Source organism: Nicotiana tomentosiformis, chromosome 12 (genome assembly GCF_000390325.3).
Source record: "Nicotiana tomentosiformis chromosome 12, ASM39032v3, whole genome shotgun sequence".
Classification (NCBI taxonomy): domain Eukaryota; kingdom Viridiplantae; phylum Streptophyta; class Magnoliopsida; order Solanales; family Solanaceae; genus Nicotiana; species Nicotiana tomentosiformis.
Window position 1 is genome coordinate 110344974 of NC_090823.1, and position 144179 is coordinate 110489152.

At 38.2% G+C, this 144179-nt stretch overlaps 6 protein-coding genes, 3 long non-coding RNA genes and 1 pseudogene across 12 annotated transcripts; 4 read left to right on the forward strand and 6 right to left on the reverse strand.

The window, feature by feature from the left end:
• Nucleotides 1-8825: 8825 nt before the first annotated feature.
• On the reverse strand, nt 8826-17346 carry LOC138903211 (uncharacterized). The gene is made up of 9 exons (XM_070191142.1): nt 17117-17346; nt 15862-16654; nt 15526-15729; nt 14342-15438; nt 13906-14156; nt 13387-13462; nt 12255-13223; nt 11484-12107; nt 8826-8865 (listed from the first exon to the last, which is right to left on the reverse strand). Exons 1-9 carry the CDS (start codon nt 17344-17346, stop codon nt 8826-8828), a joined length of 4284 nt encoding a protein of 1427 aa, XP_070047243.1.
• Nucleotides 17347-18531: 1185 nt separating this feature from the next.
• LOC138903212 (uncharacterized) lies at nt 18532-19791 on the reverse strand. The gene has a single exon (XM_070191143.1). The coding sequence runs from the start codon at nt 19789-19791 to the stop codon at nt 18532-18534; it is 1260 nt and encodes a 419-aa protein (XP_070047244.1).
• Nucleotides 19792-27729: 7938 nt separating this feature from the next.
• Nucleotides 27730-31916, forward strand: LOC104105627 (tryptophan aminotransferase-related protein 4-like; annotated as a pseudogene).
• A 9358-nt stretch (nt 31917-41274) lies between these two features.
• On the reverse strand, nt 41275-42398 carry LOC104086308 (small ribosomal subunit protein mS78 (rPPR3a)-like). Its single transcript, XM_070191144.1, has 3 exons — nt 42054-42398; nt 41741-41972; nt 41275-41351 (listed from the first exon to the last, which is right to left on the reverse strand). Exons 1-3 carry the CDS (start codon nt 42396-42398, stop codon nt 41275-41277), a joined length of 654 nt encoding a protein of 217 aa, XP_070047245.1.
• A 24596-nt stretch (nt 42399-66994) lies between these two features.
• LOC104094598 (laccase-15-like) lies at nt 66995-70039 on the forward strand. Its single transcript, XM_009600560.4, has 6 exons — nt 66995-67140; nt 67219-67370; nt 67487-67731; nt 67849-67977; nt 68475-69434; nt 69682-70039. The coding sequence occupies exons 1-6, from the start codon at nt 67039-67041 to the stop codon at nt 69810-69812; spliced, it is 1719 nt and encodes a 572-aa protein (XP_009598855.1). The 5' UTR covers nt 66995-67038; the 3' UTR covers nt 69813-70039.
• A 186-nt stretch (nt 70040-70225) lies between these two features.
• On the reverse strand, nt 70226-75254 carry LOC104094599 (uncharacterized). Of its 3 annotated transcripts, none has more exons than XR_685952.4 (4): nt 74928-75254; nt 74685-74830; nt 73723-73780; nt 70226-72108 (listed from the first exon to the last, which is right to left on the reverse strand). It is a non-coding gene; the product is annotated as an uncharacterized lncRNA (long non-coding RNA). The 3 variants fall into 3 exon arrangements; XR_685951.4 differs by having other exon boundaries at nt 74685-74735; nt 74928-75242; XR_685950.4 differs by lacking the exon at nt 74685-74830 and having other exon boundaries at nt 74928-75211.
• Nucleotides 75255-82113: 6859 nt separating this feature from the next.
• Nucleotides 82114-90404, reverse strand: LOC104094597 (uncharacterized). The gene is made up of 3 exons (XR_685949.4): nt 90203-90404; nt 89809-89872; nt 82114-82377 (listed from the first exon to the last, which is right to left on the reverse strand). It is a non-coding gene; the product is annotated as an uncharacterized lncRNA (long non-coding RNA).
• Nucleotides 90405-126046: 35642 nt separating this feature from the next.
• Nucleotides 126047-130070, forward strand: LOC104085987 (laccase-14-like). Its single transcript, XM_009590120.3, has 6 exons — nt 126047-126223; nt 126758-126909; nt 127010-127254; nt 127341-127469; nt 128044-128991; nt 129747-130070. Exons 1-6 carry the CDS (start codon nt 126104-126106, stop codon nt 129875-129877), a joined length of 1725 nt encoding a protein of 574 aa, XP_009588415.1. The 5' UTR covers nt 126047-126103; the 3' UTR covers nt 129878-130070.
• A 1294-nt stretch (nt 130071-131364) lies between these two features.
• Nucleotides 131365-135535, forward strand: LOC138903519 (uncharacterized). 2 transcript variants are annotated; one of them, XR_011412703.1, is made up of 3 exons: nt 131365-131669; nt 131757-132158; nt 135117-135535. It is a non-coding gene; the product is annotated as an uncharacterized lncRNA (long non-coding RNA). The 2 variants fall into 2 exon arrangements; XR_011412704.1 differs by having other exon boundaries at nt 135121-135535.
• On the reverse strand, nt 134332-135589 carry LOC138903517 (uncharacterized). Its single transcript, XM_070191773.1, has 2 exons — nt 134749-135589; nt 134332-134430 (listed from the first exon to the last, which is right to left on the reverse strand). Exons 1-2 carry the CDS (start codon nt 135587-135589, stop codon nt 134396-134398), a joined length of 876 nt encoding a protein of 291 aa, XP_070047874.1. The 3' UTR covers nt 134332-134395.
• Between the last annotated feature and the right edge of the window lie 8590 nt (nt 135590-144179).

Below are 144179 nucleotides of genomic sequence, written 5' to 3' on the forward strand. Positions count from 1 at the left end.
TTTGCGCTATTTATTTACTCATATAAATTGTCGTGTTGCTATTAAAACTGATATTGGTAGAAGTGGTAACGAATGTGATTTATCTTACTGTTACCAGTCATTGGATTGATGAGGATTGGATAATGCAAAAGCGCATTATTTCTTATAGAATAATTAATTCACGTCACACAAGACAGTTTATTACTAGCATAGTTACAGATATTTGTAGATATTTTTGTATTAGTGATAAAATAATGTTAGTTTCAATAGATAATGCTACTAGTAACACAAATGATATAGCCTTGCTTATCACAACGTTAAATCCTGCATTTAGTGACATTTTTCATGTTAGATGTATTTGTCATATTTACCATTTAATTGTGGGTGATGGTATGAGAATTTTAAATATTGAAATTGAAAAGGTTAAAATGGCTCTTAATTGGCTTTTTTATTCAAACCGTAGAAGTAGACTTAGAGAATATTTTAAAAAATGCGATGAATTTGGCCTAAGAGAAAGAAAGGTTCCTAAACCTTGTCCAACTAGATAGAATTACATTTATGAAAGTTTGGTTGTTGCATATGAATATAGAAACCCCAAAAACTCAACATTTAATGCACATGTAAGTGATGATGATGAGCACCTTACAAATGGGGATTGGGTTAATGTTAAAATACTTGTAGATTTTTTTTAAAAAAATTATATTGCTACAAATAAATTTTTTGGGCAATATTATCCTACTATTTCTAACTGTTTAGTTTATATTGCAGAACTTGCAAATTTGTTTGCTCATTTTTCAGAGGGTGGGAAAATTTATAAACTTGCTATTGATTCTATGAGAAAAAAGTTTTAAAAATATTTTTTCCCTATTCCCCCAATTTATGGTATTTCTGCTTTGTTAAATCCTTGTATGAAATTAGGAGGTCCTCATTTTTGGTATGAAACTCTTTATAATGGTTTAGCACTTCAAGATGAGGAATTGTCTCAACTTCCGGAAGCAATAGCCACAATTAAAATAAATGCTCAAACTATTTTTAATACTTATCAAGTTGCATTAAATCATGCTAGACCAAATGTTCCAACTCCTTCTTCTTCTGATTCTCAATCATCTAAAAGAACTGCGGGAGTAAGAGCACTTAGTGCTTGGGCGGGGTTTAGGGGTTCTCAAGGTTCTAGTAGTAGTGATTTTTCACAACTAAATGAGTTGAAGTATATTTGTCGCAGGGAATTGAGGAAGTGAATCCCGACGACTTCTTTAATCTTTTGGAATGGTGGAAGGACAAAGAAAAATACTTTCCAGTTCTTTCAAGGATGGCCCGAGATATTTTAACTATTCAAGCTTCAACGGTGGCATCAGAGAGCGCTTTCAGTCAAGCAAGACTTCAACTCGGTAATTATAGAGCGTCTATGAGGGAGAGCTTGAAAAAATCAGTACTTTTCAGAGATTGGATCCGGTCGGAAAGAAGAAATTTTGGACTTGCTGAATCACAACCAGATGGAAACGAAGCTTACGAAGAAATGCTAGCTGAACTTGCGGAGGATGTTGCTTCGCTCGAAAGTGGCGATGACCAAGCTACTTTTCCACCACCACCAACGAAAATTCCTCCGGACCTTGATAGATTTATGAAGTTTGTAAGAGATACCATGTAACTTGTATGAACAAAAAATATAACTTATATTTTGGCACATCTTGATTAGTTTCTTTTTCTTCTTAATGGTGGTATTAGCACCTTGTTGTGCTCATTCCATAGGGGGATGAAGACTAAGAAAGATATTGCCATATTTTTTTAATGCTATAATAAAATTACAAGGCATATCTCTTTACAATATTTTTGTCTTTAGACTTAGATATTATTTTTAACATTCTTTTGTCTCTAATTTCTATTTAATTTTTAAAAAAAATTCATTGGGCCCACTTAGCCCGCGGGCCAGGATCGTTTAGCCCGGGAACAAACGATCTCGATCGCTACAAAAAGACCGTTTAGTCCGGGACCGTTTAGCCCGTTTAATTTATAACCGGCCCAGGACCGGGACCGTTTGGACCGGACCACTTAGCCCGTTTAGGCCCGGGACCGGCCCACTTGCCACCCTTACCCATACCCGAAAAATAATATTTTTTTTGTAAAAACTGGAAAAAACAATTTTTTTTTTACTAAAATTGAAAAAATGAAAATATATTTTTTCCAGTTTTTTAAAAAAACTGAAAATTATTTTCTAAAACAATATTTTTGTAAAAACTGAAAAACAAAAAACTTTAAATCAATTTTCTAAAGAAATTAAAAACTAGAAAAATTGAAATATTTTTAACTAAAAACTGAAAAAAAGAAAATATTTATTTTTTTAGTTTTTAAAAAAACATTGCTTTAGAAAATTATTTTTTAGTTTTTTGTTTCATTTTTTACAAAAATATTATTTTAGAAAATATTTTTCAGTTTTTTTAAAGCAGGTTTTTCTTGTAAAAACTGGAGAAGAACTATTTTCGTTTTCTTTTCAGTTTTTAGTAAAAAATAAATCAGTTTTTCCAGTTTTTACAAATAAAATTGCTTTAGAAAATTGATTTTTAGTTTTTTTAAAGCAATTATTTTTGTAAAAATTGGAAAAAAAATATTTTCATTTTTTCAGTTTTTAGTAAAAAAACATTTAGTTTTTTTTCAGTTTTTTACAAAAAAAATATATTATTTTTTGGGTATGGGTAATTAGTCTTTTTAATTAATTAGGAAATATTTAGAATTGACCAACAGGACGATGACACGTGCCCCTCCGTTTAAATGAGGGGTATATTTATACCCAAAGTATGACTGTAGGGGTATAGGTAAATCAATAATATAACGAGGGGTATTCTTAGACTATTTTTGAAAGTAAAGGGGTATATTTGGCCCTTTGCTGTATATTCAAATTCTAGCTACACTAAACTATTGAATGTTTTCTATTATCTCCTAACTATTAGTTTTTCCTATTATTACCCCTTGCACGACAACTCTGAAAATTAAACTGAAGAAAGATAATTTCATATCCTAAACAAATTTCTAGGATCAGATTAGTTGAGGTATGGATTTTTTTAGAAAGTTAGGTTTTCCAAATTCTATAATAATTTGCAATTGGGATTACTATTATCGGTTATTTTAAGGATATGGGGTTTCAACTGTATTTACTGTTACCAACAAAAAGTTATTGGGTTTAAAGAAGGAAAATAAAAAGAAATGATCATGAAAACTAGATAACAAAACAACATATAGGAATTTTTTGTTCTACAATTTAATCTTCAATTTATGTTATTTTTATGTTAATTATTTTGGTGTTATTGTTATTTTAGGGTTAATGCTTTTTAATTGAGTTTACAATTATCAAGAAGTTTTTTCGTGATTTGCAACTGGATTTATTTTTTGAATAATTTTTCTTTGCTATTATTGTTATTTTAGGTTTATGGATTTGAACTAGATATACTCCTCTCATCAAAAGATATATTGGAGAAGAAAAAAGAATTCAAGAAAATTGATAATAAGAAAACAAAAGAGAGAAAATAAAAATGAATAATAATAAATATAACTAATAAATAAGAATAATTAATTAATAAGAGAAAATAAAAAATACCCTGGCTATTATTTTTTGGCTAATATATTACCCTCACAATCACAAAGGGAGTGAAGCCACTTTCCATTTCACTCGCCACTCCAGAAGGATGTTGTAACGACTCGGCTGATCGTTTTGAGAGTATTAGTTTCGAACCCCTAATTATTAGTCCCTCTATTTTATGTTGTGGTTACGTAACTTGCCGGGAGGATTCGTCTTTGGTTTCGGAGTAAAATGGGACACATAGTCCCTAAAATGAAAGTTTAAGTTCTAGGAATCGACCGTAGTTTGAATTGTGTAAAGACGACTCTGGAATGGAGTTTCGACGGTTCCAATAGTTTCGTATGGTGATTTTGGTCTTAGGAGTATGTTCAGATATTGAATTGGAGGTCCATAGGTCATTTTAGCGTCAATAAACGAAAGTTGGAAAATTGGATGATTTTTGAAAAGTTTGACCGGGAGTGGACTTTTTGATATCGGGGTCGGATTCCAATTTTGAAAGTTGGAGTATGTCTGTAATATCAATTATGACTTGTGTGCAAAATTTGAGGTAAAACGAACTTGATTTGATAGGTTTTGGCGTCGGATGTAGAAGTTTGAAGTTTTAAAGTTCATTGGGCTTGAATCGATGTGCAATTCGTATATCTAGCATTGTTTGATGTGATCTAAAGGCTCGACTAAGTCCGTATGATATTTTAGGACTGGTTGGTAGGTGTGGTTGAGGTCCCGGGGGGCTCGGGTGAATTCCGGATGGTTTACAGATCGAATTTTGTCTTGTGAGAATAGCTGAAGGCACCGGTTCTTGTGTAATAGCACATGCGCAAGATTGACCTCTGGTGCGAGCCCGCAGAAGCGAGTATTTGGGCGCAGAAGCGAAACTGTAGGAAATGGTGTCACACCTCCTTTTTCCCGAACGGGGTGGGATAAGGGAGTTTTTCCAATTAAAGTGACATTAATCGAAATAGGAGTATTTATTAATTCAGAGTCGCCACCTGGAATAATTTATGGTGTCCCAAGTCACCGGCTTTTTTTTAATCCCAAATCGAGAAAATTGACTCTATTTTTATGGTCCGCGAACACAGAAGACCAGGTAAGGAATTCTGTTAACCCGGGAGAAGGTTTGAGGCACTCTCGAGTTCCGTGGTTTTAGCACGGTCGCTCAACTATTAATAATTGGCCCAATTATCTGATTTATTACATATCTGAAACCTATTGTGCATCTTTAACTTTTTAACCGCTTTTAATTATTTATGAAAGTATTTCTGAAACAAGTCACGATGTCGTACACTTGTCGTTTTGGCACACGTCGCAAACCGCGCCACATGAAATGCACCCGCGATTTATTACATGTTTATTTTTATTATTGTTATTCGAAGTTATGGTCGAGTCACGTGAAACGCACACTCGAATTGGGGAATTGTGTATCATGACTATGTCACGGGAACCGTACCCATAGTCACGATGATTTATTAATCGCGCCTAAAGCAACTAGCGCGTGTTCGTGAGTTATTCAACTTTTCCTAAAATTTGCAATTTTCATGTGAAAGTGTATAACTATAGGGTTATTTGGAGATAAAGTACACCAACCAGGGTAAATTTGGAAGCTGACATACGTGGGCTGTCAGAATACTAAAGACTTAAGAATCTTTCTTAGATTGAATTAACCTAATGAGTGGGTTGCTTTCTTATCTATTTCAATGAGAATTCTTCTCAAGATAACATTACCGTGGGTTAATAAGATCAATCGGCCTCCAACTTTTTCAAACACAAACAAAATCGGGCTTAGAAATGCAGCCTAAGACGTGATAGCCTTTTAGAAATGGCCAAAATCCATCCGGGGCCTAGGAATGGCTCTCTCATGTCCATTTCCTTTCAAACCAAAGGTTAATTAAGCCACACATGGAGAAGGAAAATCTCGAAATGCATGAAAGTCAGTACAAACAAAAGCTAAACCCAATGCATAATATTTCAATTCTGTCAAAACACATAGCCAAAGAGATTACATCTATTGTATTATGGCCTTAGATAACATGAATTACAGCAGTATCTAATCTAAGACATTTGCCAAATTAGTTTGCTGTCCAAAGTGTTAGAATCGCAGTTTTCTCACTACTTGAGGCTAACTTCGCATTACAAGCATATACAAGGAAAAATGACAGAATCACCAACTGAATTCAACATAAACTCATGTAATTCTAACAAAACAAGTCAAGTAAACTCAGAAATCAATAGGCCAAATGACATATCCAGGATCCAAATCAGAAAATCTGGGTATATGAATGGAGGGGGGGTCTGTTCTCTATAGAGAAATTTAGCCACTTAAGAGAGATAATCATACGACTCACCATACGACAGCCGAAAAATAATGAGCTAAACATGAAACATATTCGACGTGGTATTACTCAAGATCCGAGATAACTCAGAGACTGGACTCAATCATATCCAAGCAAATAGAATCAAAACAAAAATGATGCAAACTTTGGTGAGGAAATATAACAGGAAGAGGGATGAACATTCATATAAAGAATCAAGTCATTTTACAGTAATAACCCATTATAATATGCTAATTCAGAACGAACAACAGAAACATGTCGATAAGAGAAATCCAAATCTACGGCATGACTGTTGAAAATAAACCCATTCATTTAAAGTTCAAAAACATTCAAGACATCATTATATACGCCAAGATATAGAAATAAGAGAAAATAAGCAAATAACGCCAACATTCATGACACAGAATCTGCAGAAAAGAAGGATAGAATTCGAAATGTGACCTCTTAAATGATAAGCAGAACTACAATGAAGAAAATGACGTCCGAACAAGGACTTCAGCAAAAACCTTCTTGAGCAGCAGCGAATTCAACAACTTTTCAATCGAACTCCAGTCTTCAACTCAAAATCCAGATTGGAAAAGAAGGGACGGAATTTTTTTTCCGAATTTTTAGACAGTAATTGAAATAAAATGGAAAAGAAGAAGACTGAACATGTTTTTTTTTTGTATTTTTTTTTTTCCTGAAACTAAACAAAATAATCAAAAAGAAGATCCACCACTAAGAAGGAAAAGAACGTTTTTAAAACCCTAGCTTTTCTTTCCGATTTTTTCTCTCTGAAAAATTTTTGTTCCCCAAAAAAAGAGACCCCCAAGAAAACCCTTAACCTCCCTATATATACCCAAACCAGAAATTTTCATACCTATTTTCTTCAAGTTGTGCCCTAAAATCCCTCTTTCCGTCCGAAAAATCCGCGAGAATCCGATTCTCTTTCTTGTGAACCAAATCGGACAAATGGAGGTCTAGGATCTTGAATCTCTCAGATCCTACGACCACCATTCATCCGAGATTGTTCTCAATACAAAAAGCGCGTGAAGCCTAAGGGAGAGAAGAATCTTTTCTGTCAGAGGTCGTTACGGGACGGGTGATGTGGAGGAGGGAGGGTGAAGGAACCACGTGCGTGAGTTAGAGGGAGGGTGAACTCGCTTGAGTTCAAGCGAGTTCGGTCGACGGAGGAAGAGAAAAAGAGGTGGGCGCCGCTTAGCTCTGCATTTAGGTTTAGGGTTCTGGGGGGGGGGGGGGGAGGCGTTATAATGGCCCTTTTATATGGGGGTGAGAGTGGACTTCACCCGTTGGATGGAGAGGGATTGAATGATCGAGATCGATCCGTCCAAAACGACGTCGTTTGCACTTAGTTGTGAGACTGGACCGGGTGAGGGGTTGGGCCTGGCGGAATTCAGGTAGTTGTTTGGGCCAAATTGTTTTGGCCCAGATTTAAACCCAAACCGAATTTCCTTCTCTTTTCTTTTTCTTGATTTTGAATTCTAATTGATTAATTAAACCTAAATTAAGTCTTAAATTAATCTAATTTGTAGAAATAAACCTAGTTAACTATTTTACCATAATTAATTAATTTATACTAATGAAGGAAAAATTACTTAATTTGCAATCAAAAGCTAAAAATTCAAAAATGACCCATATTTTGTGATTTTCTGTTTAATGATGCAATTAACTTATGTAATTAAATCCTAAGTGAAATTAAGACCTAAAATGTTATGCATGAAATACTTTAGACATTTTGGTATTTTCTCATGATTTAAAAATATTAAATATGCAAATAAATGCAAGCAACAATTAACCAAAAATCCCTACAAATTCTGTAAAACCTAAAACAATTAAGAAACTCTCTATTCGTGAATTTTTGTAGGAATATTTTAGTCGGGCAAAAATCATGTGCTCACAGCTGCCCCTCTTTGCTTGAAAACACGAAGAGTTTTTGGGCAAAGACATTGAGCAAACACGAGCGATTTTTGACCGCTTGCATACTCCATGGAAGCATTTTGAAAGCGTTTGACCGAACCTTACTTCCGAGGTTGCCTACATATCCTCGGCTATGGAGGAATCAGGTCAGTGTAGTTCTGAAAATTTTGGTAGCTGGAATTACCGAGAAGCTGTGTTTCACTGTTGCTGTTGCTGCTGCTCTTTCTTGCTGAGCTCCTTATTACACCAAAGTCAAAATGAAAAAGAAACTAACTAAGCCTATCAGCTACGAGTTACAAGATTCCTATCTATGAGTCTTCTGAAGCTTGATCTTGAGTCTTGAATGGTTCTTCATGCGGACTTTTGACTTGAACCTTGATGTTTGCTAGCTGCAGGTGACTTCCCTCGTTCTCCAGGTGGGCGCCTGATGACTTTAAACTGAAATAAATTCCCTCGTTCTCCAGGTGGGCGCCTGATGACCTAAAAACTTGAAATATATTCCCTCATTCTCCAGGTGGGCGCCTGATGACATAAACAACTTTGAAATAAATTCCCTCATTCTCCAGGTGGGCGCCTGATGACTTAAAAACTTGAAATAAATTCCCTCATTCTCCAGGTGGGCGCCTGATGACTTAAAAACTTAAAATAAATTCCCTCATTCTCCAGGTGGGCGCCTGATGACTTAAAAACTTGAAATAAATTCCCTCATTCTCCAGGTGGGCGCCTGATGACTTAAAAACTTAAAATAAATTCCCTCATTCTCCAGGTGGGCGCCTGATGACTTAAAAACTTGAAATAAATTCCCTCATTCTCCAGGTGGGCGCCTGATGACTTAAAAACTCGAAATAATTTCCCTCATTCTCCAGGTGGGCGCCTGATGACTTAAAACCGAAATAAATTCCCTCGTTTTCCAGGTGGGCGCCTGATTACTTAAAACTGAAATAAATTCCCTCATTCTCCAGGTGGGCGCCTGATGTCTTAAAACTGAAATAAATTCCCTCATTCTCCAGGTGGGCGCCTGTGCTGACTTAAAACCGAAATGAATTCCCTTGTTTTTCAGGTGGGTGCCTGCAATCATGACAACACAGACAAAACAGAGAAAAGTTTTTGCCCCAGTTTGTACCAGGAACATTCATTGATTGTTAGTTGCATCCCATTATCCAGGAGGGTCCTGAAAACTTAAAACTAGATCCCATTATCCAGGAGAGTCCTGAAAATTTGAAATTAAATCCCATTATCCAGGAGGGTCCTGAAAAGTTGAAATTAACTCCCATTATCCAGGAGGGTCCCGGAAACTTAAAACTGAACTTATCTGGAACATGCTTTCTCATGGAGTATTCTTGGCAAAGCAAACAAGATTTTTTTCCCCTGCTTGAAACAAAGAAAATTTTGTCAGTTTGAAACTGTGGCGGTTAGTTTGTGGCATCCTTGCTGAAGGTGTCTGCTTCTGTCACTATCCCGCTTCATTCTGATTAGCTGCTTCGGGCTACAAAGAATTGTTTGACCTTTCAATCAGACCTTGAACACAAAACCTCTGAATGACTTGAATCCCTTACACTCAACTCGTCGTATGGCACTTTCATTCTAACAACTGTTGAACCTTTGCATTTCCTATAAATTCGCGAATCACTTGACCGTATGAACTTCAGTTATCACCGCCTTGCTCATTCTAAATCATGTCCCTTGTGATGTGCCTGGCCGAATTTCGCTTGGTGCAAATAAAAAGCTGGTAATGAGCTTTGAAATCCTTTCTTGCTTGCTTAACAAAAGACTAATTTGACAGAGACTTAGAAAAATAGACCCAAAAGAAACGAAGCGAAGTGACTTCGAGAATTAGGAATAAAAAAGAAAAACTGAGATGACTATTTGAGGAAAAATGGAAAAGAGACTTATCTGAATGAATCAGCTGGCTCTAATGATCATGACATGCATCTCAGATTGATCAGCCTAATCCATCCAACTAATCACATTTCTGTTTATGTCATGTCTTCATACTTCAAAAAAACGGGCTTTCAACGATCCAACTTTTCTGTAAAGTCACCAACCTCTTTCGACTTGTAGTGCCCCGAAGGGTTTTCACCGACAAGCCTCTCTCATTTGTTCATCTCTCAAATCACCGCCGCCTTACGGTGTCCGTGAGGGTTTTCACCAATAAGACTCTCTCATTTTAAATTTTTCCTCAGCTCACCATCGCCTTATGGTGCCCGTGAGGGTTTTCACCAATAAGACTCTCTTATTTTATTTATTTTCCTTGTACCCAATGAACAAAGTGTTACCCATGATGGAAATCATACCTTTATCTCACTTGACTTGGCATCCTCAAAGATTGATCGGAAGGTCTTTCTTTGGACCGTAGTATAGGCTTTTGGAAAGGGTTAGAAGGAAAAGGTGGTATAAGGCTCAACATGACTTAAGATAAAAGGGTTCAAAATTACAACTTTTGGAATCAGACCTATTGCAAAACTAAAACTTCTGCCCCAGTTCTTTTTTGAATCTGGGAAATTTTGAATTTTATTTGATGGGACTGAACCTCAGAGTAAGGCTGCCTACGTATCCTTAAAAGGAATCAAGTCTAACGTAGTTCCAAAATAAGAGTTTTGTTTTTGTTACTTTGCTTTTCTTTTTCTCCTTTCTTTTCTTTTTCTTTCTTTGCTTTTCTCTTTTCCTTTTTTTTTTCTTCTTCTTTTTTTGTTCTTTTCTCTTTTTTTATTCTTTTATATTTCTAACACTGCTTCTGATTCCAAAAGAGGGGTATGAAAGAAAATAAATAAGGCTAAAAAAGGGGTAACAAATGCTAAAAGTGTTTGGGATAGCAGAATAAAATGCCTTCGTCATTCCAACTTTGAACGTGTCTAGTACAAAATGCGATTGAAGATAAGCAAAGAAATCATACATAATATCTCTTGACTGCATCAGAATTGATAGCCACATCCACACATTTACCTTCTATGTCTGTTAAATATAAAGCACCATTGGGCAACACCTTTGTCACAATGAACGGCCCCTTCCAGTTTGGGGCGAACTTGCCTTTAGCTTCAGCCTGATATGGGAGGATGCGTTTCAATACCAGCTGACCCACCTCAAATTTTCGGGGACGCACCTTCTTGTTGTATGCTCTTGCCATTCTTCTCTGATACAGTTGACCATGGCATACTGCTGCCAATCTTTTTTCATCAATCAAACTCAATTGCTCTAGCCGGGTTTTGACCCACTCATCATTATCAATTTCAGTTTCAATAATGACCCGCAGGGATGGAATCTCAACTTCCGCAGGTATCACTGCCTCGGTTCCATATACCAGCAAATAGGGGGTTGCACCTATTGAAGTGCGGACAGTAGTGCGATAACCTAGCAAAGCAAACGGTAACTTTTCATGCCATTGCCTCGAACCTTACACCATTTTACGAAGTATCTTCTTTATGTTCTTGTTAGCAGCCTCAACAACTCCGTTTGCCTTAGGACGATATGGAGTGGAGTTTCGATGCATAATCTTGAACTGTTGGCATACCTCTTTCATCAAATGACTGTTGAGGTTAGCAGCATTATCTGTGATGATTATCTTGGGGATTCCGAACCGGCAAATGATGTTTGAATGAACAAAATCTACCACTGCCTTTTTGGTCACGGACTTGAAAGTTACAGCTTCGACCCACTTGGTAAAGTAATCAATGGCCACCAGAATAAACCTATGCCCGTTTGACGCTGCCGGCTCAATCGGTCCAATGACATCCATGCCCCAAGCAACAAAGGGCCAAGGCGCCGACATTGTATGTAGCTCAGATGGCGGGGAATGAATCAAATCACCGTGCACCTGGCATTGATGACATTTGCGAACAAAGCTGATGCAATCACGTTCCATGGTGAGCCAATAATAACCTGCTCGAAGAATCTTCTTCGTCAAGACATACCCACTCATATGTGGCCCGCAAACCCCGGAATGCACTTCAGCCATGATAGTCGAGGCTTGTTTAGCATTTATACACCTTAGTAAACCTAGATCTGGAGTTCTCTTATACAATATTCCCCCACTTAAGAAAAATCCGCTAGCCAGACGTCGAATGGTTCTCTTTTGATCGCCTGTGGCATGTGCCGGATATACCCCTGATTTGATGTATTCCGCAACGTCGTGGAACCAAAGCTCGCCATCGAGTTCCTCCTCGACCACATTGCAATAGGCATGCTGATCACGGATTTGGATATGCAGAGGGTCGACATAAATTTCATCCGGATGGTGTAACATTGATGCTAGAGTGGCCAAGGCGTCGGCAATCTCATTATGAATCCTGGGAATATGCCTGAATTCTACCGACCTGAATCGTTGACAAAGATCATGCAGACATTGTCGATACGGTATGAGCTTCAAATCACGGGTCTCCCATTCTCCCTGAATCTGGTGAACCAACAAATCTGAGTTTCCCAAAACCAATATTTCTTGAACTCCCATGTCTATAGCTAACCTCAAACCCAGGATGCATGCCTCGTATTCAGCCATGTTGTTAGTGCAATAAAATCGAAGTCGAGCTGTTACGGGATAGTGATGCCTTGTTTCAGAAATGAGTACAGCCCCTATTCCGACACCTTTCATATTGGCGACTCCATCAAAGAAAAGTTTCCAACCTGGCTTTTCATCATGATCAGCCTCGTCAACATACATCGCTTCCTCATCAGGAAAATAAGTCTTCAATGGCTCATATGCTTCATCCACCGGATTTTCGGCCAAGTGATCAGCTAGGGCTTGGGCTTTCATCGCGGTTCGAGTCACATAGATGATGTCAAATTCTGTGAGTAAAATCTGCCACTTTGCCAACCTCCCTGTGGGCATAGGCTTCTGAAAGATATAACTTAGAGGATCCATGAGAGAAATGAGGTAAGTAGTGTAGGATGACAGATAATGCTTCAACTTTTGCACCACCCAAGTCAGGGCGCAACATGTCCTTTCAAGAAGAGTATACTTAACCTCATAAGGAGTGAACTCCTTGCTGAGGTAATAAATGGCTTGCTCTTTCTTGCCCGTGATGCCGTGTTGACCCAACACACAACCAAAAGAATTATCCGTGACTGTCAAATAGAGGATTAAAGGTCTCCCAGGTTCTGGCGGGACCAACACAGGGGGGTTCAGCAGGTAATTCTTGATCTTATCAAATGCTTCCTGACACTCATCGGTCCACTTAACCACAGCATTCTTCTTTAGTAACTTAAAGATGGGCTCACAAGTTGTCGTGAGTTGAGCAATAAACCTGCTGATGTAGTTTAACCTCCCGAGCAGGCTCATCACCTCAGTTTTATTCTTTGGTGGTGGTAGTTCTTGGATGGCCTTAATCTTTGACGGATCCAACTCGATGACGCGTCGACTGATTATGAATCCCAACAATTTCCCCGACGGGACACCAAATGCACATTTCGCCGGATTGAGCTTGAGGTTGTACCTGCGGAGCCTTTGGAAAAACTTTCTCAAATCCCCAACATGGTCGGACTGCTTCTTTGACTTTATGATCACATCATCTACATAAACCTCAATTTCCTTGTGTATCATGTCATGAAATATAGTAGTCATTGCCCTCATGTAAGTTGCCCCAGCATTCTTTAAACCGAATGGCATTACTCGGTAGCAACCCCATGGCGTGATGAATGCTGTCTTTTCTGCGTCTTCCTCGTCCATCAGGATCTGATGATATTCCGCATAACAATCCACGAAAGACCCGATCTCGTGCTTGGAACAATTATCAATCAGAATGTGGATATTCGGCAATGGAAAGTTATCCTTTGGACTTGCCTTGTTGAGATCACGATAATCAACACACACCCTCGTCTTACCATCCTTCTTTGGTACTGGTACCACATTAGCTAACCAAGTGGGATACTGAGTGACCCGAATGACCTTTGCCTCCAGTTGCTTTGTGATTTCTTCTTTAATCTTCACACTCATATCAGTCTTGAACTTTCTTAACTTTTGCTTGACAGGAGGGAATGTAGGGTCGGTTGGCAATTTATGAGCTACCAAATCAGTACTCAAGCCCGGCATGTCGTCATACGACCATGCAAAGACATCTTTGTATGCAAATAGTGTTTTGATTATTTCTTCCTTGATTTGCGGTTCCAGATGCACACTTATCTTGGTTTCTCTGACATTATTTTGATCCCCTAAATTGATTGCTTCGGTTTCATTCAAATTAGGCTTGGGTTTTTCTTCGAAGTGTTTTAGTTCTCTACTGACTTCCTCAAATGCCGCCTCTTCATCGTATTCTGTTTCATCATCACCCTCTACTTCTTGGATCGTTATTTCAGAATTAGATTGGCTTTTAAGATTTGGCTGAAAATTCCTCATGCATGTCATGTCATTGAAACCAGCATAAAAGGAACTGTACAGAAAGAAAAGCAAAAACAAAAATGAAACGCTATCAGGATTAATGGAAAACGGGAAATTGTATTTCATTGAAAATAAAAGGATAGGAGGGTTTGTACATCAAAACAAGCAAAAAATAAAAAATCTGGATTACAACCCTGGAATAACCCAGATAGCAGAAAGGAAAACAAAGCAAACTACCAAAACTCCTTCCGGGCGGGGAGAGGAGTAGCTTTCCAATTGCTAAGCTTCACATTTGGCCCAACGAGCTGCACATCTGCATTACTAGAACCTTCCCCGATTTCTACCATATTAACCTCATCAAACAAACTCTGGAACCTCTTGATCAACTCTTCATCAAAGTCGACCACAGGTTTTGGGACCGCTGATATTGGGCGTTTTGCGATCCCTGGCTTGACAAAAGACTTGGAGATATGTGGAACAGGCTTAGGAAGTGACCATGCCTTTCCTTTCAAACTTTTAGCCTTTTTCACGTCCTTTCCTGTGAGTGTGAATCCCAAACCAAATATACCAAAACTTTCACGTGGACACACCGGATGCACAATACCCTGCAGAGATGAACCCAGACCTTTGCCCGGCAGAAAACCATTCTTCAACATTTCATTTGCTACCATGACAGACGCGGATGGTATCTTCGGACTTAGGATGCATTCTCCTTCGGGAATTTTCCCGACAGACACTGTTTCAAACATTTGGTAAACCCAAGGCCCTTTATCATCTTCAACTTCAATAAATGGAACGATTGTGTCATTGTAAGCAGATAAGTTCTCATCACCGTACACAACTATTTCCTGTCTGTCCCATTCGAACTTTACCATTTGATGCAGAGAAGACGGGATTGCCTTGGCAGCATGGATCCAGGGCCTGCCCAACAACAAGTTATAAGAGGCAGCCACATCTAGCACTTGGAACTCCATAGTGAACTCAACCGGCCCTATTGACAAATTTAGCATTATATCACCGACAGAATCTTTCCCTCCTCCATCGAAGCCTCGAACGCATATATTATTAATGTGGATCCTTTCGGTGCCAATCTTCAACTTTTGCAAAGTGGACAGAGGGCAAATATTCACACTAGAACCGTTATCCACCAGTACCCTTGAGACAGCAAAATCCTCGCACTTCACTGTGAGATAAAGAGCTCGATTGTGTTCTGTACCCTCTATAGGGAGTTCATCATCTGAGAAAGAGATCCTGTTCGCTTCGAAAATCTTGTTAGCAATCTTTTCCAAGTGGTTCACCGTGATCTTATCAGGAACATGGGCCTCGTTCAAAATCTTCATCAGGGCTTTGCGGTGTTCATCTGAATGTATCAGCAAAGACAGAAGAGAGATCTGAGCTGGTGTTTTCCTCAACTGTTCTACAATGGAATAGTCTTGCATTTTCATCTTTTTCAGGAATTCCTCAGCCTCTTCTTCGGTGACCGGCTTTTTTACTGGGATGTGGCCGTCCTTGGATGGCTTGGTTTTCCTCAGTTCTTCTGGGGTAAAACATATCCCGAAACGAGTCAGCCCTCCGGTTCCATTGACTTCTTCCTCTACTTCTTTCCCTTTGTACGTTACTATCACCTGTTTGTAATTCCACGGGACGGCCTTTGTGTCAACCATTGGCAACTGGGTCACTGGCTTAATAATAACGGGGGTAACACGAGCCCCTTCCACGATTATGACAGGCTTGCCCGGGGCCCCTAGCACGACCACCTTTTGCCTCTCCTGGTTCGCTTCAACATCAACCGGAGGCCCTTTCACAACCAATACAGAAGGCTTCACGTTGAGCGCGCTTGGCTTTTCCGACACCCCTTTAATCGCCAAGGACATTGCTTTTGCAGAATCTAGAGCTTTGATTGGATTACTTTCGCTAGCCCGGATCATCATGACAGACTTGGAAAAGTTTTTGGGCTCCCCATCTTTATGAACTATCTCGATCATATGTGTCTCTACATGGGTCGGCAACGGATTTTGGTTGATGTTTGGCGCCTCCGGGCTCTGGACCACAATTTGATTTGTATCAATGAGCTCTTGGATCGCCCTCTTCAAATGCCAGCACTTCTCTGTGTCATGCCCCGGGGCATCAGAACAATATGCGCATCTGAGGGAATAGTCAAGGTTCCTTGGAGGCGGATTTGGTATCTTGGGCTCAATCGGCCTCAAAACGTCCAACTGCCCCAACCTCTGAAACAAACTGGTATAGGACTCTCCAAGAAGGGTGAAGGTTTCTTTTCGTTGTTGCCTCTCTTTTCTGTAATCTGGCTTCGGTCGAAAACTTGGACCAGTAGGGTTTTGGTATGGTTGTGGGGGTGTATAAAGATTTTGTGGAGTTGGAGCACGCCATTGCAGGTAAGGAGGGGGTTGAGCATATGACTGTGCGTGGTGAACATGGTATTGGGGTAGCTCGACAGAATATCGAGGGTCTTGTGGCGGGAGATAGTGCTGAGATGGATTATATGGAGCTTGGGTGTAGGCTTGAGGTTGGGTGTACTGGTGAGGCGGACCCCTTGGGCCACGCCATGATCCAGAGACAAACATAGCGACATATTCTTTCTTCTTTTTGCCTAACAGGCTTCCGGTGCCACTTTGAATTGCCTGTGTGGTCGCTTTTATGGCAGAGTAGCTCATGATCTTGCTTGACTTGAGTCCCTCTTCCACCATTCCTCCCATCTTTACCACATCGTTGAAGGACTTACCTATGGCTGAGATCAAATGGCCAAAGTAAGTGGGCTCTAGGGCTTGAAGAAAGTACTCGACCATCTCATCTTCCTCCATTGGAGGGTAGACTCGTGCAGCTTGTTCTCTCCATCTGAAACCATATTCCCTAAAGCTTTCATTGGGCCTCTTCTCTACCTTGGTCAAAGATAGGCGATCCGGGACAATGTCTATATTGTACTGAAAGTGCCGAGCAAAGGCCTGAGCCAAGTCATCCCATGTGTACCACCTGCTAGTGTCTTGGCGGGTGTACCATTCTAAAGCTGCCCCACTCAGACTCTGACTGAAATATGCCATTAATAATTCATCTTTCCCACCGGCGCCTCTCATATTGCTGCAGAAGCCTCTCAAATGGGCCACGGGATCTCCATGTCCATCGTACGGGTCAAACTTGGGCATCTTGAACCCAGCGGGCAGTTGAACATCCGGAAATAGGCATAAATCCTTGTAAGCCACACTTACTTGGCTTCCTATCCCTTGCATGTTCTTCAAAGATTACTCTAGGCTCTTCACTTTCCTGAACATCTCGTCCTGCTCCATATTCCGGTATGGTTTCTCAGTTTCGACAAGAGGTTCAAAGCGAGGGGCATGGGAATAAGGATCCGCGACTTTGAAAGTTGGTTCTGGAACATAATATTGGGTATCTGGAGCTTGGAACGCGGGTTCACTAGAAGATCTGTGAAGGGTAGCTCGCGGAGGGGCTACGAAAACAGGAGCGGATGTCGGAGCAGGGTATGCAGTTGTTTTGGCTGGTGGAGCGTGAAAGGTTTGGGACGAGGTGCCAGGGTAGTGGCGATAAGGGGTAAAGCCTGGTGCGTGCTGAGGGGAAAGATCAATGGTAATGGGATCTTGGGCTTGTGACAGTGGTGGGATGAAAGCGGGATTTTCTGGGTAGTTAGCGAGGAATGAAGGTGGAGGATGCCCCCTGACCCAGGCTTGATACATTCTGCCATTTGATGCTTCAACCTGTAGACCTCCTCTTTCAATTCAGACTCCGATTCTACAATCTCCCTCGGCGGGTCGACAACACCCGTGTCCAATTCTTTGCTAGTCATGACTGCCTTGCACTTTGATCTGGTGTTATAAGGGTGACTTGCCAGGATGCCAACAAACTAACCACCTAAAACAAAACCTGTCTATGCGCACACAAAAACTTGGTCAGTTTTAAAAGCAATTTACAGATAGTTAATCGCACATTTGGGTATGCAATGCACCTGAGCAGTTAACGTTCCTAGATGCTTTGCGACGGCTCGTATGTTTCATCCCGACTTTTCCAAATTTTCCAAATCCTGACTTTTCCCTCTCACCTCCTGCTGTGTTTCGCTCTTTTAATTCTTATTCTTTCCCCATTTTTTTTAGTTTGGCCCCTCTTTTCTTTCTTCCTCTCTCTTCTTTTTCCCTCTCTTCTTTTAAGAATATGATCGAATCCTATGGGGATTGCCTACGTATCATGACGCCGCATGAATCAGATCATTACGTAGTTCAGATAAATAGATACGAAATAAATTATTTCATTAATAAAAGACATCTTTTTGGATTTTCTATTACAAGGACTAAAGTAGCGATGACTGCAAAAGGAAAATCTACAGACTCAAAATAAAGTAATAGACAACCTTGACAAAGACGAACAAGACTCAGAGAAAGTAAAATACAGACTACTAAAGGAAATCAAAAATACATAAGAGCCTCCACTGGTACTCCGGAGGCTTGCGGGACATCAGCCGGTCTCCGCAAAGGCTTGCGAGCAATATCTTCTTGAAGGCGGTCTAGGTCAAACATCACTTGTCGGACGAATGTCATTACAGAAGCAAAAAACATAGACTTGGTCATGTCTTCACATTCATGGCATTTCATTACAACATAATCAGCTATCTCTTTAATCCTCATTCTGATGACACCCTTTTCTTGAAGCAAACGTCCAATCTGCTGGGCCCGAGCCTCCAACACTTGTGCATCTGCGTTGTTTTGGTCTTGTAACTGCTGCATGCTTTCTTGTAATTGATAAATCAATGCGTAGCAATGCTCTCTTTCTGACTTGAAATCCTTTGTTTGCTTGACCATTTCATTCTCAAGGGTAACCATCCTTTTCTGTAAAACTGCTGCTTCTTTGTCATATTTCTGCTTCAACTGGTGGACTAATCTAGCTTGTTCCTCCGCACCTTTGGCCAACTTTGCTTGAGTATTTAACAAGTCTCTTTCGGCCTTTGTCAAGTCAAAACCGTAATCATGCACTTTCCGCCTCAGGTTGGTTATAATTTTCTCATCTCTCTCACTTCTTGCTGGTGTCTCGGCGGCTATTTTCATTCTCTGGATTTGGGCTCGAAGGGATTCATTTTCCTTGGCCAACCTCTTCTTTTCCCCTTCATCTTCAGCTGCCTGCAAACTACTATCAAATTTGATTTTTTTGATTTGTTCTTCTAGCTTGCTTATGGTGGTCCGGTACTCCCTTTCTTTGGCTAACCAAGCCCACTGCTCCTGCGATGCTTCAACAAATTCTTGGATATGAGGTCTTTTAGTTGGTCGTTCGGGTTCACCACTCGTCGCGACTCTCTTTCCATACCAGGCAATATAACTAGGTAAGACCTCACCTTTAGACAAATCACGTACTCGGGTGTTTGCCCCCAAATACTGGCATTCGCTCCAAATTTGGCGAACCGCTTCTTCGGGAAATTGGGCATCAGGACGGATTTCGACCACATAAGTGCTAAGATCTTCATCTCTAGGAACTGTCTGGCATCTTCCAAGCTGTCTCAAAACCCGGTACGGAGCATAGGGTTGGATGCTTCGGAGACCCATTAGCAAGAAGTAGGGACCAGTGGCGGGCATATAAACAATCTCATCAACGGGAAGCCAACCCAATGTCCATTCTACCTGATCTGCGGTCGTAGATTGAAGGCGGGTAATCCAATCTTTGACCCCTTTCGGCATCTCGAATCCTGTTACTCATGCACTAAACTCTTCAATGCAGTTTTTTCCCGTAGACCCATAGTTCATGTATCGAGGACGATGACAGAGGTGTTCGATCATCCACATTTGCAACAACAGGTTGCATCCCTCGAAAAAACTGGCTCCGGCCTTATAGAACGTGAGGGCTCGGAATATATCTGATACGATCATGGGTGCGAGAGTACTCTTGGCCTGAGTAGTCAGAACGTGGACAACCCCGGCTATCCGTAAATCAATGTGCCCGTCCTCCCTTGGAAACACCAAAAGTCCTAAAAATGCCACCATGAAGGCAAAACATCTATGGGTCTCCCATTTTGATCGGTTTCCTTTACTGCAGAGTCCATTTTCAGGGTCTTCGAATCCCTCTAGATGCCCGTATCGCTGATATAGAAAATGAAAAGTGGAAATTCCCCGTGCTAGACTTCCCGTCTTGATTTGTCTACTTATCTTTAGTAAGTCCAGAAACTTGTGGGGAGTAACAGTCCTTGGAGATACCAGGTACTTGTGTCTCAGTCCTTCCGTGCTCCCAGTATAACCCGCCATTTCTTCCAAAGTGGGCGTAAGCTCAAAATCTGAGAAGTGTAAAACATTATGAGCGGGGTCCCAGAATGCCACTAATGCCTCTATCAGGTCCCTTCTAGGTTGAATTTTCTGTGAGCGCCCCTAGGTATTGGTTGACCATGTCTCGTCCTTGTTTACCCAAATCCTCCCACCACATGTGGAGTGCCAGTGGAATCTGATCCATAACCTTCACAGGTAAGTTCTGAACGGTGCTCATTCTGCATATTTTAAATTAGGGTGACTAGATTAAAATTTTGTACAAAACTGACTATGAAAGATTACTATCATTATAATTTTTTTGAAAAATATAACCGAAAACAAATCATGGCCACTTTTGCAAATACGGCCTTTCAACACTTCGGAGGAGAAGATTTTAGGGTTGTGTTTGCGAAGTGGTCAATTTTTTTTTAAAAAAATAAAGACTTGTAAAAAGAAAGAAAATATTTTTGGAATTTGATTATTCTTTTTTTTTTTAATTTTTGAAAAAGCAAGATTTCTAAAGAAAAAAGAAAATATTTTTTTTTTTGAATTTTGATTTTATATTTTTTTTTTTCCGGAATTTCGAAAGAAAAACTTCTAAAAAAAGGAAAAGGGAAATATTTTTGGATTTATGGACTTTTATTTTGAATTTATGAAAGAAACACTTCTAGAGAATCTTGAATTTTCTTTTCAATTTTCGAAAGAAGAATGAAAATATTTTTGGATTTTAATTTTATTTGTTTTCTTTTTCTAATGAAAGACTCCTACAAATAAAATATATATTTATTTTGGTTTAAAATTATTTTTTAATCTTTTATTTGTTTGGGATTTTCTAAAAAAAACAAAACTCCTAAAAGAAGGAATTAAAGGAAATACTTTTGGATTTTTTTTTTAAAATGGGGTCTCAAAGAAAGACTTTCTAAACAAGAAAATAAAGGAAAATATTTTAGATTTTTTGAAAATTGGGGGCCGGAACCGATGAGGTTTGCCTACGTATCTCACATCCGGTGAGAATCAGACCCGCGTAGTTCAGTCATTTTGATGCACAGGAAAATATGATTTGTTTTGGAATGATTCTCTCTTTGTTTTTGAAATTTCGACAGAGTAACGGGATTTTTGAATACCAGAATTATCAAAACCAGGTATTTTTCTATCTTACCTCACTCTTGGTTTTTCTCTTCTTTTTTTTCTCTTTTTCCTCTCTCTTTTTTATTTTCTTTCCATATTCTAGCAACCAGTCAACATGCAAGCCGAAACAAATGAATACACAAGTAGCACGTAAAACGCATCAGGATGGTCTTTTAATTTGGGTACACCTGTCCTAGACAGACCCAACCCCTGTGTTGAGTCTCCAAAGTCAAATGCACGTGATGCAAACAAACGTACCTACTAGGGATCCGGCATGATTCTATGTTATTCTAGGCTTAAAACCCTGGGTGTATGGTTCTAGACCTGTTACCCGAGCGGACAACTCGAGCTCGAGCCGGGGGGGGGCAACGTACCGGTAACCAAAAGGCCATCCGGCTTTGTAACTGATCCGATCCTCGTTCTAAATTAGGATATGACACTAACAGAAAAGAAGTCACGCCAGCGTGCACTTCCCAGAAGATTTAGAAGACTCAGAGAGGAGAATGGTTTCGTGACAGTTTATATACAGTCCAAACAATATCAAAGCAGTAAAAATAGGCATTTAGCACATTAGGCTCAAACACGTAAAAAATCAGATAATAAGTAAAAGCCAAGTATAACAGTCATCTAAGCTCGAATTCTGAACCCTGTACCAGAGATTCTGGGTTCGGTCCCCAGCAGAGTCGCCAGAGCTGTCACACCTCCTTTTTCCTGAACGGGGTGGGATAAGGGAGTTTTTTCAATTAAAGTGACATTAATCGAAATAGGAGTATTTATTAATTCAGAGTCACCACTTGGAATAATTTATGGTGTCCCAAGTCACCGGCTTTGTTTTTATCCCAAATCGAGAAAATTGACTCTATTTTTACGGTCCGCGAACACAGAAGACCGGGTAAGGAATTCTGTTAACCCGGGAGAAGGTTTGAGGCACTCTCGAGTTCCGTGGTTTTAGCACGGTCGCTCAACTATTAATAATTGGTCCAATTATCTGATTTATTACATATCTGAAACCTATTGTGCATCTTTAACTTTTTAACCGCTTTTAATTATTTATGAAAGTATTTCTGAAACAAGTCACGATGTCGTACACTTGTCGTTTTGGCACACGTCGCAAACCGCGCTACATGAAATGCACCCGCGATTTATGACATGTTTATTTTTATTATTGTTATTCGAAGTTATGGTCGAGTCACGTGAAATGCACACTCGAATTGGGAAATTGTGTATCATGACTATGTCACGGGAACCGTACCCATAGTCACGATGATTTATTAATCACGCCTAAAGCAACTAGCGCGTGTTCGTGAGTTATTCAACTTTTCCTAAAATTTGCGATTTTCATGTGAAAGTGTATAACTATAGGGTTATTTGGAGATAAAGTACACCAACCAGGGTAAATTTGGAAGCTGACATACGTGGGCTGTCAGAATACTGAAGACTTAAGAATCTTTCTTCGATTGAATTAACCTAATGAGTGGGTTGCTTTCTTATCTATTTCAATGAGAATTCTTCTCAAGATAACATTATCGTGGGTTAATAAGATCAATCGGCCTCCAACTTTTTCAAACACAAACAAAATCGGGCTTAGAAATGCAGCCTAAGACGTGATAGCCTTTTAGAAATGGCCAAAATCCATCCGGGGCCTAGGAATGGCTCTCTCATGTCCATTTCCTTTCAAACCAAAGGTTAATTAAGCCACACATGGAGAAGGAAAATCTCGAAATGCATGAAAGTCAGTACAAACAAAAGCTAAACCCAATGCATAATATTTCAATTCTGTCAAAACACATAGCCAAAGAGATTACATCTATTGTATTATGGCCTTAGATAACATGAATTACAGCAGTATCTAATCTAAGACATTTGCCAAATTAGTTTGCTGTCCAAAGTGTTAGAATCGCAGTTTTCTCACTACTTGAGGCTAACTTCGCATTACAAGCATATACAAGGAAAAATGACAGAATCACCAACTGAATTCAACATAAACTCATGTAATTCTAACAAAACAAGTCAAGTAAACTCAGAAATCAATAGGCCAAATGACATATCCAGGATCCAAATCAGAAAAATCTGGGTATATGAATGGAGGGGGGGTCTGTTCTCTATAGAGAAATTTAGCCACTTAAGAGAGATAATCATACGACTCACCATACGACAGCCAAAAAATAATGAGCTAAACATGAAACATATTCGACGTGGTATTACTCAAGATCCGAGATAACTCAGAGACTGGACTCAATCATATCCAAGCAAATAGAATCAAAATAAAAATGACGCAAACTTTGGTGAGGAAATATAACAGGAAGAGGGATGAACATTCATATAAAGAATCAAGTCATTTTACAGTAATAAACCATTATAATATGCTAGTTCAGAACGAACAACAGAAACATGTCGATAAGAGAAATCCAAATCTACGGCATGACTGTTGAAAATAAACCCATTCATTTAAAGTTCAAAAACATTCAAGACATCATTATATACGTCAAGATATAGAAATAAGAGAAAATAAGCAAATAACGCCAACATTCATGACACAGAATCTGCAGAAAAGAAGGATAGAATTCGAAATGTGACCTCTTAAATGATAAGCAGAACTACAATGAAGAAAATGATGTCCGAACAAGGACTTCAGCAAAAACCTTCTTGAGCAGCAGCGAATTCAACAACTTCCCAATCGAACTCCAGTCTTCAACTCAAAATCTAAATTGGAAAAGAAGGGACGGAATTTTTTTTTCGAATTTTTAGACAGTAATTGAAATAAAATGGAAAAGAAGAAGACTGAACATTTTTTTTTTGTATTTTTTTTTTTGTTCTGAAACTAAACAAAATAATCAAAAAGAAGATCCACCACTAAGAAGGAAAAGAACGTTTTTAAAACCCTAGCTTTTTTTTCCGATTTTTTCTCTCTGAAAAATTTTTGTTCCCCAAAAAAAGAGACCCCCAAGAAATCCCTTAACCTCCCTATATATACCCAAACCAGAAATTTTTATACCTATTTTCTTCAAGTTGTGCCCTAAAATCCCTCTTTCCGTCCGAAAAATCCGCGAGAATCCAATTCTCTTTCTTGTGAACCAAATCGGACAAATGGAGGTCTAGGATCTTGAATCTCTCAGATCCTACGACTACCATTCATCCGAGATTGTTCTCAATACAAAAAGCGCGTGAAGCCTAAGGGAGAGAAGAATCTTTTCTGTCAGAGGTCGTTACGGGACGGGTGACGTGGAGGAGGGAGGGTGAAGGAACCACGTGCGTGAGTTGGAGGGAGGGTGAACTCGCTTGAGTTCAAGCGAGTTTGGTCGACGGAGGAAGAGAAAAAGAGGTGGGCGCCGCTTAGCTCTGCATTTAGGTTTAGGGTTCTGGGGGGGGGGGGGGCGTTATAATGGCCCTTTTATATGGGGGTGAGAGTGGACTTCACCCGTTGGATGGAGAGGGATTGAATGGTCGAGATCGATCCGTCCAAAACGACGTCAGTCGCACTTAGTTGTGAGACTGGACCGGGTGAGGGGTTGGGCCTGGCGGAATTCAGGTAGTTGTTTGGGCCAAATTGTTTTGGCCCAGATTTAAACCCAAACCGAATTTCCTTCTCTTTTCTTTTTCTTGATTTTGAATTCTAATTGATTAATTAAACCTAAATTAAGTCTTAAATTAATCTAATTTGTAGAAATAAACCTAGTTAGCTATTTTACCATAATTAATTAATTTAGACTAATGAAGGAAAAATTACTTAATTTGCAATCAAAAGCTAAAAATTCAAAAATGACCCATATTTTGTGATTTTCTGTTTAATGATGCAATTAACTTATGTAATTAAATCCTAAGTGCAATTAAGACCTAAAATGTTATGCATGAAATACTTTAGACATTTTGGTATTTTTTCATGATTTAAAAATGTTAAATATGCAAATAAATGCAAGCAACAATTAACCAAAAATCCCTACAAATTCTGTAAAACCTAAAACAATTAAGAAACTCTCTATTCGTGAATTTTTGTAGGAATATTTTAGTCGGGCAAAAATCATGTGCTCACAAATGGCATGTGGTCGCAGGTGTGGCGTGAAGGCCGCACAAGCGGAGTCAATTATGTGGAAGAGTGATCGAAGAAGCAGTAAGAGCAATATGGGCAGAAGTCACAGATCCGAGGAAAATTCCGCATCTGCGAGACTACAGATGCAGACAATGAGGTCACATGTATGCTGAAGCCGCAGAAGCGTGTCCGCAGAAGCAGATAGGAGATCGCAGAAGCGGATAGGAGATCGCAGAAGCGAAGGTAAGGCAACCTGGGCAAAATCGCAGAAGCGGAACTTTTTCCGCAAAAGCGGGATCGCAAATGCGGTCAAGTGATCCGCATAAGCAAAAACACTGGGCAGACTCTATTAATTCAAGTGTTCGGGATTTTTATCATTATTGGACATTTTGAGCACGGGTTTGGCGATTTTTGAGAGCATTTTTGAGAGATTTCTTGAGGTAAGTCTCTTGTACTTATTTTTGATCAATAACCTTGTTTCCCCATTGATTCTCACCTTGATTGTGTGTGTGTTTAAGGTGAAATTTGGGAGTTTGAGGCTAGGGATTTGGAGAGTTTAATTTGGAGGTTTGAGTGGCAACTTGGTGTCTGATTTTGGTACTTTTGGTATGGGTGAACTCGATATTGAATGAGTATTCGTACCTTGTGACTTTTATCTGATTCCGAGCCGTAGGCCAGGGTCGACTTTTTGGGACGATTTTTGATTCTTTGCTAAAGTAGTAAATTTTTTATTTAAATTAGTTTCTTGTTGTTTTATTCATGAGATGTAATTGCTTTTGTCTAGATTTGGGCCATTTAGAGTTGAAAAGTCGAGGGAAAGGCATTCTTACTGATTGATTGAGCGAGATTTGAGGCAAGTGACTTGTCTAATTTTGTGTGGGAGAAATCCCCTTAGGATTTGATACTGTTGTAATAATTTGTGATATGTGAGCGCCGTGTACGCGAGCTGACGATTGCGTACACGGGCTAATTGTGGAAATTTCGGTTCTTGCTGAATTGTCTTCTTTTAAATTTCTTAACTGAGTTGCCTTAGCATATGTAGTCTTCTTTTAAATTTTGGGGGCGCTCATGTTGTTTACCTCTAATTGCTGAGCTGTTATTATCTGAAGTTTCTCGTTGTTTATATTTTCAGTCATTTCAAATATTATTATATCTTCTGCCTTACTTTTCTTTTAAACCAGTAGGGTCATGACTTGACCTCGTCACAACTCTACCGAGGTTAGGCTTGGCACTTACTGGGTACCGTTGTGGTGTATTCATACTACACTTCTGCACATATTTTTGTGCAGATCGAGGTTCTCCCTACCAGACCATATACGAGTGAGATGGACCGTACGTGGAGACTTCAAGGTATATCTGCCAACGTCCACAGACCTTGGAGTCCCCTTGTATCCTTATTATGTTGTTTTCCCTTATTCTCTTCAAACTTTAATGTATAGAGACACTTAGTATTTTGTCTTAGAAACTTGTGACTTATTTATACCGGATTTTGGGAAATGCAATTATGGATTTGTAGTTTTATATTTATATATCATGTGTTGAGATTGGAGTTCAGTTTATTATTCATTTATTCCACAAATTTTTAGGCTTACCTAGTCTTAGAGACTAGATGTCATCACGACATCCTAAATAGGGAAATTGGGTCGTGACAGATGTTAAATGAGAAAAAGTATAGTTGAGGAGGTAATGTGAACACCTTAGAATTTAAGTATGAAATTAGCAAAATGGGTACAATTTAGGGTGTTTTATGAATTTATTCAATATTAAGGCACGGAAACTAAATTACTATTCCATATGTAAAGTATTCAATATTTAGGTCGAATTACAGAATGAGAACACTATCAATTAAATTTTCTTATTCCACAATTGTTAACTACAATTAGAAGTTTTTTATTAGTCTTAATCCGCATCCACCCTTAGAAAAACTTCAACAATTATTTCTTGTTTTGTTCACTTGTATAGATTTTAAATGCTCCACGCCTTTACATAATCTCATTATGCTTACCATGTCGAAAACACAAGGCCTGGTTTGGTAGCATTTGAATATATATTTTATATTCAATTTGGTTTTAAAATTGAAATGACGCTAAACTTCGATTTTAATTGGTCAATTATTGATTTATTTTTTTCAAGTCAACCAAGTTGAATTTAAAAAACAGAACTAGAGATCACGACAGCATACCTAATAAACTGTAATTAGCTGCAATATGTCATGAACTTAATTCTCAAAGAAAGAAAGAAGAGAGAATAAAGATAATGGCAAAGGATATTCAGAGGTTTAGCTATGTTATGTGTCTCTTGGTCTCAATATTTGTGAATATATTCTTTTTCAAAAACATGTATTATGAGAAGGAGAAGTTGAGTTGGAGCCAAAGAGCAGCAGAAGAAGCAGAAGCAGTGGCTTCAATTTCATGCTCAGGAAATGGAAGAGTATATATTGATAGCATTGTTGTAGATGGAAAGCCTATTTGTGAATGCTATTCTTGTTATGGAGGCCCTGATTGCTCTCTATTCTTCCCAAATTGTCCTGTTAATGTTGAAAGGTAGCATTCTCCCCCTCCACAACCCTGAGATAAATCTAGAGCGAGTTTGTATATAGTTCAACTGAACTCATTGCTTGCGATCAATTAAAATCATAGGCTCCTTTCATTCTAGTTTAAGTGGCAGCATTTCCGTTTTAGTCTGTTTAAAAAAAATGGCATGTTTCTTAATTCTAAAAATAATTAAACTCAATCTTATTATTTTATTCTTAATGATAAACTTTTATAGTCATATAAATATTATAATATGTTTAATACCACGAGTTTTATTTATGACATGCTTAAGACCATAGGTTTTAAATTTTTTATTTGATTTTTTAGACTTTGTGTCGTTTGTTTTTGTTCTCTCTTGTCGTGTTAGTAAATGGAATTCAATGAACCTTTGACCCGATAATACAGGGTTGATTGGAAAAAAGTAAATTTTGTCAGTTTTGAAGGATAAATTTTTATTGGTCCAATTTTGAGCTATGACTCCAATTAAATAAACCCCCCTTAACCCTTTTTTTTCCAACTCCAAAAACAGACCCACCAAAAAAAAAATAACCAAACTCAGTGATTATTAAAAAAATTAACTTTTTCATCTTTTCAACTCTACCATCACCATAGTTGGACTAATAAAAAGTTGTCACGTGTAATTTACGTAAACTTTTTTATTTGGCATTGACCATAAGTCGTAGGGCATAAGTGAGCCAGAAAGATAACGGTGAGGACATTTTTGGCTCAATAGGTGGACGGAGGTCATATTTGTACCAAATCTAATAGGAAGTTGCTAATGTGTTGTTGTTTAGTACAGTGGGGATCCCTATTCTTGGAACCTTTTTGGATACAAAATGCAGCTAGCAGTGCAGTAGTGGTAGCAGGTTGGCATAGAATGAGCTATTCCTTTCCTAATCAGTCTCACATATCAAAGGAGCTTGAGAAAAGCATAAGAAAGATACATGCAATTGCAAAGAATGCTATCACAGATGGAAGATACATTGTTTTTGGTGTTGGCTCTACTCAGCTCTTAAATGCTGCAGTCCATGCTCTTTCCATGGAGAAGCCTTCCTCTTCTTTCCCTGCAAAAGTGGTTGCAAAAATCCCTTATTATCGGGTTCGTTCTCCTCTATGATTCACATCTACACAATCTCAAAGTCCTAATAATCTAGTTTGAAATATGTTACTCCCTCCTATCAGTTTTCAATTATGTGGTGGTGCTTGACTGCTCATAGAATAAAATAATTTTTTTTTAAAAAAATTTGGGATCTTAAACATGTCACGAGATTTCAATGGCTATAAAAGCATGCGAATAAAAGTAAAATAGAATGTTTAAAATTACATTATCTCCAAATATATCAAGATATCATTCTTTTACGAATAAACAGATAAAAAATTACGCCGATAGAATAGAAGGATTATACATGATGATAATGTAAATATTATTTTACACTATCCTATGACTAAGCCTATTGTACCAGATATTATGTAGCTTTAGTATATTCGATAGTATAAGTATTTTTATTTGGATGAACATTATTTGTCCCTTCCACGCAACTTAACCCGTTGAACCAGATATTACGTAACTTTAATATAGTCGATAATATATTTATTTTTATTTGGATGAAAATTATTTTGTCCCCTCTAACTTTACTTAAAAAATCAGAACTCCACTCCCATTTTAAACAATAGGCATTTTTCGTACATCCTAAGATGTCTATTTATCCATTGATATTTTTAATCCCTCTTCTATGTAATTATCTTTCTATTATATAAGATAATTTAATTTGGATAAAGTTGGAGAAGAAGTATGATTTTCACCCATTTTTATTTACATTATTATACAGTTTAACTAGTTATAGTATATTACTTATTCTCACGGTTAATAATATGCAATTTTTATAGATGGATATTTAATAGTTACCTATTAAGTGATCTGAAAGTAAAAAATAATAATTTAACTGTTAGAACATGGTCAAATTCTTGAAATAATTGTTCTCGAGGGTATCCTTTTGTTTTCCCAATACACTTTAGAAACAAAATTATTTCTTGAGTGCACTTGAAACTGATCTGAATTAATTAATTTTCTCAGCCCTATAAGCTTCAAACAGAGTTCTTTCAAACACTGCATTATGAATTTGAAGGAGATTCGTCCATTTTAAGAAACAAATCTGATTTTGCTGGAGTTGTGATTGAGTTTGTGACTTCACCAAATAATCCAGATGGGAATTTGAGAAGTCCAGTTTTAAAAGGCCCCAACGTGAAGACAATTTATGATCATGCCTATTATTGGCCTCATTATACAGCAATTCCAGCTCCTGCTGACAAAGATCTCATGCTTTTCTCCATATCTAAGCTCACTGGTCATGCTGGAAGCAGATTTGGGTAATATTAATATATTCAATATTTAATCTAAATTACTTTTTTTTGTTAATAGAGGCAACAAAAGTTTGGACATATAATCCACATGCAACTATGTCAAAAGTTTTTGGTCAAAATGTGATCTTGTGCGAACCTTGAGCATGTAGCATAAGCGGACCAAAAATTTAAACTCAGTGAGTACTAAATTTTAATGTTTTTAGCATTAAATCAATTATATATTTACAGTTATGAGTTCATGTCTCAATTTCAGTAAACTTTTACACATATTTATACTTCGGGTCGAAAATCATGGGTTAAATTGAACCTGTATCTGTAATGGTACATCTGCCGCTGGTCTGTAGAATACAATTGATTAGTGATACAAGAAATTCAAAAACCAAAGAAAAAAAGCCATATCGTGATGTTTTAATTCCTTAGCTTTCTTCTGAGCCGTACTTTTAATCTCTTTTTTTTTCGCTCTCGTTGCTATTTAAAAATGTAGGTGGGCTATTGTGAAGGACGTGAATGTGTATAAAAGAATGATGGACTATATTGTTCTGGCTGAAATGGGGTTCTCAAAAGATACCCAATTGAGAGCCTTAACTCTTTTGAAAGTTGTTGCTCAAGGAAATGGCAAGCAAATCTTCAATTTTGGACATGAAATCATGAGGGATCGTTGGGAAAAAATGAGTCATGTCTTCTCTTTATCTAAACGTTTTAGACTCCAAAGCATTCCAACTCAGTATTGCACATTTCTTGACAGAACCAGAGAACCATCTCCAGGTAACTTTTTTAACTCAAGAAAACTTTTTCATTACAAAACTAACAAACCGGAAAAAAGATGAATTATTTTGTGAAAGAATTTTTGGTCCGGAATTTGTGTTTGTGGAAATTATCGAGTAATCGAAGATGAAAAAGAAGACCTGGAATTTTGTGAACAATGCGAAGTCCAATTTGAGAAAACCGAGTCGGTCGCTAGAACTACTGGTTTTAAAGCCCGAAATAAATAGGCTTACTTTTTCTTCATTTGAATCATAATTACAAGAATCTAGATTTGAGTGAATTCCTTAAAACCATTTAGAGTTTCAAACCAGACCTATATATGTTTACAAGCAGTATGACAATATACAAAACTATCTTATGTATGCCACTGTGTGTGTGCGTGTTTTGGGTGTTCATCATTGTGGCGTTGATGGCAGGTTATGCATGGGTGAAGTGTAAGAGAAAAGAAGATAAAAACTGCACACAAGTATTCAGAGTAGCAAAAATCATAGGTCGACCAGGCAGCAAATTCTTTGCAAAAAATCGTTATGTTCGACTTAGCTTGTTGAAGGGCCAGCATGATTTCGAGATGTTGATTCGTCGACTGAAACAATTGGTTTCTCAAGAAGGTGTACAACCCGTGTCAAGTTTTTAATGGTGAAAATTAATACACATCTTCTAGATTTCATCATGCAGTAAATCTCCCTGGACTTTCAAATTTTAGTTAATAAAACTATGGTTTAATCCACAAGTATACAAATCCGCATTTCATGCTTTCATTTTATTCCTGTATAGCAAAGCTAACTTCACATTTTATTGGATCATGATACGTATTCTATCATCCTCTATTCAACTCTTTTGAATAATTTTCAGACACTTAAAAAGATACATAAAATGAAAAATACAAACAACGGATTGCTAAAATTTTATTCAAAAAATATCTTAACATAGAATTGATATAGTTTTCTTACATATCTTGTAGGCTATATTTTTGTTTTTCATCATTATTTATGTAGGAATATAAATTAAAGATATGAAAACAAGGAGGATTTGTGCGACATCAGTAAGATGTTACAACTTACAAGTAGAAACTACATAAGAGGAATGCGTAATTCTCCCTTGTATTTACATATTCGAACTACTTATGCGCATAACCAAATTTTAGATGTATGTACTTGTAAAAAAAAGTTAATTTTATGCATTAAATTAATATTGGAATATCCACTATTGGATGTTTTCTATTATCTCCTGACAATTAGTTTTTCCTATTATTACCCCTTGCACGACAACTCTGAAAATTAAACTGAAGAAAGATAATTTCATATCCTAAACAAATTTCTAGGATCAGATTAGTTGAGGGATGGATTTTTTAAGAAAGTTTAGGTTTTCCAAATTCTATAATAATTTGCAATTGGGATTACTATTATCAATTAATTTCTTTTTGGCGTTACTGTTATTTTAAGGATATGGGGTTTCAACTGTATTTACTGTTACCAACAAAAAGTTATTGGGTTTAAAGAAGGAAAATAAAAGGAAGTCATGAAATCTAGATAACAAAACAACATATAGGAATTTTTTGTTCTACAATTTAATCTTCAATTTATGTTATTTTTATGTTAATTATTTTGGTGTTATAGTTATTTTAGGGCTAATGCTTTTTAATTGAGTTTACAATTATCAAGAAGTTTTTTTCGTGATTTGCAACTGGATTTATTTTTTGATTAATTTTTCTTTGCTATTATTGTTATTTTAGGTTTATGGATTTGAACTAGATATACTCCTCTCATCAAAAGATATATTGGAGAAGAAAAAAGAATTCAAGAAAATTGATAATAAGAAAACAAGAGAGAGAAAATAAAAATAAATAATAATTGTGAGCGCCTAATTTTTTTACCATACTTGGGTTTTCAACACTTTTTAGTATGTAAATAATTTTAAGTTTAATCTACATATTTTAACCTTTATTTTATTTTTAGTAAGTTTTATTTAATAAAATTAAAAATTACAAAAAAAATTATATGTTCTTGATTTTAAAATATTTAGCTAGTATTTTTATTTTACACTCTTAAAAGAAATAAAAATATTAATTAAAGCAAGAGCCAATGAGTCATTTTCATATGACAAAATTCTTTTTTATCTTTTGTAACAAACTTACATGCTCTCCCTAAAAATTCACATGAACATACAGTTGACATAAAATAAATATACGTAAAATCTATATTTTACTAAGAAATGTTAAACATCGTTAATTTTTATTTGCAATAATTTTTATCTAGATAACCTCAAATGTTATCTAGATTTTTTATTATATACATAATATTTACTATACGTTGACATAAAATAAATATACGTAAAATCATTGCTGAGAGTAAAATAAATTTTATTACTAAAATAAATATACGTAATATATATTTATTAGAGTCAACGTATAGTAAATATACATAAAATAAAAATAAATTTTATGTATATAATAAAAAGATCTTGATATCATTTGAGGTTATCTAGATAACAATCATTACAAATAAAAATTAACGGTGTTTAATATTTTTTAGTAAATGTATATTTTACGTATAGTAAATAAATAGTAAATAAATTCTATATATATTTACTATTTGTTATCTAGATAAATCTGTCATCTTTATTTCTTTCGGTAAACAAAAAAATAAATGGAACATATATTTTGTCAGATCTTAGATTTCTGTTAAAAACTAAGTTCTAAAAGCGGTAAAAGGTAAATGTATATAAGTTCTAAAATGAGTAATCAAATAATTAATTAAGCCAGGTATGATTAAAGCGACCGTGCTAAAACCACGGAACTCGGGAGTGCCTCACACATTCTTCCGGGTTAACAGAATTCCTTACTTGATCTTCTGTATTCGCGGATCATAAATAAGAATCAATTTCCTCGATTTGGGATTTTGAAATAAACTAGTGACTTGGGACACCATAACAAATATTCCAAGTGGCGACTTTGATTAAATAAATAATCTCATTTCGAATAATGTCACTTTAATTGGAAAAACTCCCCTATCTCTCGGAAAAAAGGAGGTGTGACAGCTCTGGCGACTCTGCTGGGGACTAAGAACCCAGAACTTCCGGTTCAGGGTTCAGAATTTGAGCTTGTAAATTGATCTATGCTTGGCTTTATTGATTGTATGATATTATTGTGTTTGTGGGCCTAATGTGCTAATTGCCGCTCATTTAGCGCTTTGATATTATTTGAATTGTATAAACTGTCTTCTTACGCTTCCCTTCTGAGTCTTCTAAAAAATATGGTGCACACGTACGCGTGGCCCACTTTAATGTTAGAGGTCGTGCCAAATAGAACGAGGCTGGATCAGCAACTAAACCGGGTAGACTTTCGTGCTCCCGGTACATTGCTCCCACATCGGCTCGAGTTGTTCGCTTGGGTAAGCCATGTCTAGAACACACACCCAGGTTTAAACCTAGAATAACACAACCTCATGTCGGATCCCTAGTAGGAACATTTATTTGCATCATGTGCATTTGACTTTGGGGACTCAACACAGGGGTTGGGTCCGTCTAGGACAGGCGCACCCGAAATAAAAGACCATCCTGATGCATCTTACATGTTATGTGCGCATTTATTTATTTCGGCTTGCATGCTGATCGGCTAAGGAAAGAAAATCAAGAGAAAAACCAAGAGTGAGGCAGGAGAGAATTCACCCAATTCTGAAAAACCCGGTATTTGGAAGTGTCCCGAAACTCTGCCGAAATTTTTGAAAAAAAAAAAAGAAAATGAAAAATAAATTTCAAAATGAGTCAATATCATGTTCTCCTAGTTATGTCAAAATGACGGAACTACGCGGGTCTGATTCTCACCTGATGTGAGATACGTAGGCAAATCTCAACGGTTCCGCCCCCCAATTTTAAAAAAATCCAAAAGTATTTTCCTTTACTTCCTTCTTTAGAAAGTTTTTCTTTTAGACCACAATTTTCAAAAAATCCAAAAATATTTTCCTTTACTTCCTTCTTTAGAAAGTCTTTCTTTTAGACCCCAATTTTTAAAGAAATACAAAAATATTTTCTTTTTAATTTCTTCTCAAAATCCAAAAATATTTTCATTCTTCTTTCGAAAATTGAAAAGAAAATTCAAGATTCAAAAATATTTTCTTTTTCTTTAGAAGTATTTCTTTCATAAATTCAAAATAAAAGTCCAAAAATTCAAAAATATTTCATTTCTTCTTTAGAAGTTTTTCTTTCAAAATTCCAGGAAAAAAAATCGAAATTAAAAAAAAAATTCTTTCTTCTTTAGAAGTCTTTCTTTTCAAAAATTCTTAAAAAAACAAATAAACAAACAAATCGAAATCCAAAAATATTTTCTTTCTTCTTTATAAGTCTTTCTTTCGAAAAGAAAATCAAAATAAAAAAAAAGTTAGTTTATTTTTTTATTCCTGATCTTCCCGAACTATGCAAGATCTGATTCATGTCCCCACATGATACGTCGGCAACCCACATCAGGTTTAATCGAATGATTTTTAAAAAATACAACAAAAAAAAAAAGGAGCGAAAAGATAGAAAGAAAAAGAGAAAATAGAAAGAAAAAAAAAGAGTGCTCATTTTAACGTGTTTGTTGTTTTGAAATAAAACCTGGTTTAAGTTGGTCTGTTTGTTGGTTTGCAATGACGGATCCAGGATCCCTTAGAAATAACAGCATCTTCTCAACCGAAGGAACAAGTACCACTATTGTGGATCCAACTAAGGTTACAAAAAGGCAAGTAGACAAGTTGGTGATAAAAATAGAGGCAAATGTTGGCTGACTTCTACCAGTTTTGAGCGACAGGACATGCTCTGCTTGGATGATCTATGATGATAGGGAGACATGAGAATTCATCCAAGTCCTTTGAAAAAAAGTTACTGTGAAATTTCTCATGCCGTCAGTACTGAAATTCGATAGTCAATATTAGGAACGGTTTAATCAAAAAGTCAAAATTTGAGTGTTGAATCAAATGCAATAAAAAGGACTGAATGACGTAGTAGTGCTGATGTGCAATTTGTGGCTAAGATGTCACTTAGCAACTGGAAAGTCACTCCTCTTTTAGACAAGGAGGAGTCTTGGTAGCTTGTTTTGTCATCTTTTCTGTTATCTGAGTTATCTAGGGTTGTAACCCAGATTTCAGTTTGTTTATCTTATTTTCAAATCCTTCCACCCTTTATTTAATGAAATACAGTTTGTCCCTTTATGTCATTATGTCCCTTTGTGTCATTCTATGTTTATTTCTTTCGCCGCTAGTTTTAGTGACATGACATGCATGCGGAATTTTCGACCGGCTTTTATAAAATTGATCTAGTCTTGAATTAGATAACTGAGAAAAAGCACTTTTGAAGATGAATAAATACATGAAACATTTGGAAAATAAGCATGAGCCAAGTACACGGTACCAAAGCAGTCATGCTCATGAAAGTTAAGGATCTCTACCTTTTGAATCATTGAGAAGATCATGCTTAAGAATGATCGGACGATTTGAAGTCTGTTTAACACTAAGAGATATCAAGTATTTTTTAAAAGAAGGTGTATTCCAGACAACTTGAAATGGATCAGTTTAGTGGCAAAATGCATCTTCTACATCAAGACAAAATCCAAGAAAAAGTCACCCTAATTGACAAGGGTCATTCACTGCGAGGAAAGTATTTCTCATACAACTTTACACTGGAAAGGATCCAGAAAATAACATGTCCATCAATGTCGTGTTAGTGAAGGGCTAACATGAATGGTATACTCAAGGCTGGGTGGCCCTTTTTTTGCTATCCAAACATTTTATACCCTTTGTTACCCCTTTTGAGCCTATATTATTTTCTTTGACCACCTTCTTTTGAAATCAAGTTCAAAGTCAAAAGTAAAAATAAAAATAAAAAGAAAAGTCCATGTTCCCAAAGTACAAACTGGAGCAACTCATTGAAAGTTCAAGTGAAAAAAGAAAAAAAGAACAGTCAAAGGTCCCTGCCCCTAGAAAATAAAGGCTGGGGCAACTTGTTTTGAAAAGAAAAAATAAAAAGAAAAAGAAAAAAAAAGGAAAAGACAGAGAAATAAAAAAAAAATTTAGGTCAGATGTTTGAACTACGTTTGACCTGATTCCTTTAAAAAGGATACGTAGGCAGCCTTACATGGTTCGGTCCAACCAAATAAGAAAAAAAAAAGAAAAAAAATCCAAAAGATCCCAGTATCTGAAACAGGGGCAAAGATTTTATTTTATTTTTGAAAGAGTCGATTCCAAGAGTTGTAAGTCTACAACCCCCTCATTTTGAGTATACTTTGAGCCTTCATGTCGTTCATTATTTCCAACCCTATCCAAAAATCTTTTAAATAAAGACCTCCTGATCAACTTTCAAGAATGCTAAGAGACGTATGCAATGAGCAACAGTTGTCATACGACATAGAACACTGTCAAGTTGCTCACAAAAGAAAGCCAAAAAGGAAAATAAAAGAAAAATAAGAGAGTCTTACTAGTGAAAACCTTTACGGGCACTGTAAGGCGACGGTAAGTAGAGATCAATAAATGAGAGAGACTTGTTGGTGAAAACCCCTCGAGGCATCTCTAGTCGAAAGTGAATCGTGAAGCGGATGCAAAGGATTGACACGAACAAGCCCGACTTCAAAGGTCATAGGAATGGTAAAAGGAGAGATTAGATCAGTTTGATAGATCAAGACGTTGAGTCCAAAATGCATGTCATGATCATTAAGGTTAGTTATTGAAAAAAAAAAACAAAGAACTCTTCCTTCTATCCTTCCCGACAGGGGCATTTCTTGTTAATATTGTTTCTTTGCATCATTGTGTCCTTCACTCTGAGTCCGTCCTTGTCAAAACAGAAAAGATTTCAAAATTTGCTACCAGTTTTTCAGTTGCACAAAGTAAATGTGGCTAGCACACTCAGTTGTTATTGTCTACATGCCTTGAGGATTCATGCAAAGGCCCCTCCCCAAAAGACTTTTGCCAGCCTACTTGGCTAAAGCAAGCAAAGATAACCTCGAGGTTAATCAGGGGTTCTCTGTAGTACTGAACAGAGACTATGAAGTGTGTACATCATGCAAAAGGCGTATACCTAGTTGCGACTCTCTCTGACAAACAAATTGCTCAAAAAGCAAGAAGCCATTCAAGATATCATAAAAGGTCACCTAAACAAAGATCTCCAGTTGGGATTAGGCTAATTGAGCTACAAATATAAATGGTACTGGGTGTGAAATAATCAGGGTTGATGCAGAGAAAAAGTATCTTGAAACCGACTCAAGCTGATTGAGCAAAAGTCAAGCTTCCCAAGACTCAAGGCCACAAACCGACCACCACTTTCAAAACTGACAAAATTTTCTTTGTTTGAAACAGGAATAAAGCAGTGCAAAGAAAGTGGTTCAAAAAAAAGGAAAAAAAAAGAAAAAAATTAGAGAAAAAAGAAGAGAAGAGAAGAGCCGACAAAAGGAAGTTTCTTAAATCTTTGCCTTTATTTGTCTTGCTAGTGTGCATAAATTTTTGCCATTGCTCTTAACATTTCTCCTCCTAGGATAAAAGTCCTAGTCTGATGGATTTTCCTCCCAATAAAAATCTTAGTCAGGTGAATTTTTCTCCTAAGATAAGAAAACCTAGTATGATGAATTTTCTCCTAAGATAAACGTCTTTGTCTGATGAATCTTTCTCCTAAGATAAAACAACCTAATCTGATGAATTTTCTTCAAGAATACAAAGTCTTAGTCTGATGAATTTTTCTCCTAAGATAAAATAACCTAGTCTGATGAATTTTCTCCTAGGATACAAAGTTTTGTGAAGGACGTGAATGTGTATAAAATAATGATGGACTATATTGTTTTGGCTGAAATGGGGTTCTCAAAAGATACCCAATTGAGCGCCTTAACTCTTTTGAAAGTTGTTGTTCAAGGAAATGGCAAGCAAATCTTCAATTTTGGACATGAAATCATGAGGGATCGTTTGGAAAAACTGAGTCACGTCTTCTCTTTATCTAAACATTTTAGACTCCAAAGCATTCCAACTCAATATTGCACATTTCGTGACAGAGCCAGAGAACCATCTCCAGGTAACTTTTTTAACTCAAGAAAACTTTTTCATTACAAAACTAATAAACCGGAAAAAAGATGGATTATTTTGTGAAAGAATTTTTGGTCCGGAATTTATGCTTGTGGAAATTATCGAGTAATCGAAGATGAAAAAGAAGACCTGAAATTTTGTGAACAATGCGAAGTCCAATTTGAAAGAACCGAGTTGATCGCTAGAACTACTGGTTTTAAAGCTCGAAATAAATAGGCTTACTTTTTCTTCACTTGAATCATGATTACAAGAATCTAGATTTGAGTGAATTCCTTAAAACCATTTAGAGTATCAAACCAGACCTATATATGTTTACAAGCAGTATGACAATATACAAAACTATCTTGCGTATGCCACTGTGTGTGTGTGTGTTTTGGGTGTTCATCGTTGTGGCATTTATGGAAGGTTATGCATGGGTGAAGTGTAAGAGAAAAGAAGATAAAAACTGCACACAAGTCTTTAGAGTAGCAAAAATCATAGGTCGACCAGGTAGAAAATTCTTTGCAAAAAATCGTTATGTTCGACTTAGCTTGTTGAAGAGTCAGCATGATTTTGAGATGTTGATTCGTCGACTGAAACAATTGATTTCTCAAGAAGATGTACAACCCATTTCAAGTTTGTAATAGGTGAAAATTATTATACATCTTCTAGATTTCATCAGGCAGTAAATCTCCCTAGACTTTCAAATTTTAGTTAATAAAACTATGGTTTAATCTACAAGTATACAAATCAGCATTTCATGATTTCATTTTATTCCTATATAGCAAAGCTAACTTCATATTTTATTGGATCATGAATTGCATTCTATCATCCTGTATTCAACTCTTTTGAATAATTTTCAGACGCTTAAAAAGATACATAAAATAAAAAATACAAACAACGGATTGCTGAAATTTTATTCAAAAAATATCTTAACATAGAATTGATATAGTTTTCTTACATATCTTGTAGGCTATATTTTTGTTTTTCATCATTATTTATGTAGGAATATAAATTAAAGATATGAAAACAAGGAGGATTTGTGCGACATCAGTAAGATGTTACAACTTACAAGTAGAAACTACATAAGAGGAATGCGTAATTCTCCCTTGTATTTACATATTCGAACTACTTATGCGCATAACCAAATTTTAGATTTATGTACTTGTAAAAAAAAGTTAATTTTATGCATTAAATTAATATTGGAATATCCCTTGACAAAGGGTTCCATTAAACTATTGGATGTTTTCTATTATCTCCTGACAATTAGTTTTTCCTATTATTACCCCTTGCACGACAACTCTGAAAATTAAACTGAAGAAAGATAATTTCATATCCTAAACAAATTTCTAGGATCAGATTAGTTGAGGGATGGATTTTTTAAGAAAGTTTAGGTTTTCCAAATTCTATAATAATTTGCAATTGGGATTACTATTATCGATTAATTTCTTTTTGGCGTTACTGTTATTTTAAGGATATGGGGTTTCAACTGTATTTACTGTTACCAACAAAAAGTTATTGGGTTTAAAGAAGGAAAATAAAAGGAAGTCATGAAAACTAGATAACAAAACAACATATAGGAATTTTTTGTTCTACAATTTAATCTTCAATTTATGTTATTTTTATGTTAATTATTTTGGTGTTATTGTTATTTTAGGGCTAATGCTTTTTAATTGAGTTTACAATTATCAAGAAGTTTTTTTCGTGATTTGCAACTGGATTTATTTTTTGATTAATTTTTCTTTGCTATTATTGTTATTTTAGGTTTATGGATTTGAACTAGATATACTCCTCTCATCAAAAGATATATTGGAGAAGAAAAAAGAATTCAAGAAAATTGATAATAAGAAAACAAGAGAGAGAAAATAAAAATAAATAATAATTGTGAGCGCCTAATTTTTTTACCATACTTGGGTTTTCAACACTTTTTAGTATGTAAATAATTTTAAGTTTAATCTACATATTTTAACCTTTATTTTATTTTTAGTAAGTTTTATTTAATAAAATTAAAAATTACAAAAAAAATTATATGTTCTTGATTTTAAAATATTTAGCTAGTATTTTTATTTTACACTCTTAAAAGAAATAAAAATATTAATTAAAGCAAGAGCCAATGAGTCATTTTCATATGACAAAATTCTTTTTTATCTTTTGTAACAAACTTACATGCTCTCCCTAAAAACTCACATGAACATACAGTTGACATAAAATAAATATACGTAAAATCTACATTTTACTAAGAAATGTTAAACATCGTTAATTTTTATTTGCAATGATTTTTATCTAGATAACCTCAATTGTTATCTAGATTTTTTATTATATACATAATATTTACTATACGTTGACATAAAATAAATATATATATATATATATATATATATATATATATATATATATATATATATATTAGATTTTTTTATTTTAAGGGAGTCAACGTATAGTAAATATAAATAAAATAAAAATAAATTTTATGTATATAATAAAAAGATCTTGATAACATTTGAGGTTATCTAGATAACAATCATTGCAAATAAAAATAACTTTTGAGTCCATAGATTTCTTACACAAGTCAAGTGCAAAATCAAGATCATCCTTGTCACAAGCAAAATGAATGAGCATCCCAAATGTTGCATTATCCGGATAATGCTCATTTTCCGCCATTTTGTCATACCATCTTTTCGCCTCCTCCAAGTTCCTATCATCCACAAACATTTTGATTATCGTATTATAACTCAAAGTATTGGGGATGATGTCTTTCTTCCCCATCTCCTCAAACAACTCAATCGCCTCGTTAACCTGGTTATTCGCAACTAAACCTCGTAATCTAATATTGTAACTCTACAGGTCAGCAATAATGTTTTTCTTTTGCATCAATACCCACAAATCCTCTGCTTCAGAAAACTTTTTACATTCATGATAAGCTTTCAAAAGCGTATTGAAAGTCACTTTATCAGGTTTAATCCCCTGATTTTCCATCTCATCCATTACACTGACAGCAGAATCCAAAGAACCAGATTTACATAATGCCTTAATCAAAGTATTATAGGACACTACATCACGCTCAATCGATAACTCCTCAGATAATTCCTGAAACAACTCTCTCATAGTATCGTACTTTTCTGCCCTTACGCAGGCTTCTAGAAGGGCATTGAAAGCATAAACAGTTCGCTGACATTTTAAGTTTGGCATTTCATCGAACAATTTACGGGCATGTTTATACATTTTTGCTGTACCGCATAAGAGTATGAGGCGGGAGACAAATAACTCATTGCTAATTTTCGGGTATTATTTTTGGTGCTCAAGAATGTCTTCGATAGCGGAAGAATTATTGTCAAGGCGGCGAATGGCGGTTTGATAGTTGGAGTAGTGGCGTCGGAATTGAGGGGATTCCGATGATTTTTTGAAGTTGTTAATTATAGTTTGGAGTTCTTGTTTTTCGGTAAGTTTAGGTGTGAGATTGGTGGATTTTAAGGAGGTTGTTTTGGGCTTGTCAGTTTTAAGCTTGACGGTTATTTTTTGATTCTCGGCAAAGATGCCGGAAAACCGGCGATAAAGGGAAGAAGAAGACATATGAACTGTTGTTAGATTAGAATTTCGTAGTTGAGGTTTAAACCATTTAGGAAACTGGGCTTGCTCTATATGAAGCCCGGTCCAGAATATGGTCTAAATGATTGGTTGCATGGTATAACAACGTACCCATATAATTGGGATTTTTACCTAGTTATACTATATTAGAAACTTATTTACCTATGTTCTCTATGTTTTGTAGTGTAACGATCCGACCGGTCGTTTTGAGCTTTAGCATGCCGTTCGGCGGTTTGAGGCCTTGAGTAGTTTCACTTAAGGTATTATGACTTGTACGTGTGGTCGAACTTGAATTTCGGGAAATTCGGAGTTGATTTAGAAAGAAAATTCTAATTTCGGAAGTTTTAGGTTTAAAAAATTTACTAAGGTGTGATTTTGAGTAAACGACTTCAGAATCGGGATTTGAAGGTTCCAACAGGTTCGTATGATGATTTTGGACTTGGGTGTATGTCCGGATCGGGTTTTGGATGGACGGGAGCGTTTCGGTGCCTATTGTGGAAAGTTGGTATTTTGGAAGGATTTCATAAATTTGAGTTGAAGTGCATTTCAATGTTATCGATGTCCGATTGGGATTCCGAGTCTGAGAATAGCTCTATATGGTGATTCTAGACTTAGGGGTGCGTCCGGAAGTGGATTTGAAGGTCCGTAGGTCGTTTCGGGTCATTTGCCGAAAAATGAAAATTTGAAGGTTTTTGAAAAGTTTGACCGGGAGTGAACTTTTTAATATCGGGGTCGGATTCTGATTCTGAAAGTTGGAGTAGGTCCGTAATGTCAATTATGACTTGTGTGCAAAATTTGAGGTCAATCGGATGTGATTTGATATATTTCGGCATCGAATGTAGAAGTTTGAAGTCCTAAAGTTCATTAAGCTTGAATTGGGGTGTGATTCATGATTTTGGTGATGTTTAATGTGATTTGAGGCCTCGAGCAGGTCCGTGTTAGGGATTGGTTGGTGTGATTGGACGGGGTCTCGGGGACCTAAGATGTGTTTCGGAGTGGTTTCGGATCAATTTGAGCTATTTTGGAACTGCTGTTGCTGGTATCTGGTTTCCTTCTTCGCGAGCGCGAAGGGAGTCCCGCGTTCGCGAAGAGGAACTTTGAGGCTGCTGGGATTTGGCCTTCGCGAACGTGAGGCAGTGGACGGGAACGCGAGGCAGTAGCTGGGAAGGCCTTCGCGAACGCGGCCAAGCCTATGCGAACGCGAAGAAAAGAGAGGGAGCGGGGGCCTGGAGTCATTTAGCCTTCGCGAACGCGAAGCTTCAACCGTGAATGCGAAGCTTCAACCGCAAATGTGAAGCAGTAGGGCCTGAAGGCATCACGAACGCGAGGCTTTGGTCGCGAACGCGAAGAAGGGGCGACTGTGCTGGGTAGAATTTTTTTAAAGCGGGATTTAGCCCATTTCACTCATTTCTCTCTTGGTTGGGCGATGTTTTGAGCTTTTGAAGAGGAGATGTTCATCATCTATATCAAGATAAGTGATTCTCACCTATTGCAAGTTAAATACTTGGATTATATATAGATATTAACATGGAAATTCATGGAAAATTAGTGAAAATTTGGGATTTTGTAGAAAACCTAGAAATTTATATTTTTGGATTTTGACCACGAATTTGGGCATGAATTTGAGAGTAAATTATATATTTGAGTTTGTGATGCCATGGGTAATGTTTATCTTTGAAAAATTTCAGAATCCGGGCATGTGGGCCCGATGGCGATTTTATCGACTTTTCGAGCGGAGTTGAAAATTGTTGAAAATTGAATAATAATGAGTATTAGAGTATATATTTATGGATTTGCACCTTTATTGACTAGTTTTGGAGCGATGGGCATTGGTTTCAGTTGTTGGAAAGTCTTTGGAGCCGGTTATGGAATTTCGGAGGGAAGTAAGTCTCCTTTTTAACCTTGTAAGAGGGAACTAACCCCATAGGTGAATCAAATCATTATGTGTTTCTATTTGTGGGTGCTACGTATGCACGAGGTGACGAGAGTCCATGCATAGCTACTATTATGCTTATGTCCGGGTAGTCTGGGACTCATATCATGTTGTACTTGCGATGTTTGTACCCTACTTGTTAATTTAATTATTTAAAACATTTAGAAACTCGATAAAAGAATTGTAAAAAGGTTAAACTTCATTTACTTGACCGTTAAATGAGAATTTGAAATTCTTGGAATATTTGCCCCTTAATAAATCTTGAATTGATTGTTTAATGTGTTTTCTCTTTTGTGGAGTGGGCTGAATGCCTCGGTAGCAGATAGATGCATCTATGGTTCGCGCCGTTCGACCCTCGGTAGTGCACAGTTTAAATATTTATGTTGGATCGGGTCGTACGACCTCAGCATGATTTGCGCATGATATATCTTTGGAATTGATAATAATTGATATTTCTTTCATTGGCCGGAGATACAAAAATGTTAAATGACGAAAATAAATTTGGAAGGTTCCTATTAACAAAAGAATTGTTTACTTATTTCATGTTATTGAGTTTACAGCCGTTCTATACAATCCACCCTTAATTATAATATCGATATTTTATTGTTAGCCCTTAGTAAGTGTCGGAGTCGACCCCTCATCACTACTTCTTTGAGGTTAGGCGGGATACTTACTAGGTACATGTTGATATACGTACTCATACTACACTTGCTGCACATTTTTGTGCAGGTACATATATGTCTAGTGGCCTTGTGGGCGCAGAGGCGCGGTTATTGCGGGGACTTAGGTGAGCTGCATTCTATACTACGATCCGCAGCCAGCAGAGTCTCCTTCAGAGTATTTATATTTCTCCTGTCCAAATTTGTATTCTGGACAGATGTTGTATTTTATTTTACATTCCTAGTTGATGCTCATGCACTTGTGACACCGGGTTTTGGGATGATTATGGGTTGTCCTGTATTGAAATTGTTAAAAATATTATTATTTACTTTGTAAATTCCATCTTTTACTATTTAATTGAAGGAAATATGATTACAAAAATATTAAAATGAGAACCAAATTAAGTATTTATTCTTGGCTTGCCTGACAGCGGTGTCCGGCGCCATCACGACCTTTAATAGATTTTGGGTTTGTCATGGTATCAGAGCACTAGGTTCACTTAGGTCTCACGAGTCATGAGCGAGTCTAGTAGAGTCTCGCGGATCGGTAAGGAGAAATCTGTACTTATCTTCGAAAGGTTACCGGACTATTAGGATCACTTCTCTTCTTGATTCCTCATCGTGCAATTTGATTCCTTTGAGGCATATGCCTTCATTTCCTTCCTATTCAATCTTATTGTTACACCCTGTGCGTCTCAAGGTAACGTAATGAATATAAGACTTATTAATCATTCTTTAAATAATTTTAAAGTCATAAAATGGCTATATATGATATTTGGATAGAAAATATGAAGTTTGGGAAAAATCAGATTAAAGTTGCGGAAACACTGACTAAGGATTTGCTATGTAATAGAGCTTTTTGAGAAATATATTTCGTGTGCTATATGAGGTTTCTTGGAGACATGTTATATACCAAATTGAAGGTCTTGGAATTTAGTTTCCAACGCACTTAACCGTTCGTTCATACGACATCCGGAAAAAAAGTTATAAGCGTTGGAAAAGGGCCAATCATAGGGTGCCAAGTAACACCTTTTTAACTTTTAAAAAAATGGGATATTTACATCCCATCTCGTCTTTTTCTCCATTTTTCCAGAGAGCTCGCCCAAATAACATCCCTAACTTTACTCTTAAGCTCTCTACAAGAGCTTCAAATAATATTATCATCCCGGGCACGGAATCAAGAAGCGATAACATTAAAACGATCCCTACGACGTAAGTATCGCTATATTGCCTCTCCTTTTCTTTGTAGTTTGAGTTTTGGAAGGTACTTCATAGTTAAGAAAACGTGTACTTTCTGTATTTAAGTGTTTAAATATCAAGGGATGTTGGTAAATTCATTTCCTAATAGTTAGAACTCACGGGACGGTGGTCGGAAGCCGTGAGTTCAAGTTATTTGACTTGTAGTGGACTGTTTTGTGGGCTATTTCATGTTGCCTTTGGGCTGTATATTTTTCTACTATTTAATGGAGTTTTGGAGGACAAATGGTGTGGATAAATACCACATAATGACGGAATAGTGGGCTGGTCGTTCGTCGTTATATTCTTTTAAGTTGCTTGATACTACTTTGGTTGTCGTTTTATATATGAAGTGATTAGGATGTGTGGGCTATTTTGTGGTATATTGTGATGGAGATAAGGTTGGAAAATGATGCTTACATATTGTTATTGTTGTGTTATTGTTGTTGTTGGTATATGGTATTGGAGGAGGGCCTAGTTACAGGGGAGATGCTGCCCAAATTTACGTAAACGAGCTACTAGTTTAAGTTGAGGACTTAGCCTTTACTCAGCACTGATTTTGAATCTCCTTATGATGTGGTAGATTGAATTGAGTTGTTTGAAGAATTTCTTGGAAGGTATTAAGGACTCAACAGATTTAAGGTATGTTAAGGCTATCCCTTCTTTCTTTTTGGCATGATCCAAATGATATAAACGAAACGAGCAAAATACGCAACTTTCATAAATGAATCTATTCATAGAAATACTAGGGGTGTCTATATTCTTGATTCCCCATGTGAATTATTATTATATCCTCTGTTCATGGGTCTCAGAAAAATACGTATTTGATAAAGTTTGTCCGAAAGGCATATTGATTTTATGATATTCAAGAAATCTTATTAACGCATTTCTTATGCATTTCATGCATTTATACATGTACATTGACCCTTGACTAGAAGGCATTATATACGCGTATATTATATGTATATGGGATATGGGAAGAGGTTATGGCGTTATATATGCACCACCACCTGATCAGCTGGTATACGTTGATGATTTTTCCCACAATGGCCGAGATGATATGATGGGATGCCCCCAGAGGCTTGATGATGTTATGAACGCATATACCTATGCATGGTATAACATTTATACGCATATGCATGGCATTGTAAATATTAAATAATTCACAGAGCTATTCAGGCTTACATGTCGAGTATTTTACTCCATGTTTCTCTCATGACTTTTATTTACTGATGTTCATTCCTTACATACTCGGTACTTTATTTGTACTGACGTCCCTTTTGCCTGGGAATACTGCGTTTCATGCCCATAGATCCCGATAGACAGATTGAGAGTTCTCCTTATAGGCTATCAGCTCAGCAGAAGGTATTTGTGCACTTCACTTGCTCTGGAGTTGCCTATTTGGTCAGTATGATTTGAATATGTCTTGTTTGGTATGGCAGGGATCTGTCCCGACCTTTATGATATTTATGTACTCTTAGAGGCTTGTAGGCAAATGTCATGTATACGGATACTAGTATGGCCTTATAGGCCAGCACATCATATGTATAAGTCGGTATATCAAGTTGGGTCATACTATATTGAGTATTTCCTCATGTTTTATTCTACTTATCTCACGACAACCTCTCCGGCTCAATTACCTATGATAGTATGATACGAAAGATATGTTACGTTAGTACTCGATTGAGTAAGGTACCGGGTGCCCGTCGCGGCTCATCGGTTTGGGTCGTGACAAAAGTGGTATCAGAAAAAGAGTTGTAACGGCTAGTTTATTAAGGTAAAATATTAAAAAGAATATTCTATTGGATATTCTTTGTATTTGTACTACTAGAATTTATTGGGGGTATGTCCCATATAAATAGGAAAAAAGATAATGAATAGAGGCATGTGATATTCATTGTGATGAAAGCATACCTTGCTAAAAGATTCTCTTCCCTTGAAAAGATATAAAAAACACCCTTTTATCAAAATTCTTGTTCATATTATCCTACACTTTTTCATCATATCCGAGAAGATTTTGAATGTTCTAAGATTTGTCTAACACTCATCATTGTTAGGAGAAATAATCATATAGCTCATCATTTATTGGGTGAATCACTCCTCTTATTTACTCAAATACCATTTATTGCTTTTTATTATTAGTCATTCTCTCATTATTGCCCATACTTTATGACTATTTAATGTTTATTATTGTCAACCCCTTACTGGATCTATCCCACCTCATACATATTTTCAAAATTCGCTTCTAGAAATATTATTATTAACTAGGTTTATCCCGTTATTACACAAAAAAATAGTTTCAGCCAAAAGTTACACTTTTTGGTCAAACAATTTGGCGCCGTCTATGGGGATTATCTAGTTAAATCTTTTAGTTTCTTCTAGATCTAGACACTGGTTACTAACGTAAAAGAAAAGAAAAAAGAAAATAAGAATAAGATCCTTCTTTCTCTGCATACATAGATCTAATATGGCAGGTAACAAAAAAGAAAGAATGAGAATAATGAGTGACCTCCCAACCAACCTCATGAACATCATCAATGAGAGCTCCGAAGCAGTGGACAAGGACACAACGCACAATGCCTCCCCTGGGCGAGGTGGGTCACCCCCTCCCCATGACAGCATCATAAAATCTCTTGGTAAAGGAGCCTCCACATCCGTGGCGGAGGAGGCGCTACCAGCAATAAAAAAGCTCCTAGAGGCCTGGCTAACCGACACGCTAACTAGTATTCTCCATAATCCCGCTCGGGACACAGCTACAGAAAATGCAAGGACTTGCATCATACCACCAGCGGACGAGCAGCATGATCAATTCCCTCCTCCTCCACCAATGACATGTATTGCTCACAATGTCATTAATGGTGCAGGTAACGACACTCTCGCAACCATTTTGAAAAGGATGGAGGAAATGGAAAATGAGAACAAAGCGCTTCGAGACCATATTAGAGAATACCAAGAAAGGGTCGATAAGATACCGGGCGCCCCTAAACTCTTGCCGAGATACTAGTCGGTTCGCTGTGCAGCCGTATAGTGACTGAAAATATATGATGGCACGCCCGACCCCGAAGACCATGTGACTCACTACGTCACCGCCGTGAAAGGTAATGACCTCGCCAAGGAATAAGTATCCTTCCATTTTGTTAAAAACATTCGGCGAGACCCTTACGGGAGGAGCATTAACTTGGTATTCACAATTGCCTGCGCATTCTATTGAGACCTTCGAAGAAATGGCCGATAAGTTCGTAACCGTTCCATGTTGGGGCCAAAAAGGCAGAGGTGAGAGTAAACGACATATTTGCTATTAAATAGTCTCCGGGAGAGGGATTGAGGGATTTACTTGCCCGGTTAAATCGAGTAAGAATGATCTTGTCAAATGTATCAGAAGGGATGGCGGTCGCAGTTTTTCAAAACGGGCTGAGGAGAACCGGTTCGAGGGAAATAAGAAAGCTACCGAGTCGACTTATGAAGTACCCCCCAACTACTTGGGATAAGATACACAATGCATATTGCGCCGAAGTCCGAGCAGACAAGGATGACCTTAATGGGCCGACCCATCGACTGACCTCGATGCTAGCAGAATCTAGAAAAGATCGAAGACATGATATCAGAAGAGATCTCGCGACCTAGCGACCCAACCGGGAACGACATCTACCATATGTCAGAACCGCCATTGCGTCCTCATCCTGCCATGAAGAGGGCCCACCCCGATCAAGAACATGGACTCATCGGAACGAGAGATGTATGCCCCCTTTATTATCCGCTCACTAATTTTATGTGTCACCTACAGAAATAGTCTACTCCTTGGAGAAGCTCGGACCGAAGGTAAAGTGGCCACAAAAAATGAGGTCAGACCCGAATACCAGAAAAACAGACGCCCTCTGCCAGTTCCATCAAGAGCGAGGACATAAAACCGAAGATTGCATCACCTTAAGACAGGAGGTCGTAACCATGCTACGACAGGGACACCTCAAAGAGTTGCGGAGCGATTGGGAGGGACCAACTTTTCCAGAGGACGTGAACAACATCAAGGACAGCCGAAATCACCCTCGCCGACCCATACTATCCATATGATCATCGGTGGCGGCGACGATGCTTCCATCAACAATGTGAAATTCACTATAACCTACAAGCTCAAACGGTCGATCACCTACGAACGGTATGATGAACTCGAAGAAAGTATCATCTTTGATAAGTCAGATACCAACGGTTTGGTTTTCCCTCACTATGATGCTCTTGTTATCACTTTATAAATTTTAGATATCGATGTGAAACACATTATGGTGGACGATGGGAGTGGCGCATGCATTATCCACCCTCGAGTACTTGCATAAATGAAACTTAAGGATAAGATAGTGTCGCACTGCATCACACTAACGAGTTTTAACAATGCAGTTGAGCAACACATCCGGTGAGATTACACTCCTCGTCCTAACCGGTGGTGTCACTCTAGAAATCACATTCCATATCATGGACCAAGACATAATTTACAACGCCATAGGGCGACCATGGATACACACCATGAGAGCCATCCCCTCTAGCTTATACAAAGTCATCAAATTCCCAACTCCATGGGGAATATTCAGTATACCAGGGGAATAATGCACATCCCAGGAATGCTACTGCATCGCCCTAGACTGTACAAACACCCAACAAACAAAGGATAAAGAAAAAGAGACATAACAATCAACAGGGTCAAGGTCGATGTGTAATGACAGCGAGGACGTCATCAGAGACCCCGATACGGTCGAAGCTGCAGGATCGACCGTAGAGGACCTCGACTCCGTTCAGTTAGGCAGCAACGACCACGGTAAGAAAGCTTACATCGGCTGCAAACTTCAAGAACTAAGTAAGTTTAGTCAATTCTTAACTGCTAACGCGAACTTGTTTGCTTTTAGACCTGTAGATATGCCATGTATCCCAAAGGAGATCACCACACACAAATTGAACGTCGATCCATTCACCCCCCGGTGAGGCAGGTTAGGCGTAAGTTCAACTCCACAATTAATGATGCAGTACGCGAAGAGGTGGAAACATTATTGGAAAATGGCTCCGTCAGGGAGTCGAAATACCCCCAATGGGTCGCCAACGTGGTCATGGTGAAAAAGAAGAATGGAAAATGGCGAATGTGCGTATATTTCACTGACCTGAACAAAGCATGCCCCAAGGATTTGTTTCCACTACCCCATATCGACCAACTCATCGACGTAACGGCCGAGCATGAACTACTAAGCTTTTTGGATGCCTACTCGGGCTATAATCAGATCCTCATGGAGGAAGAGGATCGGGAAAAAATCACCTTCATCACCCATCAGGGGACTTACTGCTACAGGGTTATACCCTTCGAGCTGAAAAACGCATGGGCGACTTATCAAATGTTGGTGGTGAAGATGTTCAAAGACCAACTCGGTAAAACGATGGAAGTCTATATAGACGACATGCTGGTCAAATCCAAAAGAAAAGAAGATCACATCGACCACTTGAGAGAAACCTTCGACATACTCCGTCAATACAGAATGAAACTGAACCCCAAAAAATATGCATTCGGCGTGGCCTCAGGAAAATTCTTAGGTTTCCTAGTGTCACAGCAAGGTATCGAGGTCAATCCCAACCAAATCAAAGCCAACGAAGGGATATCGGAGAACTTGACCACCAAAAAATAGGTTTAGAGGTTGACTGGCCGTATCGCCGCTCTTTCAAGTTTTATTTTGCGATCATCTGATAGGTGCCATAAATTCTTCAGCATTCTCAAAAAGGATAACGGGCTCTAATGGACCCCTGAGTGTGACCAAGCCCTGAAGGAGTTAAAGGTGTACTTGTCATCGCCACCGTTTCTTTCAAAACCATAACCGGGGCAGCACCTCCTCGTCTATCTCGTCGTTTCCGAAGTAGCTGTGAGCGTGGTCCTGGTCCTAGAAAATAAAGGTATGCAGTCTCCCATCTATTACATTAGCAAAACACTAGTCGACGCCGAGACAAGATACTCCCACCTCGAAAAACTAGCTCTAGCCTTAGTCTTTTCTTCACGAAAGCATAGACCACATTTCCAATGCCACCCCATCTCGGTCGTCATGACTTTCCCCCTAAGAAGCATTTTGCATAAACCCGGAGATATTGGGTAGGTTGGCCGAATGGGCCATCGAATTGAGCGAGCACAATATCACATATCGGCCGTGAACAATGATAAAGTCACAAGTCCTTGCAAACTTCGTTGCCGACTTCAGCGCAAAAATAATGCCCGAAGTTGAAAAAGAAGTCGTCCACACTTCTTCCCAAACGCAAGACCTCGGGGTCCTGTACATTGACGGCGTGTCTAACGCGTTAGGGTCCGGGCTGGGACTCATACTCGAAGTTCTAACGGGCGAAGTGATCTGCCAGTCCATAAGATGCCCGGACGTGACTAATAATGAAGCCGAGTATGATGCCGTAATAGTAGGATTAAGACTATCACTCAAATACGGAGCGAAGCGGCTAAGACTGTGCTGCGATTCTCAACTCGTGGTCAACCAAGTCACAAGGACTTTCCAAATCAAGGAACAAAGGTTGCAAAAGTACTAGACCAAAATCTGCAAGCTGCTACCCGAGTTCGACGAATGTCAACTCGACCAGATTACCCGAGCAAAGAATATCGAGGCAGACGGCTTCGCCAAATTAGCCGCAACCACTAAAAACATTGCTACCGGAGACAGAAGCGTAATCCATCTTTTCAATTCATCAATAGACCTAATCGGGGTAATAACCATAAACCTTACTTGGGATTGGCGCAAACGTATTATTACATACTTGCATGACAAAATACTCCCAATTGATAAAAAAAAGCTAAGAAATTACGGATACAAAGAGCCAGGTACAACATCATTCACAACGACCTGTACAAGAGAACGCACGGCGGCCCTCTAGCGAAATGCCTGGGCCCGAATCAGACGTGGTGCGTCCTTGAGGAAGTACACGAAGGCCACTGTGGAGCTCATTCTGGAAATCGGGCTTTGGTCAGATGCCTCATACTGGCAGGGTATTACTGGTCCATCATGAAAAAGGAGGCAGCGAATTTTGTGAAGAAGTGCAAGCAATGCCAAAGTATGCCTCAATGATCCACCAAGCAGGCGAACACCTACACTCAATGACTTCCCCTTGGTTGTTCCTCAAATGGGAAATGAACATAGTGGACCCTTTCTCGGTAGGACGAGGTAATATACGATTTCTTTTGGTTTTAATTATTTCTCTAAATGGGTAGAACCAGGAGCATTCCCCCAAATACGTGAACATGAAGTGATCACCTTCATATGGAAAAACATCATATGTCGATTCGGCCTCCCCAAAGAGATCAGCTGCGACAACGGACCCCAGTTTACAGGAAAGAAAGTTGTTGAGTTTTTTGAGAAATGGCATATCAAAAGAATACTCTCAACGCCATACCACCCCGCGGGTAACAGACAAGCGAAGTCCTCCAACAAGTTGATACTGAACATCATGAAGAAGAAACTCGAAGACGCCAAAGGGTTGTGGCCGGAAATATTACCAGAAGTACTCTGGGCCTACCGAACAACGCCGAAAACGATCACAAGAGAGACGCCTTACTCATTGGTCTATGGGACTGATGCAGTAATACCGGTCGAAGTCGGGGAGCCCAGCCTAAGATAATCCCACGAAAGAGGACCCAACAATGATGAAAGCAAAAGGTAGGAGCTCGACGAAGTCGAAGAATGAAGAGATATGGCCTACATAAGAATGATCGCCCAAAAGCAACAAGCAGAACGCTATTATAACAAAAAGGCAAAGATCAGGCCACTCAAAGTCGGGGACTACGTGCTTAAAGCTAAAACACAAGTGAGCAAAGAACAACGGGAAGGTAAACTAGGAACAAATTGGGATGGCCCATACAAAATCACAGTGACAACGAGCAAGGGGTCATTCCAACTAGAAACAATGGAAGGAGAGCTACTACCAAACAACTGGAATATCGCACACCTCAAGTGCTTTAGCTTTTAAGACATGAAGCGTCCCCAAAGTTGTACTCTTTTTCCCTTACTTGAGTTTGTCCCAATTGGGTTTTCTCAAGGAGGTTTTTAACGAGGCGATGGAGGGGACAATTCAGGATATAAAGTGCGCACGGACGAAGGCATAGGATGGCTAGTTCATTGCTCGACCTCTCAGGACTCCTCTAGGTCAAATAATGAAGGGATTGGATAAGTTGGGATTGGGACTGGAATGGAAATGCCAGCCAACGTCCGAAAAAATATGTAAATTTCTCCAAGTGTATGAACAAAGCACAAATGCATGAAGTTTATTTCTATTTCTCCAACTGTACAACTAAGGCAACATTGCCTTAAAGATCACAATGCCGACAAATGCCACACCTAGAGGCATACCTAATCGGCCCTCGGCCATAACTAAGTATAGGCTGTATTCGGCCTCGTTCGAATCAATACCTAACCGACACTCGGCCATAACTAAGTATAGGTTGTATTCGACCTCATTTGATTCAACACCTAACCGGCCCTTGACCATAACTAAGTATAGGTTGTATTCGACCTCGTTCGAATCAACACCTAACCGGCCCTCGGCCATAACTAAGTATAGGTTGTATTCGACCTCGTTTGAATCAACACCTAACATGCCCTTGGCCATAACTAAGTATAGGTTGTATTTGACCTCGTTCGAATCAACACCTAACCGGCCCTCGTCCATAACAAAGTATAGGTTGTTTTCGACCTCATTCGAATTAACACCTAACCGACCTTCGACCATAAATAAATATACGATATGTTCGACCTCGTTCAAACTAACATTTATTGGCCCTAGGCCATGATCAAACTTAGATTTTGTTTTGACCTCGATCGAACTAACACCCGTCAACCCGTGCTCGTAATTAAACTAAGGATATGTTCAAACCTACTCGAGCTAAATGATTACGACTAAGAAAATCAAGGCAACCAAGAAACAAGATCAAAAGTATACAAGTTCGAACCGAAGAAAAAGAATCAGGTACAAATAACAAAATTGGTATTTCATACTTAGAATAGTTTTTACAAAGGCTCGAAAAGACGCCCACAAAAAATGCACAAGTTTGCGGCAAAACAAAAAGAAGGAAAAGAAAAACTACTAATCGTCGCTAGGCCCGGCAACGCTATCGGTCTAATCACCTAGGCCATCCCCATCTGCCCCTTCACCATCACTATCGCCCTTAGGATACTCATCCTCATATTGGGCGTCCACTTCAATTCGATCCACGCCCGCATACCCCTCATCATCACCGGCCTCTAGTGTAGCAGGATCGTAGCCACAAGCCACCCGAGCTCCATGTGCCTTAACACGAGCATCCTCGAAGACGACTTCTGAAATGGTTCCCGCCCTCATAAGATCTCTAAATAAATCTAGCTGGGCCTCGGCATAAATCCACTCCTTGTTCAAATCTCCAGTAATTGTGCCTTCTTGGCCTCAAGAGCGGCGACTCAATCACAAATGCCCAAAGCCTCTTTCTCTAATTCTCCAATCCGTTCATCAAGCCGCTCTTTTTTGAGTCTGGCCATCTCCAAGGCACTCTCTCGCTCGGAACAAAGAACACGGATCACGATCTCCAAAGCCTTCATCTTTCTCATAACCCCGACCGAGCCAACTACGCTTTCTCGAGATCCATTGCTTTCTAGACGACCTCGCCACTTAAAGCATCCACTTTGAATTCCACTCCTCAAGCTTGGCACGCAGCGAGATCACCTGGGCTTGGAGATCGTCGCACTGGGCTTCGACCCCCCTACTAACCTCAAGTTCATTTTCTTTATCTCTTAGCGCCCCCTCAAGAATGCTGCATTTTTTGATAACCCTCACCACATCATCCTTTTCCTTCAGTTCGTCTCGAAGAGCCTGGAAATTGCCTCTCTCACCAAACCGCCTACAAATCTCGCGGTGCTTTCCATGGTACTCGCGGTATTTTTGCTCCATCTTCAGAAAAATAGCCTTACACCTCTCCTCTCTTCGGGCACTTTCAATTTCCAAAATCACAGTTTGAAAGAGAAAGAAAAAGAAAGCGGAAAGTAAAAACGAAGCCTAAACATTGAACTTGACAAACAAAAATGAAAGAAGTCAAAAAGTTTAACCTGAGAGCGAGGCCAGCTATGCTCCTTGATAAGATAGCGCCATCCAGATTTTCAAGGGTTTTCCCTTCCATGTCGGAACAGAGGGTTCCAAGGGAAGGAACCATGTTCTCCATGTGTACCAACAAATCTCGATTCATGGGGATCGCAATGGTCCGCGTGGACCCCTCCAGTCTCACTTCGAGTAGGGTAAATGCCTCCCTCATCATCCTCACCTCATCGGCGTCAATATCAGAGCCTGTCTCATAGCCATCCTCGGCAATGCCTTTAGCTTTCCTGTCAGCCAGCGAAGAAGGACTGTCAGCCGGTCGCGAGGCCGATGACTCATTATGCCATAAAATATCAGAGACCCTCGTGGACGGCCCTTCCACTTCCATCGTCGCATCGGGAAGGGACACGCCCTCTGCGGCCTCAGTTGATGGCGGAATCTCAGACGACAACTCGATGTCATCTTCAAGCACTATTGCTGCCATCTAACGGATGACAAAATCACCCCTTACTGAATCCACAGCCCGGGCAACCCCATCACTGACGTCCACCAATTTTCTCTTATGGGGAACCAAATCCTCTCCGCTCGGTGACTCCTCCTACTCATCCACTAGACGAAGCAAAGGGGAAGCCGAAAGCTCTGCTGTCGATATGTCTGCAGGCGGAGAAGAAATCGATGTCGAGGCAACAGTATGTGGGGCTGACGACCGAGCATACCTGGCCGTGGAGGAAGAAGGAACAGAAGTAGATGATCGAGCAGGCCTAGACGCGGTCACTATGGGAATAGACACCGAAGAAGAAGCAGTCTTTATCTTACGAAATGCAGGAGGAGGAGCCCTCGACTACCTTGAAGATCCTCGAACTGAAAAGGAAGGATTGAAGGTTATTACTACCAAGAACAAACAGCAATGAGCAAGCCACCATGAGGTTAAGATAGCAAAAATTAATACAGATGAACTCACAGTCCAAGGAAGAAGCAGGCTCGAACTTCTTGAGAAATCTTGACCATTCATGAATCCCCACAACGTGAGGCAGAATCCGGCGAACCTAGTTTGAAATGTCCCCGACCAAAGGAGGGGGCGTAGTCTTGGTTGTACGAAGAAGAGACAAAATTTCACAGCCGGCGACTAAGACAAATCAAATGTTTTTGGCAAAGAATAAATACTTACGAGTGTAATTCTAAGTCTTAGGGAAGCCATTCGCGTTGGTCACCACATCTTCGGTTCTGAAAAAAGTAGTTGTGTAAGAACTAACGATTTGCCTTGTCATCTATCTTCACTACTAGGCATTTACCTCTTCGGTGGCGAAGATGCAACATCGTCCCCCTTTAGAAACTAGGGGCGAAAAGATGCATCAGATGGCGGAGTGTGACCTCGACCCGTCCAACTCCGCAAATTTTGTGAGCATCATATTAAGCTTGTTGATGTATGGAGAGAGTTGGGCCAAACAAATGCTATAGTAGTGGCAAAATTCCTCGGCCAACGGGAGAAGGGGAAGAGTATAGCCAACATGGAAAGGATATGCATAAAACGCGCAATAACCGGGGAGGGGGGTGAGGTAGATTTGTACCATATTACGCCCTGGGGGGACCGGATCGATGTGAGCAGGAATGTTGAATTTTTACCTAAGTTTAGCTAGATCGACCTCTTTCATCGCTGATTCCGAGACCTCGGGCTCGCCTTCATGCGTCTTCGAAAAGTTGGACCTAACTTTCTCACTACGAGGAATTATTTCATCCACCATAGGAGAATTCTCATCTTCAACGGAGACAGAGACGCCATCAGTGCGATGGGGAATAAGCACCGCCAAAGGGACAGGGTCAGTTCTCGCACCAGAAACAGAGGATACATTAGCCATATCTTGAAAGAGGTTATTCAGGCAAGGAAGTATTAGAGGCAATAAGAATTGCTAAGATCAGTAAAGAAGATATGCGGCAATGGAAGAAGAAGAAGAAGGCACAAGGTTTTTATAAGAAATATGTGTAGGGAACAAATGAATGTCGTTACACCTCTCTTTATAAGAATTCAGGCATCAAAACCAAGAGATTATGCCATCACTACCTGGCACTAGAATCGAAACGGCATCCCCCAACTGACAATCGCACGAAAAACGATGCAGAGCATTTGGAAAATGCACCATAATGATGCACGATGTCATGATGTCATTCTGGTGCGGAAGCGACACAACCCCAAAAGTTGCGGTTCACGAAAGCTCACGATATCTTCTCGTCTGAAACGCTACTACTCGACTCTCTTGTCCAAATTTTGCCAACCGCAGTAAACATAATCCGCTCATTAAGGTCTCCTGAGGCCGGCCTTAGTAAGCGGAAGGACTAACTGTATGGGTCGATATCGGTTTCAGTACTTGGGACTAAGCAATATAGAGAAAAGAGTCAGCCAAGGTCGCCCAGAAGATGGCGAAGCCCATGGTCGAGATACAAAAGATGGTCGGTGTCGCGTGCCGTAAAAAGAGCTGTAACGTCTAGTTTATCAGGACAGAATATTAAAAAAAATATTTTGTTGAATATTCTTTGTATTTATGCTACTACGGCTTACTAGGAGTATATCCCATATAAATAGGAGAAAAGATAATGAATAAAGGCATGTGATATTCATTGTGATGAGAGCAGACCTTGCTTAATGATTCTCTTCTCTTGAAAAGATACAAAGAACACCTTTTTATCAAGATTATTGTTCATATTATCCTACATTTTTCCATCATATCCGAGAAGATTTTGAATGTTCTAAGATCTGCCTATCACTCATCATTGTTAGTAGAAATAATCACTTAGCTCATCATTTATTGGGTGAATCACTTCTCTTATTTGGTCAAATGACATTTATTGCTTTTCATTATTATCCATTCTCTCATTATTGCCTATACTTTATGACTATTTAATACTTATTATTGTCAACCCCTTACTGGATCTGTCCCACCTCATACATGTTTTCAAGATTCGCTTCTAGAGATATTATCATTAACTAGGTTTATCTCGTTATTACACAAAAATATAGTTTAAGCCGAAAGTTATACTTTTTGGTCAAACACTAGCTATTCCCCCTATCTCAAATTATCTGTCATGTTTCTCTTTTACCCGCTCTTTAAGAAACGTTAATTAGGAAAGTGATTAGACTATTTTATCCTTGTTTATGTCTTAAGATAAAATCTCTTTTCATTGAATATTTATTCTATATATGTGTTATCTTCGTCTTAAAGAATAATTATTACTAAGGTTAAAAAAGAAAAAAAATAATTAATATTTTCTTAAACTTCTAAAATAATAAATAATTTGAGATAACTATTTTTAATAACCACAATTAATAATATGAGAGAGACTGAGTATCAATTGGATTTGCTTAATATTATGGTAAAGCATTTGAAACTCTTACAAATAGGAGTACAATTCTTTAATCATACTTGCATAACAAGTACATTGTGACAAACATAGCATCGAGAAGGTAAAACATTATTTTCATCCGATTCTCACTCTCTCCCTTTTTTTCCCTTTCTATAGCTTGCTAATAAATGCTCTTTGACTTTTTATATTCAAGCAGTTGGTTGGGAAATATCATTGGGCCATTAGACCTGCTTAATAAGAATGTTTTTATTTCTGGTATAAGATCATGAACAAACAAAGAATGAAAAGGAATGATGGATAATGAAACCGAATATTAAGGAAAAAAAATATGGGATTTTTACCGTCCTATATACTATTAGAAACTTTGTTATCCTTCCTACTCAAGTTTCAATTTAATTACATAGACATATATAATTTACCAATTATATACACTTTAGTAATTAAATGAGTATCCCTTTATATTAAGAATTGAATAAAGAATCAATTATTTTACATTCTTATTCTCTCTCCCTCTTGCTCTCTCTCTCTCTCTCTCTCTCTCTCTCTCTCTCTCTCTCTCTCTCTCTCTCTCCGTCTCTCTTTGTCTCTCAATCTCTCATTCTCTATTCTTTATCCTAATTTTCTTCATCTGATGTCCTCTATTTTTTATCCTTTCATGTTGTATATATTTTTAATGAAATTCATCAATGAATTTCAATCGTTTTACTATAAAGTTTTAACTTAGCAATTTTCTTTCATGTTGTACAATTGGTGTTCAAATTGAAATTGTCAATCAATAAATTTTGAACGCGTTTGATTCTCCACCATTGACGGCCATTAAAAAGCTTTGAATTCGAATTTGGGTTTTCAAAAACCATTATTTGTTTGGATTGGGTGTTGTTACAAACAATTAAAAATATAGTTTGGAGTTTATATCTCAATTTGAGGGTGTTTGGTGAAGATTAGACTTGATTTTGGCTGAATTTCAGATTGAAATTCGAAGAAGAAGAAGAAGAAGAAGAACACATGACATACAATATTGTCACGACCCGAATTTTCTACCTTCGGACCGTGATGGCGCCTAACATTTTTAAAATGACCGCTAGGCAAGCCAATATTAGAATAATATTAATCATTTTTAAAATAATTTTTTAAATTTATTAATAACAAGGAAGCAAATGCAGAAGCAATTTTAAAATAATCCATAATAATAACGGTGTCTAAATACATCCCAGAATTAGTGTCACAAGTGCACGAGCTTCTAGAATAAATACAAATAAAGGTCTGAATAAAATAAAGCTGTCTGGAAATAAACACACAGCTAAAGTATAATAGACGGGGACTTCAGAACTGCGGACGCCATGCAGTTATACCTCAAGTCTCCTCTGGTAGCTGAAATCCGAGCAAGTCTATGGTACGCCGCTGGGACCAACTCCAAAATCTGCACAAGAAGTGCAAAGTGTAGTATCAGTACAACCGACCCCATGTACTGGTAAGTGCTGAGCCTAACCTCGATAAAGTAGTGACGAGGCTAAGGCGGTTCACTTACATTAACCTGTACGCAATATTAATAATAATAACAAATAATAGAAATAAATCAGGTAACTCATTTATAATAATTGAAACCAACCCAGCAGTCATAATCCATTATTATTTTAACCAATTCTGTTGCAGCGTACAACGCGCTCTCACAATATATTCATATTCAATTCTGTTGCAGCGTGCAACCCACTCTCACAATATATTCATATTTAATTCTATTGCGGCGTGCAACTCGCTCTCGCAATATATTCACATTCAATTCTGTTACGGCGTGCAACCCGCTCCTCCAATATATTCATTTTAATCAAGTCTGTTGCGGCGTGCAACCCGATCCTCCAATATTAACTTTTTAACAAGTCTATTGCGGTGTGCACCCCGATCCTCCAATATTGACTTTTAATAAGTCTGTTGCGGCGTGCAACCCGATCCTCCAATATAGACTTTTAATAAGTCTGTTGCGGCGTGCAATCCGATCCTCCAATATATTCATTATAATTAATCATGTTGCGGCGTGCAACCCGCTCCTCCAACATTTTCATTTACCAATTCTTATAGAGGAAATTTTTCCAATAAATGTAATAATTAATATAAAATTACAAGACAACAAGCATACAATAATTATGGTTTAATTATGAAGCAAACAATGACAAATAGCAAATTATTATGGAAATCGGGAAGTAAATAGACAGTTTAATATTTATTATGCTAAATGTCAAATAACAATTAAGGCACATAATTCAAATAGTATGTAATAATTAATGCAGGAATTCAAGAATTTATATTTGCAAAGAATAAGAGAGAAATAATTATTATAATAATTAATTTATGATTAAAAATAATTTGTGATTTTTCAAGTAAGCAGGCAAACAATTAATTTGGCGACGTATAGACACTCGTCACCTCGCCTATACGTCGTTTAAATGTAATTCACATAATAAATAATTTAAGGGTTCTATTCCCTCAAGTCAAGGTTAACCTGACACTTACCTCGCTTTGCAAATTTCAATCAATTATTCAACCACAACTTTTTCTTTTAAATTTGCCTCCGAAAGCTTTAAATCTATTCATAAATAATTCAACATATTCAATACTAATCATAGGAATTAATTCCATATGAATTTATAAATTTTTCGAATAAAAATCTAAAATTTATTAAAATATTCGGCAGTGGGACCCACGTCTCAAATCCCAAAAAAACTCACGAAATCCGAACACCCGTTCCAATACGAGTTCAACCATACCAAATTTGTCTAATTCCGATATCAAATGGACCTTCAAATCTTAATTTTTTGTTTTTTTGGAAAGTTTTACAAAAATTCCAATTTCTTCCATCTAAATCCGAAATAAATGATGAATATAGACATGAATTTGTGAAATACAATCATTATATGATAAAGAACACTTACCCAGTCCGAAATCGTGAAAAACTACTTTGAAATCGCCCCTAAGCCGAGTTATAATTGAGGATTTGTGAAAAATGGGAAAAATTCCGTTTTTGGTTCTGTTTTAAGTCACAGGGGTCAGGCCTTCTTCGCGTTCGCGAAAGGCCTGTCGCGTTCGCGATGAGTAGCAGCCCGTGGCTTTCGCGTTCGCAAGGCATAGCTCGCGTTCGCGCTGAAGAAATGATCGACCCTCCCCCATGTGTGCCTAACACTACGCGTTCGCGAGGAGATGGTCGCGTTCGCGAAGTCTAATGCTCACATCGCTTCGTGTTCGCGACCAAGCCTTCGTGTTCGCGAAGAAGAAAGATCTAGCTGCCCAGTTTACTCTTCGCGTTCGCGAGAGTACCTTCGCGAACGCGAAGAAGAACATGCCAGAACACCTGCTGCAGAAAAATACCAAATTTTCAAAGTCCAAAACATCCCGTAGCCTATCCGAAACTCACCCAAGACCTCGAGGCTCCAAACCAAACATGCACACAAGTTCTAAAACATCATACGAACTTGCTCGCGTGATCGAATCGCCAAAATAACACCTAGAACTACGAATCGGACACCAAATCAAAGGAAGTTTTCAAGAAAACTTTAAAACTTATATTTTTACAACCGGACGTCCGAATCACATCAAATCAACTCCGATTCTCGCCAAATTCGGCAGACAAGTCATAAATATTATATTAGACCTATACCGGGCTCCAAAACTAAAATACGGACCCGAGGTCAATAAATACAACATCAGTAATTTCTTAGAAATCATTAAGCTTTCAAGCTTTTAATTTTTCATCAAAATTCCATAACTCGGGCTAGGGACCTCGGAATTCGATTCCGGGCATACGCTCAAGTCTCAAATCACGATACGGACCTATCAGAATTTTTAAAATATTGATCCAGGTCCGTTTGCTTAAAATGTTGACCAAAGTCAACTTAGTTGAGTTTTAAAGTTTTATTTCCCATTTTAATCTATTTTTCACATAAAAACTTTCCGGAAAAATGTACGGACTACGCACCCAAATCGAGAAATGGTAAATGGCGCTTTTCGAGATCTTAGAACATAAAATTACTTATTAAATTTAAAGATGACATTTTAGATCATCACAAATATACTTACGAAATTGTAGTAAAGTTGTAGTATAATTGTATGTAAATTTTATTCTGTTATAATTATATATATATTTTTTATTTGAATGTTATACGAAAGTTGAAAAATGATTGTATAAAATTTGTATTTAAGTTATCAATATAATCCTTTTACATAAAGTTATTGATATGTATCAAAATTATATTAAGAGAAAAAGTTTTGGTTAGAATTTTAGAGAGGAAGAAACACACACCACATACAAAATATATACAAATCAGATACAGAATATACAAAAAGACATACTGTATAAAATTTGTATAAAAATTATATTTAAGTTGTATGATGTTGTAGATGTATTTTAATTCGGTAAAAATAATGTATGAAAGTTGTTAATAAGTTGTAAATAAGTGTATACTATATAATTAGTTGTATGAAAATTATTTTTAGTATGTATGTTATTGTAGATATATCAATTTGTATTAAATTTGTACGAAATTTATTTTAAATTTGTATGTTGTTGTACCGTCAAATTGTATAATATTAATTGTAAGTACGATATATCCATTTTAGTGCTGATTTAAATAGGTTTTGTTAATTTGTCATAGATTAGTGTATTGGGTAAGTTAACCAATCAAGTGAAGCATAATACTTTACTAGCTCTGCACGATAGTTATTAACCTCGTAAAATCTTTGGACAAATTTTTATACATATCAACAACTTTATGTAAAAAGATAGTATTGATAACTTAAATACAAATTTTATACAATGATTCATACATTATACAATTATTTTTTAACTTTCATACAACATTCAAATAAAAAAAAATATATAACTATAACAGAATATAATTTACATACAATTATACTATAACTTTACTACAATTTCGTAAGTATATTGTATGTCATGTGTTCTTCTTCTTCTTCTTCTTCTTCTTCTTCTTTTTCGAGTTTCAATATGAAATTCATCCAAAATCAAGTTTAATCTTCATCAAACACCTTCAAAATTGAGATATAAACTCAAATAATATTCCCAATTGTTTGCAACAATACCCAATCCAAATAAATAATAGTTTTTGAAAACCCAAATTTGAATTCAAAGCTTCAAAGTTTTTATGTCAATGTTGGAGAGTTAAACACCTGAATACTAAAAACTCTTATTGCTCATCGTCGAGGAGGATTTTCATCCAACTAGAGTTTCATCCAACTTTGGATAGTAGTACAATGTTTCAACAGAGTCATTCAATGGAAAAACCAATCACCTTCAAAGAGTTCAATACCAAATTTAATTTGTGACTGGTTCAGGCATTTTGTAGCCAGTGTTTATCGTTCTGAGACTTTTAACCCACTTGATGTTCAAGCCAATCTTGCCAATCACTCAAGCTATTCCAACAACTCAGCACGATCTAGGATTATATACTTCGGGCCTACACTTTTTCGATGACGGGAGTTGCTATTGCCACCATAAGATACTTAAATGTGGTTAACACCACTGTTCCTTTCAGTTATGCCTTTTTTCAAGCAAAAAAACCCCTAATTAAAAGCACTAATAATAGATTGAGAGCCTTTTAAGGTGGAATATATATAATTTGTAAGTAATCCTTGTTTAGGGCGGGTAATATACAAAATTAGAATAATTAGTAAAGAAGTTTCAAATTAAGAGAGTATGCTATAAGATGAACAAAGAATGAAAAGGATAAACGATTTCTTATTCACGCAAACATAAATTAAAAAGAAAATGCCAAACAGAGAAATCTTTTAACAGAGTTGAAAATCAAGCCTCTCCTTCATTAAGCGTCACTTTTTTCTCGTTTCAGTTGGAATCAATAAAGAAAAAAGAAATGACAAAATTAGTAATAGAAAATGAAATTTGAAGAAAATATTTGACTTTAAAAACTCGACTAGTTATAACTAGTTTCTATTCTTAGGTAACTTTGAAAAATAATCCAAAGCATAGTTGACAAAAATACAACGGTTTCATACAAGGCAACTCGATCGAAATAGCTGGCATAACTTCTGCTCTAAAGCTAGATGTATATGCATTAAAAACCATTCAAACATAACTCACTCTTAAACAAATCACTCAAACACGGAAGATAAGCAAGGATTCTACAGTGAGTAAAATGCATAGAGAAAAGCTCTACTAATTTCTATTACAATCCAGACATAGCCACTTAAGGCATGCAAGATAGCATTAAGTAAATTAAAACGTGCTTCCCGTAAAATTTAAGTATTTTGATAACACGGTCACACAATTCAATATGCAATCAAATCATGCAAAGTTTTTGGTTTTGAATCTCACCACACCCATTAATTATATATAAAAAAAATTCAGGTCATTGCCTCATAAAAAAGAATCAGACCCGCAAGTGAAAAAGTGTGTTAATTAAAGATATAATTAAGTAAATAAAAAGATATTTTTTAAGTATGATCTTACACTTTAATTAAGTACAATTGAAACTCTTTGATGATATGGTTTTACACTTTAACAGGTAGTGTAGTAACTACAGCAACAAACATCTTCTCTCACTCTCTAAAAATCTACTATGACCACAATAGATTTACCATAACCACGCTGGTTTCCCTGATTTCATATATTTTTTCTTCTTTACTTCTCTTTTTATCCCAGATAATTTCTGGCAACGTATCATACCTAAAACACAATTCAGTAACAAAACATAGTCATAGTATATTCAAAGTCATGAGTTCTACACGTTCAAGGATCGGCTTATTACAAGACAATGGCTCAAAACAGTAGGTAGCAATAAATTTCCTCTCTCTTAATAATCCATTTACGCAAAGCTCTTAACATAATTTTCTTGATACTATTTCTAGTGCGCAGCATTTAATTCTGTTGTTGTCAACTGTTAGTTCTTTATTCTACCATACCATTATATATTCCGTGAACAAGAGAGAATCTCTTTACAGAGCAGAATTAAGAGGTTAAAAACACAAAAAAAAGGATTAAAAATTATCTTCTAAAATGATGGCTGGAGAAGTTGTTATGAAAACACACATTTTGAGTCTCATAGTTGTTACCACCTTCCTCCATTACTTAGCTTTTGCTAACCACTACCATTTCATCGTAAGCACATATTATTATCAGCTTCTTTATTAATTAATAATCCTTATGTGAATTAATTAACGTTGTATGGCATGGTAGGTTAAAGAAGCTTCGTTCGAAAGGCTATGCAAATCAAAGGAAATTCTAACTGTGAATGGCAAGTTTCCAGGGCCGACCCTCTATGCTCACAAAGGATCTACTCTTATTGTTGATGTCTATAACAAAGGAAAGTACAATCTCACTATTCACTGGTAAATATATTCCAGTTTTCTTTAAATATTTTACTTTGGTGCACCCTATATATATACCCTTTTAATTTTGTTCTTTTCAACCTTTGGTGATTTTACTTTCAAAATATATAAACAAGGCATGGAGTGAAACAGCCACGGAATCCCTGGTCAGATGGTCCTGAATATATCACCCAGTGTCCAATTCAACCAGGCTCTAAATTCAGACAAACAATAGTACTTTCTGACGAAGAAGGTACTATTTGGTGGCACGCGCACAGCGCTTGGGCGCGTGCCACAGTTCATGGCGCCATTGTTGTTTACCCGAAGCCCGGAACTAGTTATCCTTTTCCCAAGCCTCAGGCTGAGATACCAATTATTTTAGGTACAATTATAAATATTCCTTCTAAACATCTTATTTTAATGGAATTACATATAAATTTATTTTTCATTTTCACAAATTTAACTAATTAAGTTTCTTTTTCTTTAATTTGATTCTCAGCTGAGTGGTGGAAGGACAGTGTTGTGGAGGTTTTAAAGGAATTTACTGCCTCAGGAGGTCAGCCTAGAAATTCTGATGCATTTATGATTAATGGTCAGCCTGGTGATTTTTACCCATGTTCAAAACATGGTAGGTAACCCATTGCTATCAGAAAGTTAATGACATTGATCTTGACAAGTTTCTACGCATTAATATATATTGCTCATGTACTAAAATAAGAAATTAAACAAACTTTGGCTATAGGATTATTCTTTGCTGCATTGAAATACTCATCTTTTCCTTTTATTGGCTTCATGATAGTAACACCTTTGAATATTTATCCCTCACTATTTAATTGTTACCTGCCACTAATAAAAACTTAGAGTTTAGATTCTATACGTTGATAGTATAATTTTTTTTAAATACTCTCAAGTCACCTAAATGATAAGTAGCGGCCAGTAACCGTTCATAAAAAGTGGGACTAGTAATAAGAAAAAGGCTTGTTGCATGTTGATCGGGTTAAAATATAAGTACTACGTAGTTAAAAACCTTTTATAGTGTGCGTATATAACTTTAACCCATTTTTTTATACTGTTCCTTATCCTTCTTCATTCTTTTCCATTCTTTTGTTTTCTTTGTTTGAGCAGGAACTTTCAAGCTAGAAGTTAAGTCTGGGAAGACTTATCTGCTAAGAATTCTTAATGCTGCAATGAATGAAATTCTCTTTTTCGCGATTGCAAAGCACAAATTAACAGTGGTTGGAACAGATGGAAGCTACACAAAGCCATTGACAAGGGATTATATCGCGATAAGTCCTGGACAAACACTTGACTGCTTGTTGAAAGCTAATCAAGAACCTAATTTTTACTACATGGCTGCTAGAGCATATACTAATGGGAATAATGTCCAATTTGATAACACAACAACCACAGCCATTGTTAAATATGAAGGAAATTACTTAATTTCTTCACCTCTTTCACTACCTTATTTACCTTCTTACGCTAACACACCTGCAGCTGTTAATTTCAGTGGCAGCCTAAGAAGTTTAGCTTCTAAACACCATCCGATATCCGTCCCACTTAAAGTGAAAACAAGGTTGGTTTCAACTGTTTCAATTAACTTATTGCCTTGTCCTATAAATGGTACAAATGTTACAACATGCCAAGGACCAAATGGGACACGATTATCGGCTAGTATGAACAACATTAGTTTTGTGACACCAACATATAACATACTAGAAGCCTATTATTATCACATTAAAGGTGTGTTTGGGACCAAATTTCCTAGCTTTCCACCATATGTATTTAATTACACTTCTGATGTCCTGCCTTTAGAGCTCGAGTTACCTGAATTTGGGACACAAGTGAAAGTGCTGGAATATAATACAACAGTTGAGTTGGTACTGCAGGGGACTAATTTGGTCACTGGCTTAGACCATCCAATGCATCTTCATGGGTACAATTTTTATGTTGTTGGTAGGGGATTTGGAAATTTTGACGAAAAACAGGATCCTCAGAACTATAATCTTGTTGATCCTCCTCGAAGAAACACCGTTGCTATCCCTAGAAATGGTTGGATTGCCATTAGATTCAGGGCAGATAACCCGGGTAAGTCTTCCTCATAACGCATACTTAGAATTTATTTTTATGATATCAAGTCACCTAAAATATAATCACAGGCTTAACTAACTGTTTATAATAAGTGAAACTAGTTTCCTGAAAAATAAGGTATTCACATTTATAATGTAGAAGTTATTTATACAACCAGTGTAGATAAGTTAAAATGTTAAATCCTTTTATTCATTGTGGAACTTATTATGTTAACCCTTTGTTTTTTAATTTCTTATTGCTTTAGGAGTTTGGATTATGCATTGTCATATTGAGCGTCATCTTACATGGGGGATGCAGACAGTGTTTATAGTGAAAAAGGGACACAGGCCAAAAGAACGCATTTTCTCGCCTCCTCAGGACATGCCACCTTGCTGATTTTTCCATCATTTACATATTGCTAAAATATTTATATGTGTGTTTATAGTATAGTGATTATTTTAGGGAAGGAAACTATCCTGATAAATAGTTTGTGGAGTTATTATAGTATTGCATTTGAACTGAAATTAATTGTTATGTGGTTTCATATGTATATTTGCTACTGTTTCAGTGACTAAAGACATGAATGAGAATACTGTGGTTTTCCACATGATATCATTACGGAAGTTGTACAAATGTTTTAAATTTCTTTTTTTTATCATCTTAATTCGTGCTGTTGTGCCGGCGGTCTTTTCTTCTTGGAACATTAGTGTTAGTTTGAGGAACCTGGTTCGTTACCTTACTCCTTATCCGTAAAGTAAATACAATAATTTTTATGTGGAGAATCATCCTACTTAAAAGGTGCAAAAATCTGTAATTTAATACTCTCCATTTCTCCTACTTCAAATATTTGATTTACAAGTTACTCTAACTTGCAAAATCAAATACTCACTCCAACTCACTGATTATATATGACACTTTTATTATAGCTCGATTTTCTAAAACACATTTACTAGACTGACTCAACAAGAACACAACACTAGTACTCGACTTGAGTATGGAAAATATAGTTTTTCAGTTGACGTGCAAAAGGATGATCTCAGCAGTCCAAAAATATAGTAGTATTTAAATTCTCTGGACTCCGAGATCTTTTAGGAGTACTATGCGTAATTAGCTTCTCGTTTGATAGGACTCCTACTGCTCTTGGGATTCCACAAGTCTTGGGACTCTTGTCTTTCACTTATGCAAGCGTATCTTCTTGGGCAACAACCCGTATCATGTTTAGCAATCCTCTTCCAACAAACTCAGACCTGGGTAACTTTGAGATAAAATTACTGTCTTGCAAAAGCGTGCAATCATCAACCTTGAGGAGCTGGTTCTTAGAGCAGTTAAGCAGCTACGCTGAGGACCTAGTTCTTAGAGCATTTCATCTTAACAAATTTTGTTAACCATCAAAATCTCAATATCCAACAATTAGATTAATTAATTAGCCGGCTATATAAATTTGAATGTAATCTATTTAATATTACGAGAGGACAAATATGATAATAAAGAGCAACCTGAATATTTCTAACCGGACACAAGCTGATGTTAGCTTAAATAGGTCCAAACTAGATGAGCCTTGCCCGTGCATAGCACGGGCCCAACATTTAGAATGCTGATATAGTTTAAGGATTGTTTCTAATCTTTAGAGAATCTATTATTTAAACCTTAAATAGGAACACATACCTTAGAACAACCATGATTTCAAAAATACAAAAGCACAAATTCCATCTTTAGTAAATAGTAACAAATATAAAAGACTACATACTACTTGAAAGTTGAAACACATATATTCAGAACGCGCATTCAAGAACAATGAATCTCGTCCCTCATTGAAATTACATCCACGAAATAACCATACAAAATGACGGTCAAAAGGCACTACTTGTTTATGACTTGGTTGCTAAAACATTTTCTGCTAGTAGTAGCTACAATAACTGCATAACTAAGATACCATAAATAAGAACATATAAATAGGTGATTCAACTCCCTCATACATCTTTGTCCAAATTCTATGCTTTGATTGTTACTTGGTCTTTATAAATGTCTTGCTTGAACTGGTTGAGCCGGGTAAGAATGTCATAACTTTAGGAGATTTTTAAAAATCTGTAGTACGATAAACACACAAGAAGCCTCCTCTAAAGCAATAACTTCTTTATTAGCCGTTTAATTTAAAGTTCATTACTTAAGAAAAACTGACAAAGAAGTAATGCATTAATCATCCATCAGCGAAATGGTATGATAAAGATAAAATTTAGCCCCTAAATAAATTAAATTTCTTATGATCAAGACACTGGACATGCACAAATGTAATAATAAAAAAACACATCATTACAACATAACACATCAAGGTTTTGATTGAAATAAAACTAATTTGAAATTAGTAATTAAATAAATAGCTTGCAAAAAAAGAAAAATAAAGACAACATACATTATAAAAGAACTCTTTCTACTAGCATGTTAGAATCAATTGAAGCATGTGGATAACTACAACTTATAATGAAATAAATAAAAGTAAACACAATATAGGCACACTCAACACTGATTGTTTCAAGAAAGATAAACATAAATATATAGGTAACAGTCTGTTGAGAGATCGAATGAATTAAAAGAGGTATCAAGATATATAGTTCATTGCCATTACCAATTTAAGTAATGAAGGAGAGGCTTTAGTCATCTGCAACCATGGCAAGAAAATTTTGGGTAGTTTAACCTGCCAAAAAAGAAAAACGTCAAAAGTAGTCACACAGCAACACGTTCATATTACATTATATATGTTAAAAGATAGAATATATATGAATGTAATTGCACATTCTATTTACAAATACATATCCTATCATCCTCAAGTGTTTCATGTATTGAACTAAAAGTAGAACAAACCAAATTATCAAGCACTAACTAAGTGGCCAAGTGAATTAATCTCTACCAAATATGTGAAGATGGTAAATCAATCCACCATTTGTACTTTCAGATAAAACATATACATGAAATACAAACATAAAGTATATTCCAAGAAAATTATATGAAAAACTGTTAGGTGAAGAACATTAAGAAAGAATAGGAAAAGATAGCATGTGCTGATTCAATATCTAGCTACATGGAACTCTATTTCACGACATGAATATATAGGTAATAACACCAACATTGATGTTCCTAAAACGGACATCCATGCCAATCATATGTTAAAATGATAATAATACATGAATAACCATATTCTTGATGAATAGCTTATGAGTTATAAACCATATTAACATTTTGGCATAATTTTTTATTCTTTAGCAAATTGGAGTAAATTGATAACAAAACAAAGGTGACCAATCTAATCAAGACAAGAGCCTGGCCCGAATTATATATGTTACAACCTTCATCACTTGGAATGAAAGTGAATGCTCCATTCATACTCTGTGAAGTACAGAGTTGTGAATATAGTTCATAGAACTATTCCAAACTAAGTAATGGACAAGTTTAATTGCCATTGATAGACGAATATCTAAAGAGCTTTAAAATTGGCCAAAAAAGTTAAGATCAATTAAATATAGCAATAAAATATACTTGACTGATTATTAGTAGATTATTAGTAAAAAAGAAAAGGAGATCATTATCAAAAAGGCCATTGGCATCTTTCTAATTTTCTTCTTTTGGCGGATGGGAGGAAAAATTACAAATAAAAGTGAAGCTTAACTTTTGCTTCAAACAATCAAAGAGCAGTCTCAATAAGTAAAAAATGGTAACAAAAATATCTTTCCCAAAATGAACACTTCTCGCATGAACTTATGAGTTCATGAAAAATATTTAATTATTGAAATTTCACATAGTAGAAGTTTTATAAAGTTCATTATGGAGATTTGTTGTTAATATTAAGAGGCTATTTGTGTCACCGCTCCTTTCCTTTTCCTCAAATAGATACTTAAACATCTTTAAAGTTTCTGCAAAGGGAGAAATAGAAAAGAATACGAAAGGAGAAAAATATCAAATGATTGTTTTTGTACTTGTCTCTAAAATAAGGCAGTTGAATAATGACGATCAGAGAGGATATGCTTTTAAGTTCAACACATTTAACACAATTCGAATTCTTTTTTTTTGTTTTCAGTAGTCATTAGTCTTGTAAAACACATAATAGGGTAAAATAGTAGAACTATTAATTTTCAAAAGAAGTGAATTTTCAGCCAAATAAAACTTTTATAATTTAATAGACATTATATGAGCAGTAAAAGAAAAAGTTATTTATCCAGAATTACTCATGTTTATGCAAAGATTTTAATATTCAGCTAAGTTTGTTCGCTATCAATCACATGATCTTACTGTAAAAATATGGAGAAGCAATTACCTGATGTGAGCATATTTCTCTATCAAGGGATAAATCACATCATTCGGCTAGCAATGCTCTGTTAAATTTAACATATTTATAAGAAATCAGTTAAATAAGTGACTCATTTAAATTACAATAAAAAATACTCTATTTACTATAGCTTAAATGCTTCCACCACCAAGAGAAATAAAATACAATGCAAATCAACATAGGATTATATAGATAATAGATTGCAGAATATCTTTCAAAACTCCACATAATTAGTCAAGTGGACCTTCCTATTATGTACAATGTTGTCTTATACATAACCAAAGATACATTAGTTAACCCAACACATGTTCTATCGTTGGAAATCAAAAAGGGAACCAGAAGATATCGTTTAGTTTAGTAATTGTCTATAATTTTTAAAAACACATATTCATTAATTGAAAACCATTAGATGATCGAAATTCTCTCGTGGATCCGTGATCGATGATCTAATTCTATTAATAAAGTGTGTTATTCTAAAAGAATGTATTTAGAACAATATTTAGAGAGCAACGACATGATCTTCACTACAAAGCTAATCCATCGGAATTCGGTAAAAGAAAATTGGAACCAAAATTCAATAATTTTCTAATTATTTTTTATCCCTAGGTTTCCTGAAAAACAAATAAAAAAAAGGGAACAGGACACACGCATCCCCTGAATAAGCAGAAGCATGAAAAAAATATACAAAGAAAAAATATATAATATCCCTGACTATGAGATCTCATCTCTGCACAAAATCGACATGAATAATTTTATCCCTAAGAATTGACAGAAAATATAGGATCAATACAATTTTAACTTTCTCGAATTTGTGCATTGTGTCACATATATGATCATATTGAGAAAATTAGAGCAAAACAACCCCAATTATCTCCCATAAAGCGCTCATGACAAAGACAGTGAAGAAGCATGTGAACTAAAAACAAAACATACTCTAAAAAATATATTACCTCTCTATAATCAATCATAATGCGTGTTCTACTTGTTCCCAGAGATTCAACCTTTAAGAGCAGTAAATACATGGTAAAAGACCACCATTATCGTCGGCAAATAACTCCAAGTTTTGCCCTAAACTCGTATACCTCACACAAACTCTCTAATTACAAAAAGCAAATCGGATAGGAAAATAAAGCCCTAATAGAAATTAATAAAAAAAAAACAAGATTTGGGCAAAGATTGAGAGAGGAACAGACCTGAAACTTGCAACACCCAACTGCGAAGATGAAGAGAAATGAAAAAAAATATTATTTGAGAGGACAAATTGAGAACCAGAGAAAACCAACATTTCTTGTTGTGGCTTGGAAGAATCTGCGTTTAGAATTGTGTTGAGTTGTTAATTGAAATTATAATTTTACCCTTGAGCTCAAATTACAGTTATGCCATTGGTCGACCACACTTTCTTTTCTATATAATAGAAATTTTAACCCAAATCAATGACATCTGGATATAAAAAGGAGGCTCAAAAGGCTTCGTCCATGGAAAACCATTTGGGTTAACTAGCTGGCCAAGGATCCATTATTTTGTCACCTTCAAATTGTTTGTTTGAGACCAATGATGAGTCTTTAGTCATATAATTTGATAGAACAACATAAGTTAAAAGGTAAGAGTACGAGGAAAACGGAAATTAATAAGACAGCAAGCAAAAAGCTTCATGAAGTGGAATACTTGCTGTATAAGCGGAGGCGGATCCAAAATATAAATTTTATGGGTTCAGCCTTTAAGATTTTTATCATTATATTTTTAAAATCGTAGGTTCAAATTTATTATTTATTATAATTTTAATAAATTTCTATATACAAATTTATGTGTGTTCAGTTGAACCCGATTTCAGAAGCTAAATCCGCTTCTATGTATAAGAAGATATAGATAAGCTACTTTTGTTATAAGATTAGGATCCAAACGTAACGTAAATATGGTTACTTGTTAATCATACGAACAATTTAAATTATATACGCTGACGGTAAAAAAGAATATTTCTACAATAAATTCACTTATTAGGTTGATGGATAAATCCTTATAAATATTAATTTGTAATTGTTATTTGTGACTTGAATTATTTCCTTATATTTCTAGGAAACCCGTAATCCCTATAGATTTAGGAAAATCCGTTGCTCTAATAGTTTTGGGAAAGAAAAACTTATTGTCCTTGTCAGATTATGAAACCTTTCTCTTATAGGTTTGGTACTATTTGGAATATATACATAGGGGTTGTAGTTGGAGATTCTATAGATTGTATTGTGCTTTTCTTTTTATTCATAGTGAAAAACTCTCTATGCTTCTACCCCGAGGATTAGGCTTAACCAAACCTCGTTAGATCCTTGTGTTGATTTTTCTTCTCTATTTGCTTTGTGTGATTATCTGCTGGTTAACTCACGATCTTCATCAACAATTAGTATCAGAGCAAGATTCAGGTTTTTACATATAATCTAGGGTTAAGTTGTCTTCATCATCTTCAACAAAGTATGAAGTAGAGAAATTCGATGGAGGTTCTAGTTTCAGTTTATGGAAGATTAGGATGAAATCATCTCTGTTATTACAAGAATTATAGAAGGGAATTGATGAGGATTTATCTGAAATGATGAAAGAGACAGAGAATGCAGACATGGAGGAGAGGGCTTTAAGTACGATTTTCATGAACGTTACAAATAGCGTTATTCGGGAAATTGCTAAAGAAACTTCTGCAGCAACGATATAGAAGAAGATGGATGATCTGCATTCTAAGAAATCACTGACAAACCACCTTTACCTGAAAAACAATGTTATACAATCTCTATATGAACAAAGATACACCTGTTAAAACTCACATTTATGAGCTTAATTCAATTATAATGGACTTGAAGAAAGCATATATCAAAATTAAGAGTGAAGATCAGGTCTTGATTGTGTTATATTCTTTACCACCGTCTTATGATACTTTTGTCGATACATTGCTATATGGGAAAGACACTATTCTACTTGAAGATGTTAGTAATGCACTAAAATCTAAAGAGTTGAAAAAGAGATTTCCAGATAGCAGAATTGAGGCGAGGGTCTTATGATTAGAGTAAGAATACAATAAAAGAACTTTAAAAGGAAAAAATCAATTGCCAGATCAAAGTCTAGAGCAAGGAAGCAGAACTGTTATGAGAGCGGGGAGCAAGGTCACTAAGAGAGATAGTCTTAAGCCGAAAGAGAAAAGAATGAAGCAGAATGTAGATAATTCTGCAAATATTATCGACATTTGCAATAATTCTGATGATAGGGACTATGTAGGGGAAGTTTGTACAGTAAGTTCTAGTCATGGGTAGAATTCCTCGGTTCTTGATTCTAGTACTACTTTTCACATATGTCCACACAAGAATTGATTTTCAACTTAGAAGTAGATGAGTGGGACTGTCTACCTGAAGATGATAATCCATTACCAGTAGAGGGGATTGGTAACATCAGATTGAGAATGTTCGATGGAATTATCAAAAATATTGAGTGTTGGCATGTTCCTCGGATAAAGAGAAATTTTATTTTCTTTTCGACTTTGGATGATCAAGGGTATAAGTTCCACTCCATCAATGGAATACTTAAAGTGTGTAACGGCTCCATTGTACTCATGAAGGGTAAATTATATTCTAAATTGTATCATCTTCAGGCCAGTGTAGTTGAAGGAAAATCTGTTCTAGCTTATGGAAAAAGTAATCTGAATCATTCTTAGCCGTGGCACTTGCAACTTGGTCATATGAGTGACAAGGGACTGTCTTTGTTAAGCAAGCAAATTTTTTAGATGGGTACAAAAATCAAGTTTTTAATTTTTGTGAGCATTGTGTGTTTGGTAAACAGACAAGGGTAAAATTTAGCAAGAAGACAGAGCACATGACCAGAGACAAGTTAGAGTATATACATTCAAACTTGTGGGGTCCAAACAGAGTTCCCTCCAAGAGTCGTGCCATGTATTTTATGACTTTGGTTGATAATTACTCAAGGATGATGTGAGTGTGTTTTCTGAAAATAAAAGATGAGGCATTTTCGACATTTGTTAAATGAAAGACAATGTTGAGGGGCAGACAGAAAGAAAAATTAAGTATCTTCGGACTGACAATGGGTTGAAATTTTGCAATTTTGAGTTCAATAATTTCTGCAGCAGAGAGGGCATAGTAAGACACCGTATTTGTGTTGGAACACCACAACAAAATGGTGTTGCAGAATGTATTAATAGAACTCTTTGTGATAGGGCATGGAGCATACTTTCACACTCATGTGTTAGCAAAACTTTTTGGGTTGAAGCAATCAATACAACTTGTTATTTGGTCGACATATCTCCATCCACAACTATTGAGTTCAAAACTTCTTTTAAGTTGTGATTCGGTTTGTCTGTTGATTATTCAAACTTGAGGATATTTGGTTGTCCTGCTTATGCTCATAAGGGAAGGAAAACTTGAGCCGAGGGCAAATAAGTGCATATTTCTAGGGTATGCAACTTGAGTGAAAGGTTATAAGTTGTGGTGCACAGATAAAAAGACTCCAGAGTTAATTATCAGTAGGGATGTGATATTCAATGATTCTGCCTCACAAGACAGTGAGAGAAAGAAGGCAATAGCAGAAACAGATAGTGGTGTGAGTGACCACATAGAGCTAGAAATTGAATCTCCATTAGCTCAGGCCAATAATTCTAAAGTAGAGTGTAACGACCCGACCAATCATTTGGAGTACTAGATTACCTTTATGTGTTCCAAGACTTTTTTTAGATCCATTTGATGTTTCTTGATTTGCGTGTGTGGTCCGTGTCATTTTCAGTAAGTTTTTACATAAAATTTTGAAGAAAATAATATTTTTGACTTAAAAGAGGCTACATTTGACCACGATCAATATTTTTAGTAAACAATCTTACATCAGTATTTTGATCATTCTGGTAGGATTATATATTTTTTTTGAACTTGTACACACTTTTGGTTTGGATCCGGGGTGATCCGAGCGCATTTCGGCGCATTATGTGAAAAGCTGTGAAAGTAAGTTTTAAGTTGAAACTCTTGAGTTTTGATGATCAGTTCATGTTATTTGATGTTGTTTTGATGATTTAAGGTAGCGATTAAGTTTGTATGATGTTATTACACTTGTATGCATGTTCGATTTGGAGCCTGAGGGGCTCGGATGAGTTTCAGGTGCATTGCGAATGAGTTTGGGATGCTGATGCATAGCTGTTACTGATGTCAACTTGCAGATCTCGCAAATGCGAGAATACTACTTGCAGATGTGAGCCTGGCTTTTATTAGTGCCCACTCGCATCTACGAATGGAGCTAGGGAATGGGCACTTCGCAAATGCGAAGTTTTGTTCACAAAAAATATACATGTCGCATTTACGGCACCTGGGAAGGATGGCTAGCTTCCCAAATGCGAAGTTTTGTTCACCAATGCGCACAAGGGGGCAGTCACAAATGTGAATATTTTGTCGCAATTGCGACTTCTTGGGGCCCTGATGCACTGTCACTTTTGCGTTCAGTGTTTCACAAATGCGGATATCATAATTACGAACAAGAGTTCGTGATTGCTATACCTGCAGCTTGGTAAAAGAGGGAAAAGTCGGAATTTAGCTCATTTTACATAATTTCTCAACGCTAAACACTCTACAGGCGATTGTTGAAGAACTTTTTCTTCTCAAATTCTTTTGTAAGTATCTTTAACTAGTTTTGAATCAATTTTAATTACTTATTCATGAATTTTAACATCAAAGCTATGAATTTCAAAGTAGAAATTGAGGGTTTTGAAAAATAGAGATTTAGACCTCAGTTTGAGGTCGGACTTCAAAAAAAATTATATATCCGGGCTCGGGGGTAAATGAATAATCGGGTTTTGATCCGAATCTCGGATTTTGACCAAGCGAACCAGGGGTTGACTTTTGTTGAATTTTGGAATTTTGACCAAGATTGAACCTTTTTCAATTGGGGATATTTTCTTTAACATTATTTGACTTCGTTAAATGATAATTGACAAGTTTTGATTATTTTGAGGATTCTTTCTATGGGAGACGGTGTTAGATTATGGAAATTATTCCGGATTGAAGTAAGTATCTTGTCTAGCTTTGTTGAGGAAATTTTTTCTACTAAATGATATTGTTTGCTACATGCGGGGGTGATGCATATACGAGGTGACGAGCGTTATATGCATGTGTCGGGGTTTTCCATACTCGGGAGGAGGAAATTATATGTTTTCTTTGTGCTTTGATGAACCTGTGATTCCTTGACTTATGTTTTATTTAATTCTATGACTAATAAACTCAATTAACTGTGTTAAAAATTATGTTAGAACATATGACATATTTAAAAGTATTTAATGTATTGTTTTAGGACTGTTTACATACTTAATTAACCGTAGCATTATGAACACCCATTTATACCTATTATTATTTTGCTATATGAGTTTCTTTATCCGTAATATGTGTAAGGATTGGGGCCTTAGGGTTATATTTGGCACGAGGTTTTTTCCGTGTGTTTGATATGATGGCACGATGAGTATTTCTGTGCAGTTTGAAATGAGATTGGGTTGTTGGTTATTACCGTATGAAAGGAAATGAAGCTGGATTTCTGTTATGATTACTTATTTGTTAAGTACTTACATGTCTTTTACTCTGGTTCTATTAATGTTGGTTGTTTTGTATGATATTTTTAGTTTGATTTCTATATATATTTAACTCTATGATTTCCCTTTGGCTTGTTACATTTATAGTTATGTCTTTACCTTGTCTGTTACTGTTACACATGCGTTTTTACTTGATTTACTTCTGCTACATATCCTCTTTGAATTCATGCCATTACTTATATATGCGCATACATGTTACATGCCTCTAATTGTCACGTGATTTACTTGTTAGATGGCTTAACTTGCTACATGTCTTCACTTACTACACGTCTTGACTGACTAAATGTCTTCACTTACCATTTACTTCTACTTATCATATGATTTTACTTGTTAAATTTCTTCACTTGCTACATTCTTCTACGTGCCGCATGATTCATTTATATTGAATGCTTTCGTTTGATCCTTGTTCTTACTTGAAAAACATCTTTACTCATTTCGTGTTCTACTTCCCTTTGCTAAACCGGATTGGATAACTTTTAGATTGGTTGTGTGTTTACGCTTTGTGGAATCCTTGCCTTTATACGTGGGATACTAGCTTTGTGGTGCTGTGTTGCACATCTTATTTTGTTGAGTTTGTATTCATAGTTGATTTTCACGTGTTACTTTTTTTGATATTACGTTGTAAATTTTCTGTGCTCGGTATTATATATATATATATATATATATATATATATATATATATATATATATATATATATATATATATTTGGATTGGGTTGCACTGCAACAGAGAAGATATTACGTTGCACGCTGCAACGATATTGATATGAAATATATTTGTGGATTGGGTTGCACACTACAACAAAGAAGACTTATTTTAGTGTGTTGACTGTTGGTATTGTATCCGTGTTGTTATGAGAAGTTGAGCAAAAGTATTATTCTGGGACACTTTGTTATGTATATTCTCATATCATTTTACTACGTGATTATTTGTATCTTTTTCTCGTATCTGCACTTTCTGCTTATCCTACACAGGTACAAATATAAGTAGGTATCTCTTAACGTAAAACTTTGGCACCACTTCAATGAGGTTAGATAATATACTTATTGAGTATATGGGGTCGGCTGTACTCATGCTACACTTCTACACCTTCTGTGCAGATCTTGGAGCTGCATAGCTATGGAAGACGAAGCCTTGCACTGAAGACTTTTCAGCGTTTCGGATTCAGGCTATCCCTTGCTCATGGTATTTTAGGACTTAAACTTTATTTATGTAAATTTCAAACAAATATTGTACTATTTCTTCATTTCGGTTTGTAAATTCTAAATTATAGTGGCTCATGACTTGTACTATCATTCCTTGGGAGGTTGTATAAAATTCAGTCATTGTTTCAGAATTCAGTCATTTAATTCCTTGTTATTAATCATTTAGCAATTGAGTTACCTTGTTTTATGTTTGACTTACCTAGTATTAAGGTTAGGTGCATTCACGACTAGGCAGATTTTGGGTCGTGACATAGAGAAAGTGGAAGAGGTGCAAAATAGTGATCAAGATGATAATATTAATGCACATGTGCAACATCAATCATATACATTGCAACAGAAAGAGAGAAAAGAGTGATCAACCGACCGCAAAGATTTGCAAACGTAGTTAATGAGAATCTTCTTGGATATACGAATCCTATGGGATTTGTTTTGGCAGTTGCAGTATCACGTCCCAAACTACCCCCTAGACGTGACTGGCATCCAGCTAACATTATATGCCGGGCGAACCAATTTCTGTACTCTTAATCTTTTATATAAGCACTGAGAAAAATACGTACAAGTCCAAACACATTAAAAATTATTAAATATGAAATAATTATCCAACTAAAACTATATATTATTTATAAAATTTAATGACGACTCAAGTAATAATTCTCTAACCCAAATTTCATTCTAAGACCATGAAGCATCTAAGAGAATTACAAAAGACATTATATGAATAAATGATAAAGACTCTTTTGGCAGCCTCCACGAACAATGCGGCGGCTCACCTCAATAACTGAATCAACTATAGCGAACTCGCCAGCTACTAGCTCCGTCTTTATCAATAGTATCTGCATAGACATATAGGTAAGGAGTGAGTTATACGTACATATAACCGAGTAAGATCCTCGACCCGCCACTCTGAATACCTCTGAAAAACGTTTTAGAAAATACAAACACACAACGAGCACAGAAATAATATGCACAGAAATCCTTTCACCATATAATTACTCTATAAGGTCCAAACAATTATTCAGAAATAACACTATGTATCTCATCACAATCTACACTAAGGACTTGTCATAAACGGCAGTGCTGAAAATAAACCAAACACCACAACGAGTCCACGTCATCATACACAATGCCCATAATCTAATCTACACAATGGACTGGTCATAAGCGGTAGTGCAGGAAATTAACCAAACACCCCAACGAGTTCACGACAGTATACACAATGCCCCAAATTTATCACGGTGTCTTATATAATACCCCAAATCTATCACGGCGGCATACACAATGCCCTAAATCAACCACAGCGACATACACAATGACCCAAATATATTACGACGGTGAATAAATAATTTCTAATGCCCCAACGCCATAGCACGAGACTACGCCACATCATACCATACCACAAATCACTTATTAAATAATTTTAGTTTTTTACAAAATAATATAAATTTGCAGCTGATCAAAGACCACTGATTCTGCCAAGCGCACGCTTGTCCCAATACATGGACCAGACAGAAAAAATATACTTTCAAAATAGATTTTAAAAAAGCAATCATCAAAGCTTAAAGTCTCACTTATCTCGAATTCACAATCAAAGCACTCTTTTCAATAACTCAAAACTATACTCTCGAGTCTCCGCATCACCTCAAACTTGATGGTTTGGGTTGAAAATCCCTATTTTTCTCTTCTCTTTTCCTCTCAATTCTTGTATGAAATGAATGGAGAAGCTAGAAGAAGCATCATGTCACAACCCGAAATTCTCAGCCTCGAGACCGTGATGGTGCCTAACATTTCACTTGCTAGGCAAACCAACGTTAGAAATAGTTTTTAGACATTTTTAACAATTCAAGTTAAATAATAACTAAGCAACTGAATAAACTGAAATAGAGTGAATAAACAAAAATAACAGTGATATATAGATACAATCCTAGAACTGGTGTCACAAGTACATGAGCGACTAGAGTACTACAAATAAAAGTATGAATGAAAGCATAATTTTCTGAATTGAAATAAACAACTAGAATAATGTAGAAGGGGACTTCAGGGCTGCAAACACCATGCAGTTGTACCTCAAGTCTCTATCAGGCACCGAATCCGAGCAATCTACTGACCGCCGCTAGGACCGACTCCAAAATATGCACAAGAAGTGCAGAGTATAAAATGAGTATAACCGACCCCATGTACTCTATAAGTGCCGAGCCTAGCCTCGACGAAATAGTGACGAGGCTAAGGCGGGTAACTTATAATAACCTGTATGTAATATAATAATAATAATAATAATAATAATAATAATAATAATAATAATAATAATAATAATAATAATAATAGGAAAAGAAAATAGGAAATGACAGCAAATGTAATGACTCGGCCGATCGTTTTGAGGATTGCAACCCCATTTCCTCATTTACTGCTCATTTTGTGCTTTATAGCTGTTATGTGACTTGTCGGGGTAGTTGCGGAGAGGAGCTTGGAGTCACTGGTCCGCAGATGCAGATGGATTTGCGTAGATGCGCACCCGCAAGAGCGGGATTTTTTACCGCAGAAGCGGTTGGTCGTCATTAAGTGGACTCTGCAGATGCGGATGGCTGACCACAAAAGCGGTACCGTAGGAGCAGATTTTTAGGCCGAAGAAGCGAGAAGGCCTGGGAAGATTATTAATAAATGAGGGTTCCGAGATTTTCAAAATTTTAAGCATTTCAAGATCGGGATTTGGCGATTTTTGAGAGGATTGTCGGTGGATTTCTTGAGGTAAGTCACATGTGATTTAATTTGCTCAATAATTTTGTTTCTCCATTGATTTTTCGCCTAGATTTTTTGGATTTAAGGTGTAATTTAGGGGTTTGAGGCTAGAGATATGGAGAGTTTAATTTGAGGATTTGAGTGGCAATATGATGTCGGATTTGAGTAAATTTGGTATGGTTAAACTCGTGGTTGAATGGGTGTTCGGATTTTATGATTTTTATTGGATTCCGAGACGTGGGCCCGGGGGTCAGCTTTTGAGTCAACCTTTTGATTTTTGATTAATAGCTTAGTATTTACTTTTGGAATTGATTCATTTAGCCGTGTTGATTGTATCGAACTGTTTGTGGCTAGATTCGAGGCATTTAGAGGTCGATTCGCGAGGCAAGGGGTGTTAGAGTAGAGATTTGCACGGTTTGAGGTAGGTAACACTTCTAAACTTGGTTCTGAGGGTATAAATTCCTGAATTACGTGTATTATGATTTGTTTGGAGGTGACTCACATGCTAGGTGATGGGCGTGCGCCATAGAAATTGTGACTTAATTTATTCCATGGAGTTGCATAATCAAATAATCATGTCATTATCTACATATCCTCCACATGTTAGAGGAATTGAGCTGGGACACATGTTAAAGATCATGTTTTGGCCACAGAGATCTTATTGCTATTGAATTACTTGTTTAAATTTATAATTTTGTACTCAGTCACATCTATCTTTTGCATATCATATCTCAGTATCTGTTTCCATTCATTGATACATCATGTCGGGCCGATTTTCATGACATTGTGAGCCCAATAGACTGGAGCGAGAAGGCTTGATATCGGGTACTGTACTGAGTGATTGAGTACTCTGAGCGTGTGAGTACGCGAGGTTTCCATTGTAGTGTACCACATACATCATTCACAGTGGCATGTAGGTATAGAAATGTCATATCCGTCCTATCATTTAGAGTTAATCTATTTTACTTGTATTGAGTTTTTATCTGATGAACTTGAAAATATGCCTACATTTCTGCTCTGTTATTTTTATATTGAATTGTACCTGTTGAGTTCGTCACTACTTTCAGTCCAAAGGTAAGGTTTGTTATTTATTGAGTTGGTTGTACTCACGCTACACCCTGCACCTCGTGTGCAAATCCAAGTATTTCTGGTCACGGTGGTTGCTGAGTTGCAGAGTCCTGACATTCAGAGATCATCGAGGTAGCTGCTCGGCGTTCGCAGAGCTTGACTCTCCTCCCTTATCTTTCATGATATTTATTTCAGTTTTATTTTCTAGATGGTGTACCAGATTATATATTTATGTAGATGCTCATGTACTCGGTGACACCCCAATTATGGGAGAGATTATGTATTGAGTTATGACTTCCTATCATGTTTTTAAAAGATTTTCCTTTAATTAAGTTGTTTTCGTATCTTTCAAAGTTTTAAAGTATTAGAAATGTATGATTAGTCGGCTTGCCTAGTACTATGATAGGCGCCATCACGGCGGGTTTGTTTTGGGTCGTGACAAGTTGGTATCAGAGCCTAGGTTACATAGGTCTCACTAGTCATGAGCAGGTTTAGTAGAGTCTTGCAGATCTGTACAGAGACATCTGTACTTATCTTCGAGAGACTGCCGAACCCTTGGAAGACTTCACATTCTTGTATTCTTGTCGTGCGGATTTGTTGATTCCGGTAACTAAACTTATGTTATTCTATTTTCTCACAGATGGTGAGGACACGTGCTACCGGTCAGGACGGACAGCCACTAGTACCACCAGCACCACCAGCTAGGGCCATGAGAAGCCGAGGTCACGGTAGGGACAGAGGTGCAGCTCGTACAACAGCTAGAGCAACACCTACAGATCCACCAGTTGCTCTAGCTCAGGAGCAGGTACCCGATATGGTTGATCCAGTAGGGCCAGCTCAGGCACCAACTGTGCCCATTGTGATTCCAGGCCATTTGGAGGCTTTGGCTCAAATTTTGACTGTGTGCACCAGCCTTGCTCAGGCGGTTTCTGTTCCGGCCGTAGCAGCCACTTCTCAGGCCGGGGGAGGTACTCAGACTCCCGCCGCCTGTACTCCAGAGCAGGGGATGTAGGGACTCCAGACATCGGGGGTACCACCAGCCTAGCCAGTTACAACTGCTTAGGCCCAGGTGGGTCCCGTTATGACTGATGATGAGCATAAGAGACTACAAATATTTGGGAGACTCCAGCCTCCATCATTCAGTGGGGCTAAGTCTGAGGATGCCCAGGACCTTTGGGATAGGTGCTAGCGGATTCTTTGCACGATAGTATTCTAGAGACCAATGGGGTCTTATTCACTACTTTTTAGTTTACTGAGGCTGCCTTCAGTTGTTGGGAGGCTTATGAGAGGCGTAGGCCGGTCGGTACAACACCACTTATATGGCGTGAGTACTCCGTTCTCTTCTTGTAGAAATTTGTGCCACTGTTTCGCAGGGAGGAGTTGCGCAGACGGTTTGAGCAACTATGTTAGGATGGCATGTCCGTGACCCAGTACGAGATGAGGTTTTTTGAGTTGGCTCATCACGTAGTTTCATTGGTTCCCATGGATAGGGAGAGGATTAGGAGGTTCATTGATGGCCTCACATATCAGTTGCGATTGCTTATGACTAGGGAGAGGATATCTGGTGCTACTTTTGATTAGGTGGTTAATATTGCTCGGTAGATAGAGATGGTCCGTAGTCCTAGTAAATCTTAGGAATACATTAGAGAATCTATAATTATGATACTTTTTTTTTCTCAAACTAAGTGTTTCTTCTCTTTTCCCCCTTACCGTATTTATGAGACCCAAAAAACCTTTCTTCTATAACCGTTAAGTCTTCAAAATATATAATTTTCTCATTTCTAAAACCTATAATCCCTTTTATGGATAAAACTAGCTTTTAAAGTTCACAAATAATAGAGGGTAGCATGGTAAGAAGATAATTAATCCATATCCATCTGTACGTTAGAGTCAACCATATCAAGTACAACTTGGTTAGCTAGGGTTTCCTTCTCTTAACTTGAATCTTAAAAGTTTTAAACATATGTCTAACTACTATAGAGTTTTCACAGAAGTGGCAACCCGAAAAGGGTCGCTTAATATCTCAAAAAGTTCTTGAGTTTTAAATATTCAACTCATATTAAAATCCATACTAAAAGATATTCTAATCTACATCTTCTTATGTGAGTTCTTGCACGCATATCATGTCCATATTTTCTATCTTTCTGGTAAGTGCAACTGCTACAGAATAGGTTTATGTCTTCATATATGTAGTTACTACCTTGTTTAAACAATTAACCAACCTTTCAACAAGCCTCTAAACTTAAGATGTTGCTTGCACATCCAGCTGAGAAAGTTTGGTGTTATATGTAAGTATACCCCTCATATAAATCAATTTCTTAAATGATCTAGCATGCAAGTTCATGTCACAAACCGTCAAGAAGGAAGTGATTCATAAACACTTTAGTGAAATTATTCCCAAAATTAGGTGTGTTGCTCTTGTTGGCACCCTTAAGAGTACAATAGTATTTCATGTATTCGCCATGTTCTCTAGTCTAAAAGTTGCATGTTCCATAGGCCTCTTCATGAAATATCCTATAGCTTATAACGTGGTAAGTATTTTACTAAAACCTTTAAGGATCCTTTAAACTATCAGAAATAGTAAACTTAGTAGTTTCAACTTTAGGAATTTTATTAAGAATATTTTGTTGTTCCCTATAATCTTCTAGGTGCATGAGGACTTTATAGCCCCTATTTGTTTCTCATTTTTCTCATGTTTATCCATTATATCCATAAAGATCTCAATTTTTTTTCTTTTTCATGGAGGTAAGTACCTTTTTGTGATAGCACTCCTCTATCGCTGTAGTGGTGGACTAGTATAAATTTTCGAAATAGACTCTATTACGCATCTTACCAGGAAGCATCTCATATGGCATAATGAACCTTTCATCGGTCTTGTATACTACTTATGTAGCATTTCTTTGCTTGGAGATGGTTGCATGTCCATTGGCAAAATTTGACGTCTTTGAAGTTTGAACCTCTAGCCAAATTCTATTATATGGTAATTGGTCCGAGCCATACACGAATAGGATAAGTAATGACAGATTCAGTTATTTGGCCATAATCGCCACACACGTATAGAGGAATAAGAAATAAAGACAAGACACATCCTATCACGTCCTCGCAAAATCACGATTATGGGAATGGTCAGCTACATAACCATAATTGAGATTCTACTACCGACGTGTATTCTATTAGTCACAAGAATAACCTAAGCTCTTATACCAATTTTGTCACGACCCAATTTAGGATCATAACCGGTGCTTAGGAGAAAGTGCTCCCAAGTAAGCCTCATCGGTAATTTACGAAAAATCAGACAAATTTTCCTTGTTTTAAGACTATCCAAAAATAAACATGTCTTAGAAATCAACAACACAACTAACAAATATCCACCAAACAAGTTATAATCCTTATTCACGAAGTATTTCCAACACAATAATACTAACTTCATCTCCAAGTATACGATAGGAAAGTCTAATACGAGTCACAAGTCTATATCAATAAAAAAAAAATACTTATGACACTTATAAAAATGACTATAGAGCGACTCTAAGAGTTTCAAGAAAGAGACTATAATAAATAAATAACAATCTTCGCTCACGCGAATAAATACGGGGCTCGTCAGGAACTGTTAACTCATGTACTCTAATTAACGGAATCCTCGACTGCGTCTACTATTGTCTCTGTTTAAATAATAGCGGAGAGCGAGTCGCTAGCTCTGTGAGTAATAATACTTAACCACAATCGTTTTTAATGGGGACAAGTCAGAAAGCATGCCTATATAATAACAATTAGAAACTATCATAAAAATTAATTGCCCTGTCAAAAACAGTAAATATAATCAGTCTATTCATGTACTTCCTGTAACAAAAATGAATTTAACAAATCGGTAATAAACTCGGTAAACACTGTCTCATAGCAAATCTTTATATTTGGGAGCATTTTCAAGAAAGGATCATGTAATTTGTATCACTATGTGGACCCCTTCTTAAAAGGAGTCAAATATAACTGTAGGTTCCTACTCGAGGAAAAACTGTAACTGTATGCTAATTCTACCTTACTTCTAGCGAGGGCTATAATTGTACTCGGTAATCGGTAAATACAAGGTGCACCAAGTCTAACGAACCCGTTGTTAGCTACGGGATCCTTCAAAGTCTCCTCCCATTCATACTTTTCTTTGTAAATAGTAAATATTCATATGGAAGCATTTTCAAAATAGTACAGGGCATTTCAATTCTTATCAAATCATGTAATCCAATTTCGGTAACGATAATCATATCTCTAATAACAGTAAAACATGTCTAGTAACAGTTAGAACATTTTAAATAGCTGTAAACATCTCAAGTAAACTATTCAGTACCATATCAAGTAAAGGACTTGTCCCACATGCAATTTCAAATATTAGGTAACAGATTTTACTTTCAAAATAATGTATAAACCATGCAAGTTATGAAAACACAAATTGTGGTAAGATTACTACTCACAGTACTCGTGTTGAAATATCAAACTCATCACCTCGAGCAATCCGTATGGCTTCATTCAATCAATCTATAATCACATCATGTTAATCTCGTGTAAATATTTATTTTGTGCAGGCTAATTATAACTAATTTAGAAAACTTAACCATCGGGTTCATGTTTGAGTCTAAATTTATCTATTTATATTTACCCATGCGATGGGTAATTCAACCGGTCTATTATCTATCAATCCTACATATTCATAAAATTTACTCATTATATTTTAATTTACACCAAATTAAAAACATGTACATTTGGACCTCGTTGTGATATATAAATAGACTGATATGTAGTTAGAAAACTGAAGAAGAAAACTTAAGAATCTGTCAAGAAGGCTCAAATATGGAGTTTAAATGATACCTGAAGAAATCGAAAGTTATTCGAATTCGCAGTTGCCGAATGTTGATACCATTCTTGGCTTTACAATTCTGCAGTGCCAAGCTTTTGCACGTTTTTCTCCTTTGCGAAACATGGATAATTTCAATGCTTTTTTATTCTCTTCAACTCTTTCAACTCCCTTAATCTTCAATTGATATTTTTGACCGCAATTCCAAAGACCCTACTCCTTTTTTGGTGTGCTGAAATACGCCACCTTCTTTCTGGTGGGCTTTGACCCAACTGATTTTTATTATTTAATTATTTGTTTATTTATCTTATTTTCTTCTTTTGTATTTTTCAATAAAGATCTAGCTAAAGGACAATTATGCCCTTTTTTTAAATAAGGGTTATTACAATGTGTGTGAGATTTTTGTTGGTATTCTGTCATGTTAGTTGATGTCTAGAACTTTCCTCGTGTGTTTGCAAAGTGAAATAGCAGTCTTGTTCAGTCTAGGAAGTGATTTAGGCATTTTTTTGTTGAGCCAAGTATATGTTTTTACCCATTTAATTAATTGTAACGATCCGGCCGGTAGTTTTGACTATTGCAATCCCGTTCCCCTATTTACTGCTCAAATTGTGATTTATAGTTATTATTTGGCTTGCCGGGGTAATTAGTTCGGGTCCAGTGAGGTTTTGAAATGATTTGGAACACTTAGTTTCAAGATTTAAAATTTAAGTTGAAAAGGTTAACCGGATGTTGACTTATGTGTAACGACTCCGAAGAAATATTTTTGCTAAGGAAATTAAAGTTTTGTGGTGCCGAGGTAGATCAATTAGTACAAAGAATGCACTGATGTGTAAAGAAAATTTTTGCCGGAAAAAGGGTCATTTCTGCGACCACTATGCAGTCGCTGAATCACTCTGCGGACCGCATAATGGTCGCAGAGTGGATCAGGAGAGGGGCAAGATTTGAGAAAAATCTGCGGTGCATTATACGACCGCATAACAGGTATGCGGGCCGTATAATGACCGCAGATCGGGTCAGTCACGCCCAGGTTTGGAGGCCAAATTATGCGGCCGATATGCGGACCACATACATGATATGTGATCGCATAACTGCGTCGGGGCTTCCATTCTTTCTAATTTTTTACCCAATCCAACTTCGATTTATTGCCCTTGAAGCTCATTTTTGAGCTAAAATCTGACATTTTAGAGAGAGGTGAGAGCATTTTAGAGAGAGAGAAAGTGAAGACTTAGTCATTTATCCATCAATTCTTTTTCAAGGTTAGAAGATTCCACAAGGATCTTGCTAGGGCTTCAAAGAGGTAAGAATTTCTTTCCTCAATTCTTTAATTTCGGGTTTGGAGTAAAGATGGGTAATTAAAAGTATGATTCTTGGGTGTTAGAGTATTATTTATACATACACATACCAATAAGGTTTATGAAAAGATTATTGAGTTCAAATGGGTAAAGATTGGGTTGAAAATGGTAAAAATCTTCAAGGACTTTAATTAAAGATTTGAGGGTCGAGTTGATGTCGGAATTTGGTAAAATTTTGTTTGGTTGGACTCGTGGTTAGATGGACGTTCATATTTTATAAATTTTTTCGGGTTCCGATACGTGTGCCCCACAGGAGATTTTTGAGTTAATTTTGAATTTTTATTAGAAAATTAGTATTTCCTTACGGAATTAATTACAATAATTGATATTGATGGAATCGAATTAATTGTGGCTAGATACGAGGCTTTCGGAGACCAATTCACGTGGAAAGGGCATAGTGGAATAAAGAATTACACGGTTTGAGCTAAATAATAATTTTAAATCTGGTCCTGAGGGTATGAAACCCCAGATTTTTGTGTCATGTGAATATTTTGGAGGTGACGCACATGCTAGGTGACGAGCGTGTGGGCGTGCATCGAGGGAATTGTGACTTTGTCCATCCCGTGGAAACTGTAAAGTTGAATGACTTATTGATAGCTATGTGCTCTCTATGTGTTGTAGAAATTTAACTGTAAGTCGTGTTAGAAATTATGTTTAGGCTATATGTTGGTACTGTTGGGACCCACAGAAGTCGTGTACATGTTGAACTATCTGCTAAATTGTTATTTTGTACTCAGTTATAGTTTACTTGATTATTTTCTCCCAGTCTCTATTGTTCATTATTGATGCATCATATCATTGTTGTTTGGGCTGATTTCATGATTGTTGAGAGCCCGAGAGACTGGAGAGATTTATGACTGAGCGAGGCCGAGGGCCTGTTTGTGAGATATTATACTATAGTTCGTGAGTTATCCGTGCAGCACGTTAGTTGTTCGTGCAGATCCATATATTATACTATAGCACGTGAGTTGTCCGTGTGGATCCAGATATTTATACTATAGCATGTGAGTTGTCCGTGCAACACGTGAGTTATCCATGCGGATTATAGCGCCTGGGTTGTAGGAGCCCCTCCGGAGTCTGTACACCCCCAGTGAGCGCGGGTACCCATTGAGTGTGAGTACTGAGGGCTGAGAGCCGAGTGGTTGAACTGTTGTGACGAGTTGAGTGACTGTTGCCCTGAGAGGCTGTACTTGCTTTTTATTTTTTGTTGCACTTAGTTGCTATCTATCATTGTTGTGAAATACTTTGAAAGATTTTATATCCGGATTACATGAACTTGAATTGTATAAAACTGATTTGACTTAAACTGCTGGATTTGAAAGCATGTATATTCTTTGCTGGAATTACTGAAAGTGAACTACAACTGTGTAGCTCGTCACTATCTTCAGTTCCTTATTTATTATTGTTACTTGCTGAGTTGGTTGTACTCATACTATACCCTGCACTTCGTGTGCAGATTCAAGTGTTCCCGGACATAGTGGGTGTTGATTCTTTTGCACAGTTAATTTTTCGGAGATTCAGAGGTAGCTGCCGTATTTCGCAGACCTTGCCTCTCCTTCCCTATCTCCTTATTTATAGTATTTGGTCTCAGACTGTTATGGACCATATTTTTCAGGCTTGTATTCATATTAGATGCTCATGTACTCAGTGACACCAAGTTTTGAGAGTGTTTGTATCGGTATTTGCGAGATTTGTGAGTTGTGTTTAAATATCATATTTTTAAACTTAAAAGAAATTGTGGTTTATTGAGATTGTCGGCTTGCCTAGTATCGAGATAGGCGCCATCACGACAGGTTAGAATTTTGGGTCGTGACATTAATGGATATCTTAGTTAGGCCTGTTGAGTCTGTATTCTTGTTTCTTTGGCAACCACACTATAAGCTTGACCTCTTTGTTTGAATTGTCTATCTGTTTGAACCTTTTACCTCTCGCGAGTAATTGAGTTTGTATGAGTTTGTAAAAGCTAAGTGGAGGTATGATCAACTTTTTGAGTGGAACTATTGAAAAAGGAGAAAGGTGCATTGTTTGAAAAATTATGAGAGCCACATGTAAGGAATTGGAAAAAAAAGAAAAGAAAAATCAACCAGACTTTGAAAATAAGAAAAAAAAGAGTGTATATGTAGTCGAAATGAGAAATATTGATCCCTTGCTAGTGGTAGTTCTCGTCTTGTTTGTGCTTAAAGATAAGGGGGCTTAATGTTGTGAAGGTTGGAGTTTGGTTCAACATAAGTGTGGGGTTTAGATTGCTAATGTATAAAGTTCTCAGGGAGTTGTAGTCATTATATCCATATGTATCCTACCCGTCCCACAGCCTACATTACAATCAATTAAAGTCCTACTTGATCCTTGACTGAATGAGCTAAATTATTAAAGTATTACACTACGGGCAAGCCTATGGTACGTCTTCTGTGGCACATGAATTTTATTTATGAGAGTGAGTTAATTCTGTCTATCTAGAGTTCCTATTTGTTCGTGAAGTTTATTTTGTGTGGAACTACTCCCTATTGTTTGTGTGAGGGCGCATGATTTGTGAAGTTAAGGTAAAGTTTTTGGCCTCTGTGTTAGAGTAAGTGAGTAGGTTGTGAAAAATATGTGGTGCTTTTGTGTCGAGTCTTGAGGCTAGGATGTTATGATATGGTGCTTAGTATATTTTAAATATTCTTGGCATGATGCGTTAGGAAAGTTGTCTGATATGAAGGTCGTCTCTATGTGAAGTGCAGTTTGATTGCTCGAGGACGAGCAATGATTTAAGTGTGGGGTGTTGATGGTGGGCTAGAATCCCGTTTTTAGTCATAGTTTGCACTACAATTACTGTATTTTACTTGTGCTTGAGCTTAAATATTAGTGAATTGCACTTATTATGTGTTTTATGCCTTGCAGGAAGTGATTACGAATTAAAAAGATAATCGGGAGCTAAATCGAATAAGTTGGAGCTTTGAAGTCTGAGTAAAAGCCCAAGGGATTAAACTGGGATCGCGTTCGGGAGTCGGGAGCCAAGTATGTATATCAAAAATAAAAAAAAACAATTTACTCTGAAAAAAGTGTAATGTCACGCCGCATGGGGCGGCGCAATAGTGCTTTTGTTCTGCTGTCCGTCAGAAGTTGCTCTCTGAACTTTCCCACTAGCGCCCCACATGGGGTGGCGCATGGCATGGCGCGCCTGTGTGATTTTCTCAGAGAACTTTCCTGTTTCGGCTTGGAAAAGGTAGTTTCGCCCGGGCCCACTTCTATATTGTATAAATACACCAAAAAGACATTTTTGAAGAGACTTTGACCTTGGAAGCTTTGGGAGAGTATTGGAGGCTACAAGACACGGGATTTCATCATCTTTCCATCAATTCAATACGGGAGTTTGGATTGTAATGCTAGATTGATATTTCTTATTCTTTAACTCTTTTAGTGATGACTTCTTCCATAATTATAGAGTAGTTTACCTTAGGGTTTGACGTGATTTGGTGACTTGGTTGTTGTTTATGGATTTGATTACTACTTAATTGCTTGAATTTCTTGGAAGAGCTTTAACTATAGTTATGATCTTATTCATTATCTTGTTTAATCGGAAGAGTAGCATAATATTGAATATTATTACAACGCATGCCTTAATTTATTTTGGTACTTCTTTAAAGTATTCGAAAGATCTTTGTGATGTACCTCTTAAATTAAGATTGAGAAATATTTGAGAGAAGTTTCTATTAGACCATTTTTACCAATAGATTCTTGCAAGTTTTACCGCACTTCACAATAGTTTATTTGAAAGATTTAGATTTAATCGAGAGAGGAGTCTAAATTGGAAGTATAAGCTAATCACCTATTGAATTCGTGAGAATATATAGAACTTCAAGAGTGAAATATAATAGTATCATATCCAGAACAACAACCTTGCACCTATCACGTCAAAACCCTTGTTCCTCACATTGATAAGAAACCGACTTTGCTAATCTCTAGTTTATTGCAGTCAATCATCAATTGCTTTACTTTAATAGTTAATGTTTATAATCATTACAAATAAAGTTTTGATCATCTTGAATAGTGTTAAGCTAGAAATCACTTGAGCATTGTTTACTTATGGAGACGATAATGCATTGTTTACTTATGGAGACGATAATTAAACTATACTATCTTCGGCTAGCGAGCATCAATTGTTTGTTGTGTTTTGCGCTCGTCGGTTGCTGGGGCATTTGTCATCCCAAACGACATGACTAGGAACTCATAATACCCATACCGAGTCCGAAAGGCTATCTTAAGGACATCCGATGCCCTAATCTTCAACAGATGGTAGCCAGAACTCAAATCAATCTTCGTAAACACCTTGGCACCCTGAAGCTAATCAAATAAGTCATCAATCCTCGACAATAAATACTTGTTCTTGAGAGTGACTTTGTTCAATTGCCGATAGTCTATGCACATCCTCATCGACACATCTTTCTTTTTTACAAACAACACCCGCTCCCCATGGTGAGACACTAGGTATAATGAATCCCTTATCAAGCAAATATTGCAACTGCTCCTTCAATTCCTTCAACTCCGGTAGGGCCATACGGTAATGTGGAATGGAAATGGGCTGAGTGCCCGGAGCAAAATCAATACAGAAGTCAATATCTCTATCGGGTGGCATCCCCGACAGATCTGCATGAAACACCTCTGTAAACTCACGCACAACAGATACTGTATCCATGGAAGGAACCTCCGCACTCGAATCATGAACATAGGCCAAATAGGCTAGACATCCCTTCTCGATCATACATCGAGCCTTCACATAAGAAATAACCCTGTTAGTAAAATGGCCAGGAGTCCCTCTCCACTCTAATCGAGGAAACCCCGGCATGGATAAGGTCACTATCTTGGCATGACAATCCAATATAGCATGATAAGGTGACGACAAATCCATACCCAAGATAACATCAAAATCTACCATATCCAGAAGTAGAAGATCTATGCTAGTCTCAAGACTCCCAATAGTAATCACATATGAGTGATAGACATGATCTACAATAATAGAATCTCCCACATGCACCAGAGCACTCAAAGAATCACGAGGCACAACCAGATATGAAGCAAAATAGGATGGCGCGTAGGAATAAGTAGAGATCAGATCAAATAGAACTGAAGCATATCTATGGCAAACTAGAACAATACCTGTGATAACAGTGTCAGATGAATCGACCTCAGGCCTAGCTAGGAAAGCATAAAATCGGGGCTGGGGCCTACCACTTTGACCTACGTCTCTGGGACGACCTCTAGCTGGTTGGCCTCCACCTCTAACGGTCTGACCTCTACTTCTAACAACCTGACCTCCACCTCTGGCTACCTGACCTCTGCCTCTATCTGGCTGAGCGGGCGGTAGAGAAACCGGTGTCAGGACTATGGCACGAGAACTCTGCTATGGTATGCCACTCAATAATCTCTGATAGAACCTCCTGATGTGATCGGTACCTCCACACTCAAAACACCCATCCTGCTGTTGTGGAAGCTGAAGCTGAAGCTAACCCGAACAAGCCGAATAACCACGGTGATAACTCTGGATCGGAGGCGCACTGATAGGAGTTGATGGTGCACTGTAGGCTGGCTTCCTAGAATGAGATACATAAGGACCATGACTCCCCAAAGCACTGTGAGATGCCTGAAGCGCTGACTGAAATGGCCTGGGAGGATGGCCTCTACCAAAAGTACCCCTGCCTCCAGATGAGGCACCACTAAAACTACCGGAATGACGAGGCCTCTTATCAGACACCGGCCCCCTCTCCTGACTATGAACCATCTCGATATGCCTAGCAATATCTACAGCCCTCTGGAAAGAAATGCCATCTCAAGTCTCCCTGTCCATTTGCAGCCTGATAGTGAAAGTGAGATGATCAATGAATCTCCTCACTCTCTCCCTCTCAGTAGGAAGCAAGATAATGGCATGGAGAGCTAGGTCCACAAGTCGAGTCTCGTACTGGGTAACAGTCATATTACCTTGCTGAAGGCGCTCAAACTACCTGCGATAATTCTCTCTCAGAGTGATAGGAATGAAGTTCTCTAGAAATAGCTGTGAAAACTGATCCCAGGTAAGTGCAGGCGAACCAACTGGTCTAGTCAACATATAATCTCTCCACTACCTCTTGGCAGAACCAGTCATCTGAAACACTGCAAATTCGACCCTATTGGTCTCAACTATACCCATGTTCCGCAACACCTCGTGGTAGCGGTCTAGATAATCCGGTGGGTCCTCAGAAGGTGCACTACTGAAATGGACAGGAAAGAGCTTGGTAAACTTATCTAACCTCAACAAGGCCTTAGAAGACATAGCGGGCCTATCACCGGCCTGACTGAACCACCTAACTGGCTGGGCTGCTGGAGTTTGATACTGGGGAGCTGCTTGCTCTGGGGTGTGAGTAGTGGGAGTCTGTACTCCTCCCCCAGCCCGAGAGACGGCTAGTGCCATCGGGAATGCAGCGGTCTAGGCCACACTTTTCATAAGGCCCACCAAGAGGACTAGAGCGTCCTGAAGTACTAGAGTGGCTCTGAAACCCTCCGGGACCTGAGCTGGTCCGACATGCATGGTTTGAGCTGGGACCTCCTTCTCATGATCAATTTGAGGCTCAACTGCAGGTGCTGCTGCTCGAGCTCTAGGCTGAGTTTTGCCTCTGCCTCTGCCCGGGCCTCTGGCTCGACCTCGGCCTCAGCCTCTACCCCTAGTAGTAGCTGTCACACGGGGCTCCGACTCCTGTCCAGCTGTAGATGTTATGTGTGTTCTCGTCATCTACGAGACAACAAGAATAGAATGGTTCAATCATAAATGATAGAATAAAATCTCACGATAGAGAAGAAAAGAAGTGAAATTTTTCATAAACTCCATAGCCTCTGGAAGATAAGTATAGACGTCTCCATACCGATCCTCTAGACTCTACTAAGCTTGCTCGTAACTCGTGAGACCTAGGCAACCTAGTGCTTTGATACCAACTTGTCACGACCCAGAATTTTCATCCTCGGGACTGTGATGGCGCCTAATATTTTACTTTCTAGGAAAGCTAATGTTAGAAATAATTTTTAGCCATTTTTAACAATTCAAGTTAAATAATAACCAAGCAACTGAATAAACTGAAATAGAGTGAATAAAGTAAAATAACAACAATATCTGGATACAATCCCAGAACTGGTGCCACAAGTATACGAGCGACTAGAGTACTACAAATAAAAGTCTGAATGAAAGCATAACTGTCAAAAATGTAATAAACAACTAGAATAATGTAAAAGGGACTTCAGAGCTGCGAACGCCATGCAGTTGTACCTCAAGTCTCCGCCAGGCACCGAATCCGAGCAATCTACTGACTGGCGCTAGGACCGACTCCAAAATCTGCACAAGAAGTGCAGAGTTTAGAATGAGTACAACTGACCGCATGTACTTTATAAGTGTCGAGCCTAACCTCAACGAAGTAGTGACGAGGCTAAGGCGGGTTACTTACAATAACCTGTACGTAGTATTATTATTATAATAATAATAACAATAATAATAATAATAATAATAAAAATCAAGGGATGCTACAATTAATACAAAGCAACAAGACAAACCAAATATATAAAAGTTCAAGTGTACGAATAAGATAATTAAGGCAAGTAACAATTAACCAATTTGAGGTCTAAATCTCAATAAAAAACCCACCAATTCTACCCAAATCCCTAATTTTCTATCATGAAAGAGCATAAATTAAGGTTAGAAATCAACGGTGTTGATGAAAATGGAAGAAAACAAGTTAAAGTATACTAACCTACGAAGTCAGGATGAAATTTCTCTTTAAAATCGCCTCTAGGCCGAGCTCTAATGTGAAGATGGTGAAAAATGAAGAAAATCCCATCTTTGGGATATTTAATTGACTGGGCATGAGGCCTTCTTCGCGTTCGCGAAGGTCCTGATGCATTCGCGATGCACAGCAGCCAGAATGCCCTACGCGTTCACGATGTTCCTCACGCGTTCGCGAAGGCTTCTCCTCCCGGGCCTTTGAGTCCGCATAGAGTAACAGTGATTCCCCCTGCCCAGGTCCCCTCAAGCCTACACATTCGCGAGAAACTGGCCGCGTTCGCGAAGGGTAAACCCCCAACGCTTCGCGTTCGCGACCCAACCATCGCGTTTGTGATGAAGGAATTTCGCCTCTGTTCTAGTTTTTCCTTCGTGATCGCGAGAGTAGATTCGCGATTCGCATTCGCGAAGCACAAAATCCCAGGCACCAGACATCAGCAAAACCAACATTCCTCTAAGTTCAAAATCACTCTGTAGCCTATGTGAAACTCACTCGAGCCTCTCGGGGTCCAAACCAAATATGTACACAAGTGTAATAACATCATACGAACTTATTCGCACGATCAAAATACCAAAATAACATCTAGAACTACGAATCGGATATCAAAACTAATGAAACTTTCAAAAAAACTCAATAACATGAAATTTTACGATCAGACGTCCGAATCACGTCAAATCAACTCCGTTTTGTACCAAATTTTGCAGACAAGTCATAAATAATGAAATGAACCTATACCAAATTTCTGAACCGAAATCCGAACCCGGTAGCAACAAAGTCAACCTATGGTCAAACTTATGAATTCTTTTAAACCTTCAAATTACTAGTTTTCAACAAATCACGTAAATCAAGTTGGGAACTTCCGAATTCGATTCCGGACATACGCCCAAGTCTCAAATCACGATACGGTTTCACATTTTCTTCAGTTTGTCACTTAAAATTTTTCAAAAAAAGACACGGATTTCGCACATAAATCGAGGAAGGCTAAACGGAGCTATTCGAGGTCTCGGAACAGAGAAATAAAGACTAAAACTAAAAATGACCTATCAGGCACACATCATTTAACCTTAATAACTTAAATCAATTATCTTCCTCTCTCTAAAACAAAATTGGCTGTAACAGCTTGTGTAGATTAGATTACGAAACATAATGTGTGGCACCAGTTGACACATTTCTAGAGTCATTACGAAAACATCAACCACGTTAATAATTTACAGCCTAATAAGGATTTATTGTTTTTGTATTTTAGCATAGATTTGTTGCGTGAACGAAAAGATATGTAACATAATTCAATAATTCTTAGGTACGTATAGAATTGATGGTATCTCCTTCATATAACATGATGAGGCACGTCGCAACCTTTGTAATCGAAAAAGAATGAATGAAAATGTCACGTTTACAGATTTATTATCCTAAAAAAATTACTATCAAATAATAGACGCGTATTGGAAACATCATGGAAGAATATTGCATGAATGAATATTCACTTTCATGGAAGTTACAAATGCATGACTAAAATTTTCAGAATAAATATATTACGTACGGTTGAAGAACTTAATTCGCCAATTTTGTATGAAGTATAGAGATGGCCGTGGGACGGGTGGGGCGATTGCGGGGCGGGTTTAGATTCAACCCCCAAAACTTCAACCTGCCCCGCACCGCATAGCAAATTATTATTTTTTTTGTTTTCAACCCGTCCCGTGTGAACCCCTCCCGCCTAACAAAAGTCGTTCATTTTCTTCTATAAGCTCTCTGTTTCGTCTGAAATTTTTAATTCTGTGCGATTTTAATTTACTGAAGTTTGCTAATTTAAGTCAATTACCAAATCTTCTCATCTATTTATTGCTCGTTGAACTGATATCTTAGCTATGCTAATTAAATATTATTGTTTAATCTTAATAAAAATTCATACTTCCAAATTTGGCTACTGGATTGACTTTATTGTTTTTTTCTTATTGTTCTTTTAGTTACAGCAACAACTATATTTCAAAACTAGAAAGAAAAAAAAACATGAATAAAAAAAAAGAGAAAAAGAAAATTCAGATTTTTCCAGTTAATACAATAACCACGGCCTTAAAATATTGAACATTCAAAATCTCCTTTTATAGAAAAGTATAAGAAGAAATATACTCGGTGGCAGATTTGCTGGAAATTGAAGAACCCACCTCACATGATTTTTAACCCGCAACTGCTTTTAGTTTTTAAACGAATGTTCAAATCCATCCCGCATTCATCTGCACCCGTCCCGCCCCGCATGATCTCAAACCCGTACCCACACCCGCACCGCCCCCATTGCCATCCCTTTTGAAGTATCAAAGTAGAAACCATGTTTTGGATATTACTTTCTAGTATTTTATCTTTCGCATTATACTAGCTAGTTACCAAATCACCAATTTTCATTGAATTCTCCTTTATTCTGTTTAATCTTTGACTTCTCCGCGTATGCATCAAATGTTTGTTATGGGAAAAAAACATATACTCAGTTCATCTTAAAATTTGAAAAATCAAAATCCAAGAAATTTTGTGAAAGATTTTACTTTATATAAGCTTAATTTTTAGTAGTTGAAATTATATAAGTCTCGTAATATTTTCTGGCTTTCTGCTTATGTTTTTAGTATTATCATTTAATAGCCTCTTTGCTACTTCAAAATGATTTTTCCTAAACTCGAATTAGACCTTTAAATGATTAAATATGTACCCATAGATTATGAGATAAAGAGAGTATTAAGAAAAGTCAAATGACAAATCACGCGATAGTTGGTCCAACAATTCTAAATGATAAGAGAGTGCAAATAAAAGGTAGTAATATAATTGTGCTAGCATGAGAAATACTGTTCACTGGGACGGGAGCTAGAAGCTGATATATGGGTTCAGCTAAACCTAAAAGCTCTAGTTCAAACTGTATATGTATTAAGAAATTTATTAAATATATAGAAAAATTAAATTTAGAACTCAGTTAATAAAATCTGATATTGCTATCCTAAAATTTAAAATTCGTAAAGTTTAAATTCTAGTTCCGTGGATAGCCGTTTTTGCTGGAAAAGGGAAACTTTATTAGAAGATTGAAAACAAAATACAATCATATTATAGTATAATGCTCATGATCGTTCTTTAAACATTTAGCATTACAAACCAGACAAATTAGGTTACAGAGTAAAAATTAGAGAAAACCTTCCCACAAAAAAATTAGAGAAATACTTTGATATGTTAAACATTAGCGCTGTTTCTTGACCCCCCCTCCTCACCCACCCACAGAAGAGAAAAAAAAGAGGGAGAGAGAAAGAAGAGGAAAGCTATATCTTATATTTGGTGTATAAATTCAAGAGAAAAGTCAGATCAGAACGAAATATCAGAGAAGAAAAATATTGGTGTCCGAAATGGAAAATCACCTAACTGTATAGTATCTTTTCTGAGTGCTACACAACTGTAAATACGGGATAGGAATGTTGACAAAGTAATTTAAAAACAAAATAATTTCAACTTATTTGCCAAACTATAAGACTTTTAACAAGTGGGCCATTGATAACATCTTTTCACAGTAATTAATTTTTCCACAAGCATGACTGATGAAAATTAAAATGTAGAAACGTCTTAATTCACATTTAAACCATGGGGCAGCTAAGGAAACTACAAATTAACAGCAGTATAGCTGCGTTCATGTTGACAAATAGGTACAAACTTTTTGACAATTGGAAAAGTGAAATTAAGAAAAAGAAATCACTTCTCCTCTTTGGTCCATAAGATGAAATTACCGGGTCCTACTTTCCTCTATATCTTTACTTTTGGTGACACTGCAAAGATTACGATATTTTAAATAAGGTTGACTAACGACGAATATTGTACATTTATCAAACCATGTTAGTTTATCATAATAAAGTGATAGATTAAAGATGCATATGCATTAACTATGTTTTATGTGATTAAGCTTTTATATATATATATATATATATATATATATATATATATATATATATATATATATATATATTGTATACGGTCGAAATCGAGCCCGCCTATGACATGGTAGGTCATGTTCGGAACATGGCAATAATGGACTCAAGAGTGATCCCAAGTCCCACTGGGTTAGAACCCGGGGTTAGAACGCCCGCCTTCGAGAATATCGAGGTCGAGATCCCGAAATCGCTCCTAGCCCCGAACGAGCTCGAAGAAATATTGTTAGCATAACAGAAGACCAAAATATCCGTGACTGGTCGGATATTCCGGCGGGAATCTCTGCACGTATAAATGAGGAACTAGAAATCGGCAAGTCAAGAAACTTTTTACCTTTTATAGAATTGTACCTAAAGTAGTCATCTACTATATAAATGAGGTTTGATGATTCATTTAAGGGATTGTAACACGCATTCCAAAGCAATACATTATTAATTTTCTCTTTAAGCTCTTGTTCTTCTGTATCGTGATACCGATCAAAGTGCATCTGGCGCGAGGGTGGCTGGCATTCTGAGATTGAAACTGCCCAATTCGTGTGGTTTGAATTTACTTTATCATTATTTAATTTAATTGCAACTTAATTTATCACTATGTATCAAGTTAATCCACGAATTCTTAAAATCACGTACAAATTCAATTATTATCCGATTTTGAGGGTAAACAGTTTGGCGCCCACCGTGGAGCTAAGGATAATAGTGGCTATTTGATACAAATTTCCATAGCACACTACTTTACACTTGTTCTTTGAAGTATCTCTAATTTCAGGCTCAAGCTCAAAATGTCAAACTCTCAATCAGCACCCCTACATGTTGACAATGAGTCCGTTCATCACGGTGAAAATAACAACATAGTGCCCAGTAACGAGGTACCGCCCGCTGATCCCAATGGAATTTCGGTCGTGGATCCGATTGACACTAATTCACATGTGTGTATCAACACAAACCTGCCTACCGATCCCGAGAATAACATCCGTGGTAGAGCCCGATCGAAGCTCAAAATACACAAAACATTGGAGGAGACAGGATCAATTTACGGATGATCTTCAAAATGTTACAAGCTCAACAAGCGATGATAACTCAGTTACAGAATCGCGCATCGAGCAGAATTGAACTCGATCCATCCCGGGAAGTCACCTGCAGAGATGAACCAGTCATAAAGAGGTCGAATGAAAATGAATCGGGGACTAACCCCGACATCATAAAAATGCTTGAAGAACTGACAAAACGGGTGGAATCAGGGGAGAAAAAAATCGAAGCTAATGACAAAAAGGTAGAAACATACAATTCGAGGGTCGATCAAATCCCAAGCGCACCACCGATATTGAAAGGCCTCGATTCCAAGAAGTTCGTGCAAAAACCTTTTCCTCTGAGCGCGACTCCAAAGCCGATCCCTAAGAAGTTTCGCATGGCCGAGATTCCTAAGTACAATGGAACGACCAACCCAAACGAGCATGTTACCTCCTACACATGTGCCATTAAATGGAACGACTTGGAGGATGATGAGATCGAATCTATCTTTTTGAAAATGTTCGGAGAGACCCTGTCGAAAAGAGTTATGATATGGTATCACAACTTACCTCATAATGCTATCGACTTATTTGCTATGCTTGTAGATGATTTCGTGAAAGCACACGCCGGGGCTATCAAGGTCGAGACTAGGAAGTTGGACATTTTCAAAGTAAAATAGAAGGATAATAAGATGCTCAAAGAATTCGTGTCATGGTTTCAAATGGAACGGATGGACCTGCCACCGGTCGTTGATGATTGGGTCGTTCAGGCTTTCACCCAAGGACTCAACATTCGGAGCACGTTGCTCTCACAGCAATTGAAATAAAACTTGGTGGAATATCCGACTGTCGCTTGGGCCGATGTCCATAACCGGTATCAATCGAAGATCAGGGTCGAAGATGATATTCTTGGGGGCCCTTCCGGGACCGTGTATCCCCTCAGAACCATCAACAGAGTCAAGAGAAACATCGATCGTAAACCAAGATCAAACAGGGATCGGTATCAGCCGTACAATGAGGACCGAAGAAGCAGTGGGTCCGGATGGAACTCTATGAGAAACAAAAGGAGAGGTGATCGAGGTCAGAGCAACTTAGAACTCATGATAAAAAATAGCTTCGACAGGCCTGTTAGGCCTAAAGAAGCACCGAGATTACCGGAGTACAACTTTAATGTCGATGCCACCGCTATCGTATCTGCCATCGGACGCATCAAAGATACCAAGTGGCCTAGACCTTTACAGTCTCATCCAACCCAAAGGGATCCCAATCTAATGTATAAATATCACGGCACTCATGGCCACAGAACAGAAGACTTCTGATAATTAAGGGAAGATGTGGCCCGACTGTTCAACAATGGGCATCTCCGAGAATTCCTGAGTGATCGGGCTAAGAACCACTTCAAGAATAGGGATTCTAATATTCAGACCGAGCAGGACGAGCCTCAACACAACATTAACATAATCATTGGTGGAGTCGACATTCCCCAGGGTCCGGTGCTAAAGCGCACCAAAGTATCCATCACAAGGGAAAAATGGATGCAAGATTACGTATCGGAAGGAACCTTATCTTACAACGACGAAGACATTGGGGGGATCGTGCATCCCCATAATGACGCACTAGTAATATCGGTACTCGTAAATAAATCTCGAATTAAGTGTATGTTAATTGATCCAGGTAGCCTGACCAACATCATCAGATCAAGGGTCGTGGAATAACTCGGTCTACAAGATCAGATCGTACCTGCGGTCCGAGTCCTGAACGGGCTCAACATGGCATGCGAGACCACTAAAGGGGAGATAACATTACCGATGAACGTCACCGGAACCATACAAGAAGCCAAGTTCTATGTAATCGAAGGGGATATGAGATACAATGCTAAAATTTCCAACACCCGAACGAGCCAAAACGGTTTATAGGGAACAACCGGCCTCCAAGGAGATGTTCACGGTCGATGAAGTGATTCCGGCATCCACACTCTCAACATTGGAGGAACCGATTTGGATGGTCAAAAACAGGGCCAAATAGAAATCACCATCACCAGCCTCGACATGATCGGAGGAACAAGGGGTAGACGAGGACGACAACTACGAAGTTCCTAGATCTTTCATAGTCCCAAACGATTCCGACGCCACAAAATCAATGGTCGAGGAACAGGAACAAGTCGTACTAATCAGATACTTTCCCGATTGAACGGTATACCTGGGCACGGGGTTATGCCCCGAACTCAGGAAAAAACTCATTCAATTTCTTATAGCTAAAGAAGTTAGTTTCTCTTGGTCCCACCTTGATATGACAGGGATCCCGCAGGAGAAAATCACTCACAAGCTAAGTCTGGACCCGAAGTTCCATCTGGTCATGCAAAATAGGAGACCTCAATCTGAGGTCAAACATGCTTTCATCAAGGACGAGGTATCTAAACTCCTTAAAATAGGGTCCATTCGGGAGGTTAAATAAACGGATTAGTTAGCAAACATAGTCGTAGTCCCTAAAAAGGGAATACATTAAGAATGTGTGTAGACTATAAGGATTTGAAAAAGGCATGTCCAAAGGAATCCTTCCTTTTGCCCAACATCGATCTCATGATCGATGCCACGGCGGGCCACGAGATCCTCAGTTTTCTCGATGCCTACTCCGGGTATAATCAAATATGGATGAACCTGGGTGATCAGGAAAAAACCTCCTTTATCACTAAGTACGGCACGTAGTGCTATAACGTGATGATGTTCGGATTAAAAACCGCTGGTGCCACTTACCAACGCCTAGTAAACCGGATGTTCGAGGAACAAATAAGAAAATCAATGGAGGTTTACATTGACGAAATATTGCTTAAGTCCCTAGGAGTAGAGGACCATTTAAAATATTTGCAGGAAACCTTTAGCATACTGAAGAAATACAAAATGAAGATGAACCCGGAGAAGTGTGCGTTCGGAGTTGGATCAGGTATATTCCTCGGATTCATGGAATCCAACCGTGTAATCGAGATCAACTCGACAAGATCAAAGACATCGAAGATATCATGGTTATAGACAACGTGAAGGACGTGCAAAGATTAACCGGACGCATAGCCGCCCTGGGCGATTCATCTCGAGGGCCTCCGATAAGAGCTATCAATTCTTCTCACTATTGAAGAAGAAGAATAACTTCTCATGGACCCCGGAGTGCCAACGAGCCTTGGAGGAACTCAAGTGGTATCTATCGATCCTATCGCTGCTTCACACGCCGAAGACAGATGAACAACTATACCTATACTTGGCTGTATCGGAGATAGCGATAAGTGGAGTCCTAGTCCGGGAAGAGTAAGGTACGCAATTTCCTATTTACTATGTTAGCAGGACTCTAGGTGAGGCCGAAACTAGGTATCCTCACCTAGAAAAATTGGTGCTCGCTTTGCTAGGCGCCTCTAGGAAGTTGAAACTATATTTTCAATATCATCCTATATGTGTCGTGACTACTTACCCATTATAAAATATAATACATAAACCCGAGCTCTCGGGACGATTGGCCAAATAAGATGTGGAAATTGGCGGGTATGATATTGAATATCGACCCCGAACCGCCATTAAATCTAAATTTTTGGCAGACTTCGTGGCCAACTTTACGCCGGCCCTAATACCCGTGGTCGAAAGAGAGTTGTTGGTGAACTCGGGGACTTCTTTGGGGATCTGGACCCTCTTTACGGATGGTGCCGCGAACGCAAAAGGGTCCAGACTTGGCATCATATTAAAGCCACCAACAAGCAATGTAGATAGACAATCTATTAGGACTGTAAAATTGACTAACAACGAGGCCGAATATGAGGTCATGATTGCAGGTCTAGAACTAGCCAAATGCTTGTGGGCGGAGGTAATCGAAGCTAAGTGCGACTTTCTCCTTGTGGTGAACCAAGTTAATGGGACGTTCGAGGTTAGAGAGGAACGAATGCAAATATACCTGGATAAGTTGCAAGTAGCATTACATCGATTCAAGGAGTGGACTCTACAACACGTACCTAGGGATCAAAACTATGGGGTTGATGCCCTTGCTAACCTGGGGTCGGCGGTCGAGGACGATGAGTTCAACTCATGAGATCAGTAGTGGAAGAAGGCCACACCAACATAAACTCAACGATCCTGACTTGGGACTGGAGAAACAAATATATAGAATATCTGAAGACCGAAACACTGCCGTCGGATCTAAAAGAATCAAGGGCCCTGCGTACAAATGCAACCCGACTTAGCTTGTCCGAAGACGGAACCCTGTTCAGAAGAAAATTCAATGGCCCACTCGCGATATGTCTAGAACCAGAAGATACTGAATACGTTCTGAGGGAAATTCACGAAGGCACCTATGGAAATCATTCAGGTGCCGAAAGGTAATCAGAGCCGGCTACTACTGGATCGACATGGAAAAAGACGCGAAGGAGTTCGTATAAAAATGTGATGAATGTCAAAGATATGCTCCGATGATTCATCAACCCGGGGAGCTGCTGCATTCGGTTTTGTCACCATGGCCGTTCCTGAAGTGGGGAATGTATATCATTGGCCCCCTTCTATGGGCATCCGGTAAGGCTCAATTTATATTGTTTATGATTGACTGGTTTTCTAAGTGGGTGGAAGTCCAGGCATACGAGAAGGTCAGGGAAAAGGAAGTCATCGATTTCATCTGGGACCACATTATATGCTGGTTCGGAATGCCGGTCGAGATCGTGTGCGACAACGGGAAATAATTCATCGACATCAAAGTAAGAATGTTTCTTAAAGACCATAAGATCAAAAGAATCCTATCAACACCCTACCACCCTAGTGGGAATGGACAAGCAAATTCGACCAACAAAACCATAATCCAAAACCTCAAAAAGAGGTTAACTGACGGCAAAGGAAAATGGAAGAAAATCCTGCCCGAAGTCCTATGGGCATGTCGTACGACCTCAAAGTCTAGTACCAGGGCCACGTCGTTCTCGCTGGTTTACGGCACTGAAGCACTAATACTGGTCAAAGTCAGACAACTAAGTCTCAGGTTCCTATATGAAACCAAGGAATCAAACGATGAGGCCATGAACATGAACCTGGAGCTATTAGATGAAAGGCATGAAGCCTCCCTTGTCTGATTAGCAGCCCAAAAATAGTGGATCGAGAAGTATTATAATCAAAGGGCCAACCTTTGACACTTCAATGTCGGGGACTTAGTATTAAGGAAGGTCACACTAAGCACCCGGAACCCGAACGAAGGGAAGTTGTGCCCGAACTGGGAAGGTCCATATCAAATTATCGAGATCGCTGGAAAGGGATCGTACAAACTCGGAGCAATGAACGGTGAACGTCTACCGAACAACTGGAACATAACTCACTTGAAGCGATACTACTGCTAAGGTACAACCCCATTAATTCCTTTTACATATTTACATTTCAAACTAACTTTTGCAGGCAACCATCAAAGAACGATACAATTTTTAGGCCTGAAAGCACGCGTTACACTCTTTTTCCCTTAAACCGATTTTGTCCCAACTGGGTTTTCTGGCAAGGTTTTTAACGAGGCAACAGTAAATCATGCTAACTTAGAATCGAAGGCCGATTACGAACCGGTATCGAAGATCACGACAACTGTATACAATGCTTCTCTACGATCGGCCCCAAACACTAGGGAGCATTACCCTTGGATAATGACTTTAGCAAGGAAATAAACTTTGCGATCGAATATTCTCGGCTCGATCAATAGGATTTACTGTGAGGACCAAACGGTCACATGAACCATGCCCACATAGACTGCTTGAGCCCTGACATAAAACTTGTATGCATGTGTAATCGGATATATTACGCACAGAAATAAAAGGAAGTATCTACCTTGCAGATAAACATCTTGTCCCTTAAAAGTTTTTCTTTTCTTTCTGAATTCCCTACATTCGATCCCCTAAAGGTATCGAGCCCAAGGACCGACTTTATCCGGGTTCAAACAATCACTCCCACTCGGGGATTGCCGTCCAAAAACAAACTCGGACAGCCCGGGCTATCAAAGCCCGGGGGCACAAGACCTATTAGGAAGCGCCCGAACCATAAAGGCTACGGCCATTCCCATTGGGGGACAGTTATATTAGGCAAGTCCAGATAACTCGAGGTGACAAGCCCACTAGGCAACACACAAACTAAAAGTCTATGGCCATATTAAAATGGCTCGGAGACGTCCGAGACCCATAACAAAAAATAAGGGCTTGAAAAGTTTCTTAACCGGTTCTAAAGGCTACCCTTGGCAAACTATAATCTAAAAAATTATAAGTACTTTAGGGAAAAGTTCTGGTCATACCGAATCCCCACGATACCTTAAAACAAATAATGTCAAAGGCAAGGCCTGTTCGAACCTCCGAACATGACCTAACTATTTCATGCTAAGGCATTTCGATCTTTGCAAACATAAAAAATAAAGCAAAGGAAAATAAAACTCAGAAATTGTCGAAGGGAAAATGAAGTTGTGTATTATATATACATATAGTCTTTACAAAGGGCAAATGACCTTGACAAAAAAAAGTACAAAAGTACAAAAATACAAAAAACAAAGAAAAATATACAAGGCACTTAAACGGCCTGGTCTTCACCGGAGCCCGCCTCGTCGCCAAGGTCTTCTGAATCTCTTCCACCCTCGGATTCGCTCGAACCCTCGGAGCCTTTTTCATCCTCGGGATAAGCCAACTTCTTGACCTTGGCTTAGAGCTCCTTAGCACTCTTAATTTTGGCCGACAAGTCAAAACCTCGAGAATGAATCTCCTCGAGGGCCTCCCTTCGGGATTTCCGCTTCACATGCTCATCGATATCCTTCGTTCGATCCTAGGATGCCTTGGCATCGGCCTTATATTGGGCCACCATCTCATTGGCATCATCTTTACCCACCAAGACCACCGAATTGGTCATCTCAAGCTCCTTGGCAAGATTTTCTCGATCAAAGACTGCCGCACTTAGCTGAGACTGGATCTCCTCAACCTTTTTAGCCAGCACCTCAGCCTTTTCCTTTGCAGCTCAAATCTGGATCTCAGTCGAGGTCAGCTGCCCCCGAGCAGTCTCCTTTTACGAGGCCAGATGGTCTATTTTACCTTTCCATTTGTCTGTCTCAGCCTTGACAACATCTGTCTAAGCTTGAAATTGGTTGATCCGATTGATTTCTGTTGGACCTGCGGATTCTGACCATTAGTCACTGAGTCTAGATCATCGTCACTAACCTCAAATATTTTTACCTACTCGACTTGGTCGGCATGCTCCATTCGAGCCACATCCAGCTTAGTTCGGAGGCTCTTAGCCTCTTATTCATGCTGCTCGCTGAGAAGTTTGTAAGTATCTTTATTCTTAGTGAGCCCTCTGACCTCGGCTTCAAGTTGGTTCAGATCGTCCCGATATCGAAGAAAAGTTTCGTGATGAAGCACTGAGGTCTGCAGACATAAAGAAAAACATTAGGACCATCTAAAAATGTCACGACCCAAAACTAACCCCTGTCTTGATGGCGCCTATCGTGGAACTAGGCAAGCCGACTCATTTCCAAAACAACCGATATTTCATTTTAAAGATAATTTTAAGGTTATTTGACATAAAACCTCCATTAAAAGAGTTCAAATCAAAGAAAAATAGAAGTGCGGAAAAGAAAATCCCGACATCGGGGTGTCACTAGTTATGAGCATCTGCTACAATCCGTCTAACAATATCAAGGCTAACTCAGCCTGGAAAATATCTAAATAAAACTAGAGGAAGATAAGAGGGAGAAGAGCAGGGGCTGCGATCGCCAAACAACTACCTTGCTATCTCCAAGAAAACCTGCAACCAGAACACTCAATAACTGCTACCGTGTCCAGCTATACCTAAATCTGCACATAAGGTGCAGAGAGTAACGTGAGTACGCCAACTCAGTAAGTAACAACAATAAATAAAGACTGAGCAGTAGTGACGAGCAATAAAGCATATAACGTTCATATCAGGAAATCTCAGTAAAATACCACATGCTTTTAAAATCAGGATTTGAATCAAGCATCTCGTTTAAACCTAGTTCCAGTAAAAATTATTTACAGATATTTTTCCAATAATTTTTCAAACGAAGGCTCAATGCAAAAGTGAGCAAAAATGATGAAATCATAAAAAGCCCCTCGGACAAAATATCACTCATATACAGCCCCTCGGGCAAACCTCACAGTCACCCGTGCCACTCGGGCATACCTCATAATCACTCTTACAACTCGGGCATACCTCACAATCACTCATGCCTCCCAGTCACTCAGCACTCGGCACTCGCACTCAGTAGGTACCTGTGCTCACTAGGGGTATGTACAGACTCCGGAGGGGCTCCTTCAGCCCAAGCGCTATAATCTGCACGAACAACTCACGTGCAATAATAATAAAGTATGCTGCAAGCGGGCAGCCCCGATCCACACTCATCCTCACAAATCAGGCCCTCGGCCTCACTCAGTCATAAGTATCTCAAGCCTCTTGGGCATTTCAGTAAAACAGGAAATTCGGCCCAAAACATTTATATGCATCAAAATAGAGTCATAAAACTGAGTTATGCGGTAAACAAGTATAAACATGACTTAGTATAGATTTTCAATCGAAAACAATGAGAGGATGGTAAGAAACAGCCCCTAAGGGTCCAAACAGCATTGGCGCAAGGCCCAAACATGGCATTCAGCCCAATTTACAGAAATGCTTTCTAAAACATATAAGTATCAAATGGTTTCAACAAAGTATGCAAATTTACAGTTGCTACGGGGCGGACCAAGTCACAATTCCCCAACAGTGCATGCCCACACGCCCATCACCTAGCATGTGCGTTACTAAAAATAGTAGAATGAAATGAAATCCGGGGTTTCATACCCTCAGGACCAGATTTATAATCATTACTTATCTCAAACAGATCAAATCTCTAACCAGCAATGATCTTGCCTCTGGACTCGGCCTCCAAATGCTCCGAATCTATTCACAATCAGTACAATATCATCAATACGTGCTAATGGAATGCATTCCACAAGAAAAACTACAAAATTAGATCAAACCCCGAAATTGGCTCAAACCCGGCCTCGGGCCCACGTCTCGAAATCCGATAAAAATTACAAAACTAGAAAGCTCATTCACTCACGAGTCTAGCCATACCAAATTCATCAAAATCCGACATTGTTTGGTCCTTCAAATCCTAAAATTACTCTCCAACAATTCCAAGCCCTAACCCCTCATTTTCACAAATTACCATGATTAAAATAACGGGAAATCACCATATATACAAGTATTAGGGCTCAAGTAACTTACCTCAACGATCCCCTTGATTCCCTCTTCAAACCTCTCCCAAAAGCTCCAAAAACCGAATTGAAATTGTGAAGAATGACCAAAATTCGCGAAGGGTTCTATTTATGGTTTCTGCCCAGGTTTTTCGTACCTGCGGCCATTTTCTCGCACCCGCGCGACCGCACCTGTGGTCTAAGAAGCCGCACCTGCGCAACTCACTTAATCACCCAGATTTCGCACCTGCGGACCCCTTCCTCGAACCTGCGAACTCGCATCTGCGGTCCCAGGTGCGCATCTGCGAAACCAGTCCAAACTTCTCATCTCTGCATCTGCGCTCAAAGCCTCGCACATGTGGGCTCGCAGATGCGGCCAATTCTTCGCACCTGCATTCCCAGCCTTGGCCCAGTGTCTCCCGCACCTGCGTACTCCCCACGTGCACCAACGGCCTCTCACCTGCAACCCTTTCTTCCGCAGGTGCGGAAATAGCAGAAACAGCAGCTCCAGCTACAATTTCCAACTTCAACAAATCCGTTAACCACCCGGAATCACCCTGAGGCCCTCGGGACCTCAACCAAAAATACTAACAAGTCATATATCAACATGCCAACTTAGTCGAACCTTCGAATCACTCAAAACAATATAAAATCATCAAATTACCGTTGGATTCAAGCCTAAGAACTTCTAAATTTCTAAATTCGGCAACCGATGCCAAAACCAACCAAACCACGTCCGAATGACCTCAAATTTTGCACACATGTCACAAATAACACTACGAACCTACTCCAACTTTCGGAATTCCATTCCGACCCTGATATCAAATTTTCCACTGCCGACTGAAATAGTCAAATTTCCAATTTCGCCAATTCAAGCCTAATTCTACCACGGGCCTCCAAATCACATTCCGGATGCAGTCCTCAGTCCAAAATCACCTAACGGAGCTAACGGAACCATCAGAATTCAAATCCGAGATCGTTTACACATAGGTCAACATCCGGTTGACCTTTTCAACTTAAGTTTCTACTTAAGAGACTAAGTGTCTCAATTCACTTCGAGTTCCTTCCGGACCCGAACTAACTAACCCGATATAACATAATATAGCTGAATAACACAAAAAGAAGTAGAAATGGGGAAAATGGGGCTATAACTCTCGAAACGACCGGTCGGGTCGTTACATCCTCCCCCTCTTAAACATCCGTTCATCCTCGAACGAGTCTAGAAATATACCTGGAGTCTCGAATAGGCGTGGATATATGCTCCGTATCTCCCGCTCGGTCTCCCAGGTAGCCTCCTCCACAGGCTGACCTCTCCATTGCACCTTCACTGAAGCTATATCCTTTGACCTCAACCTTCGAACCTGCCGATCCAAAATAGCCACCGGCTCCACATCATAAGTCATATCACCCTCCAACTAAACCGTGCTAAAATCCAAAACATGGAACGGATCTCCAATATACTTCCGGAGCATGGAAACATGAAATATTGGATGCACACTCGACAAGCTGGGTGGCAAGGCAAGCTTATAAGCCACATCCCCTATTCTCTGAAGCACCTCAAAAGGCCCAATGAACCGGGGGCTCAACTTGCCCCTCTTCCCAAACCTCATAACACCCTTCATGGGTGATACCTTCAGCAAAACCTTCTCCCCAACCATAAAAGACGCATCACGGACCTTCATATCCGCGTAGCTCTTCTACCTAGACTGCGCCGTGCGAAACCGCTCCTGAATCAATTTCACCTTATCTAATGCGTCCTGAACCAAGTTTGTACCTAAGAGCCTAGCCTCACCCGGCTCAAACCATCCAACTGGAGATCTACATCTCCTCCCATACAAAGCCTCGTACGAAGCCATCTGAATGCTCGACTGATAACTATTGTTATATGAAAACTCCGCGAGTGGCAGAAACTGGTCCCATGACCCCCAAAGTCAATGACACAAGCACGCAACATGTCCTCCAATATCTAAATAGTGCGCTCGGACTGTCCGTCCGTCTGAGGGTGAAAAGTTGTGCTTAACTCAACCTGAGTACCCAACTCTTGCTGCACGGCCCTCCAAAACTGCGTTGTAAACTGAGTACCCCTATCTGAAATGATGGAAACTGGGACACCATGCAGGCGAACGATCTCTCGGATGTAAACCTCAGCCAATCACTCTGAAGAGTAAGTAGTACCAACTGGAATGAAGTGCGCGGACTTGGTCAACCGATCCACAATAACCTAAATAGCGTCGAACTTCCTCAAAGTCTGTGGAAGCCCAACTACAAAGTCCATAGTGATCCGCTCCCGCTTCCACTCTGGGATCTCTAATCTCTGAAACAAGCCACCCGGTCTCTAATGATTATACTTAACCTGCTGACAGTTGAGACGCCGAGCCACAAACCCAACTAAATCCTTCTTCATCCGCCTCCACCAATAGTGCTGCCTCAAATCCTGGTACATCTTCGCGGCACCCGAATGGATGGAATACCGCGAGCGGTGGGCCTCCTCAAGAATCAACTCTCGAAGCCCATCTACATTAGGCACACATATCCGGCCCTACATTCTCAGCACGCCGTCATCACCAAGAGTCACATCCCTAGCATCACCTTTTCGAACCCTGTCCTGAAGAATGAGCAAGTGGGGGTCATCATACTGACGCTCCCTGATACGATCATAAAGTGAAGACCTGGAGACCATACAAGCCAATACCCGGCTAGGCTCCGAAATATCTAATCTGATAAGTTGGCCCGCTAAGGTCTGAACATCCAATACCAAAGGTCTCTATGTTGCTGGAAGATATGCTAAACTCCCCAAACTCTCTGCCCGGCGACTCAAAGCATCGGCCACCACATTGGCCTTCCCCGGATGGTACAAAATAGTGATATCATAGTCCTTGAGAAGCTCCAACCTTCTCCGCTGACGCAAATTAAGATCCTTCTGCTTTAACAGATACTACAGACTCCGTGATCAGTATAGATCTCACAATGAACCCCATACAAATAATGACGCCAAATCTTCAAGGCATGAACAATGGCTGCTAACTCAAGATCATGGACAGGATAGTTCTTCTCGTGGGTCTTCAACTGGCGCGAGGCATAGGCAATCACCCTATCCTCCTTCATCAAAACACAATCAATGCCTATCCTTGAGGTATCACAATACACGGTGTAAGAACCTGAAGCTGATGGCAGAACTAACACTGGAGTTGTGGTCAAAGCAGTCTTGAGCTTCTGAAAGCTCTCCTCACATTCATCCGACCACTTGAATGGAGTACCCTTTTGGGTCAATTTGGTCAAGGGCAATGCAATACATGAAAATCCCTCCACAAAGCGACGGTAATAACCCGCCAAACCAAGAAAGCTCCTAATCTCCGTGGCTGAGGACGGTCTAGGCCAACTCTGCACCACCTCTATCTTCTTTGGATCCACCTGAATACCCTCGCTGGACACCACGTGCCCCAAGAATGCTACTGAACTGAGCCAAAACTCACATTTGGAGAACTTTGCATAAAGCTTCTCCTCCCTCAATCTCTGTAATGCAATCTTCAAATGATGAGCGTGCTCCTCTTGGCTACGAGAGTATACCAGGATGTCATCAATGAATACAATGACGAATGAGTCTAAATAGGGCTGGAATACACTGTTCATCAAATGCATGAATGCTGTTGGGTCATTGGTAAACCCAAAAGACATCACCAAGAACTCATAATGGCCATATCGGGTCCTGGATGCTGTTTTAAGAATATCTGAATCCCGAATCTTCAGGTGGTGATAATCGGACATCAAATCGATCTTGGAGAACACCCTCTCTCCCTAAAACTGGTCAAATAAATCATTAATACGAGGCAAAGGATACTTGTTCTTGACTGTGACCTTGTTCAACTGCATGTAATCAATACACATTCTCATGGAACCACCCTTCTTCTTCACAAATAGAACGGGTGCACTACAAGGTGACACACTAGGCCGAATAAACCCCTTATCGAGGAGTTCCTGAAGCTGTTCTTTCAATTCCTTCAACTCCGTCGGTGCCATACGATACGGTGGAATAGAAATGGGCTGAGTGCCCGGCACCAAATCAATACCAAAGTCAATATCCCTGTCAGGAGGCATGCCCGGTAGGTCTGCAGGAAATACATCTGGAAAATCACGTACTACCGGAACAGAATATATGACAGGAGTATCAGCACTAACATCCCTCACAAAAGCCAAATAAGATAGGCAACCCTTCTCAACCATGTGCTGAGCCTTCAAATATGAAATCACCCTACTTGGTACATAATCTACAGAACTGCTCCACTCAACCCTCGAAATTCCCGGCATAGCCAACGTCACCTTCTTAGCGTGACAATCTAGAACAGCATGATATGGAGATAACCAATCCATACCCAATATCACATCAAAGTCAACCATACTGAGCAACAATAGATTCACTCGGGTCTCCAGACCCCCAATAGTCACAACACATAACCGATATACGCGGTCCACAATAATAGTATCGCCCATAGGAGTAGATGCATGTACAGATGAAACTAAGGACTTACGGGGCATATCCAGAAAATGGGCGAAATACAAGGAAACATATGAATATGTGGAACCAGGGTCAAATAATACGGAGGCATCTCTGTGGAAAACTGAGACAATACCTGTAATCACAGCATCTGAAGCAATAGCATCTGGTCTGGCAGGGAGAGCATAGAAACGGGCCTGACCACCCCCTAATCTGCCTCCCCCTCTAGGGCGACCCCTAGCTGATTGACCTCCACCCCAAGCTGACTAGGCGGGTCGTGAGGTAACTGGTGCTGTAGTCAGAGGCTGACTCCTCTGCTGAGATAGACCTCCATGACGACGAGGACACTTCCTCCATATATGCCCCATCTCCCCACACTCAAAACAACTCCCTGGTGCTGGCGGCGGAAACTGAAGGGAAACCCTAGCACCGGGATGACTGGTAGAAAAACCTGGCATAGAAGAGCCCTGAATAGGTGGAGCACGGGACGAACTATGAACTGGAAGGGCACTAAGTGATAAGTGGCCCTGATGAGAACTGTGAGAACCATGGCCAAATGATGCAACCCGATGAAATGGCCGAGCTGACTGAGCCTGTCTGAAATGACGACATCTACTGTGTTAGAACTGACCCCCAAAAGGAGCACCGATGAATCCACCCTGACCACGAGGCCTCTTGGCCTCCCTCTCAGCCCTCTCCTGACCGCGAACCATCTCAACATGCCGAGCAATGTCGACAACCTCATCAAAGGTAGCACCCGAAACTTGCTCCCTGGTCATGAGCAACTGTAGTTGATAAGTGAGGCCAACAATAAACCTCATGATCCTCTCTCTGTCCATGGGAACCAACCAGATAGTATGACGGGCCAACTCGGAGAACTGCATCTCATACTGCGTCACAGACATATCACCCTGGCAGAGCCGCTTAAACTGTCTATGCATCTCCTCTCTGCAGGATCGAGGCACGAACTTTACCAAAAAGACCACGGAGAACTGTTGCCAAGTAAGGGGTGCTGCGCCAACAGGCCTACGCCTCTCATAAGTCTCCCACCATCTGAGTGCGCCCCAGAAAACTGAAAGGTAGTGAATGAGACCCCACAAGTCTCCAAAATACTAGCAGTACGGAGTATCCTCTGATACCTGTCCAAAAAGTCCTGAGCATCCTCTCTCTCTGTACCACTGAAAGGTGGTGTCTGAAGTCTCCCAAACCTCTCCAACCTACGTCGATCATCCTCAGGCATAGCAGGAACCACATAATCCTGAGCAACAACAACCGGCTGGGCTGGTGGTGCCTCCGGTGTCTGAAGTCCCTGAATAACCTGCTCGGGTGTGTGAGAGACGGGAGTCTGAGTGCCTTCCCTGGCCTGAGAAGTGGTTGCGGCCGTCGAAATAGAGACCGCCTAAGCAAGGCCAGTACACGCTGTCAGAATCTGAGCTAGGGCCTCCTGAAGGCCTGGAATCACAATAAGCACAGGTGGTGCCTGAGCTGGTGCATCAACAACTAGAACTTGGTCCTGATCTGGAACAACCGGTGGATCTGTAGGTACTGCCCCGACTGCTGCACGGGCTGCACCTCTGCCCCTACCACGGCCTCTACCGCAGCCTCGACCTCTCGCGGCCCTAGCTAATGGTACTGGTGGCTGGCCCTCCTGACCGGTAGTACGAGTCCTCACCATCTGTGAGAGAATGAAACAACATATGTTTAGTTACTAGAATCAACAGATTCGTACGACAAGAATTCAAGAATGTGGAGTTTCCTAAAGGTTCTGCAGCTTCTCGAGGATAAGTACACACATCTCCGTACCGATCCGCAAGACTCTACTAAGCCCGCTCATGACTCGTGAGACCTATGTAAACTAGGCTCTGATACCAATCTGTCACAACCCAAAACTAACCCCTGTCGTGATGGCGCCTATCGTGGAACTAGGCAAGCCGACTCATTTCCAAAACAACCGAGATTTCAATTTAAAGATAATTTTAAGGTTATTTGACATAAAACCTCCATTAAAAGAGTTCAAATCAAAGAAAAATAGAAGTGCGGAAAAGAAAAGCCCGACATCGGGGTGTCACTAGTCATGAGCATCTGCTACAATCTATCTAGCAATATCAAGGCTAACTCAATCTGGAAATAGCTAAATACAACTAGAGGAAGATAAGAGGGAGAAGAGCAGGGGTTGCGATCGCCAAACATCTACCTTCCTATCTCCAAGAAAATCTGCAACCAGAACACTCAATAACCGCTACCGTGTCCAGCTATACCTGAATCTGCACACAAGGTGCAGGGAGTAACGTGAGTACGCCAACTCAGTAAGTAACAACAATAAATAAAGACTGAGCAGTAGTGACGAGCAATAAAGCATATAACGTTCATATCAGGAAATCTCAGTAAAATACCACATGCTTTTAAAATCAGAATTTGAATCAAACATCTCGTTTAAACCCAGTTCCAATAAAAATCATTTAAAGATACTTTTCCAACAGTTTTTCAAACGAAGGCTCAATGCAAAAGTGAGCAAAAATGATGAAATCATAAACAGCCCCTCGGACAAAACATCACTCATATACATCCCCTCGGGCAAACCTCACAGTCACTCGTGCCACTCGGGCATACCTCACAATCACTCTTACCACTCGGGCATACCTCACAATCACTCATGCCTCCCAGTCACTCAGCACTCGGCACTCGGCACTCGCACTCAGTAGGTACCTGCGCTCACTAGGGGTATGTACAGACTCCTGAGGGGCTCCTTCACCCCAAGCGCTATAATCTGCACGAACAACTCACGTGCGATAATAATAAAGTATGTTGCAGGCGGGCAGCCCCGATCCACACTCATCCTCACAAATCAGCCCCTCGGCCTCACTCAGTCATAAGTATCTCAAGCCTCTCGGGCATTTCAGTAAAACAGGAAATTTGGCCCAAAATATTTATATGCATCAAAATAGAGTCATAAAACTGAGTTATGGGGTAAACAAGTATAAACATGACTTAGTATAGATTTTTAATCAAAAACAATGAGAGGATGGTAAGAAATATCCCCTAAGGGTCCAAACAGCATTGGCGCAAGGCCCAAACATGGCATTCAGCCCAATTTACAGAAATGCTTTCTAAAACATATAAGTATCAAATGGTTTCAACAAAGTATGCAACTTTACAGTTGCTACGGGATGGACCAAGTTACAATTCCCCAACAGTGCACGCCCACACGCCCGTCACCTAGCATGTGCGTCACTAAAAATAGTAGAATGATACGAAATCCGGGGTTTCATACCCTCAGGACCAGATTTACAATCGTTACTTACCTCAAGCCGGTCAAATATCTAACCCGCAACGATCTTGCCTCTGGACTCGGCCTCCAAATGCTCTGAATCTATTCACAATCAGTACAATACCATCAATACGCGCTAATGGAATGAATTCCATAAGAAAAACTACAAAATTAGACCAAAACCCAAAATTGGCTCAAATCCCGCCCCCGGGCCCACGTCTCAAAATCTAACAAAATTTACAAAACTAGAAATCTCATTCACTCACGAGTCTAACCATACCAAATTCATCAAAATCCGACATCGTTTGGTCCTTCAAATCCTTAAATTATTCTCCAAAAATTCCAAGCCCTAACCCCTCATTTCCACAAATTACCATGATTAAAACAATGAAAAATCACCATTAATACAAGTATTAGGGCTCAAGTAACTTACCTCAATGAAATCCCCTTGATTCCCTCTTCAAACCTCTCCCAAAAGCTCCAAAAACCGAGTTGAAATTGTGAAGAATGACCAAAATTCGCGAAGGGTTCTATTTATGATTTCTGCCTAGGTTTTTCGCACCTGCGGCCATTTTCTCGCACCCACGCGACCACACCTGCGGTATAAGAAGCCGCACCTGCGCAACTCACTTAATCACCCAGATTCCGCACCTACGGACCCCTTCCTCGCACCTGCGGACTCGCATCTGTGGTCCTAGGTGCGCATCTGCGAAACCAGTCCAAACTTCTCATCTCCGCATCTGCGCTCAAAGCCTCGCACCTGCGGGCTCGCAGATACGGCCAATTCTTCGCACCTGCATTCCCAGCCTTGGCCCAGCATCTCCCGCACCTGCGCACTCCCCACGCGCACCAGCGGCCTCGCACCTGCGAACCTTTCTTCCGCAGGCGCGAAAATAGCAGAAGCAGCAGCTCCAGCTGCAATTTCCAACTTCAACAAATCCGTTAACCACCCGGAATCACCCCGAGGCCCTCGGGACCTCAACCAAAAATACCAACAAGTCATATATCAACATACCAACTTAGTCGAACCTTCGAATCACTCAAAACAACATCAAATCATCAAATTACCGTCGGATTCAAGCCTAAGAACTTCTAAATTTCCAAATTCGGCAACCGATGCCAAAACCAACCAAACCACGTCCGAATGACCTCAAATTTTGCACACACGTCAAAAATGACACTACGAACCTACTCCAACTTCCAGAATTCCATTCCGACCCCGATATCAAATTTTTCACTACCGACTGAAATCATTAAATTTCCAATTTCACCAATTCAAGCCTAATTCTACCACGGACCTCCAAATCATATTCCGGACGCACTCCTAAGTCAAAAATCACCTAACGGAGCTAAAGGAACCATCAGAATTCAAATCCGAGATCGTTTACACATAGGTTTATATCCGGTTAATTTTTCCAACTTAAGTTTCTACTTAAGAGACTAAGTGTCTCAATTCACTCCGAGTTCCTTCCGGACCCGAACTAACTAACCCGATATAACATAATATAGCTGAATAACACAAAAAGAAGTTGAAATGGGGAAAACGGGGCTATAATATAGTTGGGACATTCCTTCACCGCCTGAGCCTCGTTATACATGGACTCGGTGAATGAGGACGACTCAGTGATATCCATCACACCATGTGCTTCCTTTGGGGCATTGCCCACATCCCGAGAAGCTTCGGCCATGACCTCCTTGTTGGCCTCCCTAACTTGTTGCAAATCTACCTCGCCTCTCTCCTGTTCGGAGGCCCCTTACCCCTCGGGTTGTGATGAGATGCGGTCCATCATATATTAAATATTACTTACTCGAAAAAGGAATCTCACCATGAGAACGGGCCTCACAACGGCCCTTCGAAAGTTTGTGCCATGATCGCTCAGAATATGGCCTTTGTAACACGATGCCCTCGACCCACTCCTTGAGTCGAGGGACTGCATTCGGGACCCAAGCAACAGGTGCACCACCACAAAGTACCGATAAGAAGAAAGGAAAAAAGCGTAAAATAAGATTTGAAAACGAAATTTTACTTACGTGATATACTACACTTCTCGGGGAAAGGCAAGTGCTTGGCTGGGATCAATTCTGAGGTCCTCACTCAGACGAAACAACCTAGCCAGCCTCGATCCTGATCTTTATCAATACTCGAGAACGAGGTTTTACTAGCCCGACACGAGAGCTTGATTAGTCCCCCCCTCCCCCGAAAGATTCGAGGACTATATAGGCGCATGATGTGGTCGACGGTGAACGAGCATCCATCGATCTTGCTCACGAAGAACCGAAGAAGGATCACAATCCTCCAGAATTAGGGGTGAATTTGACCGAGGCATACCTAATATCTTTTGCAGAAGTCAATGATGACCAGATCCAATGGGCCCAGTGTAAAGGGATAAGTGTAAACACTTAAGTATCCCTCGACGTGGGTAGTGATGCCTTCGTCGGGTCCGGGAACCACCGCGTGCTTGTCAACCCAATTGTAATCTTTTTTTATAGTAAGGAGGACTTCTTAACTGATTAAGCATATGTATCTCGAGACCTCCTCACATCGATCTTGTACGGGGGAAGGTTTTTCAACCTTGAAATCGGCAGTTACCGAGCATCCTCTAGGGACGAACATTTTTAATGGGGGTTCCGGTACTGGTTCCTCGATAGCAGTATGCGAAACGGTCTCCTCGGTAACCGGCCGCGAGGTAGAATGAGTTTCTTTTGGGAAACAATTTTTGAAGTCTTCGCCATTTCTTTGAAATTGGAGGAAAATTGAGGAAAAAAAGAAGTTAAAGGAGTACACTTAATGTCTTGAGATGGAAACGAACAAGTTTCTTGTAGAGGATCTCAAATAACCAATGTATAACTGCTAGAAAGTATTGAAATTTTAAAGGTACGAGGGTAGAAGGTTTGGACGTAAAGTTGGAATGAACAAAAGAAGAGGCATTTATAGTACTTCAGTGGCGGTTCATATCCAGTAATGGCCGGCCGATGGCTGACATGCATTTAATTCCATTAAGACTCGACTGACGAGACGTTTTATTTATTTTGTCGTTTCTGTCGCGGGATATTGAAGTAAGAACCGGAAGCTCATGTCGTTCTCGTCGTCTACGACCCTCCGAAAAATGAGGGGACTATCTGTATACGGTCGAAAGCGAGCTCGCCTACGACATGGTAGGTCAGGTTTGGAACATGGCAATAAAGGACTGAAGATTGACTCCAAGTCTCACCGGGCTAGAACCCGAGGTTAGAACACCCGCCTTCGAGAATATCGAGCTCGTGATACCGAAATCGATCCTAGCCCCGAACGAGCTCGAAGAAACATTGTTAGCATAACAGAAGACCGAAATATCCGTGACCGGTCGGATATTTCGGCGAAAATCTCGGCACGTATCAATGAGGAACTGGCAATCGACAAATCAAGAGATTTTTTACCTTTTATAGAATTGTACCTAAAGTAAGACTCATCTACTATATAAAGGGGGTCTAATGATTTATTTAAGGGATTATAACACACATTCCAAAGCATTGCATTATTATTTTTCTCTTTAAGCTCTTGTTCTTCTGTATTGTGATATCGATCAAGGTGCATCTGGCTCGAGGGTGGATGGCCTTCTGAGATTGAAACTGTCTAATTCGTGTGGTTTGAATTTACTTTATGATTGTTTATTTCAATTGCAACTTAATTTATCACTTTGTATCAAGTTAATCCGTGTATCCTTAAGACCATTTATAAATTCAATTATTATCCGATTTTGAGGGTAAACACACACACACATATATATATAACACATGTCATGCACTTATTTATTTATGTTATGCATTGACGCGACTCATGCGGAATGACCATCATGTCTTCCGTTGATAAAAGAAATGTTATTTTTCTTGGTCGTTGATGATCTATATAATGAAAGAGGGATATATAGTGTCAAATATTTAATTTTTGATCTTTCTAGTATTACATGGTACTTGTTCGGAGAGGAAGCAGAGGGGCAGCTATGAGTTCGGTTGAACTCAATAGTAGCTTTAGCTCAAATCATGTGCGTGTTTGTATTAAGAAATCTATTAAATATGTTCAAAAATTAAATTCAGAACTAGTTACTGACACCTACGCCTAGTATCTCTATTCTAGAATTTAGAATTCAAATCCTAGCTAGTTGCACCTCTAAGTCAAGATCAAACACTTTTTTCTTCTAGACATCTTATCATAACGGGGGAAAATCAGGAAACAAAGGGACAAAGCGGAAGAAAATAAATGTAAAAGAAAAGTTGAGCATCCAAATCAAGAATTACTATTGTCGTGGTAATATTATTTGGCTATTTAACTTTTTATGTGTTTACTTTTCTAAATTTAAGCCACTGAAAGAAGAGACTAAGAATAGAAATGTATGACGTTCTTGATAGAATCGAGTTAATTTAACAAAGGGTGTTCATATTCAGTGGCGGACCCAAGTGTTGGCTAGCGGGTTCAACTGAATCCGCTTTACAAAAAAATAATATTGTGTATATGTATAAATTAAGATTAAAGTTGTATAAATTTTGCATAAATATTTTATTTGAATCCACTTGACAACGACTATTTTACCACTAAATTTATATACTTCTAAGATTGAACCCGCTTACACAAAATCCTGGGTCCGCTACTGATCATATTCAAAAGGTTGAAAAATCAAAGCATACAAAGAAATAAGATGCAGTTTATATGTTTTATACGTTAAATGGTAATGATAGTTGTGTTAATGTTTGCTACGACATTCTTATTCTTGCAATCTTACCTTATAAAAACGTTGATCTTCTTGCCATAACTTCATTCAAGAATAATAAGAAACTTCTATATATAGCAAAAAAAACAGTGATTTTAAGAAACTATTGATGGTTTATCTTGGAAAAATGAGGTTTATAATGAAGGTTTTCATCCTTCAATTTGTAGGAGTACTCTACTTTTCTGGCCTTTTACTTAGTCAAGCTTTTGTTCACCGGCATCAATTTGTCGTAAGTTTCATCTTAACATTCTTCTTATGATATTTTCATTTTCAATTAGTATTAGCAGCTCTTCCTTTTTTATATATGAAAGGACTCTTGGTTACGAGGCGAAGTTATGTATGGTCAAGGGTGATCAACTGAACACTCTTTGCAAAAATATTATAATAGGGTAAAATATTATTATTTGTTATTGATTAAAAAATAGACTTTGTTGTGAATATCTTTATGGAATGTTGCATAAAAATGTGGAGTTCCGAGAATTTTAATATGTCAAATTGCATTTAGTACTTCACATATCATAATATTTTCATGGACAAGGCCACCTTTTGTCCTATTTTTCTCTCCCTAAAGTCATATTCCTATAGAGTTAACATTTTTTCTAAGCTAGAGGAAGCCACTTGATGTGCCCAAAAAAACTTTTACCTGCTACATAAAGAAGTGTAAGAATTTCGTACATCGATGCATATATATAATTTAACTCTTAAAATAAATAAGTATATATTGCTTATGAAGGTAAGACTTTATGTTTGGCCATGAATGCAGGTGAAAGAAGCTCCATACACTAGGCTTTGCAGCACAAAGAACATATTAACTGTCAATGGACAATTCCCAGGGCCAGTTCTTTATGCCAATACAGGCGATACGCTTGTTGTTGATGTCTATAACCAAGGAAGCCATAATATAACCATTCATTGGCAAGTATCTTTCGCTAAAATGTGTAACATATTGAATTATATAACCACCTCATCATACAAAATAAGAGAATGACTTAATAGGAGTATATATATATTGCAGGCATGGTGTGAAACAACCAAGATATCCTTGGTCAGATGGTCCTGAATTTATTACTCAATGCCCGATTCGACCAGGAACAAACTTCAGCCAAAAGATTAAGCTTTCAGATGAGGAGGGCACACTGTGGTGGCACGCTCATAGCGATTGGTCACGAGCCACAGTGAATGGTGCTCTTGTGATCCGTCCTGCAAATAAAACCAAATATCCTTTCCCTAAACCTGATGCTGAAATACCCATAATATTAGGTATGTTCACTTGTATTCTATCCGTTTTCTTGTTTTATTTTTGTTTTCATTTTGATGAATTATTGTATATGGTGTGTGAAATGCAGGGGAGTGGTGGAAGAGTGATGTACAAAAGGTGGTTGATGAGTTTCTTGCAAGTGGAGGAGATGCAAATATTTCAGATGCTTACCTTATAAATGGTCAACCAGGGGATTCATATCCTTGCTCAAGAAATGGTCCAAAACTCTTTCCTTCCTTTACTTGTTTTTATTTATGAATTTAACTTCTATACATTGACAGTAAATCTTTACACAAATTGTTAGCTGAATTCACTATTTACTTTTTCTACCCGATATACATAAATATACACATATTATACATGCATTATATATCAATCGGCTATTTTTAATTTTGGGGCGGACAACTATTTTGGTTAATCCTTATTAGATTTTACACTATCAGATCACTTAAAAAACTAATCATAGATTAAAAAAAAAAAGGCAACCTGACGTACAAAATATCCCAAGTCCACTCAGGATCAGGGGAACTAATTACTTGGGAAATAAGATAGACAACCTACTAGAACATGTTAAATAAGACAGTAACACATATTTAAATCCTTATTTTATACGGTAGAAAACTTATTGCATTGTTCTTAACAACTAGATTATCCCAAATACTTGTTGAATATAGTGGTTATAGAAAAATCCGTTTTCTATCACATAAAATAGGATAATGAATATTTGAAGTAAACAAGGGATATACTTTATTGTGAATTACTTATGAACTATTTATCTTCTTATTTAACAGGTACATACAAGCTAACAGTGGATTATGGCAAGACTTATTTGCTTCGAATGGTGAACGCTGTAATGAACAATCAAATGTTCTTCTCTGTGGCAAATCATCAAATCACAGTTGTAGGATCAGATGCTGCCTATTTAAAGCCATTCAAAACAGATTATATCATAATTTCCCCTGGACAGACCATTGATTTATTACTTGAAGCAAATCAATCCCTCAACCATTATTACATGGCTTCAAGAGCTTACAATAGCAATCCTGGAATTGGATACGATAACACAACCACCACCGCCATCCTCCAGTATCGGGGAAATTACACCCCGTCTTCGCCATTATCTCTCCCGAATAATCTCCCTAATTACAACGATACGAATGCATTTGTTAATTTCACGGGGAGATTTCGATTTTTGGCTAATAAGGAACATCCAATGAACGTGCCATTGAACGTTACAAAAAATTTGCTATTTACATTTTCGGTTAACACATTGCCATGTGCTAATGAGTCGTGCCTTGGACCAAATGGAGATAAATTTGCAGCTAGTGTGAATAATATAAGTTTTGTTATGCCTCAAATTGACATACTAGAAGCTTATTATAAGGAGATTAATGGGATTTATGGAGATAAATTTCCTAGTGTTCCACCTTTGAAATTCAACTACACAGGGGATTCATTACCTGTGGAATTTCAAAGAGCTGATAGGAAAACAGAAGTGCATGTTCTTGAATATGGATCAACGGTGGAGATTGTTTTGCAGGGAACTAATCTATTGGGTGGAGTTGATCATCCCATTCATTTGCATGGATACAGTTTTTATGTGGTGGGATTTGGTTTTGGAAATTTTGATAAGGAGAAGGACCCTTTGAATTATAATGTTGTTGATCCTCCTCTTCAGAACACTTTTGCTATTCCAAGAAATGGATGGGCAGCCATCAGATTCAAAGCTGATAATCCTGGTATGAATCACATTTTTTATATCATAGTTGTTGTCATTATTACATATCTCCTACAATTTATGTGGCATTATTTGATTGAACTTATGGATACATGATATTTATATGGTCGTAAAAGGGCATGTCATTAATGATAAAATAAAAAAAATTAAAGTTAAATGGTCCAAATAAAAAAAATTGTCATTCTTTTGCAACAGGTTAATTAATAAGGAAAGAGTGCCATATAAAATAGAATAAGAATTATTTAGGAGTTATATTCAAGTTCACAAATGTAATGATTTTATTTTGGTGTCTGTGTGTGCCTATTTTGGTGTATTATTGCTCTATTACAATTTGAACATGCATAAAAAATGGTTTTGCTTAATGGTAAGTATGATATAAGCCATTTAAGTATTCAAGTTGTTGAGATTGAAAAGAAGAATTAAGTTATAAGGAAATTTGTGTACATTATAATAGAATTATTACCAATTTTTTTTGTTACAAATCAATATTTTATTTTGAGTTACCTGCAATAATTTTCACACAATCAGTACATATACACGTTAAACCAAATCTTTACTGCCAAACGTTAAATCAAATCCTTGGTAGGAAGCTCTTCCCCCGAATGGGGCTCTAACATGGCACGAATCCGAATATAATCGGGCTCCAATACATATACCGATGAGAAACCAAAAAAAAATCTTTACTGCCAATTTCACATGGTGTCGTACTTAGACATTTCTTTTTCTAATATATCTTTCTTTTAATTGCTTGATCAGGTGTGTGGTTTATGCACTGCCATTTCGAGCGTCACATAAGCTGGGGAATGGATATGGCATTTATTGTTAAGGATGGAAAAAGCTTGAATGAGAAACTTCTGCCTCCACCTCCAGATATGCCCAAGTGTTGATTGGATTAATCTTAGAATAAATAAATCCTATTAATTTTGATTCCTTACAGAGTCCCAACAAACATTAATTGTTCAGTGATTTAATTTATTTGTTTGTTGTTTAACGTATCTTTGGATTATCTATGATATTGCCTTTAGAATGTTTACTAAATGTATAATGGGTCATGAATAAATGAAAGTCTTGTTACTTTTATGAATTTTCTTGAAAGAAGGCTCACGTTAATTTTGTGATAATTAATTTTGATAAAGCATCACTGGTTATTAACATTGCCTAGTTAGTAAAAATCAAGTCACCAAATCAAAATACATATGAATAAAATCTCCCATTTTGAGTTAATAAGATTAAGCAGTGAATATCGAGAATTCAAAAAAAAAGGAAGCATTAACCCAAATAGCTGTCCACCCGATGTTTAAACTAAAAATAGCCGAAAAATATATAACATATTATAATCGTATATAATTAATATATAATTCATATATACCGGCTATGAAAATTAAATAGTGAATCCGAGTGGTTGTTTATGTAAAGATTCCTGGATAATTTAGTGACTGTTGGGCCGATTCAGATCCATCCTTTAGTGGACCTGTTCAACCCAGTTATTGGTCTGAATTTGACCATTTCCCTAGATATGGCAATGGGGCGGGGCGGGTTTAATCTTAACCCGCAAATATTTCAACCCGCCCCAACCCGCACCACATAGCAAAATCTACTGTTTTCAACCCGCCCCGTCCCCGCATAACAAAAAAGAATTATTTTTCATTTTTAATGAGTAGTAATTCTGATATTACATCTTTTTCTTTGACGATCCAATAATATTCCTAAATCATGGAAAAAAGTCACCATAAAATATATTCCTCCAACTAATTTAAAACTTTTCAGTTAGGCTACTCGCACATATTATTATCTATATACGAAGTAATTTCTTTAGCATGCACAGTGATTACTTTTAAATTATATATTTTTTAATTATTTATTTTTGAGTTATGATATTAAATTGTGAAATTTATGGGGTAATTTTTTATTTTTTTTTTGCTAAGAACCAAATAGAGTGCTAATATAACAGAAACGAAAAATTGTAATGGAGAACTTTTTGCTGTGTATTTAATTCAACTGTGTATAAGTATTTATACAAAGCAAAATGAATAAAAATCTGTTATGCTAGGTACAGGTGTCCTATCACTATTTGTCTATGTATAACTACCTAAAAGAATCCTAAGAAAGAATATAGAGGAATTAATATGTACATATTTTAACTACACAATACACACGATAAAAGAAGCTTCTGAATTTCTAATAATCTATTTCATTCTTTTACTCAAATGGACGGCCCAGATATGTTCTCTTTTAAAGAAAATAAACGGACATGATTAGCTTTGGATCTCTGAAGACAAAATGGTCCTGTCTTTGGACATATCGTCATTTGAGTTTAAGTCATCTCCTTTACCAAAAATTTTCTGTGGACTAAACTTGGGAAATTCCGACCAATACCCCCCTTCAAGTTGGAGAGGGGCGAAGTTACACCCAACTTGTCGATGATAGAGTGGTGAATCGGACCGGACAAGGGTTTGGTGAAGATATCGGCAACCTGTTGATGGGAAGGGACAAAGGTTAAGGAAATGATTCCCGCCTGAAATTGTTGGCGAACAAAATGGCAATCAAGCTCCACGTGCTTTCGTACGTTCGTGGAATACTGGATTTTTTGCGATATGAATCGCTGCTTGGCTATCGGAATGGAGCTGAACCGGCAGAGAGGGCGAAATAGACATATCTTCGAGCAATCGAACTAACCAGGTTACCTCTGCGACCACTCGTCTCATGGATCTATACTCTGCTTCAGCAGAGGACAAAGAAACTAAAGGTTGTTTCTTTGATTTCCAGGATACTGGCGAACTCCCAAGGCTAATGTAGAAGCCACTAATAGAACGACGAGAATCAGGACATCGTCCCCAGTCGGAGTCACAGAAAGCAAGAAGGCGAAGCGAGGGATTAGGGTTGAGCAAAAGACCCATTGCAGGATTTGAGAGAAGATAACGCAGACAATGAAAAGCTGTGTCCAAGTGAGGTTGGCGTGGAGACTGCATAAATTGACTCAAATGTTGCACGGCGAAGGACAAGTCAGGCCGCGTGTGAGTGAGGAAATTCAATTTTTCTAGAAGTCGGCGATAAAAAGTTGGGTCTGGAATCAAATCTCCAGTGTGAAGGCTGAGTCTTTGAGTGGGATCAATGGGCGATGTAGTATCCTTGAGGTCAAGAACCCCAAATTCAGTCAAGAGTTCTGAGGTAAATCTCTTTTGAGTCAAAATAAAACCTTTTTCTTCACGAATAATTTCCATGCCTAAGAAATAATGTGCTTGCCCGTGGTCTTTGATCTTAAATTCACAATCAAGAAACTCTTTCAAACGGTGTTGCTCTAATAAATCATCTCTTGTTATTAGAATGTCATCAACATAGATGACAATAACAGTAACTTTCCCTTCTGATTTCTTAAAAAATAAAGAGTAGTCGTTGAGTGAATGAGAATACCCTTTAAAATTCAAAGCTGCCGTAAGCCTGGCATACCACTGCCTTGAGCTTGCCGCAAACCATAGAGAGACTTCTTTAAAAGGCAGACATGATTGGGTGAAGGGGACTGCATCCCCGCTGGAAATTTCATAAAGACTTCTTCTTGCAAATCCCCATGCAAGAAGGCGTTATTTACATCCAATTGAAATACTTCCCAGTTCTTCTTAACTGCAATAGCAAGAAGACATCTGATGGTTATCATCTTGACAACTGGGAAAAAGTCTCATTGAAATCTATCTCTTCCCGTTGAATATCTTCTCTAATCACCAAACGTGTTTTGTATCTCTCCAAAGAGCCATCAGACCTATATTTCACTTTATATACCCATTTACATGGTAGTGCTTTCTTTCCGACAGGCAAAAGAAGAACTTCACATGTCTTATTTGCTTCCAAAGCCTCAAATTCTTTGGCCATAGCCTCTTGCCATCCTGGGTGTAGAACTGCTTGGGAATAGGAAGTAGGTTCTGAGGTATATGAAAATAGTTTTAAGGAAAGACTGATTTGTTTGAGACAAAGCAGAGAAAGACAATATAGTGGGCTATATAGAAGTGGCAAAACAAGAAGCAGTAAGGTCTGTTAAAAACACTGAGTTGCAAATATAATCAGAAAGATATGGTAGGGTAATGTGTGGTCTGCTAGACCTCCTAAGTTCAGGTGATGGAGGTGAAATATGAGAGTGGGGAATAGGAATAGGACTAAGAGAGGGTGAATGTAGGATATGAGAAGAAGAGGAAAGAGAAGAATTAGAAGGAGAAGTGGAATGAATCATGGGAGAAGAAGCAATAGGAACTGAGGAGGAAACAGTCTGGGTATCAGAATTTGATGAAAGCTCCCTATAGACACAATCAGTAGGTTGTGTTGATGAAGAAGGGAAAATATTTTGATTCCCTTTAACAGAAATGAATGGGAAGATGGTTTTATGGAACTTGACATCCCTAGAAACAAAAATCTTCATGGTCGGCAGGTTTAGGAGCTTGTATCCTTTCTTTCAGACTGGATACCCTACAAATACACATAGTACAGATCTTGGATCAAGCTTTGATCTGTGAGGAGTTAGTGTGCAGGCATAGACAAGGCAACCAAAAATTCTGAGTGAGTGATAGGAGGGTGCTACACTAAATAAGACTTCATAAGGAGATTTTAGATTAAGAACCTTAGAAAGAAATCTATTAATGAGATGGGTAGCAGTTAATAAGCATTCTCCCTAGAAAGAAATAGGAAATTTAGACTAGAACAAAAATGCCCTGCATGTTTCCAAAAGGTGCTTGTGTTTTCTTTCAACTATTCCATTTTATTGTGGGGTGTAAACACAAGTAGTTTGATGTATTATCCCTTGAGAAGAAAGAAAAGCTGAACTTTCTAGTCCACTCCCAAGTTCCCAGGCATTATCTGATCTTATGATTTTGACCTTCTTCCTAAATTGTTTTTCCACTATGACAAGAAATTATTTTAAAAGAGTAAATGTATTTGACTTAGCACTAAGTAGATAAGTCCAAGTCCCCATACTAAAGTCATCAACAATTATGAGAAAATACCTAAAACCATCATGAGTGAGTTCTTTATAGGGTCCCCAAGTGTCAATGTGAATTAATTCAAAGATTTTCTTAGTTGATATAGTACTAGATTGGAAAGGTAACTTTACTTGTCTAGATTTGGCACATATCTCACAATGATTGATCAAATTAGCTGAAGTAGAATAAGAAATAGAAGAAATATTTCTCATATTATAATAAGGCAAATTCCCTAACCTCAAGTGCCATAGGCTTACATCATTTGAAAGTGTAGAACAACACGAAACTGAAACTAAAGACTCAGTACTCTTCCTAATACACTTAGAAGAAGATGGACAATAGTCCTTCTTTGAAGCTGAAAAAACTGGACAGTAGTCCTTCTTGGAATCAACCAAACTGCTACTAGGCTTGATGGTGTGAAGTAGATAAATCTCTTGTTTCTCCTTACCAAGAACCTCTGGCCTCTTCATTGAAGGGGCCTGTAAAATTACACCAATAGAGTAAAAAATAAGTAGACAATTAACATGCTGACAAAGTTTGTGAACTGATACAAGGTTATAGTTAAAAGTAGGAACAAAAAGAACATTAATCAGAGTGAGATCAGGAAGAACTTGTACATTTCCTGCCTGAGTGACCCTAACCCTTTGTGAGTTAGGAAGATTAACAAAGACTGGCTTGACTAAGGTTCTAATATTGAATAGAAGATTAAGATCACATGTCATGTATTCAGATGCTCCTGAGTCTAAGATCCAAATAACCGTGTTAGCTATTTTTGAAAAAAGAGTGTTTAGGTATACCAGCACAGTTTGCAGTCACATTCACTTCTGAGCTGATGTTTCCTTGTGGTGTAAACTTAGCTTGTTGAAGTACCCAACATAGATTGTGATACTGCTCTTGAGTGAGTCCTTTCTCCAAACCATAGATTGACTGAGCAGAATTAGGATCTGATGTGGCTGCTGCATATCCCTGAACACATCCTTGAGACCTTTTGTTCTTGGTAAATTTAAAATCTGCAGAAAACCCAATGATTCTGTAGCATTTCTCAATTGAATGTCCAGGCTTCTTACAATAAGAACATACCACTGTGTTTCTCTTTTCCTCAAAATTTTCTCTCTTATCTGCTTGAGCATACTTCTGACCTCCATATAGTTGTTTTGTGGCCAAGAAAGCAGAGTCAAGAGGATGATGTGCAATCTGGATTTCTTTCTGTTTCTCTTCCTGGATCAAGAGTGAGTAAGCATGATTGAAGCTAAGAAGAGGTGTGGTCATGAGAATATTGCTTTTCACTTCTGAATAAGCATCGTTCAGCCCCATCAGGAACTGAATAAGCCTTCCATCATGCTGAGATCTTAGAGATCTGCTCTTTCCTCTACAAGAGCACTCATAACTACAGTGAGTACATGCATCAAAACTGTCCAAATCATCCCAAATTTTCTTAAACTTTGTGTAATACCCAGCAATATCAGAACTTCCCTGAACTAAATCGCTAAGTTCCTTCTGCAGCTGATAAAGCAAAGCTCCATTGCTTTGACCAAATCTATCTTCCAATTCCTTCCAGATTTCTTTAGCAGTCTTATAATAAAGGACACTCTCAGCAATCTGCTTTGAAAGAGAGTTCAACAACCATGATATTACCATATCATTGCATCGACTCTATGCCTTAAAAGAGGGAGAATCTGCATGTGGCTCTATGATCGTCGCATCTATGAAGCCAACCTTATTTTTAGCTGAGAGAGCTATGAGGACTGCTCTACGCCATCCTCCATATCCCTTTCCATCAAAGATGGAATTGACAAGAATCATTCCAGGTGAATCTGAAGGATGAAGGTAAAAGGGATGAGAGTTATCATTTGTGATAGTGATTTGAGGGGATTGGATTGTGGAAGGACTTCCAGCAGGCAGTGTAACAGGGGGATCGTCAGTGACTGCCATTGAAGAAGTCCAAGAGAAAACTTGAGCAAGAAGATAGGATCTAGACCTTTTGCTCTGATACCATAACAGAAATAAAAAATTATAATGGAGAACTTTTTGCTGTGTATTTCATTCAACTGTGTACAAGTATTTATACAAAGCAAAAGGAATAAAAATCTGTTATGCTCGGTACAAGTGTCCTATCACTATTTGTCTATGTGTAACTACCTAAAAGAATCCTAAGAAAGAATATATAAGAATTAATATGTACACATTTTACCTACACACTATATACGGTAAAAGAAGCTTCTAGATTTCTTATACTCTATTTCATTCTTTTACTCAAATGGACGGTCCATATATGTTCTCTTTTAAAGCAAATAAACGGACATGATTAGCTTTGGATCTCTGAAGACAAAATAGTCCTCTCTTTGGACATATCGTCATTTGAGTTTAAGCCATCTCCTTTACCAAAAATTTTCTGTGGACTAAACTTGGGAAATTCCGACGCCAATATAATACCCAAAGGAACAAAAAGGGGAATACTTGAAAAATGTGTGCAAAAACGAGAAAAAAAAGGACATTCGTCCTTATTTTCCATTTTGTTACCCTTACATATTAATTTTGTTTCACTCGAGACAAACCCAAAAAAAAAAAGTAATATAAAAAGAAATTCAGTAGAAAACTATTTGGTATTAGTCGATTCCAAGTCAAGTTTAATAAAAACTTACATGGACTCTAATCATGTTCCTCTCTAACTTTTCAAATTAATATTATAAATATTTTACAAATAGATTATATTTATTTATACACAAAAAAATCGTGGAATGTTAATGGTGATTCTAGCAACGCAAAAGTGGAAACGGTTAGCACTTAGTAGATAATTTGCAGAATATCAAATAGATCAACCAAGAAAATTTGTTTAAACCCGTATAGACCCACGTCCCACCCCGCCCCACATCAGTTTCAAAAAATATTGCTTCAACCCGCCCCATATCACATAACTTTAAAACCCGCACTGCCCCGTATTACCTTAAACCCGCACCGTCCCGCACTCGCACCGTCCCATTTGCCATCTATATTTCCCTGTTTATTGAAATAGTCACGAGATTCATAAGCAAAAAATTTACTTCAGAACTTGATTAATGCAAAACAATTCTGAGTCGAGCAAATACACCAAATCAAGGGCAAATCGGCAGATGAGCAGAAAATCTAGCGATGAACCTTCTAAAATTCGAGCCTGGACCGAAACTCGACTGTACCTCGTGAGGCTGCTGGTTTTTGCCGTGAGAGAGGTGACTATCAATGAAGCTTCACAATGTGTTTTTGGGCTTGAATTTGAGGCATTTTTGGGTCTTAAACAGGGTGATGAATTGCTTGAATTTTCGAAAGAAATAATGAATAGAGTAGAAATTCACTTAGCGCAGAATTTTTTTTTTTGTTTTCTCTCAATTCTCTCCTCTATTTTTTCCTTCCTCTTTTTCCTCTTTTCTCCTCACATTTCTCTTCTATTTATAGGAAAAAAATTCGGAATTATTTTAGATTTTATTTTATTTTATTTTATTATTTATTAATTAAAAAGAATTCCCACTTCCCATTTTTCTTCTTTTTAAAAATAAAATAATTCCTCACTTTCCTTTACTTTTATTTTTTAATTTTTCACTTTTTTTACTTTATTTTTTTTATTTTCCACTTATTTTACTTTTCTTTTTTTAATTTTCACTTATTTTACTTTTCTTTTTTTAAATTTTCACTTTCTTTTACTTTTTTTTAAAAATTTCAGCTACCTTTACTTTTATTTTTTAATTTCATATTTATTTTACTTTTGTTTTTTTTATTTTCCACATTCTTTTACTTTTAAAAATAATAATTTCCACCTACTTTTACTTTTAATTTTTTATTCCATACTTTTAATTTTTCTATTATTTTATTCCCATCCAAAAATTTAAAAATATATATTTATTTTTCGTTTTTTAAAATTTATTTTATTTTAAAATAAAGATATAAATATAAAAATATTACTAATAATAATAATTTGACCTTTTAAATTATTTTTAATTCTTACTCTATATTAAAAAAATATAACAAAGCTAAAAATATATATATTAAATTTTTAAAAATATTTACATTGTAGAAGGTGGTAAAAATTTAAATATAGTCAAAAATTAGGTGCTCACAACTGCCACTCTTTGCTTGGAAACATGAAGAGTATTCAGGCAAAGATTAGGTGAGCCATGTGACTAATTTTTGACCAAACCGTTATTCAAAAGGAAAAGAAATAAAAGATAGGGTGTAACCGAGCCCTGATTTTGGACTGCCTACATATCCCGAGTTATAGGGGAATCAGGTCACGTGTAGTTCAAGGAGAATGGTGGAATGATGAGTTGAGGAGTCGAGTGAGGTTCCGTCGAGGCTCCGGTTCGCGATCCTGCTATTATAAAAAAAAAACTAAACAAACCTATCAACTATGAGTTACAAGATTCCTATATATGAGTTTTCTGAAACTTGATCTTGAGTCTTGACTAAACCTTGATGCTCGCTAGCTGTAGGTGCTAGTTCATTGTTCTATAGCTTCTTCTAATCAAAACGGGACTCCAATGCTCGTGGCTTCCGTCATGTCTTGAGCATTCCACATTTTTTCAACTGCTTTTGCATTTTGGATTCACCTATTTTTTCTTTTCTTTTATTCTGAATTGAGACTTCTTCTTTTGGCCATCTCGAACCATGTGCCTCAAGGTAAAACCTACTTAGACACCAAAACAAACAAACGAACGAAATTTTTCTGCCCCAATTTGCACTAGGAAATTTTCGTGAGTTATTGTAACAAAATTCTAAACTAGTTCTTTATTGAAAGCAATAAAAGGTCGGGAATGGTGTACCCCGAAAAAAAAACAGAGACTAGGGAATGAAGACCCTATGTCTAAAATGAAAGAAAATAAGGAGCGGTGACCCTATATTAGAAAAGCGACTAGGGATTGGTGTACCCTAATACTGGTAAGTAAATGTAACAAGGGGTTGATACCCTGTATTACGGAAAAAGAATGCAATCAGGAGTTGGTACCCTGTATTACTGAAAGGAATTATAACCAGGGGGTGACACCCTGTATTACGAAAAAGAAACATAACCAGGGGTTGGTGCTATGTATTACTGAAATGAAAATGAATCCCCTGGGCGAAAAGGTTCTACCTGGGTTAAACTGCGAAAAGCGAGCCTGGGCAAAAATTACTTCTACTCGGAATATGAACTGGATCCCACTAGGCGAAAAGTTTCTACCTGGATTAAGTTACGTAAAATAACCTGAGCGAAGAGTACTTCTACCCGGAACTATGAGCTGGATCCCCCTAGGCGAAAAGGTTCTACTTGGGTAAACTGCGAAAAGCGAGCCTGGGCGAAAATTACTTCTACCAGGAATATGAGCTGGATCCCACTAGGCGAAAAGTTTCTACCTGGGTTAAGCTACGTAAAACAACCTGAGCGAAGAGTACTTCTACCCAGAACTATGAGCTGGATCCCCCTAGGTGAAAAGGTTCTACTTGGGTTAAGCTACGTAAACATCCCGAGCGAAGAGTACTTCTACCTGGAAACTATGATCTGGATCCCCCTAGGCGAAAAGGTTCTACCTCAGTTAAGCTACGAAAAATACCTTGGGCGAAGATTACTTCTACCCCGAAAACTATGAGCTGGATCCCCATAGACAAAAAGATTCTACCTGGGTTAAGCTAAGAAAAACAAGCCTGGCGAAAAATACTTCTACCCAGAACTATGAGCTGGATCCCCCTAGACGAAAAGATTCTACCTGGGTTAAGTTAAGAAAAATAAGCCTGAACGAAGAGTACTTCTACCCGGAACTATGAGCTGGATCACCCTAGGCGAAAAGGTTCTATTAGGGTTAAGCTACGTAAAAAACACTGAGCGAAGAGTACTTCTACCCGGAACTATGAGCAGGATCCCCCTTGGCAAAAAGGTTCTAACTAGGTTAAGCTAAGAAAAACAAGCCTGGGTGAAGAGTACTTCTACCCGGAAATATGAGCTGGATCCCCCTAGGCGAAAAGGTTCTACCTGGGTTAAGCTACGAAAAACAATCCCGGGCGAAGAGTACTTCTACCCTGAACTATGAGCTGGATCCCCCTAGGTGAAAAGGTTCTTCCTTGGTTAAGCTACGTAAAACAACCTGAGCGAAGATTACTTCTACCCGGAACTATGAGCTGGATCCCTCTAGGCAAAAATGTTCTACCTGGGTTAAGCTACGTAAAACAACCTCAGCGAAGAGTACTTCTACCCGGAACTATGAGCTGGATCCCCCGATGCGAAAAAGGTTCTACCTGAGTTAAGCTACGTAAAACAACCTGAACGAAGAGTACTTTTACCCGGAACTATGAGCTGGATCCCCCTAGGCGAAACGGTTCTGCCTGGGTTAAGCTATGAAAATGACAGGTATAGACAGTAGTGATGCATGCTGAAAAATAAAATAAAATGGAGATTTTGAGGGACTTACCTTTGGTGATATTCGTCCTTTGAGAATCGCCATTCTGCATTGCTTTGTTCCTGCTTTAAACAAAGAAAAACTGTGAGTTTTCAAAGTGGTGGTTGGGTTGCGGCCTTGATACCCTAAGTATCTTGAAGTCACAGTCATTGCTGTAGAAGAACTGATTCTTCCAATATGGTACTGAGATGCTTGGATACTCTGTATAGCTTCTTGGAGACTTTGGCTCTCTGATGTTGCCCCCGACTGTTTCATATTCGGATGTCCATGGTACCGCTAACCCTTGTCCCTAAGGCAAGGCAAATTTTCTTTAAAATAAAACTTAGTTGTCTTGCAACTAGAACCAGTTCTAGTCTGTAGTGCTTATCAACTTTCCCCACGAAGCAAGTGTTGCTTAGGCGACCTTTCAGTTTCTTTGAGACGCTTTGTTCGTCTTATCAAAAGAGATCATAGATAGATTCGTGACTTCATCAATGCCGTATATGCCCCAAATTATGCTTGGTTTTAAAGGGAAACTGTAGTCAATTTTGCAGCCATTTGTTTTCTTTTCTTTTGATGCAAGATTAGACCGAAAAATGAATTAAAGAAAAATTATGTGTTAAAATAGAAAAGCAATTGAAAGTGATAAAAAAAAAAGGAATTGTGTCTAAACAAAAGGTGCCCTTTCGGGGGAGGGGAATAGGGAGACTTATCTGGAGGTATGTGCCAACTTCAATGAATCATGACATGCATTTTGGACTGGACGCTTGATCCATATGAGCTGTCTAATTATCAAAAATCTGTCGCAAATGTTCATCTTGAAACTGCCTTAGTTGTTCTCATATCGGAGTATCAAAGACCCTCATTCGGCTAGTAGCGCCCTTTGCGGGTTTTCGCTAACTGGCCTCTTTCATTTCTTTTCTCACCATTGCCTTATAGTGCTCTTTGCGAGTTTTCACTACAAGACTCTCTCATTTTTATTTTCTCTGCTCGTCATTGCCCTATGGTGCCCGTGAGGGTTTTCACCAATAAGACTCTCATTTTGGTTGCATCAGATCCAAATGATTGTATCCTCCAATTCTTGAACATTCTCGTTGATTGATATGAAGGACTTGAAAAGGATTTATGTAAAAATAATTTGGATTGAATTACAACTTTGGGACCTTTGAGATGAAACCATCGCCGAACCATTGTAACATCTACCACAATTTCAACTTTTGGGAGAATGTAGATTTTTGTTTTGGTGTGACTGAACCCTAGAGAGAGGCTGCCTACGTATCCTTTCGGAATCAAGTCGAACGTAGTTCAATGACTCAGAAGAATTTTTTTTTATTATTTATTTTTTACAAGTACACGGGTTCTAAAAGGAGGGAAACCCAAGAAGACAAATATGGCTCAAAAGGTTTAACAAAAGGGTGACACTTATTTAGGGTAGTGAACAAAGATAGCCTTCGTTATCTCGATCTAAGAAAATTCGATGCGTGGAAATTCTTCAGTGGGTATGAATCAAACATAATATCTTTTGACTGCATCTGCGTTAATTATCATGTCTGGTACCAGTCCTTCTTCATCTACCAAGTGCAAAGCCCCTTTTGGTAACACTTTCTTGATGATGTAGGGTCCTTGCCAGTTCGGGGCAAACTTTCCTTTAGCTTCTACCTGGTGCGGAGGGATGCATTTTAAAATGAGCTGGCCTACCTCAAAGTGCCTCGGACGCACTTTCTTATTATAAGCGCGTGCTATTCTTTGCTGGTATAACTGGCCAAAACACACTGCTGCTAGTCGTTTTTCATCAATCATCATTAGCTGTTCTAATCTGGTCTTGACCCACTCGGTGTCTTCAATCTCTGATTCCACAATGATTCGGAGAGAGGGAATTTCAACTTCAACCAGTATTACAACTTTAGTTTCATAAACCAACAGATAAGGAGTTACACCCATAGATCTGCGAGCAGTCGTGCGGTATCCCAAAAGAGAAAAAGGCAACTTTTCATGCCATTGCCTGGATCCTTGGATCATCTTCCTAAGGATCTTCTTGATATTCTTGTTAGCTGCTTCAACGGCTCTATTAGCTTTAGGCCGGTAGGATGTAGAATGGCGATGCAGAATTTTAAATTGCTCGCATACCTCCTTCATCAGATGACTATTTAGATTGGTTGCATTATCAGTGATAATGGTCTTTGGGATATCAAAGCGACATATGATCTTGGAATGAACAAAATCTACCACCGCTTTCTTGGTGACTGCCTTGAAAGTAACTGCCTCTACCCACTTGGTGAGGTAATCAATGGCGACCAAAATGAATCTATGCCCATTTGAAGCCTTTTGGCTCGATTGGCCCAATAACATCCATTCCCCAAGCAACGAAAGGCCAAGGAGAGGACATAGGATGCAACTACGAAGGAGGCGAGTGAATCAGGTAGCCATGAATCTGGCATTGGTGACACTTGCGAACGAAACTAAAGCAATCTCGCTCCATAGTAAGCCAATAATACCCTGCCCGTAGAATCTTCTTCGCCAAAACATATCCAGTCATGTGAGGTCCGCATATCCCCGAATGTACTTCACTCATGATCCGCTCAGCTTCTGTGGCATCTATGCATCTCAATAAGTTCAAATCCGGGGTCATTTTGTACAAAATTTCCCCATTCAGGAAGAAGCTGCCGGCGAGCTGCCTTATAATTCTTTTTTGATCTCCCTTGGCATGCTCTGGGTATTCCCTTGTTTTCAGGAATCGTTTTATGTCGTGGTACCAAGGTTCACCATATGGTTCTGTCTCAATAGTATTGTAGTAGCCGTGTTGATTCTGAATTTGGATTTGCAGTGGATCAATATGGGTATTGCCTGGGTAAGGGAGCATCGAGGCTAAGGTAGCCAAGGCGTCGGCTAGCTCATTGTGAAACCTGGGAATGTACCTGAATTTGATGGATTTGACTTGCTTAGGTCTTGTACACATTGTCTATATGGAATAAGCTTGATGTCTCGAGTATCTCATTCACCTTGGGCTTGCCTGATAAGCAAGTCGGAATCTCCCATAACCAATAATTCATGCACATCCAGATCAAGGGCCATTTTAGACCCATTATACAAGCCTCATATTCCGTTGTATTATTGGTACAGAAGAAACGAAGTCGGGCCATTGTAGGGTAATGTTGTCCAATAGGTGAGATAAGGATTGCCCCGATCCCAACTCCTTTGATATTGACAACCCCATCAAAATACATTTTCCATATACGGATGTCATCTGAAACTACTTCCTCTATTAAGTTAACCTCTTCATCTGGGAAGTATGTGCTCAGTGGCTTGTAATCATCATCAACTGGATTCTCTGCCAAATGATCTGCCAAAACCTGTGCTTTCATTGCAGTGCGAGTGACATAGACGATGTCGAACTCTGTGAGCAGAATCTGCCATTTTGCGAGCCTTCCAGTGGGCATTGGCTTTTGAAAGATGTACTTCAAAGGATCCATTTTGGATATGAGGTAAGTAGTGTAGGCCAGGAGATAATGCCTCAGTTTCTGAGCGACCCAAGTCAAAGCACAACATGTTCTTTCTAAAAGGGTATACTTAACCTCATAATTGGTAAACTTCTTGCTCAAATAATAGATTGCCTGTTCCTTTTTGCATGTTGCATCATGTTGCCCCAGAACGCATCCAAAGGAATTATCCATCACCGATAGATATAAAACAAAGGCCTAACAGGTTTTGGTGGGACCAGTATAGGGGGTTTTGACAGATAATCTTTGATCCTGTCAAAAGTTTTTTGGAAATCGTCCGTCCACTTGATAGAAGCATCCTTTTTCAGCAATTTAAAGATGGGCTCGCATGTGTTTGTGAGCTGAGCAATGAACCTA

Bases quoted from the DNA above. Each gene is read 5' to 3' on its own strand.
- LOC138903211 (XM_070191142.1), bottom strand. From the start codon at position 17,346: ATGCAAGGGATAGGAAGCCAAGTAAGTGTGGCTTACAAGGATTTATGC. The intron at 16,655-17,116 runs GTACACCCGCCA...GCGTGGCCCAAG, and splicing joins AGTGGGGCAGCTTTAGAATG to GGGTCCGCCTCACCAGTACA. The intron at 12,108-12,254 runs GTTAGCTATAGA...TCAACGATTCAG, and splicing joins GCATGCATCCTGGGTTTGAG to GTCGGTAGAATTCAGGCATA.
- LOC138903212 (XM_070191143.1), bottom strand. From the start codon at position 19,791: ATGCCGAAAGGGGTCAAAGATTGGATTACCCGCCTTCAATCTACGACC.
- LOC104086308 (XM_070191144.1), bottom strand. From the start codon at position 42,398: ATGTATAAACATGCCCGTAAATTGTTCGATGAAATGCCAAACTTAAAA. The intron at 41,973-42,053 runs GTATTGATGCAA...GCGAATAACCAG, and splicing joins CTGAAGCAGAGGATTTGTGG to GTTAACGAGGCGATTGAGTT. The intron at 41,352-41,740 runs GTAAGAAATCTA...GTGAGTTTTTAG, and splicing joins TGATTTTGCACTTGACTTGT to GGAGAGCATGTAAGTTTGTT.
- LOC104094598 (XM_009600560.4), top strand. From the start codon at position 67,039: ATGATGGCTGGAGAAGTTGTTATGAAAACACACATTTTGAGTCTCATA. The intron at 67,732-67,848 runs GTACAATTATAA...TTTGATTCTCAG, and splicing joins TGAGATACCAATTATTTTAG to CTGAGTGGTGGAAGGACAGT. The intron at 67,978-68,474 runs GTAGGTAACCCA...TTGTTTGAGCAG, and splicing joins TTACCCATGTTCAAAACATG to GAACTTTCAAGCTAGAAGTT.
- LOC104085987 (XM_009590120.3), top strand. From the start codon at position 126,104: ATGGTTTATCTTGGAAAAATGAGGTTTATAATGAAGGTTTTCATCCTT. The intron at 127,470-128,043 runs GTCCAAAACTCT...CTTATTTAACAG, and splicing joins ATATCCTTGCTCAAGAAATG to GTACATACAAGCTAACAGTG. The intron at 128,992-129,746 runs GTATGAATCACA...TTGCTTGATCAG, and splicing joins ATTCAAAGCTGATAATCCTG to GTGTGTGGTTTATGCACTGC.
- LOC138903517 (XM_070191773.1), bottom strand. From the start codon at position 135,589: ATGGTAATATCATGGTTGTTGAACTCTCTTTCAAAGCAGATTGCTGAG. The intron at 134,431-134,748 runs GTATACCTAAAC...GTAATTTTACAG, and splicing joins TGTGACTGCAAACTGTGCTG to GCCCCTTCAATGAAGAGGCC.